Source organism: Colias croceus, chromosome 12 (assembly GCF_905220415.1).
Source record: "Colias croceus chromosome 12, ilColCroc2.1".
In the NCBI taxonomy this organism is placed as follows: Eukaryota; Metazoa; Arthropoda; class Insecta; order Lepidoptera; family Pieridae; genus Colias; species Colias croceus.
In genome coordinates this window covers 648,950-793,128 of record NC_059548.1, presented here as the reverse complement: position 1 = coordinate 793,128, position 144,179 = coordinate 648,950, and the positions used below count along the sequence as shown (strand labels likewise).

The following is a 144,179-nucleotide window of genomic DNA, read 5'->3' as shown; positions in this document are numbered from 1 at the left end:
AACCTAAACTTATATAATACTAGTGGTCCGCACCGGCTTCGCCCGTGGTACATATTTCGCAATAAAAGGTAGCCTATGTCCTTTCTCGGGTATCAAAATATCTCCATACCAAATTTTATGCAAATTGGTTCAGTAGTTAAGGCGTGATTGAGTAATAGACAGACAGACAGAGTTACTTTCGCATTTATAATATTAGTATGTATAATATTTTAAATCGGTTAATATTTTTAAGTCAAATCTTCAGTTACTAATACAATAAAGCTGTAGAGTATGATTGTTTGCTTGAACGCACAAATCTCAGGAATTACTGTTTCAATTTGAATCATTATTTTTAACTGTTAGACAGCCCATTTGTAGAGGAAGGCTTTAGACTTTTTATTATCACGTTAAGGTTAATAGGAGTGGATCAATACGGATAAAACGCGGCGCACAGCTAGAATAATATTATTTACCTTTATATAAATTTTGACAACCCTACAAGCGGCCAACCGCTTGCCGCTAAGAGACTAGCACTTTATTAAGCGAAGCCAATGCAAAGTTTGCCAAAGTTCATTTCCTAGTGGACATAAGACGTAATTATCGTATTAGTTAACGTAGTAGTTAATCTTCTGAGATTACTGTAATATAACTTGCAGAATATATATAGCGGATATATTAACTTCTGATAACGTAATCAGTTTGTGTATGTATGTTTTATTTGGGATCATCAGCTATTGATGAGCGAATGGTCATATTTGTTTCCACTGCAGGGTAACGCTTCTTTAAGAGTTCTCGTGCATTACATGTCATATTGAGAACATAAAGACTTTCAAGGAATTTAAAATACAGTTAAAAAAAATTGTTCGGCACTAGAAAGCAACGTTGTAGAAACGTCCTGCAATACATGCTGATTTGGGGTTGATTTCATATATCATTCTATATTTATTTATCAATCACAAGCTGCCTAACAGACATTGTTCTGCACTATTGCCCCCTTTTCATGTTTTCTCTTCATAAGAACCTTCCTTGTGTCTTAACAAAAAAGTATACATTTGTGCCAAAAATTGGTCGAGCCGTCCTCGAGTTTTGCGCTTAGCAACATATTTGGCTATTCATTTTTATTATATAGAAAGATGTTCCGTCGTTAGGAAAACTTTATTTTTATTAAATTGTATAGTTCAGAAGCAAACAGTTAAAATCTTACAAAACTCTACCATATTTTTTCAACCACATTTTTGTGACAACCATCGTCACTCAAGCTATCCTATCATATTACCAGATAAATGAATTAAGCGTTGAACCTTACATTAATTAGCATGGTTAATTTATCAGACACTCCCAGGGCTGCTAAAGAAAACATACGGGATTGAATCGTTCATGGGATTATGTTTTCTCTCAGTTATTATATTATGAACAATTCATAGAAGGGTTAATTTTCTTTTACCTAGATTAACATGCACTTATATTATGTATTTATGGCATGTATATTAAAGAAGAAGTCATTAACTTTTATTACGACTTAAAGCATTCAATAATAATTTTTAGCAACAGTTTTTTATTACAAGTGCATGACATTTTATTCATCATGTTTTTAACATCATGCAATAGTTGACACGTACTCAATTTCATCACCAATATAACAAAGTAGTTTGGTGTACATAAATTTACACTATTTTGAAAATAACCTAATTAAATTAATAAATGAAATAAATCACTTTAACAGTAGATGTTCTTTTAACATTTAGACGGACAGAAACGCGTCATTTACTGTCCTGTTAATTATTGTTAAGCTCCAAAAGGACTAAAGAGACCCTTAATTGGCCCTAATGGTAACCCTTATGATAATGTTATGCAACAAAAAGCTTTTAAAAGTAGATTTTATTTCTTTTATAAAGCAATAACAAGCCCTATGTTTAAATTTCTCCTTACTAAGTAGTCTGTAATACCTCCTAATTGACTATCAGATAGAGGGGTTTAAAGAAGAATACGGGTAAAGAGTTTAAACGAATTACACTTTTATTTCATTTAATTAGTTGCTTTTTTTCAGTAAATCTTTTCGTCAGAGCCTTTTTTTGTAATAAATATACGTTTCTTATTTGATAATAGTCTAATCTTATAAAAATATATTAGGCCAATATATAGAAATCTGTTTCTATAATAATTAGCAATACATTTTAGTGTAGCGGTGTGTAGGGAGATGAAATTAAAGAAAGCTTTCTTTCTTCTTCTTTCTTCAACGGTGCAACGACCCAAAAGAGGATCTTGGCCTCCGACACCAAAAGTTTCCAGGTTTCGCGCCTTAGCGCCCTGGTGTTGAGGTCTTCTACTTGAAGGATGTCCAGATCTTTTTAGACTTCGTCTCTCCAACGGTGACGAGGTCGGCCGACGGGGCGCCTACCGATCGGCTTGCTCATGTACAAAAATTAAAGATAGCGGCCATTAAATTTATATATTTCTGTAAGTTAACACAAAAATATACTTTACTTTAATTATTATTACTAACTACTAGACGTGGGTCTGTGGCGCGAGTTACGGGACAACTTGGGGCGACGCTATGTGACTATGCGACGCGGCCGAAAATCCTGCGTCAGCACAGCACCTACACATTTATACCGCACTCAAAACGGTTCATCCATTCGACAGCTACACAAACAGAGAAAACATATTACACCCAAAAATAACATCGAAGATTCCAAAATGGGCTCATTTAGCTAGATAACTTACGGTACATAAAATATATTGTTATAGCTCTTATTTTTTCTTAATGTGTATAACATATTGCCTAAACGTGACGGATAATCGGTATCGAACAAAGAATCTGAATCGTCTTTTACTATCCATAATAAGTCGAATCGAAAAAGTTTGATAGAGCTAAAAAGCTTTTTATTAACCGACTTCAAAAAAAAGGAGGGGGTTATCAATTCGGCCGGTATGTTTTTTTTTTTTATGTATGTACACCGATTACTCCGAGGTTTCTGAACCGATTTACGTGATTCTTTTTTGTTCGATGCGGGATGGTGTCGAATTGGTCCCATAAAAATTTTATTCGGATAGGCCCAGCAGTTTTTATTTTATGAGCATTTTTGTCTGTATTTGTAAATGTTGCAAGTGCAAGTTTGAAGTCGGTTGTTTTTAACGCAGTTATTGACTTGTTCATGTACAGTACGTGTTACAAGTCATTGTGATTCTTTCAAATTAACCTTCATAAGTTATAAATTTTTATCCGAATATTAGAAAACTAAAATTTTTATTTAATTTAGAGTTATTCAAATTCAAATATAGTTCAAATAGAAATCAGCCAATTAGACTTGAAGTTATTCAAGGATAATTATTATTGTCTGTTCGTGTAACGATTTTATAATAACTGCTATATGTTATAACGTTTATTCATCTTTGTAATAGTTAAGAGATCTTAGAGCCGATTTTTCAATCCTTGGTTAAAATGTATCCGTCCAATAAAGTATTACACGAACATATTAAAATGTCACCTGTAAACTGTCAAATACGGAAAATTACAATAAATTTTTGAAATTGTAGTTTAATACGTTATTCTATGAATGAGTTTTAACCAAGGATTGCAAAATCAGCCCTTAATGTAATAATTTATTGTCTTTTGGAAACATTTTATGCTTATTATGAGCATAAAATTTTGATAGTAATACATAGTAATTTACGTTTTTAAAATTAACGATAATGATCGAGATCTCGCTCGTTCATGTTATTCATATTTAATCTATACTAATACTATAAGATCGAAGAGTATGTTTGTTTGTCTGTTTGAACACGCTAATATATTATGTATATCATTACGCTAAGACCAACAGGAGCGGAGGCATGCGGGTGAAACCACGACGATTTTTACAAATATATAAGCCCGTGCGTATACTGAGCTCATACTAGTTCAATCAAACACCTGACTATGCTTGTATAAAAAATTATAATTAATAGAGTATCCATAGAGATTGAATACTCATCAAATTCCTAATACAATAAGTCAAGGGCGAAGTCTTAACTACAAAAATCCATACATTTATTGCATTACTTGAACTTAACTTAAAAAGTGTGTAAAGTGAAAAAAAAAATCATTTGAAATCATTTTGTTTTAATGCATTAAATTTTAAACATTTTCAAAGTGGCCACATTATCTCTTCCACAAAATCATAAATTTTTTAATAAATGATTGCTTCAAGTTTGCATGTGTCATTAAAGTACTTACAGTTAATTTCCTTATAAACTAAAACCCATTCAACTATTTTGTACACATATCCATTAGCAGCTAAATGCTAAAAGCAATTAACAGTTTGTTTTACAAGTCGTTAAAACTATATTACGTGTGTTCCTAATGTAAGATCATCTGTATGTAATTATGCAAGCAAATAAAACGCAATTAAATTCGTTGCAAATGCAGTTTAGTTTGCAAATAAGATTAAATTTGAAAACCACATAACTTTCAAGACATTTAGTTAATAGTGTTTAAAATATTAAAAGTTTTCGGAATCTGTACTAATATTATAAAGCTGAAGAGTTTGTTTGTTTTAACGCACTAATCTCGGGAACACCTGGTCCGATTTGAAAAATTCTTTCGGTGTTAGATAGCTCATTCATCGAGGAAAGCTATAAGCTATAGACCATCACGTTACAACCAACAGGAGTGGAGCCAAGGGGGTGAAACCGCGCGGAGCAACTAGTTTTATGTAATGAATTGAAAGTAAATCATGCTGACAAACACAATAACAAGAATCTAGAACGTATTTTGCACGCCTCATAAGCGAAGCGTTGAGGTGGGTACTACTGTCACTTCGCGCAAAACATCTGATTTTTCAAACTTAAAATCTTAATATATATAAATCTCGTGTCACAATGTTTATCCTCAATGGACTCCTAAACCACTTAACCGATTATAATAAAATTCGCACACCATGTGCAGTTCGATCCAACTTGAGAGATAGGATAGGTTTTATCCCGTAAATCCCTCGGGAACGGGAACTATGCGGGTTTTTCTTTGAAAACGCGGGCGAAGCCGCGGGCGGAAAGCTAGTGTCTTTATGTATCATACATTGCACTTGTAAGATAATATATACACACACATATTAAGAAAAAACACTATTTTTAACATTCATGATATTTTTGATGTCATTTTTGTTATTTAAACTAGTTAAAAAACAGTTTAAAAAAGTTCTGTCTTGGACGTCCGTGTGTCTGTATGTGCGGAGGATTTTCTTGTTAACACGATAGCGACCGAAATACTTTGCTAATCGAGTCTTTTTTTTCTCTTACGCTTGAGTATGCTCAGGAATAGAACCCTTTCATTTTTCAGGGTCTGATTCGATGTGGTTTAATCTATATATTATATAAAACTGAAAGGTGACTGATATAGTGATCTATCAACGCACAGCCCAAACCACTGGACGTATCGGGCTGAAATTTGGCATGCAGATAGATGTCATAACGTAGGCGTCCCCTAAGAAAGGATTTTAGAAAATTCGTCCCCTAAAGGGGTAAAATAGGGGATAGAAGTTTGTATGAAACTTTTTATTCCTTGGATGTATTTGCATGAAATTGGGCATGTAGATAGATCTTATGACCCGTAGGCGTCCGGTAAGAAAAGATTTTCGAAAATTCATACCCTAGCTTTGCCCTGCGGTTTCAGTAAGTAATCTATATATATATAAAACTGAAAGGTGACTGATATAGTGATCTATCAACGCACAGCCCAAACCACTGGACGGATCGGGCTAAAATTTGGCATGCAGGTAGGTATCCCCTAAGAAAGGATTTGGATCAATTCTACCCCCAAGGGGATTAAATAAGGGATGAAAGTTTGTATGAAACTATGTCAATTTTATACCGATCGGGCTTAGACTTTGCATACATAAAGCTACTATGACGTAGGCATTCCCTAAGTAAGGATTTTGATAAATTCCACCTCTAAGGGGATAAAATATGTGTAGGCCCTAAGTTTTTACATACGCTAAAAAAAAGTACCAAAGCCGCAAAAAATATACCTAATTAATATTAATACTTCATAACGCGAGCGAAGCCGCGGGTAAAAGCTAGTTGTTAATAAATAAACAAAAAAAAATATCGACTGTTCTCCATAATTTTAGTATATCTATATATTATATTCTTTATTTTTTTTTATATTTATAATAGTGTACTCAAAATTCACCATTATAAACTCGATTCTTTATACTATAAGCCAAGGTTTAAAAAAATAAGTTGGTAGTAGTCAGTCCCTTAAACCTGCGCAGTTTCACATCTAGGTGGGGCCACAAGAAAAATAGCTCAATTATTACGGTACCGCTTTCTTTACTTTTCCAACTGTTTTATTTTATTTCTTTTTTATATTTATACTGTACTCTTTATAGATAATCAATTTTATTGTAAAGGATGAGATTATGAGGCGTGCACTTTTGGATTTTGCAAACTATCTCGTTATTTATATTGCTCGTGATTTTATTTTAATTTGAGTCTGTAGAATAAAATAATATCACGGGCCTACAATTTTCTTTATTGATTGAAGTTTAAGATAAATAGAGCCTATTATTTTACTTTTTTGCGTGAACCTAGATTTTTTAGAATAGACATTTTCGAACTTTTTAATTGGGAACGAAATTTAACCGCTGAAAGTTAGACAATACTTATTTAAATAATAAATTTTTTGCCTTAATTTAGACGAAATAAAAATGTAATGCAGGCCAATAAATTGCTTATATCTTAACTTTATTTTAGCAGTAGTACGTTCAAAATATCTTCAACGAATGGAAATCATAACATGAATAATCAGAATATAATAAGTTATACCAAACATTACTTTATCCACACAAAAATTCATAAAAACTCTGCGTAAATAGGAACTTTATAATACTCAGAAACACGTGCTAAAAGTAAATCTATGAAAATATTCAACTCATTATTTCACTACATTAAGCAAACTGTAAGACTGTCATTAAAATTTTCCATTCGGAAAGAGATAAATAAATTATTTATATTTGATGGGAGGTTTAATTATATTTGCATGATTGACTTTGAAGTACTTTTGGGAAGTTTTTTAATATACACTTCGTTTCAGGATGTTTATGGGGAGGTAAATTTTGTAAATTAATAAACACGGTCGTGGTCGTACGTTTTTGAGTGTTTCCACGTATTACAAATCAGTCCCCGTAGACAAAGTAACAATTAAAAAACGATAACGAAGTTAGAAAAGGCAAAAATGTATGGGATTGACATACGCCGCGTTAGATCACGTGGTCTATCTAATGTCAATCCCATACATTTTTGCCTTTTCTAACTTCGTTATCGTTTTTTAATTGTTACTTTGTCTAAGGCCCGATTCTGGGAGTATGATCGGTACGTCAAGAACTGATTATTTATTATTGTACAAGCGAGAGGTATATTTTTTCTTTCCTGTTTGCAATCTAAAGAAATAACTATCGAATACTTAGTATTTTTATTTTATAGAAAAGAAACGAGTGAAAAAATTTTCTTACACCATGTCATTTTTTGTAGCAAATTGAATACTCTTAAGTCTTTTAACTACCTATCTATGTTAATAGATTATCACTACATAGTACATAGTATAAAACAAAGTCGCTTTATCTGTCCCTATGTCCCTTTGTATGCTTAAATCTTTAAAACTACGCAACTGATTTTGATGCGGTTTTTTTAATAGATAGAGTGATTCAAGAGGAAGGTTTTAGTATATAATTTATTAGGTTTTAGACAAAGCGGGCGAAGCCGCGGGCGTTAAGCTAGTTATTAATATACAAACTAATAATATGACGCTATATTCTCATTAAATAATAAGACCCTTGAACAATTATTAATTAATATATTAATAAGCGAATTTAATTAAATCCACGAGAAGGAAGAACTGAGAATAATATCTACAAAGCAATGACAATGCTTAATGAAGATGTAGGTACACGTACCAAGGGATCAATCATTCATATTGCCTTCAATTTAAATGAAAAAACCTTTTTTTCCCATGCTGTTGTTGAAATGAATAACACGTACGAAGTATTTACATTTATGATTCTACTTATAATAATATAAAAATCAATTAAAATATTGCTCTATTATTAACTTAGTTTTTGTTGAAAATCCTATCCTATCCTACTTATATTATAAATGCGAAAGTTTGTGAGGATGTGTGTGTAAATAGAGGGTTACTTGGATTAACACATAGGATAGGTTTTATTCCGGAAAACCCATGGGAACGGGTACTTTGCGGGTTTTTCTTTGAAAACGCGGACGAAGCCGCGGACGGAAAGCAGTTCTTCATAGCTACGTAGTATAAAACAAAGTCGCTATGGCTGTCTGTCCTTTCCTATACATTTTGCATAAATTTTTATAACTACTTAATGGATTTAAATCGGTTTTTATATAATAGAGTGTATAATATGTGAGAGTTTTATATAATAGAGTGATTCAAGAGGAAAGTACATATGTTTTGTAAAGTTTTGTATAGTCGATAATATCAAACGAAACACGTAAAAAGCCGTCACAATATCATTCGATTACATCATTTCAATTTCCTTCTTTTCGGTATGAATTTCATTAATATTTTTCTTACTTTTTAATATCGGTGTGACATTTAATTTTATATTTTTGTATAACCGTATAAGAGTGCTATTTAATTAACATGTATCTAACATTTCTGTCTGTTCGTAGATTTGAAGCTATTTAAAAATTAGCTTTGAATTTAGAACCTTTTGTTTTGAAACGTTGGTTAAATACGAATGCGATTTTTTTAACGGTCTCATTTAAACTTTATTGTACATGATATATACCAGACAGAGAATAACAAGATACAATAATTTAAAAAAAAGAAGCCAACACGAAGGCACATATGTACGAAAAGGCGGCCTTATTGCTTTAAAGCAATCTCTTCCAGGCAACCCTGTTGGCACGGAATGTTGAACGTGAACACGAAGGCACAAAATAAATAACGAGAATAGAAATGAGTAATACATAGGTACTTAATTACACACACACACACACACACACATAAAATAAACAATTGTCGTTGATGAATACTTTTAAGATTTGCTATTTTAATTTATAATATTTATCAATATATTTTTATATCTTATTTAATAGATTGTTACCTCTAAATAATGTAACAATGTAAAAAAATGCGTTCTCTATTAAAAAATGTCTGGAATATTAATTTTTCAAACAAACTTTGTATATAATAGATGCTTTTAACGATAATAACTAACCTATTTAATATTATTTTATTCATTAGTATAATTCAGTATCAAAATTGTGAGTTATCAAAAAAAATGACTGGAATATTTTAGTTCATTATTATTCGTTTTAAAAATCTTACTTTTCAAATAAGTTTTATATTTATTCTAATATTTGATATTCAATTAAAATGCCCAATTAGAATTTTTACTAAAATAAATTGGTCTAAATTAAACAAGTAGGCATATAATGTAGGTACAAAGTTATAATAAATCTTATAATATGAAAATTGATTTTAAAAATACATAGGTTCCAATGTGGTACATATTAATTGTTAACAGTTTATTTATTAACTTCTGGTTTTATAACCCATAATCATACACTATGCAATTAATTAAAAAAGGCCCATAAAAATTATACTAACTATTAGAGGGTTATCTGTGGACAAAGCTTAAACCCACTTGGCAATTATCCCAAATCATTGGATACGATACACTGTGAATACTAATTATTTAATTTCTCCCCTATTTTATGATTATTAAATGCTGGTTTGGTGGGTATTTTAAACCTATAGATATCAATACCAATATCTAGGATATTTATATAGTTACTAGATTTCCGCCCGCGGCTTCGCCCGCGTTTGCAAAGGAAAACCCGCATAGTTCCCGTTCCCGTGGGATTTCCGGGATAAAAACTATCCTATGTGTTAATCCAAGTTACCCTCTATATGTGTGCTAAATTTCATTGTAATCGGTTCAGTAGTTTTTACGTGAAAGAGTAACAAACATCCATACATCCATACAAACTTTCGCATTTATAATATTAGTAGGATAAGGCCATAATGAATAACAGAAAACCACATATCTCCATTACATTATAAATCGGACCAGTAGTTCCCGAGATTAGCGCGTTCAAACAAACAAACAAACTCTTCAGCTTTATAATATTAGTATAGATAAGTACACAATTAACTATAGGTACGTTAGTTACGCTGTTATCTATACCAGTTTGTTTTCTCGCATTTTAGAATATTCTCTCCATCTATAATACAATATAAATATTTATTTTCGTATTACGATACATTTATAATAGTTGAATATTGGTCATCTCGCAATCACATTTATTAAAAAACTAAAATACATACAATATGTTCTTTCATACGTTTTTTGTGCGATCTCCTAAGGTTTTTTTTTTATTTATATTAATTTGGTAGTAATAAAATGACTCTTTTAAGTGTTAATTTTTTTAACTTTTTCAATTCTTCCATTTATTAGAGTTCTTTTCATAAAAATACTCTAATTCCATAAGAGATAAACCAAATTTTCTTTCAGTACTTACTTAGTTCTTTATTCTCGTATGTGTAAGAAATATATTCTTTCGAGTAAATCGATCAGTACAACAATGGATGTTTTTCGTACGTGTTAAAAGAAATAGGCCTATTGAGAACCTAATATGAAACTAGAGAGTCCATTATTTTGTATTTGAGAGATAGGAACGGTTTAATAAAAACTATCTGACCTAATAAGTTATATACTAAAACCTTCCTCTTGAATCATTCTATCTATTAAAAAAAAATGGTTGTCTGTAAAGTCGGTTTACTGACGATAACGCCGCATAAGTCATGTTTTTAGTGCGTGCAGCCGGCTCTATCGAATTATAAGACGTTGTCACGTCAAAAAAACTGCATCAAAATCCGTTGCGTAGTTTTGAAGATTAATTAAGCATACAAAGGGACATAGGGACAAAGAAAGCGACTTTGTTTTATACTATGTAGTGATATATTTTAAAGCGATTAAAAAGTAGAACTGTAGGTGTGACCCAATACACAATTTTTTTTCTAACAAAAATACGATATTCTTTCTTTCAATGGAATAGTAAAACACACACGGCACAGTTTTACAGCGTTTCTGCTGTTTCTCGTTTAATATTCATCGAAAAAACGTCAATACTCGACATTATGTGTATATTTTTATAGCATTCAATACAATACAAGTCTGTTACAACTATAGGCCATTACAATAAAAATACTACAAGTATAGTTTGAAGACTAGATCTAATGCATCGCTGTAGTAAAATTAATTTTAACAATGTATCGAATTGAAAAAAAATTCTATAAAATATTAATTTGTATAAGATTTGGCTTACAATATAGAAATAACGTACTTACCTTAACACAAGTAAACAGAAAATTCGCCCTGTCAACCATAAATAGTAGCCTTGACTTAACAATTTAAAAAGTCTTTTAAAAAGTCAATCTAAACATGTCCCAATGTTATCCTGAAAGCCTGGTAACCCTAATCGGGTTTCAAATGGCATTATCGTATTTATGTCCTATTTATATGCAAATACCGTATTCGAGCAAATTCCTATCAATATTGGACTGGTATATCGAGTAAAAATCACTTATCCCCACTTTGCATTAATAATACGAATAGCTCTGCTCATCTGAATTTATGAGTTGTTTGCTATTTTAAAAATAAAGTTTTATTTTGAAATAGCTTGCGGCTTCACTGGTCACAATCGGAGATAAACTTGTGTGCTTTTCCAGAATATAATCTATGAAATTATGCAGTTTTTTACGTCACAAATATTCACCGAGTGATTTCCCCTTATAATGGCATCATTATTCACAGACTACATACTTCAATGTGTATTTTTAATATAAGTATTGTTTATATTGTAATAAGTATTGTTTATATTGTTTTCTAATTATAATTATAATTTAATACCATATAAGTTTGTACGTGCCATTGAATAAACGTTTTCTTTCTTTCTTTTAGTAGATAATGGTCGTCATCGTTTTTGTGAAAAAGTGTATCAGACGATTTACCCTCAATCCGTAAACTTTCAAGTTTAAATTGTACACAGGAAGCCAAATTGAAATTATTACAATAACTGTAATTCCGACAAACTACATTAAAATATTATGTAAGTTATTTATAAAAAAAAATCAAACTACGTGATCTAACATTAGAAAAGTTGGTATCGATAGAAATATCATATTATCATTTACAATACCAGACTAAAAAACTATGTGAAAACTGCAAAAATGCTATTAATGACTCTACATCATACAGGGTGGAAATTATTTTATGAGCCTTGATTCTCGGTCGTGGCAACTGGATGATCGAAAATCTTTAAATGCAGCTTTATTTCATTTTAAAAATAAATAAAACCGGAAAGTATTTTAAGTAGGTACTTTATCTTCAGGGCCATAAAAAACTTCCACCCCCTATAACCTTACTTAAAAAATTAAGCGGAAGCTATACAGTATGTATGTATTACCTATACTTCGAAATAACTTCCTGTTTTCGCGATGCATCAACAAAATTATACGATCACTTCATCAATAACAAATGATTGATGTTTAGAAAATATAGCAATGAAAATAATACCCTATTTAAATGCAATAGAGATGAATTTACTTTGAACGAGTAACTGATATGTTTTTCGGTTTAATTAGTGACGAATCGTTTTTCTAATGTTTGTTTTGATATGATGCTATCATAAATGTTGCAAAACCAACCGAAAAAATTAGGTTATGTAGAGCTGTATCTTGTACCTATGAACAGGTACCTATTTGATTAAATAATATATTATACATGTATAGTCTGTAACTAGTTATCTAAACTATACATAATATTATGTTTAAAATTTTAGGTTTTTTAGTTGCAATTTTAGTTAATTTTTTGTCCTAAGTTTATCAAATACTAGCTGTGCCGCGCGGTTTCAACCGCGTGGCTCCGCTCCTGTTGGTCTTAGCGTGATAATATTATATAGCCTATATTACTCGTGGATTATGTAGCTTTCGAAACGTGAAAGTATTTTTAAAATCGTTCCAGTAGTTTATGAGCCTATTCATTACAATCAAACAAACATACAAACAAAGTTTTCCTCTTTATAATATTAGTGTAGATATCTAGCGCATTTTACGTACATATTATAGTAGGTATCTCTTCTCAATATTCATTCTTGCCTTTAAAGATTAGTCAAAAATAATATGAATTATCGTTCATTTATAAAAAGACTATAACCCAAAATTCATTATTAAGACAAGCACGCACTTACAAACCGGGGGTTATCTGGGTGGCTATAGTAATAACATTTTGTGAAGCTGAAAATAAGGTACTTTTCGTTCCCTCGCTAATTTCCTGACACCATAACGATATACACAGAATTATGGTACTGGATACGACACTGTGACCCTAATTTAGTGTAAAGCTCTAACAAAAAGTAAGAGCTTATTTACCAAATATAATATATAAAGAGGCCAGGATATATTTTATTACGGTATCAAAATTATCGGGATATAATATTATAGCAATATTTTAAGCTTTCAGAAGAATAATGGAAAAATCATTTCATATTATGTAATTTATTTTATTATAACAGATAATAATTAACATCGCTAGTTAATAAATGATTCCTTATGAGCTCTTGCTTCTTTGAAAAATGACCAGTAGAATATTCATAAGTTCGTCCGACTTTTCGTTGATCCTGAAAACAAAACAGACACATTTAATCCAAATTAATTATTCATTCATTTTAATTTACACAGATAAAAAGATAGGTAATAAATATATAGAACACATCTAGTTAAATCGACATCTCTGAAATAAAGACGGTTTCATAATCCGGAGATAATTCCCTTTATTACGTTGGTGATTTTCTGCGGCTAGAACTTGCTTGTTTAATTAAATATAAAAAATGTGAATTGAATACCTATGCAAAAACTTATTTTTCTCTCAGTTTTTAATTGAAATCTGAAACCTGTCGAACTTTGCCCTCTTGAGACTGAAATTTATAAGGGATTAAAAATGTATACTTTTAAACCAGAAATTACTTTAAATTTTTTAAACAAAAGTTGTTTTGAATAAAAATATCATCTTGACGTAGTTTAAAAGACTTTTTTGTAAAGTAACGTGCCCGTTTTACATTAATTTTTACCAATCATTTAAAAATGCGACCAAAACCAATATTCTGTATTATATCACAATTTATTAAATATATAAATCTATAAAGAATAGAAAAAATTCGATCACGAGGCGAGACTCGAACCCGCATCCTTTATAAATTTATATTTATACATTTTGAATGCCATAAAACCAAAAATATCAATTTCAACTAAAAAGGTCGTGTTCCATCGTCACAATATTGTATTCACTGAAAAGTGCTTCATATTGGTTGAGATGGTTGTTAATCATCTCAATAGATGGCGCGCGGTGTGTCCCTTAGACACATAAAACTGAAAGAATAGAATAAATTCGATTGCCCTGGCGGGTCACGAGTGGCTGAGTTGGTCAGGCATCCGCCCCGGAATGGTGCAAAAGGATGCGGGTTCGAGTCCCGCCTCGTGATCGATTTTTTTCTATTCTTTATAAATTTATATACATATATAAAACTTTTCGCTAAATCACGTTTCTACCCAAAACTAATTATCTATCTCTATCTCAAAAGTAATTTATCTTTCAACATCAGTACATCAATAAAAACAGAATAAAACCTTCCCTCTAAATACTATTATTGTACATAATATTCTCCTTATTGTACACCACTGTCAAACATTTCCATTTCTCCCACAATTATGTTTCGTTATTCAGACAATCAGGATATCCATCTAAATTCGTGTTCTACGTATTTGAGTTACAATTACAGTAAAACTGAATATGCAGTATCTAAACTCCAGTACAACGGAATATGCAGTAGCCAAAGTGCTAACTCCTCGCTTCCTAAAGTTCAACTTGTAGTTGTTTGTGTTATTTCGTTCTGAATCTAGCATTAATTTATGTATGTATTATTCTTGTGGTTTTCATATCTAATTCTATTAGAGTATCAAAAAATAAAGAAGAAGAATTTCATTTCTATTTATTTTTGTTACAATTTTTCTAAAAAGCGATCCGACAGATTTGAAATTCTTATTAAAAGGCTTTCTTTACCAAATCCATTTTCTATCGTTATTTATATAAATACCTACATTATTTTCCAATACGTATCTTCGCTGTATACCATATATCAAAAAACAAAATAAAATACCTATAAAAATAATTGACCATACACTTTCTGTTGCAGTGTGCCTAGTGCGAGTTTTCATCGAGTACGAAACGTTACTATCGCGTTTGCGTCACAGCCGAATTAGTATGGGAAATCGAACAGCGCCCCTAGCGGACGTATGGGGAAGCTTTGATTCCCCATACAAATTTCGCTGTGACGCAGACGCGATAGTAACGTTTCGTACTCGATGAAAACTCGCACTAGCCACACAGATCCCCGTACCCGTCTTTGTAAGTATTGAACGTTAATTTACGACTTCAGGCATCTGCTTATAAACTCAGCGCTTTGATGTAGGTACGGTAATCTAATGATGAGATTAAAAACTTTCTTACCTTTTAATTTTATTCAAGTTTCATACTTAATGTCTTATGGTCTGTTTTGCTCGATTTTAAAATTATAAGCTTGTTTTCAATATAACATATTATATTGTGTGTTTGTTTGAGTCTACGTTTATTGAAGATAAAAAAAATAACTATTAAAAACGACGTTTGGCACTCGGGAACTGCCACGGTAAAGCTATTGCATGTTATGCCTTCAAGCCACACCTCCGCCCGTCGGAGTGGCGAGCGTGAGGTTTTTTCGTTACGGAATTTCTCGATTCGGTCCCCGCGCTCAAGGCCCGCGATAGAAGCTATGCAATAGCTTAATAATTTTGGATATCGTTTTTCAGGTATTTTAAAACGAAGCTTATCTATAGGCAGAAAAAAATACACGCAAAAGAAGTATGTTTTGTTTTATTTCACAAAGCAAAGCAGATAGATGTTAAAGATAATATTTAAAGGGCTTTGAAGATTTTTTATAACAATCAATAACATAATTATATGACGACTCTACATTATAAGTTAAATTTAAAAAGCGCAAATAAACCATTTACAATTCACGATCATTTCTTTCTCCTTTCCTTTCCTTTCTGATAATAATTTTTGACAGTGACATAATTATTAAGTTTTCCATAATTTTTTTATTTTATTCCACCCTTGTGACACACCATAAAACATTATATAAACAATATAAGCCCTTAAAATACGAGCAATCCGCGAATAAACTTCCTTTACGTTTATTCATTCTGGAATATTCCATAGATACCATTCAATAGAAAGGACGTGGAATTCAAGTGTCGAAGCAAAACAGCAATCACATTTTGCTGGCAATCTTAATATAATTTAAGAATACTGCGTGAATAGAACAAGGCTCCAAAGGTAGGAAAATCACCTAATCTTTTCATTTAATAAATTTCTTGTACATACTTAAACATAGTACATAGGTATATTTTTATACGGAAATGTGTATTAACACGTACCTAGCTTCGCCTAGGTACATATTATGTTTGTATGTAACCGACTTCACTTTAAACGGACAGATTAATTATCTATATACATTATCAAGGATTGGTGAGAATACATTAATTTCAGTATTGTAGGTATTATCTATCTTTTTAAATCGTGGTTTATGTTTGTTAATTTGTACTACTAGATTTCCGCCCGCGTTTTTAAAGCTGCGGTGGGATTTCCAAGATGAAAAGTAGCCTTTGTCCTATCCTGTGATTTCAGCTACCTACATAACAAATTTCATTGTAATCGGTTCAGAAGTATTTGCGTGAAAGAGTAACATACATCCATCATCACAAACCTTTGCATTTCTAATATTAGTAGGTAGGAAATTTATTTTTAACATGTCTGCGATTTTTCAAAATCGAATCGTAAATAGAGCTTCTGCATCAAGTCTTGTATAGATGGTCTTTATTTAAAATTAAATAGCAATTTTCTAACATTTCTACTACACACACTTTCTACATTATCAATTTACCGATTGGTACCGATTTACTGAATCGTAAAAGATGTGTCGACATAAATTGTGCGCTTAGAACATCTTAGTGCACAATTTTACAAAGTGCTATTCCGACTTGCTAAGTAAAATAGGGAAGCCTGCAAAGGCTATTTTTCATTCGATTAAATGATCTCGCTTGTGGAAATGCTGTCTTATGTGGTAGAATATATGGTATTTTTTTGCGTGGGGTTTAATTTTTTAATAGGTAATTCTTTATGTATTTTCAGTGGTGTAGCTTGTTGAAGCCTTTTTTCAATATTGGCTGTCTATATCCACACTCGTAGCCTCGTAACAGTAAAATAATAATAAATTAGCTTGTAAAACTAAAAAAACGACGTGCGGCACTCGGGGACTGCCGCGGTAAAGCTATTGCATGCTATGCCTTCAAGCCACACCTCCGCCCGTCGGAGTAAGGAGCGTGAGGTTTTTTCGTTACGGAATTTCTCGATTCGGTCCCCGCGCTCAAGGCCCGCGATAGAAGCTAGCAATAGCTTAAAAAATATATTTTCGAAATGCATATGTTTGAAGAATCTCGACGGAGCTATGTATGTAGTATGTAGATACATATATTATTATGTGTGTGTGCTCGTGCTGCTCAGTGTTATGTTTGAATGTTGTTTTGACCAGAAACCTACTAAACAATTTTGTTTATAACTTCATTTTCCCCTTAGTCAATTTTATCCGCGAGTAAAACCAAGAACTTAAGCTAGTACACGTATAACATGCTCATTCATTTAATTCTTCATTCACTCCAAACTAGGCCGAATCACAATAACGAGGGGAATAAAGAGAAAACAATACTTAAACCACGTTTATACATTCTCTAGCTATTGCGAATATTTTTATTATTATTAAAGGTTATTTGGAAATAGAGCGCGAAATCTTTTTTTGTTTTTATTGATGAATTAAAATTAAATAAACCAAAAGTAGAAATTAATTAACTACTTATTTGTTAAGAAACAATTATTGTTTACTAGGTTTCCGCCCGCGGCTTCGCCCGCGCAGTCAAAGAAAAACCCGCATAGTTCCCGTTCCCGTGGGATTTCCGGGATTGCGTGATTTTCCCGGGATAAAAAGTAGCCTAGATGTCCTTTCTCGGGTATCAAAATATCGCCATACCAAATTTCATGAAAACTGGTTCAGTAGTTTAGGCGTGATTGAGTAACAGACAGACAGACAGAGTTACTTTCGCATTTGTAATATTAGTATGGATTATAATTGCTAAACTTTGTATTTGTTTAGGTAGAATTAAGGGTATAATTATTTATTCATTGCCGACGGATCAAAAAATATTCGTAGATAAATAACGAATTTCAGTGTCTTCTCTATCGCATTTGAAATAACACCATGAAAGACTTATAACTATAAGATAATATAAAGTAGGTAATCATATTGATTATCATTACATCAAATAAAATATTATTAGACTAGCTTCCGCCCGCAACTCCGTCCGCGCGGAAAAATTAAGATTTATTTTTTTCTACGTATTTTTCTGGGATAAAAAGTATCCTATTTTATGCCCAGGATAATAAGGTATAATTATACCAAGTTTCATCGAAATCGAACCGTTAGTTTTCACGTGATGCCTTCACGACATACAGACAGACAGACAGACAGACGGACAGACAGACAGACAAAAAATTTTTTAATCAGATATTTGGGTTTGGTATCTATCCAGAAACACCCCCTGCTATTTATTTTTTCAATATTTTCAATGTACAGAAATTACCCTTCTACAGTTTTATTATATGTATAGAATAGATAACTTTAATAAAACGATTCGACACAAATCCATTACATCCTATTTAAAAGTAAACGAAACGAATCCATCAACGCAATCAAATAGTATTAAAATGTATTAATGGTGTGAAAACATTTCAATTACATTTGCCGGTCACACTCGGTATGTGTTTACCCGGAATCCATTAGAGTACGTCCACACACGCATTTAATTTAATGCCATGTCCATACGACACTTGGCCAGTTTGATCATAATGCCTCTTAATGTGTATGCATACAGCTACGTACCGTCCACATATATCCTAACTAAAATTATAAATGCTAAAGTATATCTGCCTGTCTGTCTCTTCTTCACGCCTCAACTAATGAACAGATTTGGATGGAATTTGGTACAAAGATAGCTTGAGACCTGAGATAGGACACAGGATTGGTTTTATGCCGGATTTTTTCATTGACTACGTGGCCGAAAGTGCAGTCGGAGAGCTAGTTGTCAATAAAATGCTGAAGTACTGACGAGTAAGTAATAAAGTATGTTTTGACCATTATTTTTGTGTGGAAAACCACAAACAGCATTCTGTTATGGCCGATCTCCTTCTGGATATGTTCGGATTAGTGTATCTGTTAATATAAATAAAATATTGTGGGGTTGGACTGATGTTTCTTATTTTCTCATGATCGGTCCAACGCGAGGAAAGGCACGGACTAAGGCTAATCTTATTAGGAAATAATCATTTGAAATAAACGTTTTCACAAATCACAATATGCAAGCCTTTTAGAAGTTTTCAGTACGTACATCAAATGAACCGATTACTGATTAGTATATCACTAGACAAAATAATTTACATAGCAAATAGATTCTGAGTGAGCGAAACGTGGGAGTTACCTACTACTAATTTATTCCCCTTGACTTCTGACAAACGACTGATACTTATTACAGTAACAATGGATCGAAATATATTCGACAAATTCTATTCTATGAATTATTGACCTAACAACTTATAATTGAATGGTACTTTCCGTTAAAATTTATAAAATAAAAACATAAAAAATAAAATAAAAATCATTTATTTGTTTCATAATACAGTGTACAATAAGTTTTGATTAAACAGATTTAGTATATATAAGATTATGTTTTCATCACATAGATACTCATCAAACTAACTTAAACAATAAACATTATTAATTTAGGGCTGATTTTTCAATCGTTGGTTAAAACTTATTAATCGAATAACGTATTAAACTACCATTTCAAAAATGTATTCTAATTGTCCGTATTGGACAGTTTTTAGGTGACATTTTAAAATGTTCGTGTAATACTTTGTTGGACGGATAAATTTTAACCAAGGATTGAAAAATCGGCTCTTAATCAAAAATATTATACAATTTATTAATTTTATTATTCCTTTAACCCATATACTTAAACTCACGTCTATTTTCAGACTCCCTTATACAGAAACATTTCAGCTAAAATGAAATATGAGCAACGTTAATTACTTTTAAACGTACGAACTGACATCGAAGTTAATTTACGATGTTAATATGTTTCCTGGCGCCTTGTAAAATTGTGACGTAATGAATCGTGTGTGTATGCGTGTGTGCGTGCTTGTGTGTGTGAAAACGTGGTGTTATTCCCAGTTTTCCCGATGAAAAATAAAGCAAAAAATAAAAAGATACCGTTAGTAGATGGTCCAATAATATTAAAACTCGATATGAGTTTATAAAGAATATAAAAAAATCAATCACGAGGTGGGATTTGAACCCGCGTCTTTCGCAAAACAAAATCTATATCTTATTAATCCATACTAATATTATAAATGCGAAAGTAACTCTGTCTGTCTGTCTGTTACTCAATCACGCCTAAACTACTGAACCAATTTGCATGAAATTTGGTATGGAGATATTTTGATATCCGAGAAAGGACAAAGGCTACCTTTTATTGCGAAATATGTACCACGGGCGAAGCCGGGGCGGACCACTAGTATCTATATATATAAAACTCAAAGGTGACTGATATAGTGATCTATCAACGCACAGCCCAAACCACTGGACGTATCGGGCTGAAATTTAGCATGCAGGTCATAACGTAGGCGTTCCCTAAGAAAGGATTTCCCGAAATTCTTGCGGGAACGGGGAAAAACGGGGATGCACGTACAAAGTCGTGGGCGGATGCTAGTATAATATAAATCTCGTGTCACCTCCTAAACCACTTAACCGATTATAATAAAATTCGGACACCATGTGCAGTTCGATCCAACTTGAGAGAAAGGATATTTTAAATCTGAAATCGTTTTAGAGTAAGCGGGTGAAGCCGTGGGCGGTAAGCTAGTATATCTATATAATATATAATATATAAAACTCAAAGGTGACTGATATAGTGATCTATCAACGCACAGCCCAAACCACTGGATGTAATGGGCTGAAATTTGGCATGCAGGTAGATGTCATAACGTAGGCGTCCCCTAAGAAAGGATTTTAGAAAATTCATCCTCTAAAGGGGTAAAATAGGGGATGAAAGTTTATCGTTTCCACGCAGGCGAAGCTGCGGGCAACAGCTAGTTTTCCTTTATATAATAGTATCGTAGTTTAGCGGTTAAAGACCTCTATGATATAATTCGTTCAATATGTAATTAAGACCGGAGTGTTACTGATCAAACAACCGTATACAAGCATTATACTTGAAACCTTTGAGAACTGGCTTAGTTTGAGACAAGGCTTAATTATGTTCAGAACAGACAGACAAGGATATTTCATAAATTAAGGTTTCTTGTATTTAATGATATATTGGGAAATGTAATCAGTGTTTGTAAGTCGTTAATCTTTTAGATAATTATTATTTTATCCATATCTATTTTTATTTTCGTCTTCCTTGATATAATAACACAAAAATAATGCGAAAAAACTGATTAAACTAATCAATATTCATTAACTTTTAAATATAAGGACTATTTTCTATTTATTGTCGACAAACATATTTCAAGCACTTAAGCGGTTCAAACTTGACAACACGAAACATTCTTTATACACAAGTGATAACTGCGTTAAAAACAACCGACTTCAAACTTGCACTTGCAACATTTACAAATACAGACAAAAATGCTCATAAAATAAAAGCTACTGAACAAAAAAATAATCACGTAAATCGGTTCAGAAACCTCGGATTAATCGGTGTACATACATAAAGAAAAACATACCAGCCGAATTGATAACCTCCTCCTTTTTTGAAGTCGGTTAAAAAGGGCTATCTCCCAACAACAAACAAAATCTGCAGTTTTAAAAGTATAAAAAAAGAACTAATAAATTAATCATTATACTTTATTTTCATGAGATTCATTATTTTACTTGCACCTTAATTATAATTAACGGAATTATAATTTATATTCCTCCACTTTTATAAGTAGTCAACCTAAAATAACTTAGAACGTATTATCAATTATCATTTTCGTACATGCTATTACCACTATTCAAAGTACCGCTGTAAAATTCGTACAAACCAAACAAAACATCATAAACTATGCCCACAATTTGCAAGGTACGACTGCAACTGACAACACAAAATAGACAACAAGACAATGTTTATTGGAACATAAAGTCTAGCTCAGAACGGAATAAAAACTAGGTTACAATTCGCAGAAACCGTATACGGGATGAGATATACTCAGTTGTTACGAGCATCGAATATTAACGCCCTGTTTGACAATAATACAGGCCGAAAATATCTGGGGATAATCGTCCCATTTCTATCCCTAATGATACAAAGGATTAATTGAATATATTTTCTAGATTTTATGTGATCTTATATATAAAAATGAATCCCAAAATGTGTTGGTAAGCGCAAAACTCGAGAGCGGCTGAACCGATTTCGATAATTCTTTTTTTACTATATTCCTTGAATTACGAGGATGGTTCTTATGTAGAGAAAACGTTAATATGTACCACGGGCGAAGCCAAGGCGGACCGCTAGTCTTTAATAAATCTTCATGGCTGATTATTATTCCTTAACAAGTTGCTAATATTATAAAATATGCGAAAGTAACTCTGTCTGTCTGTTACTCAATCACGCCTTAACTACAGAACCAATTCGCATGAAATTTGGTATAGAGATATTTTGATACCCGAGAAAGGACATAGGATATAGGTTTTATCCCGGAAATCCCACGGGAACGGGAACTATGCGGGTTTTTCTTTGACTGCGCGGGCGATGCCGCGGGTGGAAAGCTAGTTGCATATAATTCTATAAAAATAACAGTTCTTAAATCAATACCTTTATTAATCCAACCACTTCATAATAAAGTTTCTCGAGAACAAATAAAAAACAAGAATAGTCAGTAAAAAATAAAGGAGCTACACTTTATAAATAAAACCTTCACGTCTTCAATAATCCGAAAGCAAATTTTGCCAAACACTTCGGGCATAAATTGAACGCAATACTTCGATACCCTTCAAAATATACAAGCTACTAGCGGTCCGCCCCGGCTTCGCCCGTGGTACATATTAACGTTTTCTCTACATAAGAACCATCCTCGTACTTCAAGGAATATAATAAAAAAAGAATTATCGAAATCGGTTCAGCCGTTCTCGAGTTATGGAATTACAACGAAAAGTGGCATTGATTTTTATATATTAGATGAATAATATTGATAAACTTGAGATTTGTTAGTATACACAACACGTGAGCTTGTTCACATCTTATTTTCCTGTCACGGCATATTCGTTTTCATACTTGTAATCGAAAAGAGTTTGCTCATTAAAAAAAGAATATGCGTGCCGAGCACACGTATCAAAAGTGCAATTTCTTTGACAGTATTCAAAGATACCAAAATTGTCGCCTTACCCCATGACGTGACGGTATTACCATGACGCGACCTTGAAATTTTACTCTCAATACACCTAAAGAAGTTTCACTTCAAAATTTTATTTATTTAACATGTAGGTGACTATGCAGATACTGTCAATTTACAGTGACTGACTTACATAATGAACGCACTTTGAACGCATATCCAAATACTAGTTGTAACTCCTAGTAGCATTATTGAAATTTTGTGGCATGTTTCTTTTTATAATGCAATATCTCTAAGACCATTTTAAAGTTAACTAAGATATTCTTGTAGGTAATAGTTGACAATCTGGAAGCATTTTGAAGTATTAATATCAGTAACGGTACATATTCTACGCTAATAGGATTGAAGATTTCAATAGAATTCGGTATTTCAATGGGCTTATACGTTCCAACGGCCAGTTTCTGCTTCAGATACTCTGGTCTCTAGGGATCCGATCATTTGTCTGCCTGATGGTTTAGTATCGTCGAATATAGATCTAGGCGATTGCGTGGCAACTTCCATTTATTTTTATTAGGAATAGGGAAGCGCTTTACAATCTCGCCTGATGTAAATCCATAATCAGCCTCCATTGATAAATTCTGATGAATCTCAATGTAGGCAGAGATTGATGTTGATAAAATTTAATTGCATTAAAACCATGCAATAAAATTCTATGGCTTTTTATTGCATTTAGGGTCCAAAGACTATGTAGAAGTAGATAGACGTTATGTAATTTTTGAAATGTCCAGATTTCTTGTATAATTTGGTAAGTTTATATGGCGCCCTAATCCATACTTACTAATATTATAAATGCCAAAGTAACTCTGTCTGTCTGTCTGTCTGTTACTCAATCACGCCTAAACTACTGAACCAATTTTCATGAAATTTGGTATGGATATATTTTGATACCCAAGAAAGGACATAGGCTACTTTTTATCCCGGGAAAATGACGCAACCCCGGAAATCCCACGGGAACGGGAACTATGCGGGTTTTTCTTTGACTGCGCGGGCGCAGCCGCGGGTGGAAACCTAGTATCTTATAAATACCTAAAGAACATTAAATACACAAACCCTTTGTATTATAAAGATCTTTCTAGAATTCAGTTTCAATTAAAAGATACCACCGTGTCTCAAGTGATTTAAAACAGAATTTCCTCATCGGAATTCCGTTAGGGACCGAAGAGCGCCTAATATACCAAACGAGGCGCGGAATAAATTTGAATAATGTTTCTTCCCTGTGCGTAAACCGTATTTGAGTTACAGCTTCAAAACTGACATGATATATTATAACATGTGAGTGAGTAATTTAAGAGTCGTAACGTGAGATCTCGGGAATGAAATGTGGGAGCGAGATTTTTCTATTTCGTTTATGAGGCGTGTGAACGTGATAAGAATTTGTGTAAGATTAATATTAAAATTACAAATGATGGAGGACATTTTTATTGCCCACGAGGGTATTATGAGATTTCTGAACGCGTTATTGCAGGCTGTTCACCTATTATTCATACGAATTAGTTTCTGTAGGTGTTTGATGGAGATGCATGCAAATAGATGTTTTTGATTGATTTTTATGAATAATTTTTATAAAATAATATCGCTAGGAAAGTGATTCGATGTTAAAATTATTTTATCATTAATGATTAAAAAAATTTAAAGGAATTGCAAAGAATTGGTCACCAGTCCAAAAGACCGAGCAAATTGTAGCTTAATCTCGAATTATTTTCATTTATTGTGTCGCAAGTGGTAACAGAAATACGTCATCTCTGAAAATTTTAGTCCATGAGATATAGCCTTTTTTGTTATAGTGGGGAATCATGAGGTACAGAATGATTTCAGATAAATGGATGGATAGACAGACGAAGAACGAATTTTTATTAATTAGATTTACCTAAAAACTTATCATGAATTTACTTAAATACTTCTCTCTACTATAAAACATAAAAAATAAAACAACCTTCGTAATCTTATTACAGTTACAATGAAATCCGTCTAACCACAGACAGAAACGACAGTCTAATCACCAAGCTAAAACTCTAAATAAACATAAAACTAACAAATCAGATTATTCTACAACTTCAGTCTAAAACCGTCTGGACCATTCTCTAAGATGACTTAGAATTGATAAAGGCCGAACCCTAATTAACAATATCAATTAAACCAAATTGAATTTTACAGTTTGCTAATAGGGTACATTTTCGAAGATCAATCAGATATATTATTTAAGTGATAGAAGGCATTATCGATAGTAATTTGTGCCTTCGTTCCATCTGTCAATTCCATCGATAAGATTGGCAAATCTAATTTGCTAGATTTGTTGGGAATGCACGTAAGAATTGCAATTTCAATTTAACTTTTAGCTGCTTCGTTCTAAGAATTATAGTATTGGAGAATTCCATTCACTTGCAAGTTTTAAAGGAGGATGCAGAAATGTTGCCACTGTACGGCAAAATGACGCGGGTGTGAATTTTTCTATTATTAAAGAAACATATCAAATTATCATGATGTTTTTGAAATAAAAAGCAACCGTTGCATTCAAAAAGTTCAATTAAAAAAAACTGTTACTTCATTTTACTATGTTGTTGATGATATGAACACTTTAGGTCACTGTCTGTTACCTAGTTGACTCAATGAATAAATCGCGTTTAAAATCCGTTAAAAGTTAATAAATAATAAAAATCATTTATTTGGAAACAATACGTAAGTTGGAAATTTCTAGTATGTAATAATTATGTTATATCAAACACAGGAATTTGCCATTAGAAAAGCGCTTATTAAACGCTAATGTACAAATAAAACAAGATTCAATTAATTAAGTTTAATTGTATATTCACTTATAAAGAATTGTCTAATTAGGCATTTGTTTGTCTCTAAGCCGCCCGCGCCGCTCAAGCAGCTGTGTGTAATAAATTTCGCAGAACATCTCTTCACGATGGTTTTTGGAATTGGTGTCGGAGGGAAAAATGGAAGATATATATTTTTTATTTATTATTAAAAGAAAATATAATTAAATGAAGATGAAGGTGAACGTGAGGATGAAGATGAGGATGAGGATGAAGATTCTGATGAAGAGGATTAGGTTGATAACGTACGTACTTGTTATGTAAGTATATACACGGCGGAGTATAATAATTAATAACTTAAATCAAACCTTTATTTTAAAATTGTTTTTTTTTTTTTACCTTAAATTATTTAATTCATCCAGACTGAGCCAGACTAGTAAGCTATCCTTCCTACTAATATTATAAATGAGAAAGTTTGTGAGGATGGATGTATGTGTATGTGTAGGTATGTATGTTTGTTACGCAAATACTACTGAACCAATTGAATTTAGCACAAATATAGAGGGTAACTTGGATTAACACATAGGATAGGATATATCCCCGAAATCCCACGGGATCGAAAACTATGCGGGTTTTTCTTTCAAAACGCGCGCGAAGCCGCAGGCGGAAAGCTAGTAATAACATAATTGTTAATCTACGTTACACATAACTTTCCCATTAACGCCCTGAGTTGAACTTCTCATAAATTTATAAACGAATTCCCTCAGATATTAAAATACCGTTCAAAATTGTGATATTACTTAACAGTTGTTCAGTTTTCGACGAACTCTGAATACAAATAACTACATAGAATAGATCTTTTATATTTTCCGCTCTGTTGTGAACTTTTGCTAACGATAAACCTTATCCTTAGTATGATGACATTAATTATTAAACAGCAATAAATACTTAGTGTAGTGTAGTACACAATGTTTGTCTAAACGAGTGAAAAGTTTTTAATTCAGGAGAGTCTATTGGTATAACATTTTTAAATAACAATAATTTTATAGTATATCAATAATTTTTATCCGATAAAAATGTACCTACATATTTTAGATTAGATTAATTAAATAAACATAAAAATTGGTACTAATCTTCACCATTATGTACAAATTGTAAAAAAGTCGCCATCAGTCGCCATAAATACAGTTTGCTAAATAAATTACTTTCGTACTTTCGTAAAATCAGCAATCTTTCTACATAGTCAAATAAAAATTTAATCAAAATTCGCTCTACAAATAATTTCTAAAATTTATTAAAAATGTTAAATGAACATCCACCCAGGGGAATTTAAATTAAACACGCAAAAGACAAACATCGTCAAATTAACGTGGAACCAGGCACTTGTGTCATTAATTCCCTTATCCTAAACAAAATCAGGCAATGTCGTTATTTCGCCGCCTCTTAAGTGGTTACAATGTATACCAAATACATGTCTTATTTTCCCATTTACAAGTAAAACCTTAGAAATCTTGTATCAAAAAGGATAAATGTACCCAAAATTGGTTTGAATCTCTCATGAATGTTAACAGAATCCAAAACAAAATAAGGAAATACATTTTTATAATAAATTAATAAGTCACTTTGAATACTTTTCCGGTTTGAGGTAAATTAGAAAAGTCGAAGGAATTTCGTTATAAATAATTGCACATTAGACTTTGTAATTGTGTTGAATATTATGATTGTGTACAGGGCAAAGGGCTTTAAGTAAAAATATATAAAATGACTTACACGTGCCGCCTTCAAAATAAAACACTCCAATTTTTTTTTTTGCTGACTCAGATAAACATTCTGTATACAAGACCCGCTACTTTATCCTATTTTTAGTGTCACAGTCTCTTTTACGGTTCTGTGTCCATGTTTTGCTTCACCGGTAAAAAAATTGGTTGTCTGTAAAGTCGGTTTACTGACGATAGTTGAACGTGACAACGTTCGATTGTGCTTCTTTGTCGCTCGTTCCGTGCTCTCGCTCGCACTTCAAGCCTTACATGGAACGCCTCAGATGAGTCAGAGAAAGGTAACGCCGCATGAGTCATGTTTTTTCGTGCGTGCAGCCGGCTTTATCGAATTATAAGACGTTGTCACGTCAAAAGAACCAAATTTTCTTCCAGAATATTTTATACAGATTAAAAATGAAAACACTGTCGCCCAATTTCCTTCCAGGATTTTTTACAAAAACAATTTTGCTATCAAGTGTATTAAGGAAAATTTACATCATCATCATTATAAATGAGCTTTATTTACGCTCATGGTATCACAGAAAACGTCGTTAAAACAATCCATCGTGAAGATAATGTACCAGCCCGTCTTTAACTCTCTCTTGATTGAAATTTAGTAGCCCTTCAGAATTCTGTAAAGTTCTTTCTTAGACAAATTATGTATATAGTAAGTAGTACCTAATACTTATGTTCTATTAAAAAGAATTAGGAATTTGCATACTAATTCTATTTAGTACTAGCTGTGCCCCGCGGTTTTACCCGCATTGCTCCGCTCCTGTTGATCTTAGCGTGATGATATATAGCATTATAGCCTTCCTCGATAAATGGGCTATCTAACACCGAAAGAATTTTTCAAATCGGACCAATGGTTTCTAAGATTAGCGCGTTCAAACAAACAAAAAAACTCTTGAGCTTTGTAATTAGTATTCAGCCTTTTTCACTTTTTCCGACCTCCTGCTGTTTTGACTTACCTTAAATGATATTGTGTTGGTAGTTTATTACCTGTATTTCTGACCTTTTACACGTGCGTAATAAAGGCTCCGTAGGAATCAATTTCAAAGTGCCTAACATTAATTAATTTAATTATCTATTTCGTGTGATTAATCAACAAACTTTGATACTTCCGTTGTTCAGAGTCCACAATTTCCGATACGCCCCAAAATTTTATCAGTAGATCAATCAAAGTAATATATATCCTCACACATCTGTCATTAAGTCTATTTTAATTTAACGCATCCTTAATTGAATACTGATTAAATTGAACAAGTTTTTGGAATTTTACGAAGAAGTGACAAAATGTACCAATTACACTAGCGGCATTAGGTAAACTTTTAAAGACATTTAATTGAAGTCAGGGGGATTTTTTCGTAAAATCTCATTCCGTAAGGATGGAACCTCAATTACAGTCGCCCCTTGTTCCTATAATGTTTTTAAGATACGTCTACAATGGAGTTTTAGCTGCAATATCTTATGAGACTACTTTTAGGCTTTCTTTTGATTATATTGTGATTTGCAAAACGCAAAACTTTTCTGAATTAAAATTAATGTTGTGAACTGTTTTTACGTTTATCATAATCTTTTCGTATTTAGCACAAAATCTTTTGTTTTATTATATATTTAACAGTGTCGTGATTTGAATAAATCTCAGGAAATAAATTACTTTGCAATTAAAAGTAAATTATTATAGTCTTCACCTGTTATGGTTATAAAGGTAACTTGTTTTTCTAATATTATCATTTTCATATTTGGGCTTAAAATAAACTTTACATGAAAAATTACCCTAAAATAAAAGTTTACAAATAAAGGCGGCGTCAAACTATTTATTTTAAAATCAAACTCAGACTTATTTCTTAGCCACACTATTGAAGTCGAACCACAATGTATAATGTATATTCCTAAGAACTCAAAACAATCAATTTTATAACAGACAATTATATTTAAACCAGCTACAATAACAATACCTCATCAACCTTTTAAATCTAAGCCTCAGTGAACGCAGTCTAACCTTCCATACTATTACCATGAATCCCTAGGAACTTTTATTGTCATTCGTCTTCATTTTTGCGACGTCACCGAATAGTGAATCTAGTTTTAGAGTTTTACAAGAAATCTTTTTACGTGATAAAGTCCAGTCTATGTTTTACTTACACTGTGGATTGCTGATACGTTCTTTTTGTTATGTGAGAGTAAATCATACTTTGCTTTTTATGTGCCTTATTTTTATAGATATTGTATGCTACTTTACTTAATTTGTATTAATTAAATTCAATAAATAGTAAAAAGATTCATAAATCAAATAATTATAATTTGATTATTATTTCTGGTTTATAATTTATTATAAATGTCCCCTGAGAATGAAATGCTTCTACATTATGAATTGAATATCTCCGAGTTCATTTACATCTATTTGTGTAAAACAGAGATAAGCAAAAAACACTGAAATCGGCTCATTCGTTTGTAAGCTAATATTATACTTAAACACCTAAAACTTAAACTTTAAAATCGTTTAATCTCAAAAGTTGTAGAATTACTCGCTCCATTAATTTAAACTCATATGAAATCCAACTCATATAATATTGGTTCTATTTAAATTGAAAACTAAATAAATCAAACAAAACTTAATAAGCCGGTTCCCTATACTAATATTATCCGATTTAATTTCATACCAAAATACTACCAAGTACCCTCTGTTCCTTGTTTGTCTTGTGATGTGTTTGTGTGTTTCGGTTAATTTAACTTAGTGTAAATAATATGATATGATTGTAACGTACGCGTATTTGTGTTTATTTGCGATTGGTAAACATTTAGAAATAAAAGATTTACTGATTTTTTAAATAGAATTATTTTAACATAGAATTAGAATGAATCGAATGCATTCGAGAGATTTTGTAATATTTCCTCTTTATTCATGTTTTATTTAATATGGCACCATTTATCATTCCTTATAAAAAAGGGTTCATTTTTACACAGGTAGCGGTTAGCAAGACAACGTTAACCTTAATTCATTGTTAAGAATTAAATTGTGATTTATTAGTTGATACTATTCTTCTTTTTAACCGACCTAAAAAAGGAGGACATTCTCAATTCGACCGTGTATATTATATATGTATAGGTATACCTTTTAGGGGTACAAAAATAGACAACGATAAATACATATTTTCGATGTCTATTTTTGTACCCCTAAAGTCTATTGTATATATTGTAAAGTCTATTTTTGTATCACACTATTTCCTTGAATAAAATCACAGAATAAAATACCTACTGTATTGTAAAAGTGAAACTTTTATTACATCGTCTCAAACTTTTTGGTATGTGTAGCGCATGTCACGTGACGCACGATACGTACGAGAATTATCGTACAACTACGATATTTTTTAGTTAAATGTCTATAGTGTGAAAAAGAGTTTCACTTTTACCGTGGTTTCATAAAACCACACAACATTTTTTTTTATTATTTTTATTAATCTTTATTAATTTGTTCATTATATTCAAACACTAGGGTTTGTCCAATAAACAAGATTATCTATTTTCAAACTGACTTCAGTTTCACAAACACTTTTATATAATACTAGCTGCCCCGCGCGGCTCGTGGCTCTACTTCTGCGGGTCGTAGCGTGATGATGCCTTTAACCTTCCTCGATGAATGGGCTATCTAACACTGAAATAATTTTTGAAATCGGACCAGTAGTTTCCGAGATTAGTGTGTTTGAACAAACAAACTCTTCAGCTTTATAATATTAAGTATAGATTATCATATTATAATTGTCATTCATATTAAATCTGACATTTCAAACATAATATCAATCTAAATTCCAACCGAAATGGGCTCTAACAAGACATAAATCACTCAATTCATGTGAGCATTATCCGTAACGCACCCAGTATAATGTGTGAACCATTAATTTCGGCCGATAAAACGAGTTGTGATTGTTAGAATATGGAATATCATTGGATATGGACCTTTAGGGAGTTACGTTGTAAAAAGTTTGTGAGAGGTTCCGACCTTTTCCTATTTCTAAAGCTTTATACAATGTGCATGCAAATCATATTTTTAAATATTATGTAGTACCTAATACCTACAGTAACTAGTAATCAATGCTAATGGGTATTTAAACACAATAAAGCATGTTTGTATAATTAAATAATATTAATTATATTTAGATAGAAAGATGAGAGATGAGATAATCTAAAAACACGAAGTAATTGCATGCAATTCATGCAGCAAAAAAGAAACAAACTGAAGGTACACGTAAATGGCAAAAAAAGTAAAAAGAAATGTGTTCTTTGAACAGGTATTGGTTCAGCATAAATGTCAGAGTCACCAGACACGTTGGTATTCTGCCAACACCACTTGAGGGCAGAGAAAACACCGAAAAAGAAATAGAGAGAGCACTCAAAAATAATGTCTTCCAAAAACAACTAGTTGTATATTATAAAATAGTTAGAATACCTCACTACAGCTGTTTACACAGTCAAACACGAAATAAAAGTAGGATATTATATTCAACTAGATGTTCCCCGCGGTTTCACCCGCATTGCTCCACTTCTGTTGGTCTTAGCGTGATGATATATAGCGTATAGCCTTCCTCGATATATGGGCTATCTGACCGAAAGAATTTTTCAAATTGGACCAGTAGTTCCCGAGATTAGTGCGTCCAAACTTCAAACAAACAAACTCTTCAGCTTTATAATATTAGTATAGACTAAAACAATTTGAACTCTATAAAGATTTTCTTACTGATACCAATAGAATTTATTTATAAGCATACTTACATCGTAGAATAAAATATAAATCACAGTAACGATCAAAACTATTTAAAAGTATATCTATTTCTCGAAGAAAGTCTTGTTGAATTAAAGTAAATCTAAAACTAAGCTTCACGGTTTTTCTTCAACTAATTCGAAATAATTATGTGTTTACCTCTTATTGTTGTCAATTGAAAAGTTACATTTGGAGTCGCGTTTTTTAGAGGACGCAATTTTATTTTTTTGGTGGGTCAGTGTGAAGCTATCACCCTTGGTATCACCAAGTATGTGGGTTCGCCACCCTTGTCCCACGGCCGCCATCTTGAAAAGAGCGGTTAATATTATTATTTTTACGATAATATGTCTCTTAAACTACATATTTATCTGATAAAAAAACATTGTTAGCATTATTTGTTGCAAATTAAATTCTCTACAACTTTGGTCCAGTAACTTTTTGGCGTAGAACTTTAAATAAAAAAATTATAAGTGAACATGTTCAGAAATTAGAGATATTTATATTTTTCAATAAAACTTTTTTTTCACATCAGTTGAACTGGTTGTAACGAAATCTTTCGATATTCATGCCGTCTGGTGTAGTTGAAAATTTAATTCTGAATTTGTTAAATTTTCCTTTGCCAAGGGGATGCTTGCTCGTTTAAACATCTGCTGTTTGCTACACGATTTCTAAAATCCCTTACTTTGATTAATTTAAACATCAATTATATAAATATTTGTTATATTTTATAAATTCGTAAATTGCTACTTACTGTTTAAAAATAATGAAGTAGTTGTTTAGGAGACAGTTGTTTATTTACATTTATAAAAAACTTCTAGTATTTTAACTAATTACTAAAGGAGTTGGTTAAATAACGGATAAAGTCTCTTGATGTAGAGTCATTTCAACTTATGTATTATGTTACTGTAAAACCAGCTTTTGGTTAGAACGCATTTTGCCTAGTTAGAATAAAACTTCAGACTGGTCAGTTAACTAGCTCGCAAGCGAAAAAGCAACAATATTCCATTTTGATTTTTAGTTATTCTAAAGAATTAAGTCTCACTGTTCCTTACCCCATTGAGCCCCGAGCGGCCCGATCTGACCACGACACAATAGATTTTCTATTGTGTCTGTGATTCCGGGGGCTGAGTTATTAAAGTCTGCTTTCCAAATCGGTGGCCACTGGTAAGGCTATGACGATTCAAAATTGCTTCTAGAAGAAGTCTAATTGAATAAATAAATGTTTGAGCTACAACTAATTCTCACAAAAATCATTATAACTGTAACAGAAGTGTGGCACTCGGGGACTGCCGCGGTAAAGCTATTGCATAGCATGCCTTCAAGCCACACCTCCGCCCGATTCCGCCAATTTCTGGATTCGGTCCCCGCGCTCAAGGCCCGCGATAGAAGCTATGAATTATTTTATATAGGACACTCCCAGAGTAACTATTTACTATCTCCAACAAAATTCTCTGAATGCCACCCTTTTCATGTCATCCGTCCATGGTTGACAAGATGGTTGACATAGGTCATCACTAACTACATTTGACGTGACATGGTGTCACTTTACTAACTTCTTTTCATAAAAACTTCACAAAACACTATTATTCATTTGTCCGTTATCTCGTGATGATAATTTCCTTACTAGCTGTGCCCCGTGGTTTTACCCGCATTGCTCGCGCTCCTATTGGTCTAGCTATAGCGTGATGATATACATGTAGCCTATTATGTTGACCCGACCTATTAGTAATATTCATGCAAAATTTGAACTGAATCCAGTACTTTTTGAGTTTATCCCGAACATATAAACAGACAAAAATTCTACAAACTTTATTTTTGGCTTCGATGCCGATTGTAGATCATGCCCCGAGTATTCTTTAAAAAAATGTATAGTTTTGACTTTCCTACGATTTTATTATATGTATAGATATTTCATAGTAGCGTTTAAGTGCAAATTGCACGATGAACTAAGCCTCTCGTATAATATAGCCTCCAAATTTAATCGAGTTCAGATGTTCACGTAAATATCGTATAAATTAAAAAGCACACCACGAGCAAGTTTCAAAATTAAATTGTCGCTCGGACGTAATTTTCGGTTCGGAATTATATTAACTAGCTAAGAGCTTACATGATAGTGAACAAAATTTCATTTAGTACGTACTCTAAGGCTAGGTTGCACCATATTTAAGGTATAGTTACGACTAGCTGTGCCCCGTGGTTTCACCTGCAGGCCGCAGTGCTCCGCTCCTGATGGTCTTAGCGTGATTGTATAATATATAGCCTTATAACCTTTCTTGATAAATGGGCTATCTAACACAGAAAATTTTTTAAATAGTATCGGAAAGCTTAAGTTTTTTTTGTTTGAATGCGCTAATCTCAGGAACTACTGGTCCAATTTGAAAAATTCTTTCGATGTTAGATAGCCCATTTATAGATGAAAGCCATAGGCCATATATCATCAAGCTAAGACCAACAGGAAAGGAGCAATGCGGGTGAAACCGTTGGGAACAGCTAGTTTACCCTAACTGTTAACATGCTTGTTATTGTTAAACTAACATGGTGCAAACCAGCCTAAATGTTATGGAATTACTAATGTTGGTTGCGGTTTACATTGCTCAAATTGGTTCACCGCATGATAATTTTTAAAGTGACTTAATACGATCATAATTTACAGTTTTCAATGTTTATTTATTTTATTTTTGTTAGTGTAAAGTCTTTGTTAGTGTTTCTTATAAAATTCTCACAAAATAATACGAACAATTTTTAATATAGTACCATATAATGATAAATATCATTATTTCACGAATATCAGGTAGACCGTAGAATACAATAAATGAGCAAGCTAGATTATTCTTATAAATTGAAAGAAGATAAATCTACTAACTATTGAAACAATCTTTCATATTTTGTGACTCATATATAATTGAATTGATTTAAAACGTGATTTAAGCATGGTATTTTAATGTCTTATTCGAACACTTTTAAGAGAACTAAAATGTTTTCCACTCAACTTATTTTCGTAAAATTGATGAATATCTACCAAAAATATATCATAAATGCACTACTATTTATACTTCAGTTAGCACCACATCAAATTTTAGCCTTTTTTTTCAAATCACACACACGGTTGGTTAAATACTTAGCTGTTCTTGATTGGGTCATTTTTGTCAATGGAATCGGTCATAACACATTTTATGGAGCCATAAATCACAGCTACAGATCGTTTGGGAAAACTTAGGTATTTTAGAGTATGTTTTTGTGATCGTATCTGGCCTTATTGAGTGCTAGGAAGTATTAAGGGAAAATAAAATAATAATAGTAAAAGTAAAGATCATATTTAGTACAAAAAAACAATATTGCTTTTTTTCACTATTTCTTGATACAAGGTTGGAATCGTTATACAAAAAATTGTTTAAAATAAATTAAGAATCATTACATGCTAGAAATATTATGGTAACTAAGATATAAAAAATTTAAATGTGAAGCTGATAAATTACACTTATTTTATATCTATGTATAATATAAAAATGAATACCAAAATGTGTTGGTAAGCGCATAACTTGAGAACGGCTTAACCGATTTCGTTAATTCTTTTTTTATAATATTCCTTGAAGTTCGAGGATAGTTCTTATGTAGAGAAAACGTGAATATATACCACGGGCGAAGCCGGGGCGGACCGCTAGTAATAGATAATATTGAGGTATTAATTTTCCTTTTCAGGCACGTTTTACTTTCAAGTTTTACTTTATGCGAGCTTCTTAATTATAATTTTATGCAAAAACATTAGATTTTACTAACTATATAAAATTCAGATTCTAAGAAAACATGCTTATAAAGGCAATATTATACGAACTTTAGTTCAAAGAAGTTCATACTTTAACATAGCAAAGTATTCATTTATAATAAAATTTCTCATAGTATTAAATACAAACTTGAGATTTATTTAAACTTTTACGACTTATTTAAGATCAATGCCATTTAGTTTAATTTCTTTCAAAACATATACTTGACGATTGATTTTTTAAATAAAACTTTTAACTTTCATTTCTTATTAGTTGACTTTATGAATATAATTTCATTCGTTATAATTTATGCGAAAGAATTATCGATAAAGTGTGTTCATAATTTGCTTAGTAACAAGTTCTAAATTCTAGACATCATAAAGCTGAGGAGTGTTTTTATGGTTAAGTTTGAAAGTCTCAAGGCATGGAAATATGGGTTAAACATCTGGGTACAGCTTCTTATAAATAAGGAGTTACCTAAATAAAAGTAAAATCGTAATCAAAATGACGTCATATTTTTCTATGCGAGAATAATATCTGACTTCACCTCTATTGTGGTCGTATTTAAAGTTAAATGCGTTTTTAACAAAAACGTTTTCAAAACAAAAGCGTTTTTAATGCAATCGCGATGATATTATAGTCCAGTAGAGTTGCTTTTAATCTTTTGTGTAGAAAAACATCGAAGCATTAGATTTTTGTTATTTTTTATTTGACCCTATATCGGTGAGGTGAGGCTTTGTATAATGATTTTTTCTTTTAAAAGCATTCAAAACGATTGGATTGAATGGTTTGTATCAATAGATACGAGGATATTTTATATATTATCATCCAATAGTATTTTTGTGTTTGATTTTAAGCGAGTATTTATCATTTAGAAATTAAAAAGTTCTTAACGGATTCCAAACGTGATTTTTTCATTATTGTTAACCTGATGTTTCGAACATTTACAGCTTCCTAGAGACTGTCCTATAAGGGTGATTTTCCACCAGAGACGTGTGAGGATGCGTACCGAGATATGTGTTTGTAAAGAACCAATAGTATCGCTTCAAAGACTAAATGAAGCGAATTTTATAGGTAGGTATACACTGTACATATAAAAGAAACACTAAGTTTTATCCATTTTTTTACATCTACAATCTATATTTTTATCGTCTTTCACTATTACTAGCTATGTCGCTCTTGGGTTATACGATAAAAAAGCAACATAAAGTACACTAAATTTAACCAGTTCATAACATATACCTCAACTATCCCATCCCTCGTAAAGATAAAAAATCCTTACGGCCACAAGTTTTACGGACAGGAATATCTTTAACAGTCTTTCTTTGAAACGAGCAAATAAATTCACATTATTGATAAAAGTATTTGATAACAAATTGCCTCGAAGCCGTTTATAGCCACTCATCTTTTTATGTATCTCAAGTCACGAAATTGAACAGTTTTATTGCCAAAATAAACAAGGACAGGCATTTATTCACGGGTCGTTTTTATGTGAAAATTAAATTCTTTATGAATGTTGATACATGTCTTTTCAATGTGCAAAGATCAGAGGGCTTATTTCATGGTTTTTGTAGATTCAAGGACAAATAACATAATGCTAATATTTGGAACTGGATTCATTATAAGTAGGGTCTTTTGATTCATTTGTTTAATAATAAGTATCCTATCCGTTTAGTTGACCGTTTATATTTAAAAGCTTTGATGAATAGTAATAAAAGTATCATTATATTTTCAATGTTATGTTCATCCTTGTTAAAAAAACTGCATTACGTGGTACCAACTTATGTCCCTATTTCCTTCTACTTCTTTTGAGCTATTTGCTAATGAAATACAAAAACCAAACAACCATCCATTCTTGTATGCTTCTTAAATTACTACTATCTATTGTGAATAGTTTACATATTTCGCAATAAAAAGTAGCCTATGTTCTTTCTCAGGGTCTAAAGATTGTCTGTGCCAAATTTCATCAATATCGGTCCAGTAGTTCATGCGTGAATACCATACATACATAATTACAAACCTTTCCTCTTTATAATATTAGTATAGATGTTTGATGTCACTAATGGGTACTTAAATCAACATAACATGTTAAATTCTGAACCATTCAATACAATTGGCAAGCGATAATACAGTGCAGTTAATGCTCAGTCCATTGAATACCGAATCATAGAAAGCAAACCGCAAATACTCTAATATGTTCCCAATTAACAAACATTTAGCAATTTGTGTTTTATGCGTGATAGCTTTGTCAGATAGAACGCGTTAATAGCGCGAATCAAAGCGTTAACCACGCTGCGCTATGACTATTGTGTTATGCACTAATGGGCAGCTTTGGGCGAGTAGAGGCAATCACGATAGTGTAGAGGGCCTAAATGTCGAAATGAAATGATCGGCCGTCATTGTAGATGTTTATCAATAATCGCCGTATTGGCGGCAAACATCGACGATCATTTGTTGTCCCAACGCTTCTCATTATGAAGAGGGCCCATAATACCGTCAAACAGAGCGACATCGTTGTGTGTGAAAGCGTTCTTTCTGACAAAGACAATAGCGCTTAGTACAATTACAGTACAATTCAGCTTTGACGCGCACTAAGTACGCGATCTATCTAGCAAAGCCATTCTCTCATCTTCCTAAAACAAAACATCAACTGTAGAATATTCTATAGCGTTTGTGTCAAAGGTTAATAGATCTGACGAATAAATAAAATGTGTTCAATTAACCTGTATTCAATTTAGACTTGTGTGTTTTGGTTTTATTGTCTAAACAATTCAATAGTTTATACATAAACTATTGACAAATATTGTGATTGCAGCGAGATGGATATACATATAAAGATTTTTGTGTCATAATAAATAAGTTTTATAGTAACAGTTTTCCTCGTAGAGCCAAATGATGTAGCCACTCGGCCTACGCTACGATACGCACTTGGTACGCTGATTTTCAGTCAGCCTACGCTACGCTACGCACTTTCTACGCTGATTTTCAGTCAGCCTACGCTACGCTGCGCACTTGCTACGCTGATTTTCAGCCAGCCTACGCTAGGCTACGCAATTGCTACGCCGATTGTCAGTCAGCCTACGCTACGCTACGTAATTGCTATGCTGATTTTCAGTCAGCCTACGCTACGCTACGCAATTGACAACATTTCAAAATTTTAAGCTACTTATTTTTTTATTTTAATGAAAACTAGATCATAAATTATGATACATGTATTTTTTGCTTTTTCTAAATATCGAAGTTTTCATTCATCTTTTGAGTTTTAAAATTATCTCATTATATATTGTGATTGCTTTCCTTGAATGCTTGTTCACTTAAGAATTAATTTCTAACGTATTAACATATCAATAAAGAAGAGCCAACAAATACATAATTCAGTGTTAGATGATAATTATCTTTATAACATCGGTTTATTACGATATTCTCAGAAATATTGTTCTCATAAAATCAGTTACAAACAAATATTTCTCATTAATCGTTTTAATAGAACCAATTAAAGGTCTAATAAGGTTCCAGTAATTACGAGAAGCTTTGCGAGATAATGAGCGATAAGATTATAAAGAAAATCGAATTATCCATCGCTTATTATTAATGAAAAGACATTGATTATAATTTTCGGATATTATGTGATGAATAAAGTAGGCTTTTTGAACAATTTGTTTTTTGGAGGAAGTCAGCCTGTATGTAAATTATAACTGTGCATGAAAAGCATGGGTATAATAAATATATAATATGTACTAACACGATACCTGTGCCATCATTAGCTGTGCCGCACGGCTTCACGCGTGGACGAATTCAAAAACAAGTATTTCTATGGCTTATGTTATTCTGGGAAGCTACATCAATACTAAAATTCATCAAAATTCTTTCAATAGCTTTCGCGTGAAAGAGCAACAAACATTCATTCATAAATTATATACTTATATATGGATATATAAAAGGACTTATATTTTTTTACGCAACGAAAGCGCAGGCACTTGGGTTACTCCGAAGTAGTTAAATTTGAAGTTTTTACACCACTCGAACCCAAACTTCATTCCTTATTTATTGTAAAGATGCAAATAACACAAACAAAGCCAAATTCAAATTGCAAAGTCAAATCAATTTATTTCAAGTATTATCAAATGCACCTGCATAATAATCCACTTTCAAAGCTAAAATTAACAAATACACACACGTGACTCCAATTCCCAGGATTCCCAACTCAAAAGTTGAATCTTGCAGTAAAGTTCTAAATGACAAACTTGCAAAACACTATCAAAATAAACTTTGGCGTGCCGTTAATTAGGAAAATATGTAGATGTGCATGTTCCTGCTGAGTTCTGTGAATTCAGTGGATTTTCTATTAAGCTTTGACAAAGGTTGCAGTGGTTTGTGACTTTATCAAATGATTTAGCACTTAGCTTAGAATAGAATAGAATAGAATAAGTATTTATTCGCAGTAAAAATCAAACACATAAACAAAAAATACACAAGAAAAAATAACAGTTTACTACGAAAAGGCTATGAACTCAGCATATGGTGGAAACAATGACTAAAAGGCCAGTGCTTTCACCGCTGTTTTTCAGCCATAGCCTGTTGTAGCCACAAATGTCACACGAGCTGATACAACAAAAATTGTGTAATTATAATTAAAGTATACTAACTAACAGCATTTCTTATAAAACAAACATGCAAAAATACATTATAAGAAAACAGGTAAAACAATAAAAAATAATATATATAGCTTCAATATAGCTTCAATTCTTTAAAGACACAATAGAAAATCTATTGCGTCGTGGACCGATCGGGCCGCTCGGGGCTCAATGGGTTAATAGATAGATTGGTTCTTGAGGAAGGTTTTAATAAATAATTTATTAGTTCCTATACAAAGTGGGCGAAGCCGCGAGCGGAAAGCTAATCCCCATAATATTATGAAGTAACTTTAACACTATAAACCTGTTTGTCTTCGCAAATACACTTTCCACGTGCAATATATCAGTTGCAATGGAGCGTTTGGAATTATGCCCAGGTAATATTTTTTGCCTCCTATTTTATACTTTTGAAAAATTGCTTATAAGTAAATATTCCTAACCATTCTCAAAAACTTAAAGATGGTAAATTTGGCCATTATTCTTTATATTATCTAATTATGCTAAAATTAAAAAACTAGAGAGCTTGTTTTTTTGATTGATTGATTGAACGCGCTAGTCACAGGAACGACTGGTCCAATTACAAAATTTTTTTCAGTGTTAAATAGTTCATTTACCCAGGATGGCTATACATCATTATGCTTAGACCAATAGGAGCGGAACAATGTAGATAACACCGCGGGGCAAGGCTAGTGTATCTTAAGAATATTATTCCACATTATATTGCAAGGTATAATATAGTAAAGACTATATTTATAACGCTTTAAAATTAATAAACAAAGAGCTTTTAAGAATTTTAATAGTAGGATGATAAAGGAAAGAATTTTTAACTTTGTCATGTTGATGAAATACTTTCGCTCTTCGATTTATATTGAAATACTTGAAAAGTAGAAAAATTACGTTATTTTGGGAATTTCTCTTTAAAAATGTTCTAAAGCAAACTATAATATATGTAGTAAATACACTTTGATTTTGTTTGTCCTATTCTATTGAAATTATCTAAATTAAATTCGATATCTTCTACACAATATTGTCATTATAATGTAATTTAGATGTATTGAAACTAGTTTTCATAGTCAAAATATTGTAGAGACAGCAAAGCAAAAACATTATAAATATAATATAATAAATATAAATATAATAATATCCAATAGTTCAAACAGAAAAAACTATTTTTAGTATTTCTGATTTTATCCAAATCGCCTGGTAAAATGTAGAGCTGGAGGTCGGTACTAATATACTATGTTATGTACATGTTATTCAAATAATATTTTTTTTCCCAATTCAAACACTTGATAAAAAATAAATAATTTCTCAGAAAATATATACTTACCATCATCTCATTAATATCAAAATGTATTATTATATTTTTTTTTATTTATATTCTTAGAACTACCTAAATATATTTCATAAGTCAGTTTATTGAATCAAACCAGTAACTATATTAATTACTTGAACACCACGTTTTGATAAAAGAACTAACCACCATGTACAAACTACCAATCAAAACCTATTTATTTTAAACATTAGGTAGAAAGTGTAGGCACTTATTTAAAAAGTTCTAGAAAATTACACTGTTATTTGTTAAGCACTAAGAGGTCAAGGATAAAAATGCTGCATGCAAAAATAATAGTACATTTTATAAGATGCAATTATACTAATAAGAGAGCTAATAGTTAGTAAATATATAGTGAAAACGATGAAATTTTTGTACTAGAGATAGATATAATTTGTCAGGAATCTGTAAATCATGTAATGACATCAGGAAAATGTAAATGTAATTTAATTTAAGCTTACGGTTTAGAATCATAAATGCAATAAATTAAAAAAAGCAAATCATAATACAAATAAAATGGAATCTCAAACATAAACCTCATCAGATTTTTAATTTATTGTAAGACTTCTTCAAATTTATATTTTATATTACAAAATTCTTTATTTTTGCCTTCAAGTATTACTTAGACTAAGACGTAATAAATGAACTGGGCAAATATCGGTCCGTTTTAAATTTCTTTGCCAATAACACACAATACGATCAAAAGCCCCTTTTAATAAACCTCAAACGGTTCAACGTAAGTTTTTATATGCTGATTTCGCAAATTTCGCCGAAATATTTCCCGCAAGCAAATATATTGACTGCTAACAAGACAAATCGACTCAGAAGCGAATATTCCTCAGTGACATACGAGGCGTATCTGCTTACGGCCATTTTTCTTTTTCGAGCAATTTAGTTTAGTCGCTGGTGACTTACGAATCAATCACGATACAAAGGCGGCAAAAAATGTACAAGGACAGTTTATTTTTTATCTTGGATAAAAAATTACATCAAATATGAATTTTCACTTAACTCTTTTCCGTTGTAAAGGTGCTTTCCCACCAATAATGTGCGATGTGTAGCGAAGAATGTGTTTGTAAATAACCAATAGTATCGCTTCATTAGTTTGAAGTTTGAAGCGATACTACTGATTATTTTTTACAAACACATTCCTCGCTATACATCCTTGCACATGATTGGTGGAAGTGGAGTACCCTTACGCTGTTAATATTTTATATCAGAATAATATTATTATATTGTCACCGATCTTTGATAAGTGTATAAAGTTTGAAGTAAATCTGTCCATTTAAAGTGGGTCAAAATCAAGTCTAAATGAGTTACTTACATGCACTCATACAGGTGCCTTCACGTCACATAAGCGTGTTAAAAAGCTAGTAACACCACTCGTTCTAACTTAATAGGTTTTAATCTTGTGTTCTATCTATTTCTAAATAACTAATACATACTTGCATTGTGTATTAACCACGAATCTATGCGACTAAACGACATTGAACAAGTGATAACTGCGTTAAAAACAACCGACTTCAAACTTGCACTTGCAAAATTTACAAATACCTACAGACAAAAATGCTCATAAAATAAAAACTACTGGGCCTATCCGAATAAAATTTTTATGGGACCAATTCGACACCATTCCGCATCGAACAAAAAAAGAATCACGTAAATCGGTTCAGAAACCTCGGAGTAATCGGTGTACATACATAAAAAAAAAAAAAAAAATATACCGGCCGAATTGATAACCTCCTCCTTTTTTTTGAAGTCGGTTAATAAACGGTCCTTTGCATGGAATAATGAATCAATTTATAGAAATTGTGTTACTAACTGATAAGGGAATAGGGAAAGATGGGCTTCAGGATACGAAAAGGCAAAAGGCAGGGTTCAAAGGCATAATTGTGCCCATCCTTCCAAATATGGGAATACGTGGGCTTATTCCAGTTATCTTAAATTTTGTGATAACCAGTTTTTGTTAATGGTAGTTTTAAATGGGACACTTTAAGTGTTTTATAGCCGTGGCAGTACAGCGGGCTTGCAAAATGATACGATGAATCATTCAACGCAGGCAACGAGGGGAATCTCACAGCACATTCATAGCGAGTCCGAACCATGTGCAGGCGGCGATAACACGGGTGCTCCGCACGGCGGCCGTTCGCTGACTGCGGCTGCGCCTATTCGTTTGGAGCGGGATTGCGACAAGTTACAGCTGACGTCTATACCTACGTATCGAGACATAATGGTTGGAGATAACGCGATTCGTCAAGAATCTAATAATTCTAATAACGATGGTTATACAACGGTTACAAAGAAGAAAAAAATATATAAATATCGTAATACTCGCGGCACTTTGCAGAGTACGTCTAAACTGCAAGCGGCTATTCCCAATTCTTATATTTATTTGTCACGGGCACAAAAACATATAACAGAAAATGATATTAAAGATTATATAACAAGTATGAATGAAGAATGTTTAGACGTGCAACTGTTGAAACAAAGTAGGGAGATGAATTTTAACTCATTTAAAATATCTATCCTGTCGACAAAACTAAATACTTTTCTAAATAATGAATTCTGGCCGCAAGGTTTAGTTTTTCGTAAATTTAAACAACCGAATGTTAACAAACCTTTGTAATGGACTGTTGGGATAAAAATATAACTATAATTTCGTACAATTGTAAATCGGTTAAGCGTTCCGTGCAGGAAATTAGGAACCTATGTAACGATGCGGATGTTATTGCGCTGCAGGAGACATGGCTGATGCCATATGACTTAGGTTTCGTGAATGAAATACATAAAGATTTTGGAGGCTCAGCCAAGTCTTCTGTAGACACATCCACACTTCTGCGTGGTAGGCCATATGGGGGTATTGCTGTCATATGGCGTACGAACCTATTTTCTGAGGTTGAAATTATACCGTGTGACAGTGATCGAGTCATGGCAGTGCGTCTAGGTAGGGGCGATAGATCTTTTTTGGTGTTTTCTGTCTATATGCCAACAGACAGTGAAGAAAATCTACCAATGTTTACTGAATGTTTGGCACTGATTACTACAATAATTGAGGCCTCTGACACCGAATGTGCATTTATATGTGGGGATTATAATGCACATCCTGACTCACGATTCGGCAGAGAAATGTCAAATTACTGTAGTGAACAGGAGCTGCAGTGTTTAGATATAGAGAGGCTTCCGCCAGCCTCATATACATACATAAGCGAATCTCACGGATCGTGTAGATGGCTCGATCACTGTCTTGTAACGGCGGCTGCCGAAATTCTAGTCACTAACATATATATTAAATATGACTCCTATTGGTCAGATCATTTACCTCTAGTCTTAAATTGTAATTTAAATGTGATAACACCTAAGAAATGTGATACTTATGTGAACCATAATATTAAATATATGTGGGGTATACGAGATGAAGAGCATACAGCTATTTATACAAAAATGTGTGAACTAAAATTTACTAATATACAAAATAAATATTATAATGAATGTAATTTTATATGTAAAGACTGTGATAGCAAGTGTATAAACAAGAATCATTTTAAACTATTGGATCAATTTTACTGTGATATTATTTCAGTTATGCAATCATCAGCTGAAAGAAGTTGTAATAATAGGAAAAAATGTAAATATAAAATAGTTGGCTGGAATGCTCACGTTAAACATTTTCATCTACTCGCTAGGCAAACTTTCTTGGAATGGGTGTCCTACGGTAAGCCGCGTTCGGGATACTATTTCGATGCTATGTTCTCGGCACGTAAAGAATTTAAGACTGCACTAAAGTATGTTCAAAATAATCAAGACAAAATAAAGTTAGATATTTTAGCTCAAAGTCATTCTACCGGTAATTTTATTGAATTTTGGAAGGAAACTAAGAAAATGGACTACAAAAACGTTTTACCTGCATGCGTAGATGGACAACAAGACCCTAAAGCTATAGCTAATCTTTTCAGGGCACAGTTTAATACGAACCCTATAGCTAATACAAATGGTAATGTATCAACTTCAGCTGAGACCGTACGATCAACTGAGAAACGTAAGCTAAGTAATAATATCATAACATCTAAGGACGTTTCTCAGGTGATTAAAAATATGAAGCGCGGTAAGTCACCGGGTCATGATGCTCTTAGTATGGAACACGTTTTATATGCTGGTAAAAACATCTACCCTGTTCTGGCTCAATTCTATACTCTCTGTCTCAAACATTGTTATTTACCTAAGGATTTAATTAAAACTATAGTTATCCCTGTCCCTAAGAATAAAACCGGTAGTATCTCGAGCGTGGCTAATTATCGACCTATCTCGCTGGCAACAATTGTGGCCAGGATACTTGAAAAAATTTTGCACTCCAAGTTGTCACCATATATTAATATTGACGATGCCCAATTCGGTTTTAGACCTGAATTGGGAACTGATATGGCTATATATGCATTAAAAGAAATTGTTGACTGTTATAATAATCAGAATACTAGTGTTTATGCATGTTTTTTAGACTTAAGTCGTGCCTTTGATACCTTGAACCATGAGATATTATGGAAAAAAGTTCGCAGCAGTGATGTTTCTTCTGACGTTGTGGGTCTTTTTACATATTGGTATGATAATCAGACGAACAGCGTTAGGTGGGGCAGTACTCTGTCCGACAGCTATATTCTCTCGTGTGGTGTTAGACAGGGCGGAGTAACCTCTCCCGATCTGTTTAACTTATATGTTAATGATTTGATTGTGGAGCTGAGTAGGACTGAAGTTGGACTTAAACTAGATGGCAGATATGTCAATAATTTGAGTTATGCTGATGATATGGTCCTGCTCAGCCCCTCAATCAAAGGGCTTCGAAAACTTGTTGGCATATGTGAAAGATATGCTCTTTCACATAGTCTACAGTACAATGTAAAGAAAACAGAAATGTTGATATTCAGATCGGGTAAGGGACCGGATAACATTCCGCCAATCTGCATTAACGGTCACCCTATTAAAATAGTAGATAGCTTTAAGTATCTTGGCCACATTGTTACATCCAAAAGAAAAGATGATGCCGATATTGAGCGACAACGACGTGCACTCTGTGTCGTCGGCAATATGATCATCCGGAAATTTCGTAGGGCATCCAATTCCGTTAAAATTCATTTATTTAAGACCTTCTGTCAGTCCCTCTATACTTGTCAACTTTGGACTAATTACACCAAAAAAGCATACGATGGCATTCGAGTAGAGCACAATAACATCTTCCGATATTTGATGGGGCTCGACAAATTTTGCAGCGCTTCGGAGATGTATACCAACTTTAGAGTAAACTCCTTGAATGCCATCCAGAGACACAGAATTGCTACATTTTTGTCCAGAGTTGACAAGTGTAGAAATAAAATTGTACGCAGTCTGGCTGACAGAAATATAACTAGTAGTATGTATAAAACTTGGATCTCAATTATTATGATTTAATTAAGTATTGGCTTTATGTGTTCATTGGTTTTTTCTGTATTAAAAATTATTAAAATTGTATACATGTAAATTATGGGACTAAATTGTTCTGAAATAAAGAATTTATTATTATTATGTCTCTCTCCATAATACACGGGTATCGCCGTAAGGATGATACCCGGTCCTTTGGAAGGCTTACGTGGGGACACAGGTCCAACACGCAGAGGCCCTTTAGAGAATTTAATGTGTTGTGGGACACCAGCCGCAGCCTGCCCATGGCTGCACTATAGAGATACAGCCCTGGGCAGTCCGCGGCCAATGTAGGACTATTGCAGAAAAATGGAAATGAATAAAACTGGGTTATGGAAGGGGGTGTTAGATGGACTGGTATATTGGGTCTATGGGGGCTATGGACGTCTGCCTTTTCAATATTAAAAATTGAAAATTATGGCAGACGGTGACTCGCCAGTTCGGTCGATGGGCTCCCAAAAAGGTTACCGATAATGGCAACAAGGGGGCAACATCAGCTGAACGGCTGGGGGTGTAGAGAGGTGCGGCACCGGTTTCACCATCGCGAGCCCGCGGGCCCGGAGCGGGTTTCCCCGCTATTACGCCATTAGACACTTCCACCCCCGAGCATATAGCTCTAGCGGCTCCACTCTGGACGGCCAACAAAGGCAAGCCAGAGGTGGGGGATCCTGAACCTCGTCATTGTTCACTCCGAACTGCCACCGGGACAGCCCAGAGGTGAGGACAGGGACCTCCCCCGGGAGCGCTCGGTTCCCGCGGGGTCGCTACTCCCCAACACCTCGCCACAAGGTGCCCTGCGGGGTGACTGACTGCACGGTTGGGATATCTATTGTAGATATGCCAACCGGGGGCGATGGGGTCGTCACATCCCTACGCCTTTATTATTATTATTATTATAGTAAAGGCAAGTGCGTTTAGTGTGTAAGGGCTTTTAGAAGTTGCAACATTAAGTAAAAGGAAATGTTTACAATAAATATTTAAACTTATAGCGTAAGTAGAAATTATTTGATTACTAGATTTCCGCCCGCGGCTTCGCCCGCGTTTGCAAAGGAAAACCCGCATAGTTCCCGTTCCCGTGGGATTTCCGGGATAAAAACTATCCTATGTGTTAATCCAAGTTACCCTCTATATGTGTGCTAAATTTCATTGTAATCGGTTCAGTATTTTTTACGTGAAAGAGTAACAAACATCCATACATCCATACAAACTTTCGCATTTATAATATTAGTAGGATATGTATCTTACCCTACTGACATAATTTACCAATACTTTTACATCAAACTATATATCGACGGGTAATATGTGGAGGAAGGAAGGTGGAATTCCTCCATCAAAAGGGAGGATCCTCGACCACTACTCGACGGGCCGGTAGGTGAATGATGTCGGAAAGTTGTATAAGACCGGCTACTCACGTACGTCCTGCCACAGAGGCGATATTGGTACAATCTCTGTTGGTCGGTGATCGGAACAATTGCAGATGTTCTCTAAATTGCCCCTGCTTGCCTATACACATCATAATTAAAGTGCAATTCCAATATTGCCCCTGCTGCAGCCTGCAGGTACGTGAGTAGCCGGTCTTATATGCTTTTCTACAAAAACTCAAATCACAACAGCTATTGAAATAAATTTGATAGAGACCAAGTAATAAAATAAAGGGACACGTTTCAAGGTCACAAAGTCAAAGTGTCACTTCAAATGTCAAACTTTATCTTACAAAGCCACCCCGCGAATCACTTATAATATTTTCTCCTAAGTAGCTTGTCATTATTCAAAATGAGCCTGCGTTATGAAAATGTGCCTATTTATTTCTTGGTTTGTGACATACGTACACAATATTAATTTAAACAGATTTAAATTTTTTGTTATGCAGTGTATAACATTTTTAAAAGACCTAAAAAAATAAATAAAGGTCATGAACCGGTATGCAACTGACATGCGAAAGACGCGAGTTCGATTCTTATTATTCTTTTTTTTTCATACCTTTTTAACAATAATTATACAAATCAACACACAGCCGAAACTATTGAACCTATTTGGTTGAAATTTGTCATTTATAGAGCCACTATATGTAGGCATCCTCAAAGAAGAAGGATTTTAGTAAATTCTACTTCCAAGGAGGGGATGATAATTTGTACCATGAAAATTTATTTTAACCACACTCAAGCGAAGCTGCGAGCAACAACTTGTTAATAAATAATTATACCATATTTAAAGCTATAAAAAGTGTTTTACTATATACCTACTGTTTTCCGTGTCCATATATCAATGACCTGTCCACATGGTGGAAAAATCGTCGACTATTCGTGTCCAAGTGAATTATTGTTGCCTGGCTTTGCATTCCTGCCTTGTTAAGCCACTGTGTATTGAAGAATCGCTGTTTTTAGCGGTTTTTGTAAATTATAGTTCTTTCGTGGTTTTTATATTGAAATTATAGCCGGGATGATAAAAATATTAATTTCTTTCGTTATTATTAGATATATCACTTATGAATATTGCGAGTCAGGATTAATAATAATTATTGTTCTTAACTTGTATAGTACTTCAAAAGTTTTATCGTTCATTTTCTAATTATGATTATTTTTTCAATGAAACGGATAATTTTGTTCAGTTATAATCATTGCTATTCAATATAATAGATCGCCTAAAAACAAATAGAGAGAGAGAAAGAAGATTAAACAAAAACAAATCTGCATCGTTTACAATATAAATAAATGAAAATTATAAGATCACTTTTATAATATGACCAATTTTACTTTGCAATTTTAAACCTTAATCCCATACAATGCGAATACCCTTTAATCAGTAGAATATTTTTAATCATCAACTCATAAGGTTGTGCTTGTAAAGCATACGTAAGCGGAAAAGTTATTTGTATTATGAAAAATTACCAAATAGTCCATTGAATAAAAGGTTCTAGAGTGCGTAAGTTAGTAACGTAAGATGTTTCTTCGGAAACATGTCAAGAGTCCTTAGGTAATAAACACACTAAAACCCCGGGACACTAGGAAGAGCCCCGGAGTGGGGGGAGGGGGGAAAAGGTATTTTTTTTTTTCATTTTTCGCTTAAATCTCAAAAACGGTACATGTTAGAGAAAAACTTTCAAGGAAAAGTTGAAAGGCCATAAAATTATCTACAAGTTGTAACGAAATCATTTTTTCCTATATCCTAAAGTTTCTGAGTTACATGCAGTTAAAAATGATTTTGGCTCAAACAATTTCCCCATACGATCAAAAAATATTTCTTTCTTCCAAAAAAACTCAAATGTGCAACTTGTGACCGGTACTGATAGATTGCTTTTAATTAGGTCTATAATTGGTAAAATAAACACATTCCTCCATGGAAGACTTTAGGAGGAATCGATTGTTAAAATATTATATTAGGGTAGTTTGAGTTACTGAACATGATCTTTTTATTTTTTTCTTCCAAAAAACTCAAAAGTGCAACTTGTGACCGGTACAGATAGATTGCTCATAATTAGGTCTATCATTGATAAAAAAAACAGATTCCACCATGGAGGCGTTTAGGAGGTATTGAATTTATTAGAGTAGTTAGGTAAAATAAAAAGCTTTCGAATTTTTCACATTTCATGGGAGTAGCTCGAAAACGGCTGCGAATAGAAAAAAAATATTTAGGTACAACTTGTAGATAATTCTATGGCCTTTCAACTTTTCCTTGAAAGTTTTTCTCTAAAATGTACCGTTTTTGAGATTTAAGCGAAAAATGAAAAAAATTGACCTTTTCCCCCCTCCCCCACTCCGGGGCTCCTCCTAGTGTCCCGGGGTTATAGTATGTTTATTACCTAGGGACTCTTGACATGTTTCCGAAGAAACATCTTACGTTACTAACTCACGCACTCTAGACCCCCCTTGGAGGGACTCATTCAATGGACTAAAATGGAAAAGTAAGTAAATAAATGTATTAGGATTATATTCCCACAGCCCCCGGAATCACAGACACAATAGAAAATATATTGTGTCGTGGTCTCATTGGGCCGCTCGGTGGTCAATGGGATATTATAACTTTAAAACAATTTTCAGCTGTTTAAAAAGAAATAAAAGATGAGCAATACATTTTGAACAATATTTGACTGGTTTAAATAGATCACTAATCTACACTTATATTATAACGAGGAAACCTTTGTTTGTTTGTTTGTTTGATTGTAATGAATAGTCTCATAAACTACTGGACCGATTTAAAAAATTCTTTCGCCATTCAAAAGCTACATTATCCTCGAGTAATATAGGCTAGGTTATATCCCGGAAATCCCACGGGAACGGGAACTATGCGGGTTTTTCTTTGAAAACGCGGGCGAAGGCGCAGGCGGAAAGCTAGTGTTGATATAATATTATTACAATTAGGTATTATATAAACTAATAATATTATAAATTAAACTTTTTAACGGATTTTAAACTCGATTTATTCATTATATTATTTTTCCGACGTATCGAACTTTACAGCAAACACTAGAAAATACTAATAATATTATTTAAAATTTAAAGTTATGAAATCAGAGTCTGCGTCCATCTATTTAAAAACATATTTATTAATTGGCTTTACCAATAACCCCAATGTTTAGAAATCGTTTGCTAAAGTATTATCTCGCCTCTTATGTCCGTGATAAGGGCGCACACACATGATTGATACGCTTTTATCATTCGCATAAAACAATGTATAAGCTGCTTTACATTAATGTTATTTTGTTTTATCATCGTTTTAATATCCTCTTTATTGTTTCACTTGAAGCAGATATCGTGTTATTTCGTGTTTCTTTGTTGAAATGAAATAAACTTTTACTTTACGATGTATTCCGACAATGCATGGCTTACATTAGTTAAGATTGCTTGTTGGGATATGTACTATAAGGTTGGGTTATGTATATAAATGAACTAGTTCGTCAACCCGGGTTTACCTGTGTTTGAACAGTTGATTTAGTTAATACTATCTACTGTTATGAACTTAACGCAATTGTATAGGTATCAGTTATTTTGTGCAAACTTATTAATAAGTAAACTGAGTTTTGAGTTAAATAATTAATAAGCTTATACCAAAAAATAAATATAATTATCTTCAAAATAAACACATTTTTATTCTAAGGGTGTAATTTGATGCTTTGAAATAGTAATGAAAACTATCAAATTTTACTCACGTTAGACTAGCAGATAAAAGCTCCATACATTTTAGTTGCTTATTATTCAAAAGCAATAGATACGACTGCATTATAAGCCTCTCATTTCTAAAACTGTCACAATTTAAACAATACCATACATAAAATCTCAGTCTTTTACAACTTACCATAAGAATAAAAGCCTGAGACAGAAAACTGCTCCTTTTAACCACGTGAAACCAAAAAGAACTTATACACAATGCAAAAAGGCTCCTTTCAGCTCTCCTTCAAAAGACAAGCCAAAACTAAAATTATTCAAATAATACACATAAGACATTCCACATAGAGACAGCTCTAAAATTTCACAATAACATACCAAAGTTAGACGAGTCTTACAACATCTTAAAATCCACTGCATCATACATTGTTTAAAATTTTGAATACCCCAGTACCATGTCTGAAAGCAGTGTTACTTCCAGTGTGAAAGAAAGACAGCGCTATATAGGTCGTCTAGCGCTATCACGTTCCCACGTTGGAAATAATACTGCTATAAAATGGTAAGGTTGCACGTTGTTTATTAGTCCATAAAATTGTATCTTTGTCATGCAGCGAGCTAGTTTCGAGTTTTCGGGTGACGGAGTATGTATTCAGCCATTTTTGTTGCATTCAATGGAAGATTTAGGGTAAACTCGCATTGTTGGAACAATAGGTGGTATAGTATGTTATGGTTTTCGTTTATTGTTTCAGTTTTAACTTTTGAGAGATGAAAGAGCAGAAAAAAGATAATTTTGCATGTATTTGATATTAAGTATAGTATTGTTTTAAACCACATCATTATAGTAACTGCAAAGAAATAGCGCTGTTACGTAAATGTCAGTTCATAAAACCTATGTTAATTTAAATTCATACATAATATTAGAATAATTTAAATTATATTTTGTATAGTTACAATACCTAGTCGACGTAAAATTAAAGTAGTTTGTATAGGTACAATGTCAACATAGTGATTCACGAATAGAGTTATGATTCGAGTAGTAGTATAATATACTAGCTTTTCGCCCGCGGCTTCGCCCGCGTTTTCAAAGAAAAACCCGCATAGTTCCCGTTCCCGAGGGATTTCCGGGATAAAACCTATCCTATCTCTCAAGTTGGATCGAACTGCACATGGTGTGCGAATTTTATTATAATCGGTTAAGTGGTTTGGGAGTCCATTGAGGACAAACATTGTGACACGAGATTTATATATTATATTCAAACTCAAACTCAAACATTCATTTATTCAATTAGACTACTATTTAGTAGCACTTTCGAATCGTCATTAAGATATTAATTCGCCAAGTGAATTAACTGGAAACCATTCTATATTTTGTTAATTGCACTATAGAAGTTAATATTTGTCCCAATTTCATACCAATTTACGAGAGTCAATATAGACATATTTACTAACTAGCTTCCGCCCACGACTTTGTACGTGAATCCCCGTTTTTCCCCGTTCCCGCAAGAATTTCGGGAAATCCTTTCTTAGGGGACGCCTACGTTATGACATCTACCTGCATGCCAAATTTCAGCCCGATACGTCCAGCGGTTTGGGCTGTGCGTTGATAGATCACTATATCAGTCACCTTTGAGTTTTATATATATAGAAGATTATAGTTATTATCTTATCATCTACATAATCTTAACATATATTTTTTTTAATTTTCACACACGGCACGATCTGATCCCATACTAAGCTTTCGCTTGTGTTATAGACACCACATGGCTGATAAACATACATATATAATTTTAAATAAATACTTACATGAATAATTATTAACCCACAGACAGAGCAAACATATAGATGTTACGTCATGTGTACATAGGTACATTACACAAATATTTGCCCTGGGTGGGAATTGAAGCCACGACCTCTGGCTTGGAAAGCCTACAACGCACAAAAATAATATTCGTTATATTAACACGTGTTTGCCATAAAAAGAAATAGTTACAAAGACCATAACCGTAAAGCGTATAGCAAATATTTAAACAGTATGGACAAAGGGACATTCGTTTTTATTGAATCACACCAAAGGTCGCATTTCATCGAGAAACGAGCTAAATTGCTGACACAACACCTCTCTTGCGATTTAGGAAGTTATGTAACTGTATGGTGTGATTTACTATGTTTTGTTTGAAAAAAGTAGTGAGATTTGTTTTTTGAACGGTCGATGGTTGGTGACTATCACTACCTGGGAACTGCACTAACTTAATAAATTATTATAAAAGAGGAAACAGGATTGGCATAAGGTATTAGAAAAAGTGCTAGGAAGGGATCTAAGTCTTAATCTAAGGGTAGGGTCTGCGTTCGTCGGGTCAAGAGGTGTTCGCGCAATGGTGGGCAGCGACAGATCCTGGCGCGCGGTGATCACGTTCTCCGAGGACGTAATCTCGCGGAAAGAGGAGGCGGAGCGGGTTCGCGAGAGGGATCCTGACGCGGACCCAATCCGGCGCCGTCGTCCTATTGGGCGTCGTCGTCGCGTTGCTGCTGATTTACGCGGCCGCAACCAGCCTCCCTAACGAGGGGCACCGGGCGATGGAGCGGGGATTTAGTCCATCGTCCGGTGAGATGAGGGCGGCGTGAGACGTGTTCCGCTCACGCCGCCCCATGAGGTTAGAGCTGGCGGGCTCATAGTTTGTGTTGGCCTGGAGACGGGCAGCTGCTGATGGGGTCACGGACGAAATCTATCTATACCCGTGGCCCCGTCGTTGATGCGGCTTGACGGAATACAGTGGGGTTTTGGTCGGTAGGAATCCGACATAACCCACGGCCCTATCCCCAGAAGCCGTGGGTATCTATGCAAGATTTCCGCACTTAAAAAAAAAAAAAAAAAAAAAAAAAAAAAGGTCTGCGTGCGTCCATTCTCCGTCGTACGTCCAAAAACATAATATAAATACCTGTTCTTATTTCATAAATTTCATGTTCAAGATTAACAGTTCGTTTACTTCGTTGCTATCGATAATTTAAAATTATAATCTCCTGTAAGCCAAAAATTCCGAATCGAAATTCACAATTTTCGTTCATCAACTATAAGGATTATTGAACGATGTTTTAGTTATGAATCTTTATCAAAATTTTTGAACGAGTAGTCACTTTGTTTTACGTAATAATATGTAAATGATGTGAATTTCCTGAAATAATATGTTTTTACGTTTGTATTGTGAATATCAGGGTTTCTTTATTCCAACTTATTTGCAGTCTTATTTGGATATTTGTAGTATTTAGTATAATAGCTAAATAAGTGACATGGGATTAAATATTATGTATGTAGGTAGGTATTATTAATTATGAAAGCAACTGCACCGGAGGGTTATGATTTTCGGTGGTAATATTATGTAGATAGGTATATTTCTATTTTCTGAAAAAATATTATCACCTCTTACTGATATTTTTCTATGTATTAAAAAAACCTCCTTTCAACAACTCCTTTCTTAATAATAAGCAACAATCAATACTCCCTTTTTCACAGTTGGTTAAGCAATAGAATCCCACACTGGTTTCCTTGATATCCAATTCCGTGAGCAAACAATTTGTTTGCTTTTGAAGATTGTACTTTATGAAGGATTACCGTGTTGTTATCGTGAGGTAAAACAGTGGTATTGTGGTAGTTTTGGAATGAATTATTTATTTATAACAATTTATTATAAAAACTTAATAATTATAAATATAAAAACACAGTGTTACAAAAAACTTGTGTTGTTTAAGAGCAATCTCGATATGAAAGGAAATGGAAGAATTATTTAAGTACTTTTTTAAGAGTTTAATTTTCATCTATGAAACGTTGACGAAACTTTTTATCAACATTTTTAAAATTACTAGAAGGTACATAGCAACATCAACTTGTATGTTTGAATAAAAAATCCTACTAAGTAGGTAGTAATGGAAAGTTTAATAGTTTTATCATGAACCCACTTTTAATAAGAATGTATTCACGCCCACATGAAGTAATGATAAAAAAATATTAAAGGCATAATTAATCTTTAAACTGAAAAAGATGCATTAAAGCTATGAAACAAACTATATGAAAATATTATCTTCTGGGCTAAAACGCGATAACTCATTCACATTCATAATGCCAGTAGGATTTTCAAAGAAAAATGTAACTTGTCCAAACCACTTTAGGAAAAGCCATCTGAATATCATCACGTCAAATTGAACCCTTTCAATTCATTTGACATATTTGACCCATGACCTCTTAAACCCTTTCCTAGTTTAGAAAGTTAATACGAGAATATGATTATTATCCTATTAAATCCAAAACTATCAGAATTTGTATAAATGTGTGTGGTGTGTTAAAATAAATAAAATATTTGTGATGTATACTACTAGGCATTGTCGTAAGCAGAACGTACGTATTACATAGGATAAAATAAAGGTAAAAATAATGTGAAAATTTATTTAATACCCATACTTACCAATGTTGCATGATAATCGTAGGAGAAAAACTTCTAGAAAAAAATAAATCATGGTATTAAGAAGTCAATGCCATACAGCCATGCTCTAAACTTTCTTAAGTAGTTAACAAGACGCAATGAATGAATTTGTAATTAATATAAATTCTATATAAAACTAGATAATAATAGACACACATAGAAGAAGAAACTAACTCATCCCAAAATAACTTCAAAACCTACGCATTGTGTCAAATTGAATAACTTCTGAATAGAAATTCTATATCTTATACCATGCATTAAATTTCACTAAACCCTCTTTGACTTACCATTAATGGTATTTTAGTAAAGCATTCTTACACCAAATTGGGTTCAAGATAAGGGCTTTGACGTCACTCCACAGACTATATTCAATACCCTTTTAATTAACTTCAAGATGGCCGCTACCAAAGCCTTTTGTCATGAAAATGCTGATACTGGAACTGTATTTATCATTAAATAGACAAGATATCTGTCCTAGCTAAGAGCATTAGGGGATAGTGTCAAGAATTTTGAAGGAAGATTTTATAGGTAGCTTTAAAACAAAAATTTCAGATAAATCTATTCAAAAACAGACTTAACATCTTTCAAATAAGGTCCTATTTTCCTTGAGCAGAGATGAACGTATTAAAAAGCATTATTATCCACACATTAGTATTTGAAAACACACAAATATTTAAAGTAAAATTAACAGTCTTTTTACTAGCAGATACAATCTTTGCCACCAAAACATTTCTTAAAACAAAACTTCCACCACATTTTTCCGAAAAGCAACCTATAAAATAAATAGACTGTAACATAAAATAAATATTTATAACATCACCAAATTTTACAAAAATAAGTATCTATAAATTGACCACGTTTCAAATTCAACCAATTTTGGGTGTCTACTCCAAAGGTCACTCCTTACTTGAAAGGTCACACCGTCGTCACACTATTAGAACTTAATAAGACACTCTGACACTTCATCATTTTCGTTTATATATTTGCAAGATCAGCAAAACTGAGTCCAATTTACTTTGCCACTATTTTGTACACTTTCCTTAATTTATCAACCACTCATAATATTTTTATATTTGACTAGCTGTGCCCCGCGGTTTCACCCGCATTGCTCCGCTCCTGTTGGTCTAAGGGAGATGATATATAGCCTATATCCTTCCTTGATAAATGGGCTATCTAACACTGAAAAAATTTTTCAAATCGGACCAGTAGTTCCTGAGATTAGAGATAAATTGTTACGATAATTCAGTATTGCCATGTATGCTAATAGTGATAATGCTATTAAAGAAAATAAGACAATAAATGATGAACAATAAACATTTCAAAGATTCTACAGATTTTTGCTAACCATTTTTTTTGTTTATTCTGTAGGTCTCAAAGCACACTATAACAAATACCTGACATAACAACATTTGCCGGGTCTACTAGTAACTAAATTATATTAATTACCTCTACAGTTGCCTCTACGCGATCTTGTTCAGTGCTTTAATTGAGAATAATTAACTCCACAAAACTGAGTTATTCAAATATCCTATAACATCCTACTGTTATTATAAACTTGATAGTTTGCAAGCATGGAAGCTATTATACACGGCTACAATTAAACGCATCTTTATTTATTTACTTACTGTGCGTGGACGGATCCGCGGGCAAAATAATTATTTCTATAGATCATGTGTTATTTTAATGTATGACCTATATTATTACTGTGAAGTTTCGTAAAAGACCTACCGGTTTTCCGTGAAAGAGAAAGAGTAACTAGTATACATCCATCCTCACAAGCTTTCGCATTGTAATACTAGTGGGTTTATACGTTGACTTTATAAGTCTAATTACATACATTTTTTACTCAAATAACTGAAGCCACAACTTTTCTAGATCCAATTTAACACATGTCTACAAAACTGTACCATTATAAGATCCAGTTTCTTATTGTTGGACATTTCGCAAGTAACTATTAGAGTCGGTAAATTGTATTAGTTTTTGGGACGTTGATTGATGTTACTATTTATGGTGACCATTGTTTTTGGCACATCGTTAGCGGTTTGTTTTGTTATTTCATCATTCTAGAATTGTCTGTGATAGTTTTATTTACAGGGGTCTAAAGTTTATTTAAAAATGAAATCCAACTAGAAATCTTCATGATTGACAAATATTTTTGATTCCGAAAGTTTTCAAGTTAAAATTCCGTTGTTCTTGATTTATGTTTACAAATAAGTAATGTACATACAAATGAAAAATATCTCCCTTCCTAAATCCTACATCTATTTTCCGGTACCTACACTTTATTTTGAAAGTTGACGCACATTTTTGTATATTTTATTTTATTTAAGGCCAATATTTCTAAGTAGAATTTAAATCGAACGAATAAATCTAGGTACTTATGATAAGAGAAAATGTAATAATTTAATAAAGATCTTTAAAATCTGCAATAAAAGGACGCCGAATTTAATTACATTTAGACCACTAAAAACGAATCTTCTAAAAGCTTTTTAAAAAAGTGTAGATGACACCATAAAATTTAATCTATTGTGTAATAAATTGGGCGGAGTTACACTATAAATTGCCAATAATCTTCTGACAGGTTTAGCCAATTATTTTTATTTCTCATGCATCTACGTATCACGTTAACCCCGAAATCCCTGTTGATATATCATGGCCAGATACTTTCAATGATTCATTCTCATTAATGGATTTTATGGAAATAATCTCTGTGATTATCCATATTGATTCGTTGGTAGGATTAACTTCGATGAGATTGAACCTTAGAAATTAAATACATATTTTTACATAACTGGAAATAATATTACGGATAATGTGTAACATTCCTATCACTAAAAAAGGAAATCACAGGAACAATAATAATAATTCGTTTTGATTGATCGTATTTAATTTTTTCTTTTTGTTTCAGACATAATGACTAACTTACAATCAACATAACAAAATTCAACGATGGTGTGAGGGAGACGCCACTATCATGCATCCCTCTCCAGCCTGGTTGGCAACGTCGCTGCTCTTCATACTCCAGCACTCTGAAATGAGACACAGCATAGACGAGCCAAAACACCACCACAGACACCGGCACAAAATAGATTTAGACCCCTACAAGTACACGCCATATTACGACCCTTTACCTAACTTCAAAGACATCTATTTAGATAGGAGCCTCGTAGATTACGAGATAGTTGCACTAGATAATGATAGCAAAAACGAATGGATGCCCAATGACCATGTGGGTGAACTGAATAAGAAACACCAGCATTGGCCAATAAAAAGAGAAGCGGTGATAGAAGGTGATCTGGTGCTTGGTGGTTTAATGATGGTCCACGAAAGGTCGGAGAACATGACATGTGGTCCAGTGATGCCTCAGGGAGGAGTGCAGGCGTTGGAGACGATGTTGTATACGCTTGATATAATAAACCACAAGTTAAAACTGATCCCCGGTGTGACGATTGGCGCGCATGTTTTGGATGATTGTGACCGGGATACGTATGGACTTGAAATGGCTGTGGATTTTATTAAAGGTTTGTTAGTATTGATTGTTAATGAGACAAATACAAATTTTCTAAATCAATATATAAAGAACATTTTTCGCAATTTTTTGAAGCCGGTTGGAAAGTGGCACTTTGAATTTTTATTAACACGTCATTCACGTTTGAGATAACTGTATTATTTCGTGAAAAAATTTTGTGCAAACACTATTTACGTAATAAATTCTCAAGTAACGTATTATTACAACTGAATGTAACTTAGCATATTGTTTGTACTTGTACAGTGTACACAATACTTATTAAATTCTTATCCCCAGGGTCAATAAGCAACATAGATGACGCAGAATACGCATGCAACGCGACGGCCATGAGGAAGGTCATATCCGGAGTGGTGGGGGCGGCGTCCAGCGTCACTTCGGTTCAGGTTGCCAACCTGCTGCGGCTGTTTAAAATACCACAGGTATACCTAGACCCATTTTACATGTATATTATTTATTTATTTAAAACTTCAATACAGTTTATTACACAGGAAACCTTACAACTACTTACAGAAATAGAAAAAGTACCACTTTTTAAGCGACTTTAAAACTTACTAGCTGTGCTCCGCGGTTTTACCCGCAGTGCTAGCTTACTAGCTTTCCACCTGCGGCATCGCCCGCGCAGTCAAAGAAAAACCCGCTTACTTCTCGTTCCCGTGGGATTTCCGAGATAAAACCTATCCTATGTCCTTTCTCGGGTATCAAAACAACTCTATACCAAATTTCATGCAAATTGGTTCAGTAGTTAAGGCGTGATTGAGTAACAGACAGATAGACAGAGCTACTTTCGCATTTATAATATTAGTATGGATACCCATCCTCGATAAATGGGCTATCTAACACAGAAAGAATTGAATTCGGACCTCGATTTAGTTCGTTCGTTCGTTCGTTCGTTCTTGTTTGTTTGTTCTTCGTTCCCGATATTAGCGCGTTCAAATAAACAAACTCTTCAGCTTTATAATAATTTTAAAGTATAGATTAATGATCTATACACAAGGCAACAGATCTATACATATTTACAGTGGTGTATGTCCTGGTTTTCATTGAACGTGTAACTAGCGTACTGATGAATGTAATCCAATTATTAAAAAAACGACGTTTAGCAATAAATCTGAACTGACGAAATACGATAAATACTTAACAATTATTAGTTAAACAAATTCTTATAATGATTATTATGAGACACTTGATTTAAGCTTTTTGCTCTATTTCCAATATTTTCGTGTCTTAATAAACTTATAATATTATCTATTATCCAAGTATTGTATTGCTATATCGGATCGTACATGTTTACCCAAGATCCTGATTTCTAGATAATATAATCTATACTAATATTATAAAGCTGAAGAGTTTGTTTGTTTGAACGCGCTAATCTCGGGAACTACTGGTCCAACTTGAAAAATTCTTTCTGTGTTAGATAACCCATTTATCGAGGAAGGCTATAGGATATTATATATAATCACGCTAAGACCAACAAGAGCAATGCGGGTGAAACCGCGGGGAACAGCTAGTTCGAAATAAATATCACAAAGCAATTAGAGCGCATATGTGTTTGATGCTTTGCTTGCCTATAAAATGGCTAATACAATTTCTGTAAGAAAATATTCCTTACATTATTTCTAGGATAGTACGTTTTAAAAGAGCAGTTTTGTGTTGTTGTGTTGGTACGGGATTAAGAACATTAAAACGTACTAAATAAGTGTTTCTATTATACTTTTACCTTTATGATCGTAGGCTATGTATGCATTTAATCTTGTGATAATCAGCAGCAAAGTGTTGTTCTTGAACCCACGAAGGTTTCTGGTGTAACACAGGTGTAACCGGGGTGCACAGCTAGTATTTTTATTTAATTATGTTTACAAACATTTTACTTAAATTAATTACACCTTACAAGAAACAACCCCTTCTTATTACTGTACTTACACCTGAGTCTCTATTTATTCGTAAATCACTCAACCAAATACAATTCGTTACTGTATTATTTAGAAGATCTTTTTCCACAAACACTGTATTGTTCAGTTTCATAATACCCTCAAATAAGATACAATAGAAGTGATTCTACAAGATAATGGCGTAATTTGGAGATTGGACTTTTGTGCTCTTTGAATCTTTTTTGTTTGTAATTGGATATATGACCTTATATCAGAGGTTTTTTTATAACACGCTAGAGTATTTTACATTAGCTACATAATGTTAACTAGTCAAATTTTAAAGTGAAACTTTTATTACATCGCCTCAAACTTTTTGGTCTGTGTAGCGCATGTCGCGTGTATCGCGGCAACCGAGTAGGTATTACCTACTCGGCACGCGACATGCGCTACACAAAGCAGTGTTCCGAACCGTTCGAACAATTTCATTTTACCGGGGTTTCATAAAACCACACCCTTGGATATGTCGCCATGACCTCACCTTCACCGAGTAGGCCGAGTAGGTAGACCATACCTATTACCGAGTAGACCAAGTAGACTGCACCTTCGAGTAGACCAAACCTATTACCGAGTAGACGAAGTAGACCGCTCCTTCGAGTAAACCAAACCTATTACCGAGTAGACCAATTAGACCGCACCTTCGAGTAGACCATACCTATTACCGAGTAGACCAAGTAGACCGCACCTTCGAGTAGACCAAACCTATTACCGAGTAGACCAAGTAGACCGCACCTTCACCGATTAGTCCAAGTAGACCATACCTATTACCGAGTCGACCAAGTAGACCACACCTTCGAGTAGACTAATCCTATTACCGAGTAGACCAAGTAGACCAATCCTATTATCGAATAGACCAAGTAGACCACATCAATTTCCGAGTAGACCAAGTAGACTGCACCTTCACAGAGAAGACCAAGTAGACCGCACCTTCACCGAGTAGACCAAGTAGACCGTACCTTCACCGAGTAGACCAAGTAGACCACACCAATTTCCGAGTAGACTACATCAATTTCCGAGTAGACCAAGTAGACCGCACCTTCGAGTAGACCAAACCTATTACCGAGTAGACCAAGTAGACCGCACTTTCACCGATTAGTCCAAGTAGACCAATCCTATTATCGAATAGACCAAGTAGACCACATCAATTTCCGAGTAGACCAAGTAGACCGCACCTTCACCGAGTAGACCAAGTATACCACACCAATAGACCACATCAATTTCCGAGTAGACCAAGTAGACCGCACCTTCACCGAGTAGACCAAGTATACCACACCAAATTCCGAGTAGACCAAGTATACCACACCAAATTCCGAGTAGAACAAGTAGACCGCACCTTCACAGAGAAGACCAAGTAGACCACACCAATTTCCGAGTAGTCTACATCAATTTCCGAGTAGACCAAGTAGACCGCACATTCGAGTAGACCAAACCTATTACCGAGTAGACCAAGTAGACCGTACATTCGAGGAGACCAAACCTATTACCGAGTAGACCAATTAGACGATGATAATGACATGGTCTGTGTAGCGCATGTCGCGTGACGTACGATAATTATTATCGTACAAATACGATGATAATGAGATGATATGATAATTTCTATCATGCAAAATTCGTGAATTTATAGAAACATAGTACTTCTCGATATGGTGGAGTAGCTATACTAAAAAACAATGATAATTCATTGAGGGTTCCTTCAGTAATGCAAGCATACATGAATAACATGAGTGTAAATCAAGCAACTGCTTCCGAATCTACTGTGGGAGATTTTTGTGCAGCTATTTGTCAACTTGATGAAAACAGAAAAATCGTGATTGCGTCAATATATATTAAAGTAAATCAAAAAATAGATGATGTAATGGATTTTCTAGGTTTTCATCTAGCTCCATTTGCTAAGTCATCAGCTCAAATCTTCCGTTCTCGAGAAATATATTCACGAATGCCTGTTATTTTGTCTGGTGATTTTAATACAGATTTCAAGAAAGAAGAATCTGCTCCACTCATTGAATACTTGAGAGAAGTATTTAATCTTGAAATGATAAATGATAAAAATGTACCCACCACGAGATATGGTTCAACGATCGATGCGGTTTTTACTAGATACATTGAAAAAATCGAATGTAAATCACTGTTCACGTATTTTAGTTACCATAAAATGTTGGTTACATTTATAAACTGTGAAACTCATAATGAAGATGGAATGATAATAGAATGATTGAAAATAATTGAAAAACGGATCAAAATGACTCAACGATAATAAAATATTGTTTTCAGTTTTTTGATATGTGTATATTATCTAAATAATTGTTAAGTATTATGTAAGTCGTACTCTATAAGATACAGAGTTGAATAAAAATATTAGTTAGAGGACGTCTAATTTTATTATTTCCCATTATCATTCCAATTTTCCAAGTATAAAATTAAGATTGATAAAGCGATTTTTATACCCTTAATGGAATATTATTCGAAAAATTTTTTTTAGTTAAATGTCTATAGTGTGAAAAAAAGTTTCACTTTTACCGTGGTTTCATAAAACCACACAACATTTTTTATACATATTATGAAAGGACAGTGGTAAATATGAATATATAATAAAAATGGATCGCCAAATCGCTAAGCGTAAAACTCGAGAGCGGCTCGATCATTTTCCCAAATTTTTTATATTTTTGTAAGGCGCAAGGAAGGTTTTTATGGAAAGAAAACACGAAAAAAGGGCAGAACAATATCTGACGGGGAAGGAAGATATTTAAAAAATATTCTCCGTAAAACAGTAATGTAGCCACTTAAAAATAATAATAAAATACCATTTAGGTAATGCAAATGTACGCTGTTAAGTATCAAATAATATATAGAACAACCACAGGCAATAACAGTAACTAAGAATATTTTGCTGCCATACCACTTTATATATTACGTAGTTACTAATATTTAAAGTTTTAAATTTACTAACGAAACGCAAGGTAAATATGGATGAACTAATAAATTATTTCCACTTGGTAAAAAGAGTAAAATTCATGAAAACCACGAAATTACAGCAACGACTTCGCTTCCCTTGCGTTTAATTAAAATATTCATTCGGTATTTTTGCACGAACGTAAATAATGACAATCCGAGAATGTATTAAAACGATCCTACTACGATTACATGTTTCTGTGCAAATATTTGGATTAAAATGTTTTGCTTTATGTCAACATCATTATAATATGATTTCTATATATTATGATAAAAGTTTACATATGAGTTTTTCACTCATATGTGTCTTATGTGTTTATCCACGCTTATATTACAAAAACTTTGTATAAATATGAAGATGTTGTTCTTTCAAGCAAAGAGTTCAATATAACCTCATATTCGATATAAATAATATAGATTGTGAATTGGAATAACATATAGGCTTTTCATGCGTAGGTATTCCACGAATCAAGTGAGCTTTATTTTCTATTCTATGAATATGTGAAGAACCTATTTATATGAGTGTACTGAAGTGGAGTTCTTGGTACCAATTAAAAAAACTATTTAAAAACTAAAAACGTACTATATGTATGATATCTATTATATATCTATGTATTATTTATAGTATATTTATTAGTATTTTGTTTTATTGTTATTATATTACATAATTTCTTGCGTATACTTTTTACCCACCTCCTTTTTCTATTTTGTTATCACATCTTTAGTTGGTTGCCTGGAAGAAATCACTTATAAGTGATAAGGCCGCCATCTGTGCTGTGTCCTCTTTTAGTATAAGTTTTCTTTTCTTTTTGTAATTTTTGTTGGCAGTACAATAAAGAATTTAAATAAATAAATAAATATATGAATAATATAATTCTCTAGCTGTGCGTTGCGGCTTTACCCTAATTATTGCTCCGCTCACATTGGCCTTAGCGTGACGATTTATTACCTATTGCTTTCCTCGATGATTAATGATAATGGACTATTTAAAAGTGAAATAATTGTAAAAATCAGACTCGTGGTTCCTGAAATTAGCGTTCAAACAAACAAACTTTTCAGCTTAATAGCATCAGTATAGATATAGATAACTTAATATTTTCTGTTACAATTTTCAAACTTCAAAACAAATAAACCATGTGACTCTCACAAAAACGAACGAAAACTTTATTGACCGTAAAAACGTAAAATCAACTAGTAAAGTCGAACCACAAATTGAATCAACCTCCGACCCCAGAAAGTTGATGAAATAAAATAAAAGGTACAAGAGGGAAAGAGGCAACTTTAGAAGAGTGCGTTTGAGGTTATGTTTCTACTTTACTTTGACTGTAATTGCTAAGCAATTTCGATAATGTGCTATCGATCGTGGAACTCAAGTTTTTTGAGCATACTTTCGACTCGAACGCCTTTGAGATTTGAAGTAATGACTTAAATTACTGGGCTTGAAGGTTAATTCTAGTGGTTAATTCCTAATTGTTGGAGTTTAATTTGATTTATGTATGTAATGCGATGTCTAATATAAAACGACGTGTGGCACTCCGGGACTGCCGCGGTAAAGCTATTGCATGCTATGCCTTCAATCCACACCTCCGCCCGTCGGAGTGGGGAGCGTGAGGTTTTTTCGTTACGGAATTCCTCGATTCGGTCCCCGCGCTCAAGGCCCGCGATAGAAGCTATGCAATAGCTTAAAAATAATGTATTAAGTTCTTTTGGAAATAAAAAAAAGCGAAAAAGAGACAATGGGGCAGAATAACATCTAGCTAGTCTATAAAATTACTTGAACTAATTAACATCATGCCTTTACTTCCTTGTATCTATAGTAAAAATAGTTTGTATGCGTGTGTGTGGTTGAGTGGCTGACCACCATTTTACTAGCTGACCCATCAGACATTTTCCTGTTATAAAGTTAGCATGGTCGTTAATTTTCCTTTCATTTGTAACTTTTCGTGCAACTTTACTAATGTTATCTTTCATTAGAACCTTCTCCTGAGAATAAAAAACACAAATAAATAAAAATAAGTGAATTAGTTCCCGCCTGATGCAGAAATAAGAAATAATTAAGAGAAGTAGTTGAAAAATTGAACACTCGCCTACACTCATGAAATTAATGTATTGGCACTGATCCTTAATAAGTGTACAAACTTTGAATTAAATTATAACTAGGTTTCCGTCCGCGGCTTCGCCCACGCAGTCAAAGAAAAACCGGCATAGTTCCCGTTCCCGAGGGATATCCGGGATTGCGTCATTTTCCCGGGATAAAAAGTAGCCTATGTCCTTTCGCGGGTATCAAATTTAATGAAAATTGGTTCAGTAGTTTAGGTGTGATTGAGTTACAGACAGACAGAGAGAGTTACTTTCTCATTTATAATATTAATAGTATGGATGAATCTAATAAAAGCATGTTAAAAAGTATAGATTCATTTTTATAATAGGTACTTATATTAAAGAGGTTGTTAATCAAAATACGAAATTAATAAACAGAATTATTTATTTAAAATGTTTTTGTTCACAGGTCTCCTTCTTTTCAACGTCTCCTGAATTGTCGAACAAAGCCAGATTTGAATACTTCACGCGTACAATACCTTCTGATCTTCATCAGGTACCTTAATATTTTATTTTATGTTAATTACTTCTAACATTTTGTTTTCAAAATTACACCAAGGTAAAAACTTTGCCAACGACTATGAGTACTTTTTTTAACTTGTCAGTTTCGTAATGAAACAAATACCATATTTTTTTTTAATATAACTTAGGTATAACTTACAATAATTTTCCACTTGTAGCATATCATTGAACAACAGATCCAAATCCAATCCCTACTCTAATTCTAAACTATGATTTCGATACACATACATTTTCCTATTAGCCTTTTATCAAAGATTAATTCCATCAGGAATTAACTCGATCAAGAAAATAAATACATAATACTTAAAAAGCTAGCGGAACCCGAAAGCGGAAGCTACCGGTCCAGGGCCTCTAAATGCTCCTTCATCAAATATTAAACAAGTTTTGAAAATAATGCCCAAGCTGCTGTAAAATAAATTAAGTAAAATAGTACTAAATGACTAAATACTACCTATACATTAGTAAAAGGCATTTATATCGGAATGAAAAATGTAACTCGGGTGTGCACTTAAAGAATTCTACGATGAATACAATATATTATAAATAGAAATTTAACAGTTATGTACAGACAAAGATGAATTAAATTTCTTAAGTGTAATTTTGCGGTATGATTTTTCTATCTGGAGATAGTTAGGAAGCTAAAGAGTGATAAAGGCTACATTTTACTTTTGAAGCGCTGCGTTTAACAGCTAGTTTATCATAATGTTTCCTTTTCGGGCCTCTGTTGCTCTAACTCCGTCTCTGTTCGAACGGATCCTCATTACGTCAGGCACGTATAACTTTATGATCATCGATCTCGCAGCCTCCTGGGACTGTGATGTGATTGATCACGCCACTCATAATTATGGCGTGTAGAAATAACTGTATGAATTTTATTAATTTTGTATAAATTGGAATTTTTAAGACTGACATTATCTATTCTGATATTTTGGAAGCGCTTTTTGATCATCGTGTCTAATATATAGAATAATATTTACAACCGGTTCGGAAAACAGTTTCAACAGGAAACTCTATAGTTGCTCTTTTTATATCAATTCAATTTATACTAACTTAGGCCCCTGCTTTGCTCGCGAGGTGGCCTCACAAAATCAAAGTAGGTTACTATTCTAGCTTATAATGTTGATTTCCATACCAAACGTCATACAGATCCATTTTGCATTAAACGTTAAATTTTACAATTGTAGTCATTATTATTTCAGATTGTATTTCTCATGTTTTTAACCGACGTCAAAAAAAGAGTTCTTAATTCCGTCAGTAATTTTTGTCCCTTAACTTCTCGTTTTCTACAAAACGCAATTAATACTTTTAAATGTACAAAATTAAACCCAGGTAAGTTAAATAAACATAAGCATTTCTACCCAATTCTAAAGGTCCTACGCTCCCTTAAAAATCGACAGAAAAAGGATTAAAACTTCAGTACGAATTAATTCCAGTTCAACTAATCTCAGTAATGAATTTAAGCACATTTCGCCAACTCCACTAACTTGAATCGTCAGCGTAACAACTTATTAATTCTGTTTGAACAATCACAATCTGTTTTACATTATTGTACATTGTCACTCGGTTGTTAATAATCTAGTACTGTTTGTTATTTATATTCAATGGGAATGTTGATGTCTGTATGTATTTTGAAGTATTATGAGTTAGAATTTAGATTGGGGGACATTTTGTTTATTTGATGAATGTTTATTGAAATGTCTTTAAGCGCGCTGAGAGTAAAATTTATAAATAAATAAATAAAAAATAAAAATCGTTTATTTATTTCATAAAACAGTGTAAGTATAATCAGTGTACAATCGATTTCATGGCAATACCGTCACGTCATGGAGTAAGGTGACGATTTTTAATCTTGCCAAAGAAGTTTCACTTCTGTCACGTGTGCTCGGCAAACATGCTCTTTATTTAGAAATTTCATTAAAACAATTCAAAATGACTTATGGTTTCAAGTTAACTTCGTAATCATAGTATTCTATTAGAACAGATGGTTCTTACTTAATTACTTATCTACTAATATTATTTTATTTGTTGTATACCATAAAGTATTAACAAAGAAATCACTTTGGTTGTGTTATTTAAATTTTTAATCAAAGTTCTGTATCGCAAATGTCGAATTAAAAGATTTTTTGTACAAAACAATTGTAGAATGCAAAGTTCAAATTGAAATGACAGGACAGTCGCAAAGCTAAAATGAAATTAGACGCTGTTCTGAACAAAGGTTTTCAAAAACTTTGTTGAATAAATTTTAGTGAACCTCACGGATAAAAAAAATAAAAATTGTCACCTTTGCTATTGTCACTGATAATATTTTTACTTATTTTCCTGGAATAAACAGGAAATAATTCACAAATAATTTATAAATATTTTTTTTGTGTGTCCTTATTATAATTATCAATAAAATACAAGAATCATTAAATAGGTGTTCAATAATTATGTCAAACACAAATCTTTTTTTTATTCTATTCAGCCAACATATAAAACCTTCACGGAACGTCAAGAATTTTTCACCTCAAGCACTGGCACAAAATAATGCAACATTAAAAAAAATAAGAAGAAAAAAAACTTTCTAGAATGTTCGGTTAGTTTAATTAAATTATGTCTCTCGCAGGTTCGGGCGATGGTGGAAATTGTGAAAAAACTAGGATGGAGTTACGTATCTATAATTTACGAGGAATCTAGTTATGGAATTAAGGTGAGTTTTAACTGAGAAATGTTTTTAATTTGTAGTTTGTGTTTAAAAATGTTCCATTTTTTAATGTAATGATTGCAGTCATGTTATAGGTGGTTGATAAATGAATAACTATTAAAACTTGATAAATTGCAGGGATTCTTGCGTTTTGAATATAATGTTTATGATTACTATTGTCAGCTGTTTGTAGATAATAATTATTTTAATTATTATTCAACTAGCTTACCGCCTGCGGCTTCGCCCGCTTTGTCTAAAACCTAATAAATTATATACACAAACGGCAAACCTTCCTCATATTTTACATCATATTTATAATTTACTTAATAATTTACTTTACACATATTATTACTACCAATTTAAGATGATACAAGGAATATAATAAGAATCCTTATAATATGAAAGAAGTGATAATAACTCATCATCCCAGACTAAACGTATTAGGAAGCGATTTTGATAAAAGCTCCAAATAATCGTGAATTTATCGAAATAACACGATGTTTACGTTATAAATTTATAATATTTCAACCAATAGTTTATTTTATCAGTAAAACATGTAATAGCAATTATCCAGATTGCAAATAATTATTCATGTATTTATATAATAATTGTAAATAATATTTATTAAAATGTCGAAATACGCCGACATAAACATCAATATATTTGTAAAACATTTTTTGTTCAACAAACGATTTCATTTGACCTCTTCAGTAATTTTAATAATACTAAAATAGTAGCATTCCGTAGATTTGTAAAACTAACTTTCTGCCCGCTGTTTCGCCCGCGTTTTCAAAGAAGAGCACGCATGGTTCCCGTTCCCGTGGGATTTCCGGGATGAACTCTATCCTATGTGTTAATCCAAGTTACCCTCTATATGTGTGCTAAATTTCATTGTAATCGGTACAGTAGTATTTGCGTGAAAAAGTTACAAACATACACACACACATCCATCCTCACAAACTTTCGCATTTTTAATATTAGTAGGATTAGTAATGATTTCAAACCGACTTCAAAAAAGGAGTAGGTCCTCAATTTGACGGGTTTTTTTTGTTGGTTTGTTACCTTCGAACTTTCGGTTGGCGAGTCGATATTGATCATTCTTTTTTATTTTTTGGTGCGGGAAGCACCAGCATATTGTGTAGTTTTATTTCAATTTAGTCTAGTACTGGCAGTTAGAAGGCGCTTTTTAATACTTTTAATATTATTATTATATTTTGCCCTGTCATTAAAATTTGTCTTTACATGAAGATTTCCGAAGAAGATAATATTTAATTACCATTAGTACTGCAGTACACAAACGTAGTACACACATAATATATCATTTTCATCTTTAGTATTCAGACATCTTTAAGTTTTCCTAGAAATAACATCTAGGAAATCATCTCACTATTAACGCAAAGTGTAAGCGAAGGGGTTTGTCTTTGTACAAATAATGAGGCACAAAACGAGGCTTTAAAAACTTGAGTTTCAATGCTTTCCCTCTTGTTATTGAAAACAAAGAAACGCTTGAATAAACGGTAAGGATTGATATAAATGAACTTATATATAAACATAAATATTATACATATATCTAATCATTTTAAGAGAGGATAAAAAAAATCATAAAAAATACTTACATGTAAATAATTCTATGTATTAAATGTAATGGGCTAAGTCCATATATGTCAGTAAGTTCGCGATAAACTTAAAAACCACTGCACAAAATTTCATTATGTTTTCACCAAATAGCGTGGTTCTCGAGGCAGGATTTAGTATATAATTTGTTAAGTTGTAGTCAAGTTGGGCGAAGCTGCGAGTTAAAAGCTGTATGCGATAGAACGTCTAATATATTATGAATGTAAAATTCCTGTAACAAATGACCACATGCGCTTTTACTAACTACCTATAAGCAAAGATAGTCTTTGACTAAAGAACGTCTGAACCTTGGTCTGAACGGATTCATTATTATTATTGACTAGCTTTCCACCCACGGCTTCGCCCGCTTTGTCTAAAACCTAATCTATACTAATATTATAAAGCTGAAGAGTTTGTTTGTTTGTTTGTATGTTTGTTTGTTTGTTTGTTTGTTTGAACGCGCTAATCTCGGGAACTACTGGTCCGATTTGAAAAATTCTTTCGGTATTAGAAAGTTCATTTATCGAGGAAGGCTATAGGCTATATATCATCACGCTAAGACCAACAGGAGCTGAGCCACGCGGGTGAAACCGCGGGGCTCAGCTAGTAAATTATATACTAAAACCTTCCTCTTGACTCACTCTATCTATTAAAAAAACCGCATCAAAATCTGTTGCGTAGTTTTTAATATGTAAACATACAAACATAGGAACAGAGAAAGAGACTTTGTTTTATACTATGTGGTGATAACATAGGCTTGTTATTGATAGATCGGCATAGCTCGAGACCTGCTTTGCAGTAACCAAACTGCATACTGAATGTTGATAGACGATAGTATTGTATAGCTTTGTGAGGTCTGACGAGATTGTTTGTTGCCTCGGTTAATTGCACGGTTTCCTGTGTTCGAACTGATGTGTTTGTTTATTGTGGTTAGATTTAGATGTCCGGTGTCTCAGTTGGTCAGTAAAATTTGAATTTCGATTTGACTTAGAATAGGTTATAATACGATGCACATAGCTAATAAGATACACAAGACTTAAAATTATAAGGGCTGCTATATTCCTTTGATTTGATAAAATGCAGCAAACGACCGATTTCTGCACTTCACAAAAACGCAAAACACTGCAGCCTGCAGGCTGTAAATTCTAAGGGAAAAGTATAAGAAGAACCTGTATTTAATCCAACTGAATTAAATTTGTTTGTTTCCAATACTAAAAAATAGCTTGAAAGTTATCTGCAACATATTAGTGGGAAGAAGTTGGCTCGCTTTTTTGTTTAACATATCTCTTACTGCCACACCGGTACGGTTGACTTTTACTTCCACTTTTAGTGGATTAAAAATCTCTAAATATTATTACGAAACTAATTATTTCTTTTGAAATGCAAGAAAGGAAATTATAATATTTTCTATGAGATTATGTTATGGAGACAACATTTCCTGGTTGAACTGCTTTGTAAGATGTCAGATCTTTAATCTCAGAAGATTGCTCGCTCGTAGTCCGTATCAGTACTGCAATTTCCTTTCAGGCCAGACATAAATATTTTTTATAGAACAAATGGCCCGGCGGAGTTTTCATATTTACATACACCTTCGACAATATTCAATTCGACACCAACCTAACCAAGAAATTATAGCTTTTCTCTTTTTTACTTTTCTTCAATTTTTACTCGTTTCAAAGTTTAAATTATTCTATTAAATTAATAGTTTATGTCTAATTTACCTCTTCGGCTATCTACTCGTATACAACTACGCCTAAGTCATTGTGATCTACTCCCTAGAGATCTGCAGCATTAATGAACTAGGGGATTAACTTAGATGAGATGATTGAGTGCCTCTGAGACTAAAAAGTAATTACCAATGTATGCACTATAATTTCGCAACACTAATTCTGAATATCTAGGGTCTATACCTTTACAGCCAATAAATAATTAATCTTTATACGCAAATATTCTAACAATTGAATCAAGTACTCATAAAACAAAAGGTAGAATTGAACCTTTTGTTTCTATTTAACTACACAGCAATAGAAACCGTATTATGGTAAATTTACAACTGAGCTGTTATCCAAGATTAGTTACCCAGCTTTGGCAAAGCCTGAATGGAGCGCGACCCTTGAATCAAAAGATACACTTAAATATATATCTCAACCCAAATGGCACATTCGAAGTTTCTTCAATACAATGTCCAAACCTCTAACATTTCCGGAAGGTCCGGAAGGTTATCCTTGATCCTTTTAGCCTTGAAAATTCAAGATGCTCATGAAATACATACCACTTTACAAATAGCATCATATATTATTCCAGGAGACGAACTGTAAAGGCCCCTTTATGTAGTTTAAGGATTGTGGTCGTATTAAACAGCCGATTTAAATAAAACAACAGTAGGTGAAAGGACGATGTTGTTTTTGCCACCCATGCCATACCCAACAAGGCCCTGGTAGGACTTTGATAGTTCTCTTAAGCAAAAACAAACTTATGAAACTTCTCTTAACTTACTTATCTTCTTATCTCTTTGCGTATTCATACAGCCAGTCATAATTTTTGGCTCATATCTTTACTTAATATTATAAAGCTGAAGAGTTTGTTTGTTTGTTTGAACGCGCTAATCTTGGGAACTACTGGTCCGATTTGAAAAATTATTTCGGTGTTAGATAGCTCATTTATAGAGGAAGGTTATAGGCTATATTTTATCATGCTATGGCCAACAGGAGTGGAGCCACTGGGGTGAAACCGCGCGAAGTAGCTAGTCGGATATAAAATAACGTCAGCTTTTAGATTACTCAATGGTCAAGTTTAAATCAGCGTCTATTTATGCATTCAAGTTCATTAACCAAATTCCTTGTCATCGAGGGATAAAATATTATTAGCACAGAGCTTCATTTCATTGTTAGCAGATCCATATTATTATTCGAAGGACAAACCGAGTGAGGCACTTAAACATTTCTCTATTAAATTACGCGAGAATTAAGTCATTTACATTTGTAATTCATAATTTATGCTATCTGTGAGCTCTTTGCTGCTCTTTAGATGGAGGATTATGGGATTTGCACGTAATTTGTTGCGAAATTCACGTAAAAAAAAGTGCCACCACGTCAGGATGAATCTATTGCAAGCTAAATTCGTATTACGGAAAAGCCGAAAGATTATCTCTGGAAGTACTTGAAGGAGTATTTCATATTATGGAGATATAGGATTATGTTATGGCCAAATGTTTTTGAGGCATCTTTTTGGTGCAATGCATCGAAAAATTATAAAATGTAAAGTTACGGAAATAATTTTTTATACATTTTTTACAATTTAATGAAGTGCTAAATCAAGAAAAATCTGTTTTAAAGCTTTAAATATACAAATCTTTATGATAATTCTTGTAACGCGACGTTGGAAATTCAGATCGCAGTCACTTGCAGATCCTTTACGTGACTTAAATCAAATCGTAGAAAATACAAACGTGCTTACAAAGAAACAGAGCTTCATTCCTTAAAATGAGAGAGAGATTTCAATATCCGGCTGCCAAAGTAAAATTACGTACGAATGTACTCACTTCATAACTCGAACATTAGTTATAAGAACAAATCGAACTTGTAGCGACGTAAAATAGAAGTTTCTGGACACATTTAGCTGGGAAAGGTAAAAATTTGTCGTGCAAAGTTTCGCAAGAAGTTATTGCAACCATTATTATCAGAATGGAATAGTTCGGAGCCCAATTTCTGCCTTTCTGCCATACTTCGGAAGCTGTACAAGTATTGAACTAATGGGAGAGTTGTGGACTTTAAAAGTGCATTTATCAGGAAATCAGGAGGAATTATTAGGGTTTCTCGTGAATCGAGTGGAGCATAAAAATTTATTGCTTCTATTCTTATTGCAGATTCTTAGAAAATCCTTTACTTGCATCGTAAATGTTCTGGAGATAATAGATAGTAGATATTTAATCGTGAATTATTGTACTGAACCACCTGGACCACTAATTTTATTGATAGTGTTATTTTTTTTAGTTTCTCGAACTGTTTCTTTTATTAATGACTCAATGCTTTAATATTTTATTTTCTTTAACTTGTACAAACTAAAACTTTTGCTCAAATGTCTAAAATTTATTAACACTGTCAAAATGATAGTGATCCTCGTTCATAATCGTATCATTTAATATCTAAATAACTGTATCATTATTATTTCCAGTTAAATTATTATTTTTAAATAATAATTATTGCATTGTACATTAAATTAGTTTCAAGATATTTAACATAACAATGTTCCTGTACAATTTGCTCTTGTCAGATACACTCATATGAGAGAGCATGAGAAATGCATCCTTTTAGGTTGAAATAAAGGTTGTTCTTTAAAATATGTTTCAAACAGTTTCATTTGCATGTATCTGATTTTAATTAATATTGGAACTTGTCACCTTCAAATATATATTTAGAGTGTTGTTTAACGATTTTTAGGCTATAAAATATTCAACTATCATATACATTTAAATTACTGGGTCTAGGTCTGATGTCATACGTGATCACATATCGTTGAAATTAAAAAAGTTTCATCAAATTGTGTCAAATAGGCTATCAGAAACATTGTACCTAGTCATCTAGTAAAAATCACATAATATTAATTATCAATATCATCAATAATCAATCAATTAAAAATTTGATATCTTACAGGCATTTGAAGAACTAGAAGCGCTCCTGGCTCGGAATGGTATATGCATAGCTGTCAAGGAGAAATTGGTGAAAGATTCTGGTGTAGCTGATGAAGGATCCTATGATGAGATCGTGCAGAAGCTGTTGACTAAACCGAGAGCAAGAGGTAAGTGAATAGCGTGATTAGTAATAGTCATGTAATAGTAGTTTGGCAGATTTTGAATTAGTATTTGATTTTACGCGAATATTATAAATTTAGAAATTAAAGATTTTTAACGGATTTTAAACAAGATTTGTTCATTATGTTATAATCCCAACGTTTCGCACACTTTGCTGCGAGCGTGTTCACGGGGAGACTGTTTAAAATCCGTTAAAAATCTTTAATTTCTAGATTTTGATTTGTTAGGAAGGCCATAAAAATTATATCGATAAAATTAATCATTTCTACACACGTAAAAGCTTTGCATTTATTAAATATATGTAAAAAAAAAAACAAAATATTAATTTACTAAGAGCTTTTATAATCCTAATGTTTTTTAAAGTAAAATTGCATTTAATGAGTCCGTCGAACCTGTGGTCTAACCGTAGTAACTTATCTTTAGTGGTCAAATAATTTGTTAAAGCTGTTTAACTGACCCATGCAATAAATACGTTTAATTAAGACGGACACAATTCTGAAACAACAGGAAAACATAAAATGTTACGTTTCTTTGCGTAATTTATTGCAGAAACTGTTTGGGTCTGTCGTCAAATATACAGAGAAAAAACACTGACTTGGCCCTTAAGGTCGTCGCACACCTGAGCGATACAAAAACGTATAGTTATGTACCTATTTATAAAAATGTTTTTCTTGTACGTTTATTTTAACACATTGAATATACTTAAAACAATCGTATTGTACGACTTAAATATTATTTTTGTTACATATGATTCGCTCAGCTTCATGATTTCTATTTTCTGCTCACCGCCATCGTCATGTCTTTATGTCTGTTGTTTTTCTTCATTTAGACAATATTCTATTGCCCTTTAAACAAAATAATTTATACACACAACCAGAGGCGGCTCGTGACAAAATTTTATGGGTGTTCACTTGAAATAAAACACTGAAAATACATGATGTAAAGCAGTACAATTTAATTAAAAAATTACTTATAAAGGAAATGCATACGTCTTTCTTTTTGGTGTGCAAAAATATCTATAACTTGACACAATCTATTAACCTTCGTAAATTATGTCTGTTTTCATCGACACGGTCATTGAACTCGCGTATTGACTTTCGGTACGCGGAATCTAATGCTTTACGAATGTCTTGTCGTTCGATAGACGCCAATTGCAGTTCATTCAACAAATGGTACCTTCCGAGATTGTGAATGTTTTTTCATCTTGATTGAAAGATGAGCTTAGTCGTCAACGCCCGTTTCAGTCCAAGCACTCTCACCTCCGCCGGCCGCGCCCGCTTCAAATAAAAGACACGGAAAACAAAATATTTTGTTGCTTTCATGTTCATCACAACCACACAACCACGGTGTTTTCACATACCTATTGTTCGGATTTAAACACACGCGTATATGTTTTCGTTTTTGTCGTACATTTTTGCGTAAGGTCAAGTTCAGGCCGTGGCGGTCCCTTAGCTTTCAATTCAAGCCGAATTTGTAACGTTTTAACACACTTTTTAATGAACGCCACATTATAATTGTCCATTTTAACACTCACAAGTAATACTGATAACTACAGGCTATTTCAACAGTCAACACGTATCTTATGATTTTAATTCGAAAATTCCCGATTATAGGTACATTCGCGCGCGTGCAAGTTGACTAGATAGAGTGTTTGTTTATATTTGAGTGGCAACGTCGCGCAATCGCTGTCTTGTGTACGGGCGCCCGGCAGGCGCGCGGTAAAAACGAACCGGCAACGTTTGCGGGAGCGGCGCTCCGAATTTTGCTATTTTTTCATAGAAAATCTTCTGTTTCACGCGCAGGACTCTGACAAAACTATCTCTTTCACTCCTATTGGATTTCGTATTAGAAAATGTACTGAATATTTTTTCATTGGAGCGCAATCGTGAGCGCTCCGCTACGCGCGTTTTATAATACAGTATTATACCTACAGGTGTATGGAATGATGGAATGATGGATATATTCATTGGTATTGCCAGTAGTTTTTTTACGATTACGATTGATTTTAAATACTTAGTAATAATTAATATTAATAATGAAATTAAGGAGTATGATTTTATTATAATTATTTATGGGAGTTCACTGCACCAGCGCTCCTTAGGGCGAGCCGCCTCTGCACACAACTAAATCCAAGCAACGTATTCCTTGGTGACTAAAGATTTTTGAAGCAAATAAAAATTGTAAATACAAAAAAGTCATGAGGCGTAAAAAATGTATGCATCAAAAATTCGAATACGAATATAAGTTCAGTTATACGCTAACCCTTGTAGGTAAGGTAACAGCTGGCGACTGGGCCGTGTAGCCGAACCCTTCGCAAATTTTATAGTAAATTGACCGGACCATTCTGATATAAAAAATATTATTATGGCCGAAGCCTTTTCCAAGCCTTTGTAAATTGAAACAAATTTTGTTACAAATTATGTAGCTTTTTCGTTTAGTGAGAATTAGGTCCTAACTTATTACGTACGTAATAAACAGAAGAGAAATTGTATTGTATACAATGATATTCATTATTCTACCCATAATGCTACCTTAAAATTTACCGAGCTATAAAATTGGATACAGATTTATAATAACACATCTTACATCGCAAAAATATGTGTGGCTAAAACAAGTCTTTCGAACTTTTATTAATTACTTCAAAATAATACTGCCAAAATAGTTTAACCATTCATATAAATACCAAGCAACCAAGAATACCAAGAACCATTCAAAGCAAATTCATCTGAAAATCATATTGACCTTCGAGAACTAAGCAAAAGGGTTAACCCCTTAGCGATAAATTGTCACAAGGCTGTCGATAACCAGCTGTGGCGAGGACAATTTTTCGGTATGGTGGCTCCACAAATTGAATCTCTCTCCTCAATAACTAATGATTGCCGTTTACCACGCTCTGTGGACGCGTTAGGATCGATTCCCCTTATCACCAAGCTTGGTTGGCTCTCGACAGGGGTCCTTTGGACCTTGAACGCAATGGAGCTTTTTAAGGATCGGTATTAACAAGTAGAAGGAAATTGGTTTATGTTCAATACTAGGTTTGCTGTGGTTTCACGCGCGTGGTCATACAAAACATGGTGGCATTGTATTACGTTGTGCAAATGAAAGGGTGTGGTGACCGAATTACCGAGACGGCTTTCAAGTGAATCACATTCGTACAAGGGAGCTGAAATCTTCCCCTCTTTCTTTCTACGTTCCAAATCACGTTTTTGATTGATTTGTTTTGTTTTTACATGCTGAGTTGTTGGATTACTGAGTGCTTCAATGTATCATACTTATCTTACGTCGTACGCAATATGCCTTTTTGAATATAATAGAATTACATTTTAACAAAAATGTAAATCGTCTTCAAATATGTGATTAGAACTGGAGAAATCGGAAGGCGCTATAGATAAAATACAAAAATATTCATAAAAATCGGTTCACCCAGTCGAAAGTTCTGAGGTAACAAACCCAAAACAATCCAATTAAGAATAAAAAATCCAATTAAGAACCTCCTTTTTTTAATCCAGTTGAAAATGTTTTATAAGCATAAAAATAACGTAATTCACTTATCTCAATCTATACCACAAAATATTATATTCTACGCAAGTTATTTATAAAATTTCATTAATTTGATGTATCAAAAGTTTATGCTAATATAGAAAGGGCTTATTTTAGCACGACGAAAATTACACCTTGTAGCATCATTTATTCAGAACTTGTCGCGAGCGCTTCGCGGGAAAACTTTTGATGAATTACAGTTTTAATTATAATCGAGTGCTGTGTAAGCGGTGTTTTTAGGAGAGGTGAATGAACCTTATGAAAATATTTTAACTGATACCAAAATCACTACTTTTAATTGTGTTATAGCCAAGCAATATCCTGTTTAGAACACATGAAAATCTTCGAACGATTTAGATATTGGATAAAGAATTTTAACCACCTAATGCCTTTTTACCCACATGAATCATGTGCACTACATTTTATAAGTGACAATATGTATCATTTTAAACAATTAAACTTGAAGAAATTCCTTCCCTTTTTATTTATTTATTCGCAAAATTCTCGGAGTTATGAGACTCGGCTAAAACGCACAGGTGGACGGAAGTATCAAAAGACAGATGTGACGGTTTCAAAAAAGGTTTTTCATTTGGCTACGAAACCTACCAGCTATTTGATCCAGAATTCGAACTCAAACGAAAAAAATGGATACATTCACTTGATTCATGCTTTGAGAAGTGTGTCTGAATAGTTTTTAAACTAGGTACCAACGTTTTATAAGGTCTCTTCATCTGAAAAGAAACCACAAGAAACACGATAATTACTCAGCAATAGGTATATTAATCTTCTCAAACTCAAACAAATATTTATTTAATTATATTTCTTCTAGAAGTAATATTGAATCATCGTTACATAGTTTTACGATTTACCAAATTCAAGTTCCCGAGTAATCCATACTTAATACTAGTGATCCGCCCCGGCTTCGCCCGTGGTACCTACATGTTTAAACTATCCTATCTCTCAAGTTAGATCGAACTGCACATAGTGTGCGAATTTTATTATAATCGGTTAAGTGGTTTAGGAGTCTATTGAGGACAAACATTGTCACACGAGATTTATATATTATATTAAGATTATAAATGCGAAAGTAACTCTGTTTGTCTGTCTGTTACTCAATCACGCCTAAACTACCAATGAACCAATTTGCATGAAATTTGGTATGGAGATATTTTGATACTCGAGAAAGGACATAGGCTACCTTTTATTGCGAAATATGTACCACGGGCGAAGCCGGGGCAGACCACTAGTTCAAAATATATTCAATTTAAACACAATTATCTAAACGCACAACGCGCTTATGGTAAAGAGCCTTAAAACCACGAAAGCATTTTACAAGGAAAAGCAAATTTTCCAACGTCCACGTTTATCCAAAGCAACAAAGAGGTTTAAGAATGTAACAAATATCTTGCTTTAAACGTGTCAGGTAAAACGCTTTGTAAGTTTACATCGAGAAAGAGCTTTGAAGAATATTTTTGGTTTATTATTTTTCTGTAATAAGCTTAAAGAGAATGTTTAGCAAACTTGAAGAGTTAAGAAATATTCAGTTTACTTTTTTTTTAATACTCTTCATTTTTGTCTCAGCAGAAGCTTATATACATGAAATGATATAAATATGTTTATCCATAAATTAGTGATGAATAATTTGTCTCAGCAAAGAACTAAATCTCAGAAAAGCAGATCAGATACAGACGATTGAAAACGTTGGCAAATAAAGCATTAGAGCCCTAAAAGAAACTACCTATCATTAAAAAAATTAAAGTACGAAAGTTAATCTTAACCGTTTACTCACCTCACAGACTCGCTTACCATTATACAACACTAGATTTCCGCCCGCGGCTTCGCCCGCGTTTTCAAAGGAAAACCCGCATAGTTCCCGTTCCTGTGTTAATCAAAGTTATATGTGTGCTAAATTTCATTGTAATTGAGAAATTTTCCTGATGTATAGAAATTCTCTTGTCTCATCGAAATTATACCAACGTATGGATTCTTCCTAACTTATAGAAATTTTTGCGGCAAAGAGAAATTTTCCTCACGTATAGAAATTTTCATGGATTATAGAATTTTTCCTAACGTAAAGAATTTTTCCTGGCGTATATAATTTTTCCTGACTTAAACAAATTTTCCTGATGTATAAAAATTTTCCTAGCTTATGGATTTTTCCTGGCATATAGAAATTTTCCTCACGTAAAGAATTTTTCCTGGCGTAAATTTTCCCAACGTATAGAAATTTTTCTGACGTATAGAAATTTTCCTGGCGTATAGAAATTTTCCTGGCTTATAAACATTTTCCTGACTTATACAAATTTTCAACAACAATATCATCGTCATCATTTTTATTGAAAACAATATTCATATATTATTTTTCTTTGCCCGCGGATTCCCCTGATGTTAAATTCGCATTAGTATGAGTCATTTCACCGCTGCCAAAAGTTACCTATGGCCATGTCACATTAAAACGAATAAACACACTTTCGTATTATAATATTACTAGAGGTCCACCCCGGCTTCGCCCTTGGTACATATTTCGCAATAAAAGGTAGCCTATGTCCTTTCTCGGGTATCAAAATATCTCCATACCAAATTTCATGCAAATTGGTTCAGTAGTTTAGGCGTGATTGAGTAACAGACAGACAGACAGAGTTACTTTCGCATTTATAATATTAGTATGGATTAGAATATTCCATGTTTATCAAATATCACAAGCATATTTCTATCTATTATACCGTATTGAATGCAGAAAGTCCGACAAAAGAACCGCATCATAGCAGTTATAAAAGTTATATGCATTAAGATAATAAGACGTTCCAGGGAGACGACTAAAGGAGTCAGAGAGTACGTCATTTCAAACAAGTTCCGATTGTCAACAAACCAGTGACTTTAATTCAGCGGCTGTCTGGGAATTCCTCTTTGAAAGGGATCCATTAAAAGTTGCGGCATTAAAACTTTAAAATCCTGTTGAGCTGAAAATATAGATGGTCCATAATCTTTCCGCGGCTCACAATTTGCCCCGGCAGCACTTCTTTTGTTCGAACCGTGTACTTAGAGGGCTATTGTCATTTTTGTATGGTGTCATTTCTCAGTATTTTAATGCTAGCCAATTTATAAGCGGTTCTTGGCGAAGCACATTTTTATGTAGGTACCTAATTTGAAATATTTTTAAGTGTTAGTCGTCTATTTTCTTGCCTAAGAGTTTAATTCAACTAGAAGATAAAATGATAGACTTGTGCAGTTAAAATTTCGAAATAAAAATAAATATAAGATGTTAAGGTAAAGCGTAAAAACATGTACAAAAAGTGGATACAAAAATAAACATTTTACCAAGTTACAGAAGACAAAACATGAATTTCCTGACAGTTCTCAATGTAATCAATCTTTGGACCGGTGATAGATTCATAAAAGTTGCCGATTCAAAGGAATTTCTGAACGAAGTAGTTTTCAACTAATTTGAATGAGCTAAAATAGTCAATTTTGCTAGATTTCTACAAACTGTTTTTAATCAATCTGCATTGAACAACGGTCTAAAAATAAACTTTTAACTGAATTCATCACTAATGTTGGGGACAATATTATTGAAGTAACTCTCAAAGGACGTTATCAAAATTATGCCATATTATAGTGTAACAAAAATCAGGTTATATCTAAGGAATAGCGAGATGTATTTCAAGTATTTTCATGCAACTGAAAAAACTGTAAACATTGTTAATGAATTAACAATTTTAATTTTGAAATGTATTCGTTGTTTATACAATATACTTTTACTATCTTACTATTATTTTGACTAGCTCCTACTCTTTTGCAATCTTATATAATATTATTATGATTACTCTCCCAAAGGTGCAATAATATTCGGCTCTGACCAAGAAGTGGCTGGCGTGATGCGGGCAGTTGAAAGGGCCAACGCTACCCACTCCTTCAGTTGGGTAGGGTCCGACGGCTGGAGCGCCAGGGCCCTGGTGTCTGACGGGAACGAGAGGGCCGTAGAAGGAACCATTAGTGTCCAACCACAGGCGAATGACGTAATGGGCTTCACGGAGTACTTCTTGGGATTGAATGTGAAGAATAACAGGCGGAATCCGTGGTTTGTTGGTGAGTTCATTTTAATAGTGTTTTAACTATGTTGGTTTGATTTATTTGTAACAGTTACATAGGTATTTTTTTAATAAATACGTGTCTTACTGTAATTGGCATTCGATGCTGTTACTCTTTTCCTAAAATATATTTTAGATACATAAATGTACCTAAGTAAGTACATAATATTAATCATACATAAAAATCACTTATGCTCTTTTGCTCTGCACTTTTTCATTTTCGTAAGTAATAACCACAACAACTACTCAAGATATTCCAATTAGAGATTTCCCTTGTTCTTAGATTTCACAGTTGCTCAAAACGTTATAATTAAATCTTCTCTTGTAATGTTTAACTCAAATAAATCATGGAGGGAGTGAAATATTATCATTCTGTTACTTTCATTAATTGCCTTTTAGTATTGGTTTCAATCCTTTTACGGTAGTTTATTTTTTTTTTTTTTATGTCAGAGCAAGCAAAGCAGTTAAGTGGTCACCGCCTATAAACACTTGTCACACTAGAAGTGTTACAGGTGTATTTTTCGTAGAAAACATGCTATAGGGATGATATCGAATATATGATATTTCGGCGCTACTTTAATTGATTTTTTTCATAGAACTGAAAATGTGCTATGGAATACATAATATACAATACACATCCTTTTTTTAGTTCGGAGAACCTGGAGAGATGTTATTGCTGTTTTGTTTATTTGTCTTTACTACCCTATTTCGTATTCGATTACAATTAAAATATAATGTATAATGTACTCGAATAAAATAACATCAATATTTAATCAAGTACATAGGAAAATATCACTTAAATCTCGTGATTTTAGTGATATTTTCCTATGGAGGAATACGGACACCTTTGCATAGGTGATTTTCTAATATATAACTTCCAACTCATGGTAAAATATGCCTATTTATCATTAATCTCGCGAGGCAACAGCTGCGCAGTTTCTCAATCAAACTATAAATCTACCAAACTGCCAAAAACCTACCATCCATATAAAATCCACCAGAGTTCTGGGAGCAACACTTCCAATGCCGCCACGGGGGCGCTCCCCGCACGCCGTACAACGGTCACCTCGCACGGCGCTGCTCCGGCGGCGAGCGACTCACTGCTAACAACACGGAGTTCGAACGGCAGCTGCAGTTTGTCTCTGATGCTGTTATGGCCTTCGCGTATGCTATCAGGTCAGTGGTACTTACAGCTATTTCTTAAGCAGTCAGTTAACAGCACTTGTAGCGCCGATGCTAAAAGTTAGTTCTAGCGGCGAATATCTAGCGTAATAAACTTTAATTATTCTATTTTTGGGTATTATTGAAGTGGAACTTCTTTATCGGGGACGGAAAAAAATTTAGTCTAACATTTTTCCGTTACGCGCCATCTTTTTCTTATCCCTGCCACGCGTGATTCGACGTATTTCTGTAAAGTTGCATATACTAAATTATTTTTTGAAAAATATGGCCATAAAGAAGTTTCACTTCTTACGTGTGTACACTAGTACACGCACACATTTTTTTAATTAATAGTTAAATGTACTCGAGTAGAAAGACACGTGATTAGCATTATTAGATTGATTGATTAGATTAGATTAGAATACAATGATAACTATACAATAAAATATGTATTTAACAACAATGATATAGACTTAGAGATTTATATAAAGCCTTTGAAAGGTCCTTCACTAAGTCATTTGATGGACAACTCATCGGTCACATACAATCCCACACTCAGAATAAGTCCCACTTATCCCATATTTTAGCGTCAAATATATTTTTAAAAGCACAATGAATAAATGGGGAAGCTTTATGTTATCAATATATTATTACAATGTCAAATTTTTTACACCGATTTAAGTCAATCGTCTATAAACTGTCTTACCACAAAACAAAACTTTTAGGCAGGGTTTTAACTGTGGTTTAACTTTACCGCGGGTTCTCTTTAATCTGGTTTTGTCGTATTTCACATAGACAACTATTTAAAGTGACAGATCCCTTATTTAAAGTTAGACTGTCTTTAAATTGTTTTATGGTAATACCAAAACAATCCAATATGGTCATTCGTAAGCTTATGTATGCGTAAGGACCATTATTCGAATCTCGCTCGATTTCTCGCTTTATTTCATTTCTTTTAAACGGCTTTCAAGTTTTCAAATGTACCTACTGGATAATTATTTTCCGCCAAATATGTTGGGAAATCAAACCAAAATACTATTATTTTGACCGTTCAATATCTGCTACGAGTTCACCAATATTGAACGATAAGCTCTAAAAAAGCACTAAACGCTTTCACCTGTGCAATATACGGGTATTTCTCTCATCAGCCGCGTGGTTGGATGAATTTGAAGAGATTTTTTAAAATTGAACTACCGTAATACCATTTCTCCAAGCCAGTTCCCGCTATGAAACCGCTTTTGTCATAGCTTCAATATTTCAACGAAATTTTCACTGCAAATTGGTGTTCTGTTTACTTTGTTCAAGTTGTCAACAACAATATAAATTATCGGGATCTTACAGGCCATCAAATTTATCACGAGTCTGTTGTTTAGTGTTTAAGAAATGTTGCTTATTTCCTTTGACGACGCGGTTGGCGCAGTGGTAAAGTAACTGCCTACTGAGCCGACGGTCCCGGGTTCGATCCCCGGTCAGGGCAAATATTTGTGTGATGAACTCAATTATTTGTTCTTGGGTCTGGGTGTATTATCTATATATGTATTTATTAAATATTATATTTATCGTCGCCTAGTACCCACAACACAAGCCTTAATTGAGCTTACTGTGGGACTAGGTCGATTTGTGTAATAATGTCCTATAATATTTATTTATTTATTTATTTATTTATAAAATATAAAATCGGAAATAAGAAATTGTTTCAATTTTAAGTAAATTACATCTCCATGAGGTATTATGACCTCATCTGAAAACTAGCTTTAAATAAAATGGTGTAATATTTTAAATATAACATTTTAAATAGAATATACAGTCATCTATAAATTAATAACTACCTAAGATATTACCATATTACGTAGTTAAAGTATAAAGAATGTACACTGTAGTTAAAGCTAATGAGAAATTCTTACTATCAATAGATTTTACAGCTTGTGATATCAGATTTCTCTACCATTTTACGCTTATTAACTTACTTGCACTAGCTTTAAGGTGCATTATAGGAAAAGCATTGTCTAACGTTTTATGTTACAAAGAACGTAACATTTTACATGAAAATTGAACTCAACTACGTACCTGTGAAGTCTGTTTCAATTTACAGTTAAGGTTGCTTGAAAATGAATATTCTGTCCGTCTCTTTTATATTTTTTTTCAGATTGCATATTCACTTTTTTCTGGAAATTTTATTATAAGAGTCTGTTGATTACTTTATTGATGTAGTTTTACAGTGATTCTAGTACATCTAAGAAATATTATTTTTTACCTTTAAAAACAGTTTTTTATGCATACAACATACAGCATGCCTTATTATTAACTAGCTTACCGCCTGCGGCTTCGCCCGCTTTGTCTAAAACCTAATAAATTATGTACTAAAACCTTCCTCTGGAATCGCTCTATCTATTAAAAAAACCGCATCAAAATCCGTTGCGTAGTTTTAAAGATTTAAGCATACAAAGGGACATAGGGACAGAAAAAGCGACTTTGTTTTATTCTATGTAGTGATACGAGTTCTGCCTGGTACAGACTATATGTGGGTTCACAACAGACGATTTTAACGATCGGCTTTAATCTAAGAATACTTTACATTTATTTTAATTAGTTTTTCTTTAATCTCTTTCACGATTATAAACTGTAAACCTTTACAAATTTCTAGAGCTTCGAAACTACAAAATTTCAATTAAATATCAAAATTAATCAATATTAGTCTCCAATTACAAGCATCTAGAATACAAACGAATTCTAGCTTAAAAGGTTTCTTAATTACATTTTGTTAATGAGATCAACGCTACTGGGTCACTAAATATAACAGATACTTTTGAAATTGAACGTCCCTTAGAAACGCAAGCCCCCCCGGGCGTGGAGGTAGTATTACGCAAATAGTCCCTTTGCTATTTAAGCTAATTAATTCCGAAGTATCTCATCTCGTGGGAAGCAGAATTCAAATTCGCCTTCAAAGTGGCTCGCGATAAAAATTGTCCGTCGATATTCCTATTCTACAGACATTAGATCCATTTTAATAGTGAATTTATCTTCTCCCAAAGTTAAATCACGTAGAAAAACCTTTGGGACGCGATTTAAATAACAAAACCAGCCAATTTATGACTTGATAGCCAGATTCGGTCCCAATTACTTATTGCTCTTTGAGGAAAAATGGCATTTTCGTCCACAATTTATTCATTATTGCGATTCATCTTTTTATTGGATATTGTCCTTTATTACGTTTAAGTGTATTACGATTGCGAAAGTTGTAGTTTTGTATTTGACCATTATCTGAATTTGGTGTCTCATCATATTATAGGGATTTAAAATAATATTGGATTATATTTTTCCATTATATTTTAGACAAAGTGGACGAAGCCACGTGCGAAAAGCATTGTGCATGTTTGGAAAAGCTTAGTAAGAATTGAAATCTTGAGGAGTGCAAAAAAGAGATATTATAATAGATACATCTTTTATATAGCGACAGCATACTAAAAATATAATGTTACCTATACGTGGTTACATGTCATATTCTATGAGGGTATAGTCCCTCAGTGCGAACGTGATCCAATTCGTATGGAAGCAAGAGAAACAAAAAATATTTTAAATTTAATAGGTAACATATCTTAACAACGGTTACGGAAGTACGACAGAATGTTACGTGAATCTGAGAATATAATATTATGTACTTATACTTATACCTCTGGCTACGTTTGTAACGTTACGCATACATACATATTATTATGAGAAGTAATCGTTACCGATGCTTTATTTTTCTTATTTCATAAAGGATCGTGTGTTCAATTAATAATGTAAAAATATTAATTATTAAAAATCGAAACCGATTAATCAAGAATTATCATAAATACTTAATCGTAAAAGTATTCTTCTAAGCGTCTATTTTCTATTCGAAACTATTTTTGCATCAATCTGAACCGGATTATTTTCATCCTCACTTTTATCCACACTAGACATAAAATAAATATATACCATAATATTATAAACAAAATAGGTACATATACTATAACACTGAACTTGAACAATGGTTTCAAGTGAAAAATTGCATCTTTCAGTAATGATCTTTGATACGAGATGAATTCTTGGAACATTTCTATAACACAATATACTCATTCAGCGCTTGTGACTCGCTTGTATATTTTATCACTTCGAAGAGCTGTCGATAACTTTTTATTGCTCTATCTTATAGAAATATATAAATCGTGATATATTGTTACGTGGGTTAGGTACAAATGCAAATTTTTCAAATATGCCTGCTTGCTTATAGCAGGCATATTTGAAACCAATACTAGCTAATAATTATGAGTACTGTTTGCAATGTAAAGGTTAACTTGATAAGAATTTCATCTGTTATCTTAGGTTATATTATTAACAAACAACTTTTGAGTACCACAATATAATAAGAAAAAAATTACAGACAGAAATTTTTAGAAATTTGGTACGGCAATTCAATTAACATTAGTTTTAGTTATTACCTGTTCACAACTTCGCCATTGTATTTAATAGTTATGAATATAGACCTTAAGAGATAAAACAAATTAAAATTTTTTTTAAACAAAATTTTTCTGCTAAAATTTAGTAACATTCAATTTAAGATGAAAGTTTAAAAACTTGTCTTTTTGATAGAACTCTCGGCGCACTTAGTTCTAAAAGAAAATCAATAAATGAAACGTGTTAATTTTACACAAGTGGAAATTCTGTAAATAAATATAATATGCAATTAACCATAGCACGAGATTTAAAATATAAGATATTTTTCCTATCTGTTATAACCTTACCATAAATCGATCTATCACAACAATGGTTATAGTCCCGTTTGTTTGCCAAGATCTCTGCCGAGTGCAGCCAATTTTAAAATTTATTTCTGTGGAAAAACATCCCTAACTCATACCGGTCAATTTCATAATAAATTGATCCCCATTTAAAGAACATTCTTTACTCCATACAATTAATTATATTTTCGTTGTGCAATCACATAGATTACAAATAAATGAAACACAGAGAGATAGTAACTTTACAATCTATCAAAAGAATTAAAATGTTACAAAAAATGTACCGAAATATAATAACTAAGTACGATACTTATCACTACATAGTATAAAACAAAGTCAATTTCTCTGTCCGTATGTCCCTTTGTATGCTTAAATCTTTCAAACTACGCAACGGATTTTGATGCGGTTTTTTTAATAGTGTGATTCAAGAAAAATATTTTAGTATATAATTTATTAGGTTTAAGTCAAAGCAGGCGAAGTCGCGGGCGGTAAGCTTAACATAAAAAAAATATCACGTATACGTACGACGTACGTAAAGATACAATACTAAAGAAAAACCCGACATTTAAGTAATCAGTTTATAATTTACTTAATTCGTGTTCATACACAAATATTACCACATTTTACACTATACTTCTCTCGTAGCTTCGCAAAGTTATGTTCTAACTATTCTACACATCCTTAAATTGAATCGTCACAAGAATGCAATTTCGTTCGGAACGATTGCGAGACAGTTCCGTTCAGTTTGGAATTTTATCACTAAAACAAGACAACTTAGTGATAAAATTGCGATTATTGCGGACACGGAAAAGGGACGCGTGACAGCGACGTGACACTCGACACGCTCGCTACGATAAATACAGCTTATACGTGACAGATTTAGGGACAATTTCAATGCATTTTATAAAGTGCTAAAAGGATTTGGGAATTGTAAATGATAAGTCGTAAAAACACATTACCGTAGTAGTTAGGCAGAGCATCTGCATCGTTTATTAAAAACATTCGACTTTTAAAGTGGTTGCATGATTTTTTCCTTGAATAATATAATTTTATAAAGTTCACAAAATTTATCGATAGTCTCGGAAGAATGATTATGTGAGAAGTATTTTATTTATTACGAATTTAATTTTTTTACGAAATGAGTTCAAGCTTTATTATACCTAACAGAAGTTTCTTAATGAATCATTAATTGAAAGTACGTTGCATTTCATTTTCCTAGTAAGAGTAATTAACATACACTGTTGATGTTGTAATATATTATATGAAAAATTAATTACATTTAAATAAAGCTGAAATGTCACGGCCTCTAGTCCGCAGGCCTTGTAATCCAGAAGTTAATCGCAGTCACGTTTGTCACGTTATTTTTGTCACGTATAGAATTTACATGAAACTGCATTTAAAAAAGTATCGGTTTAATATGCTAACTGAGTTTTAACTTCCACAAAGTTTAATATTTTTTTCAAGTAATTACTTAATTATTGACAACTTCAACATCTTTTTATGTAGGTGCAAGTTTCATGACAATAGAGTCTCATATAAAATCGTAAATTTTTTCCCAACATTCAGATTTTTTCCGGTTATTGCATCAAATAACGTCACGCGTGACTTTTATGGGGTCATGAAAGAGAAACCTTTCATACGTTTATTTGGCAAATTCCGCATATCTTATTAATATACGATATTTTCTTAAATATTTTATAAAAATATAAAACTCTTTACAGGTGTGAATTTATTATCCCATAAGACTACAAATCGACTTCACATGATACGTCCAATAATAGTAAAAATATGCTTTTATAGACATATCGCACGTGTAAACATGGTAAATTCATAAATACTAAAAATATGCTTTTACAGTCGTGTCGCGAATTTTATTCTACATCAATAAACACGGCAATAAAAGTGAGTGTGAGCGTGACACGTGACCTTGTCACGTATTGAATGCATCGCTGTCACGCGATCGGGTCCGCTCGACGTGACGACAGCTGCAATGTTAGGGTAGGTGCAGGGATAGTTTATGATTTTATGTCTATTTTTTGAACACATGAATTGATGAAATATAACTTTACTTACATTGATAAGTATTTCATACTATGGTGAGTATGGATTCTAGTTTATAGTTACGGAAAGTGAAGCTAAGGTATACAATTTCATTAAAAGTTAGTTATTAAAATGTGGCTTGTTTTAAGCTTAGTTCAGGTATACTTCGGACGTGTTTAATCCTTTGTCACATCAAGCTGACATTATTGGCTCATAGATTACCTACCTACTCAATAAAACATCCACCTACAAAATTTTATCCATATCCGATAAACTGCAATTTTAACATTTATAACATCTAACAGCTATCTATTGTCATCACTTAAGTATTAAATATCTTAAACGCAACGATCCTTACCTTTTTGAACAATTAGCCGTATTAGTATTCCACCATTCGTTACCCAGGCATCCGTTCTAATCTGAATTTATGTAAATGCCCCCGTAACAATTAGTCAATCTAATCACATGGCCAGCCCTAGACCGCCCTAGGCTGACCTATTATCCCAAATGTACAACGTGCGACCTTTCTCACGTCATGTTGCGTCTACTAATAGCTTTTAGCAACACTTCTGAGGGAAAGTTGCCTTTGATAAAAGCCGAAGGTACACTGTACAGTCGAACGTGACTTTTAGTTTATTAATATTGCCAAGTTTGGTGCAGTGATGCTATTTCGTTTAATATTATGACAGATATTACAATTTTATCAATATTAATATGCTTTTTTTCTAAACGATTGAATAAAGTAAATCTGGTTAATTTAATGAAATTCAATACGCTGTTGAATAAAATTAAAAATAAGAATTTTCTTTCTGCCTTGTAGTTCATAACGTAAGTAAATTAAACGCTCTGTATAATGGATGGATCTAGTTTATAGATGCGATAAACGGTCATCCACTAAGCGATATTAGAATTTATTTTCTGAAACGTCATGTTCATTTGGTAAACTAGTTCAGAGAGTTATTATAGTTTTAGAAAATAACTTTTTCATAATATTACACACGCTTCGCAAGTGCTCTCGTAGTCATTTTTAATGCTAAATATTTTAGTTAAAGTTTGTGAAGTACCAACAAGTACTATTCAAAGTCGTAATGCAGCTATTGTGGATGTAGAACTTAGAATTAACTTATTTTATACTTGAAATTTTCTAAAGAAAAATCGTATTTTCCTCGTCTATTATGAAGAGAAGGGCAGAATTAGCATTCACCATTACATTAAACTAATTCTTGACTTAATTACGGTTCAACCGTTTGATAATTCAATATTGATGATTTTTGTGAATAAATTGTTTAACAAAAACTGACAAATAAACTAATAGAGTTATGGTGTTTTGTTTAGCTATATCTAAGTATGGATGTATGGATGTTTGTTACTCTTTCACGTAAAAACTACTGAACAAATTACAATAAAATTTTGCACACATATAGAGGGTAACTTGGATTAACACATAGGATAGTTTTTATCCCGGAAATCCCACGGGAACGGGAACTATGCGGGTTTTCCTTTGCAAACGCGGGCGAAGCCGCGGGCGGAAATCTAGTGATTCCTATATGAAAGGAAACTTGTATTTCTATATCCCCTTAATTGTGTATGTATCTACAGTTAACAATTACAATCATAAATGTAATTAAATAGTTTATAATCAATTAAATGTATCAAATCCTGTAAAGAACTAAACACAAACGAAAATACAGCACTACATCTATACGGCCAAATTGTAGTATTTATTGTTTATTAAATGCGAATAATTGAACAAAAAGACCACCATAATTTAAGAGCAGAGCCTTGTATTTCATAACTGTTACTTCCAAAAGATTAAATTCCAGTCGTTTTGGAGCACCCTATATCTTAGATAAGTGCTTCTAGGCGACTCAATATAAGCCGGCTTAGCTATTTTACAATGCTCGTGTCTAACGTTGGAAATATGAAAGGTTTTTAAACTCCATTTACAGCTTTGTTTTATTTCAAAAGAACTACGTGGGAGGAACAGAACTTTGAAATAAAATGGCTCATAAAATCTCACTGAACACAATCGCTTGTTTGATTTAACCTGAATGAATAGTCGTTAATGCGTTTAAAATAAATATATGAAATAAACAAAAAAACATCAAAAAGTAGCGAAACACTGGAAGTATCGACAGTAGCGATGTCTGCCAGGCAACCCTAACAAAAAAAGTAAACAGTATAGATATAACTTACTGCGCCTCGCGGTTTCACTCGCAATGCTCCGCCCCTGACGGTCTCAGCATGATGATATATAGCCCATAGCCGTCCTGGATGAATGGGCTATATAACACTAAAATAATGTTTCAAATCGGACCAGTAGTTCCTGAGATTAGCGCGTTCAAACAAACAAACAAACTCTTCCGCTTTATCATTATTAGTATAGATTTATTTTACAAATTGTAACTGAACAATTTGTTCTTGGCTCTTCTATCTAGGAAAAACTTTCCAAACTGAAGAAAGCTAATTGCTAAGTAATATCATTGGAAAGCGCTTCTGAAGGAAGTCTAGTTGAATAAATAAATGTTTGAGTTTGAAGGACTGCCACTTGTCTACAAATAATCGAAATGAGCTTGTAATAAAAGATTTAAATGTGATAGTATTTCTATCTGCTTCCACGTCTGTAGCTTTTACGCGTATCAGTCAACGGATTAATTTACTGTTTGATTTAATATGGATACTTGGGAAATGACACAGACTTATTAGTATATGAAAAATAAATGCAAAGGAAGCCACAAAGTTTAACATATTTTTTGAATCATATTTTAAACCTTATCCAAGTATCAATCACTCAATTACGTAATTGCAGAATTGTAATTTCAAGGCTTTAGGGCCAATTTTTCAATCCTTAGTTAAAATTTATCCGTCCAATAAAGTATTACACGAATATTTTAAAATGTCACCTGTATACTGTCATATACGGACAATTAGAATACATTTTTGAAATAATAGTTTTATACGTTATTCGATGAATAAGTTTTAACCAAAGATTGAAAAATCAGCCCTTAATCGAAATGAAGCGAATAAGAGTAGATCAGATAATCCCAAACATCTTATTCCATGACATTGCAAATTATATATTCTTAAAGGCATTAAATTAACTCTAAGTCATTGTAAGTAATGCAACATGACTTATTTTAATACAAAGGATTAAGAGAATCAAAGCGCGTGGGTAGAAATAAAGGTTCTATGGCCCTTCAATATTACTTTGTAATTTTCTTTCTTAGCCATTACCATTAAATCACCTTTCTCCTTTAATAGTAGTCTTTATCATTTCACAGGCCATTGACTCCATTCTTATTAAAAAGATAGATTAGCATTTTTAGTGTAACGGTTCTAAAAATAAATTGATTGGTTTCAATAATAATGACTGGCAACTTTATTAATTAACAAAATGCACATAAGTTATTTATCATTGGTTGTCATTTTATTCGTTCTATTCAAGTTCTATTGCATCTTCTTGATATTTCAAAGTCGACTATGACATCGATTATAATAATTCCAAAATAAAACAAAAATATTTATTTCAATAAAATAAAACAACAGTTATTCTTATTACTTACATAATTATCCACTCTACAAATACCCGTAAATCAGGAAATAGCGAAACATTTCACCGAAACTCCTATCCAAACTAAAGATATCTCCCGTTGATTCCGAGACTTCTCAAAATAAGGTAGTTGTTAAAATACCTCCCGGAAAACATTTCCAAACACAAGAGGCTTAAGAGGGAACAAATGGAACGAAAGACTGAATCGGCTTACTTCAATCGTCAATGTTTTATTTTGTTTCCAACATTGATATCTTAATTGAGGGGACATTTGATCAGAGTTCCCGGGATTTGTTAAAACAAACAAATAGTTTTCATTTAAAACATTATTTTCAAGATGTTTTTATTTGCGAGTCGAAGCAGATATCTTGACTCCCGTTTGTTATTTTGTAACATAAGATGAATGGCATTAAATTATTTAATTACCTCTTGCAGGAATGATGCATATATTGAATATGTGTTGCATAACAGCAGTAATCAGTAATCACCTTAAAACTTGAAAACCTGATTCCCATTTATTTATCCCGATCATTAAACTAACATCGTTTTCAAAATTATGTGATGTATAAACTATAAACAGCGTATAAATCGATAGATGAAAAATAATTCAGCTTTGCCATTATAAGTGATAAAAATAGTATAAAGATAAGACAACTGTAAGGTACATACACTAAAATTAATGAGTCAAATGTAGTCTCCATTCATCAATTCATACTTTTAGACGAGACGAATATCAATCTAAAATGCAACCAAACAGTAGAAAACAGAATTTTAAAAACAATGTAATAAATAACAGTTTTAAAAACAATAGCGAAAACTCAGATTAACTATGATGATTTATTCTGAAAATTTCAAACAAGCGAACAGAAAAAGCAACCAGCCACTAGGTATGTCCCGAAGTTTGATAATAACGCGCGTTATAACATCGCTCGTTATGATATATTTGTATTTCATATATTTATTTAATATTATTATTTTAATTTTTTTTGTTCATTTTTACGTATTTTTATCATGTACTGTATAAAATGTGTATATATTTTATTGTATTCTTTTATTATTTCTATCCTATTCTAAAAATATGTTTTATTTTGTTTTATTTCGCTTCTTTGCCTTTCTCCCCGTGGTTGCCTGGCAGAGATCACTGCATAGTGATAAGGCCGCCCTTTGTGCTTTTTAATCTTATTTTTTGTAACCTTTATGTATATTTTGTTTCTTGCACAATAAAGTGTTAAATAAAAAAATAAATAATATAAGTATTCACGCATCGTTATGCTTTTTACCATATGCGATAGGGAAGCGATACGCGACGTTATCTTGTAAGAACGAATTAATTACTCTCTTATTTTAAAGCCCATTATACCTTTGAACTACAATTTAAGATGTTTTCAGTTATTAACACACAAAAGTAGGGACAAATTCCTGAATCTGTACTAAATTATTAATGAATAAATGTTTATGTGTATATTTTTCTATCTTTCACGAAGCAACGGAGCGATTTTATGATTTATTATGATTTTTGTGTCTGGAGATAGTTCGTAGGGCTGTACCCTATAAAAATAACCTTTATAAAAATAAAATCGCTAATCGTAAAGTCTATAGAATAATATAGGTTACTTTTTAGTCTTTACCGAATTTATTCCTTTTAAATACGTGGGTGAATCCCTAAGTTAGTTTAATCATAAATAAAATGTTAAGATACAATTCATTTATTTTATAATAGAGCGGATTGGATCATGACTATACATTTATACAATACTAATTCGGAATCCAATTATCCGCTTAATCACAGTCTAGACTGGTCGTGACTTTCAATTGTTATTTATAAACATTCTACAAACGTAAATGTTACTGTAACTATGTTAGCAAAGATTTTAAATAAATTAAGCTAAATTAATAAGATTAGAAATTTACAATCTGTGAAATTTGATGAAGTTGAAATAATCTGTATCTCTTTAATAATCTATCTATAATTTAGGGTTTTAGTAACACCGATTAAAAGTTTAATTTAAACTAACTTTAATTATTTTGTAATTGTTGGATTTTTCTTTTTGCTTTAGTATGACAACTCTACTTTTTTTAAAAACTTTCAAAACTATAATACTTTTACCCGGGTAGAGTCATAATATTATTATTATAGTGCAAGTATACGGTTTTATATGAAAAGGTGTCGTATACCGATATCGTATACCATTTCCGTCCCGTAGAGCCGTTCATAGTCACATGTACAAAAGTATTAATCTGGCGACATGCCAGGCTTTGTGGTAAATTGTATTTGGCACCAACTTCTGGACAATATGCTCATAATTACACAACTTAACACGTTCACTGCGGCACAGAAATATCTGTACTTTCCATTACTGCGTTACGGGTCGTTTTAAACCTTGTCCTATACCAGAGATTGTGGCGGCACGAGGCATATTAAACCCCACCGCCCGTAGGAGACCAAAATCGTTTTTTTGGCGCCAAATAAGACAAAGTGTGCGGCTTTTGTCGTGATTATTATTAACAATGAGTTCATTAACCTAAATCTACCGTCGCCCGTGGTTAGATTAGTTAGTTTAGATTCTAGGGGTAAAATAAAATGTGGGGTCTGATGTACCCCATACCGCACTGAACAATAGCAGTTTTTCATATAATTTAGTGATGGGAAAAGAAATATCGATTTTATTTAATTGTATTTATTTATCAAACTTACACACACACATTCACGTTTCTATTAACGATATTTATTATAACGAGTAGTTAGGATGTTTGTAAATTACCTGTATCTACATTCAAGTCATTCTTTGTAAACGCTTCAATAAGTTGTTCCACAAATAGTCTCGAATGCGTTGCACAACACTAACCGCGTGAGCTAGCTTAGGGTGCGGTACGAGGTGCGCGGTGGTACGAGGTGTTCGCAACCTCGTTCCGCACTGTGTTAGAATTTTTATTTGTTCAGTGCGGCACGAGGTCTAAGAAACCCGGTATTAAGGTCGGTATACCATTGAACTAGGAATCAATAGCACATCTCAGATATATAGATATCACTTTCCTACACTGAACCAGATGGAAGTTATGCCTCCCGCACGACAGAGAAGTTTACGTTTTTTCCTACCGCTATAACGACGAGACACGGACAGGGTGTTTCAAGCCCTGTTTCGCAGCTAACGTGTTAAGCCATATATTTAAGTTAAGAAAGATGCGAACGAATGTATTTTGCAGAATTGCTTTAATGTGTATGAAGAAAGAATAATAAATATTATAGTTGAAATTACTTTAAAATGCATATATGTAAATATAATCTTAATTTATGGGAAATGCTTATTTTAAAACAATGTCCATTATGTTATGCGGTTTCCATGTCGTGTGAAATATACTTATCAATTTTATTAACGAAGAAATAACAGCGCTCTTGTGAATTATTTCAAATAGTATAAAGAAGATACCTTCACCATACATACATATTACATGGTACACATAGATAACGAAACAAAATGGTACATTTAACGTTGAATTTAATATCAGTATAACGCTATTCAAAACCACCACAAACAATGCATTTTGAATCCTATATAATATCTAATATTGTGGAACACTACTAGTCTTGCTCGCATTCATAATCTGCATATTGTTTCGACAGGCAGACCAATAGCAAATATTACAGATAATAACATTTGAACTGAGTTGTTGTTCAATGTTCATAGTTCATAATAAATCATTTACAAGCGTCTTTTACTGTTTCATAACTGTAGGAACTATCGAGCAAATATTTCATTTGTATAGAGGTATTTTTTGTTAGCGGCTACATTGAAAATTGATGCGTAAGCTTTTAAAAAAAGGACCATTTTTAACTAAACTGAAAATCTGTATTTTTTTAATTATCAAGTAAACGTATCATTTAATAAAAATGTTAATATAAATTATAAAGCATTGCTACAACTACCGCAGCACACCAAAAAATGTCAATACCTTACATTTAGGGCCGATTTTTCCATGCTTGGATAAAACTTATTCGTCGAATAATGTATAAAACTACCATTTTAAAAACGTATTTTAATTGCCCGTACTTGACAGTTTACGTGGCATTTTAATATTCTCGTGTAATACTTTATTGGACAGATAAGTTTTATTCAAGCATTGAAAAATCGGCCCTTAGAAAAATAAAATCCAGTTGCAAATGTAAGTACTATCGAGCGGACTGATTTTTCAATCCTTGGTTAAAACTTATTCGTCGAATAACGTATTAAACTACCATTTCAAAAATGTATTCTAATTGTCCGTATTTGACTGTTTACAGGTGACATTTTAAAATATTCGTGCAATACTTTATTAGACGATGCATTTTACCCAGGGATTGAAAAATCGGCCCTAAATCTAAACACGCAAAGTAAACTTATACTAATTCAATATATTACTTACCGCTGAAAGGCTTAGAATAAAACTAAAAGAAAATCAAAGAGCTTTTCTCTCCATACATCACGTAGAAACAAAACCGACAAGCCTTTAGTATTCAATCTTAGGCACAGTGCAGTCTCTCAATGGGTTGAGCTTTGACTTACAAAGTTCAATTGAAACTGAAAGGATAGTTCAACCTCGTTGCAAAAAGTCCTCGAGGACTTTAGCCTAGTTGTGCTGAATGATAGGTTTTAAATATGTTTTATAAAAGGAGTGTGTAGCTTTTCGAGTAAATGCTTAATTCTGTTTCATTACTGGCTTATTATATTATAATTATTAGAAATCATCCATATTTCGTTGTATTTTTTATTTTCCCTCATAGGAAGATTTCTAGGAAGCTCGATCATATTTAAGAGCTTTTATTTACTTACATTATATTAATTTGATAATATTCATGTGTGATGCAGTTTATAATGTACTTCTTCACATATTTAGAACCCACATTGTTAATACATATAGATATCAAATAAATAATATACATATACGTATGAAAACACATAAAACCACTTTCCGCTCAATACAATATGGCTCCAACAGATGTTTCTTATTGTTATAAGAGCCTCTATTTCGCCATAGAATCTCGTATATTACTGTGAATATTATGTGAATATTATCTCGAAAACAAACCAACCAAAATACATACTTTCAGCTAAGCTACATTCAATATTTAATAAAACGAGTCGAGATGAATCATGAAATCCAAACATGAGCATTCCGTGAAAGCAAACCCACGTATATTTTATTACATAAATTAAATGAATATTTATTTATACTGAATAACTCTTCCTTGTTTATTTACTCGTATATGTCGAAATTCTGTAAGGTCATATTTATTTTGTTTCATATACTTATATTGCTTGAATTTCTTGATTATTTTTAAAATAATAATTATTAAAATATTAAAACGTATCTCGTAATACGCGTTTGTATATGCAATACATACCTACATAAAACGTACCTACCTACATTAAAATAGTCTCATTCATAATGTGCCAATAAATCTGCAATATGCGTAACAATATTTCAGAGAAAGCCAGGTAGCACAAGTAAGCTATACTAATAACCCATCTAATCTCCAAGGGTAGGGTTCAAAGTTAAATTAAGTATTAAAAAGCTTTTATCTACGCCGTTAATTACCACCCTAAGCTTTATAAATGAATTTATAGAACGTGCTCTGAATATTTTGTTTTATTTGTCTTTAGGTTTCTGTAGTAGTTCTATAAACATCTAAAGGTTTCCACTTCACTATTTTACTATTATAAGAATAAACAAAAATTCGTTTTTAAGGAAAATTCGTTTCTTAAATGATAGAGCTTAAAGTTTTCTTAAACACGTGCGTTTAGACGTATTGTAACACCTTCACGCTACAAAATTAACCTTATTTCAGAGTAGCATTTACACTATAAACTATAAACTAGCCATTTTCCCCGGCTTTGTCCGGCTGGACTCGAGATAATAACAGTTTTTTTCACTCGATAAGCAAAAGCTTTAGCTGTAGCTGTAGAATTTTGTAAATAGGTCAGATTTTAGTTAAATCGTACAACGAAACAATCGTACAAGTTAATCGTAAAATTAAAAAAAAACTATTTATGGTATTAGTATAGAATACATGATTAACTAACTACAGATATCTAATACATAGGTATTAATGACAAAGGACCTGTCTGGACCATAGACCGTTCGACCTTAAAATGACTAATGTTATTAGGACTCTTTTTACAAATAACAGCGTTAGGGTGTGTTTTCAAGTTGATTTTACCTATTGTTCTGTACTTATAATATAAAAAGGTAAAGTTTGTGAGTTTGTGGATTTATTGAAATGGTTTAAGAATATATTTTATCGATAGCCACGTTATAAGCTGTAATTTGTTTTACTTTTATCCCAGGTCAACCCGAGCGCAACCGGGATAAGTGGTTAGCTAGTATATCTGTAAAGTCAATTCACGTATAATAAAAGTAACATGGATAAAAATCGAATTTACGTTCTGGATATAAATAAGTTTATTCGGTAAACGAACCGCACCTAAATTGAAACATAATACCAATTAGGTTTCTATTTCAACAATATAAACCTAATTGATATTAGGCTTTGTTATTGAAAATAAACTTATTTATAAGGTTACAAAAGGGGTTATTATTATATTTTATCTTATTGTAGACTCTACGTTGTTATGTTGGGTAATTTAAAGATGGTAATACTATGACTAGGAATATTTTGAAAACCTAAATTGGTTAGATATTTTATTTCCTAGTGTACAATTTTAATTAACAAGCATCAGTTTCTACTAATGAAAAGGAATTAATTATTATTATGGCCTCTACATAATTCGACTTAACATTTATTACAAAATTTCCAATAATACTGTTACTTCAATTAAACTCTTTATTCACCTAAACTGAAATAGCCTAAGTTAGCGATAATTAATGATGATTAATTACAACCTTAACCAGCTCTGCTGAATTGTATAATTATGCCTACTGCGAAGAAATTATTACGCTACGTAAGTAACGCTTTTAAGTTACATTTTGGCCTTTTTTTAATTTAGGTCGCTTGAAAGAAAGATTTTTTGAATGGCAGATTGATATATTGTTATCTATTAAAAATCTTTGAAGACTTATTTATATATTAGAAAAATGTTCAAGTAGAACTATTATAATATTATAAGTCCGTGGTTCGAGACCAGGCGAGCGCGCAGGAAATAAATTGATTTTTCAATTTATCTGCGCATGTTGTAACATCACCACTGCTCGAACGGTGAAGGAAAACATCGTGAGGAAACCGACATGTCGAAGAATTAAAAAGTTCGACGACATGTGTCATCCGCCAACACGCACTTGGCCAGCGTGGTGGATTATGGCCTGTACCCTCATAGGAGGCCTGTGTCCCAGCAGTGGGAACATATATGGGCTGATGATGATGATGATGATGATGATGAGAACTATTATTAGGTTTGCTGTGTCCATTGCTGTTTAGAATTTATGAATCTAATCTATTCGTGAACTAACAAATTTAATAAATAAACGTAATAAACTTTAACAATAAAGTCCTTAATAATAGATAGGTAGGTAGAATACGAAGTAAAATTTTGAATATTAGACTTATAACATTGCATATTTCTTTTTTTATTGTACATTTATCTGTTTATAGATTAATATTTCTTTACAGAGATATGCATGCGACGGTGTGCGGTGGAAAGCCCGGGCTGTGCGACGCCATGCGGCCCGCCAGCGGCGCTGAGCTGCTTCGCTATTTGAGGAAGGTCAACTTCACTGGTACGTGAAGCGTAGCCTTCCTCGATAAATGGTTTATCTAACACTGAAATAAGTTTTCAAATCGGACCAGTAGTTCCCAAGATTAGCGCGTTTAAACAAACAAACAAACTCTTCAGCTTTATAATATTAGTATAGATAAATGGTAAATTTGTTGTTTTGTTAATAGCCTAGGCTATATATAAAATGGCGGCGTTTAACTTTTCTAAACCGACGAACTGCTGCTGCTGCTATATTAAAGGATATAACTGGATATTGTTCAGGAACATAGTAAATTAATGGTGATGTTTAATCAAGAGCCTAGTCTATAAATAAAACAGCTGATTTAAACTGGATAAATGGAAAAGTTGAATAAATATTATTATTTATCGATTCACTGGAAGGCGACATAAATGTGAAGATAAATACATGGATGGAAGTTTATTTCAGAAAAAGGGTTCACCCGGAAAAATGATAAAATAATATAACAGTAAAGGGAAAAGTCCTTTTAGTGTTGTTTTATACTTAATAGGATATGGAGCATTTTTATACAGCCGCTTTGGGCGAGACTGCGGGTAATAAATATTTTTATATCAAACTTATCGTAACAAGTTGAGGTCAGAATTACATACTTGTTTGCAAACCCGCATAGTGTCCGTTCCTGTGAGATTTCCGGGACAAAAAAGCCAATGTCTTATTCTGGGTCTTCAGCTACCTACATACCAAATTTCATTGTAATCGGTTCAGTAGTATTTGCGTAAAAAAACATCCATCCTCACAAACTTTCGCATCTATAATATTAGTTGGATAGTGCAAATTGAAATTCCCTTTTATAATTAACTAGGATTTCCTAAACAGGTCTGAGCGGTGATGAGTTCCATTTTGATGCAAACGGTGATGGGCCAGCTCGCTACAATATCCTGCACTTCAAACAGGTACTTTTTATTTTATTTCATTTAAAATTTAATTTATTTCGTAGATATTTACTACACGTCATGTCTGAGAGCATTAAACCATAATGTACTATATACATTATTACGATTGTTTTCTAAGGTGATGTTTTTAAATTTTGTGGCAAATAAAATTTTGAAAAGAAAGAAAATACGAACATAATATAAAATTAACTTTTATCTAAATTTCAAATATAAATAATTTTCACTCCACAACTCAAATGTTTCTCTCATTTAGGTGTCGCGAGGCGTCTACCACTGGGTGAAGGTGGGACAATATCTAGATGGGGAGCTGCAGCTTAATATTGATGGTAAGTTTTTATTATTTTCTTATGCTTATAAATGGTGGAAAATTGATGTTAGGGCGGCCGTACACGGACCGCTTCAAGCAGTTGAGACCGACCGCTTGAAGCCGCGACCGCGCGGTGAACTATAGGCATTCATTCACCGCCGTACACGTGACGGCTCGAGCCGTCGCGACCGCTTCAAGCCGTCAACTGCATGACGAAATTCCATCGTGCCGTTGACGGCTCGCGAGCGGTCGTGAGGCATACACTGACTGCTCGAGCCGTTGACTGCGCTAGAGCCGTCGACGGCTTCCTCTCCCCCTGAAAATCAATGACGCGACTAGTCAAAAAATCAACGGCTCGAGCGGTTGGTAGTGACGCGACGGCTCGAGCAGTCAAGAACCGACGGCTCGAGCCGTCAACGACCGACCGCTCGAGCCGTCCGTGTACGTCGCTTAGCCGTTAACTGCTCGAGCGGTCCGTGTACGGCCGCCCATAGGGATGGATATTTAATAAAAACTTCACTATCGATTTATTGCTTCTGCACGCAGATTTTTTTGGTTTGTAATATCACTACATAGTATAAAACAAAGTCGCTTTCTCTGTCCCTATGTCCCTTTGTATGCTTAAATCTTTAAAACTGCGCAGAGATTTTGATGCGGTTTTTTTTTAATAGATAGAGTGATTCAAGAGGAAGGTTTTGGTATATATTTTATTAGGTTTTAGACAAAGCGAGCGAAGCCGCGGGCAGTAAGCTAGTAATATTATAAATTCCATTAAATAAATTTAGAAAGTATTAATTTACCTTCGCGCTCACAGCATCAATATGGGCGGTAAATTCAGAATTATTATACAGAGTAAATTTTTGTAACAAACTCCCATAAAATACGTGACTCAAACAACTCAAAATCCTAATTCTAAAATTCGATTTCAAACTGACGAGTTTCCAAGTCACGATCCACTTTCCCCAATTCGGTTACAATCAAATCCCTAAATTGAGAATTTTTAATTATTGCTCGTTCGCTCTGCAAATTTAAGGTACTCTCAGTATTGAAAAAAACCTAATTATTGCTAAGGGACTAGTAAATTTCGAACTTTCCATCAGAGCAGTTACTCAGTCAGAGTAACACATTTACATACGAAGACAATTATTTTAAGTTGATCTGAGAAATTATACATTCTTGTCATTTTTATATGTACCTACATTCTTTCTTTTGACTAATAACTTAAACATAGCATATCCAGAAGCTTATCCAGAAGCTGTAAAAATTGGCTATTAATATTTCTTTGCTGAACCGATTTTCATGAAATTTAGCACACACATAGAAGAAAACTTGGATTAACACATAGCATATTTATCCCGAAAATTCCACGGGAACGTCTTTTCCTTTGATCACGCGGACGAAGCTGCGGGTGAACAGCTAGTAATCTTACTACAATATACATATTATTATAATTATTTAAGAAGTTCACTCCCTTCGAACGTCAATCACCTGTCTAATACCTCAATGTTTTATGTCAAATTTAGTTTGCTAAAAATATATCATGTGTGGGCTTGATGTATTATGTAATCTTCCTATTCATTTGAGGCTTCTTTTGAATAATAAAATTAATTTGACTGTGAAATGTTTCGATAATTATTCTGGAAAGTTTTGAAGTGTTTTCGTTTTCATCGTTTCATTTATATTTCTATTTTAATTAGAAATATACTTACTTAACCTAATTTTAACAATATACTTTGAAATTAAGTATAATTTACCTATACTAATAATATTATAAAGCTGGAGAGTTTGTTTGTTTGTTTGAACGCGCTAATCTCAGGATCTACTGGTCCGATTTGAAAAAATATTTCGATGTTAGATAGCCCATTCATCGAGGAAGGCTATAGGCTATATATCATCACGCTAAGACCAACAGGAGCGAAGCCTCACAGGTGAAACCGCGGAGCAAAGTAAAGACATGTCGTCGAGATTTAATGTCGACATAAATAACTTTCGTTAAAAGTTCCCAAAGCAGTTTTATTAAGCAAATAGTCAACAAGCATTAAGCAGTAAATTGCAATCTTAATCACTCGTTTGAGCGCGGGTTTATGATATCGTAACGACATTACTATAATGAAGTTTATTTGCTTTGGTCGTAAAAGGTTGTTCGTATTTGACCTATCAATTATGTTTAAGATCAAAATTAAGTTTGTTTTTCTTTTCTTATTTTAGAATTTGCTATTGCACTAAAAGGTATAAATACATACATATAAACATAATTATGTCATAGGAACAATGTGAAACAAATATATTAATACTTAGATACATATAAAATCTTTAAAAAGAATTCATTGCAAATTATACTTCACAAGTACTGATTTTAAAGTATTGTAAAACATATAAAATGGAGAATCGAATAGTATATTTTTTAAATCACGTAATGTTTTACAATTAAATCAGAAAATATCGTACGGTCGTTAAGTAAACCGACTTCCACAAAGAGTAGTCAAGTCTCGTTGAGTCGAGAGCGAAGTAATTTTACCTTACAATGTTTGGAAAATTAAATTGTCGTATCTACAATGTAGGACATTTCTCACAAATTACTATGAAATTTGTTTTTCTATATTCCATTCGAAAATGAACTCTATTGTTATATTTTTACCGTTTTTACTTGTAGAATGTTAACAAGTAATGTTTTTTACTTTTGTGTCGAATAATTAGAATTTAGTTTGTGTATAGTAAGTGATTTTGAGACCATGTAACCACTACATTTTTTTGCCTCAGGTATATACAGGTAGGCTGTTTATTCACAAAAATATTTAATTTTTAACATCATTACGTACTTTACACATGAAACATTGCAAAACAGAACAATGATCCGTGAAACAAGGCTAGTCTATAAATGGTGGCTCCACATTAGTCCGTGCGTGAATTCATGGCATTAATGTGAAGCCGCCATAAGAAATAAACTATGTAAAAATATTGTGTGAAACTGTGTCTTGGTCGAGTCATTTTTACCCAGAATCTGTTACTGCATAAGTTCGTCATACACTCTATATATTATTTAGACATTATCTACTAGAACTTAATACTATTATTCAGACATCCAGTTCAAATGGGGTGAAGCGCACCCGCCGGAGTCGGTGTGCAGCGCGGAGTGCGAGCTGGGACAGGCCAAGCAGTACGTGGAGGGCGAGAGCTGCTGCTGGCACTGCTTCAACTGCACACAATATGAGGTACGGTATATGTATATTAATTGAGTAAATAAATAAGAACTTAGAACTTAGAACTTTTCTTATTCATCACATCGATTGATATGAGGAGATAATTTTAAACTTTAACAATATTTCAGCAAAATTGTTAAAGTTTTGTAAATCATTAATTATATTTAAATGAAACGATCTATAATTTACAATTTCACAGTTCAGTAACCAGTCTTACATATCAGCATGCTCCATACCCTATCCTACGAAACAACACTCTTAAAAAGTACAACTACAACTTTTAAAAGCTCATTTATACTGTTCAAAGTAGTATTTGTATTCTCTTTGGTTCAAAGCGACCACCACGCGCATTGCTTCGCGAGGCCGTTCGATGTTATGTTTGCGAAACTATTTACATACTTACATATAAAGAAATTTGGACATCGAAAGGCTGATGATTGATGATTGATATAAAGAAATTTAACATATAATTTTTTTTATGTAAGAATTTGTAAATAGTTTGGAAAATCCAAAAGTGCACGCCTCATAATCTCATCCTTTACAATAAAATTGATTATTTATAAAGAGTACGTGACTATAAATATAAAAATGAAATAAAATAAAACATTTGGAAAAGTAAAGAAAGCGGTACCGTAATAATTGAGCTATTTTTCTTGTGGCCCCACCTAGATGTGAAACTGCGCAGGTTTAAGGGACTGACTACCAACTTATTTTTTTAAACCTTGGCTTATAGTATAAAGAATCGAGTTTATAATGGTGAATTTTGAGTACACTATAAAAAAAAAAAAAAGTCGATATTTTTTTTGTTTATTTAATAACAATTAAACCACATCGAATCAGACCCTGAAAAATGAAAGGGTTCTATTCCTGAGCATACTCAAGCGTAAGAGAAAAAAAAAGACTCGATTAGTAAAGTATTTCGGTCGCTATCGTGTTAACAAGAAAAAGGATCCGCACATACAGACACACGGACGTCCAAGACAGAACTTTTTTAAACTGTTTTTTAACTAGTTTAAATAACAAAAATGACATCAAAAATATCATGAACGTTAAAAATAGTGTTTTTTCTTAATATGTGTGTGTATGTATTATCTTACAAGTGCAATGTATGATACATAAAGACATTTTAAGTTTGAAAAATCAGATGTTTTGCGCGAAGTGACAGTAGTACCCACCTCAACGCTTCGCTTATGAGGCGTGCAAAATCTAACCTACAAATCAACAACATCCAAAAAGTCCCGTTCCCTCTAGATCCGCTCGCCGCTAGTGGAGACAGCGTGCGTGGTGTGCCCGCGCGGCGCGCTGCCCGACGCGTCGCGCACGCGCTGCCGCCCCATCCCCGAGCAGTACCTGCGACCCGACTCCGCCTGGGCCATCGGGGCTATGGCCTTCTCCGCTAGTGGGATACTGCTTACCGCGTGAGTGTCACACTACACTGCAGTGCATGTCCATACACTGTACTGTACATAGCACACTTCATAACAATACACTACACTGCAAAACAAAACATTACACGATACTGCAATGCACCGTACTACGCTACACTACACTATACCATACTATACGTGCCCGCGCACACGCTGCCTGCCCATCACCTAGCAGTGCCTACTCTGCGACCGGACTCCGCCTGGGCCATCGGGGCTATGGCCTTCTCGGCTAGTGGGATACTGCTTACTGCGTGAGTGTCACACTACACTGCAGTGCATATCCATACACTGTACTGTACCACACTACACCGTACTGTAGTACACTTCATAACAATACACTACACTGCAAAACAAAACAAATACACAATAATGCAATGCATCGTACTACGCTACACTACACTATACCATATACGTGCCCGCGCACACGCTGCCTGCCCATCACCTAGCAGTACCTACTCTGCGACCGGACTCCGCCTGGGCCATCGGGGCTATGGCCTTCTCAGCTAGTGGGATACTGCTTACCGCGTGAGTGTGACGCTACACTGTACACTGCACAATAATACACGATACTGCAGTACGTAGCAATCAGCAATGCACTGTACTGTGCTACACTACACTACACTACAGTACACTGCATATATGTCTTGTACATTATACGATACTGCAATGCACTGTGCTACAGTCTACACTATACTACAATGAACTACACCATAATACACGTCCCTGCATTGCCCTGCACTATACAAAAGACTAATGCAATACACTTAACCGCATTGTACTATAATACACTTCAATACATAATATAGAGACTAAACACACTTGACAACTTTACACTACACTCTACTGCACTTCACTGCACTGCTCTACATGGCACAGTAGTGCACTACGCTACAACACTACACGGCACAAAATTCTTAAAAGTACATAAATCACATTTCTGAGTTTGATTGCAAAAGCATTTTAATGTTATTGTTAAATTTCTTATTTTTTATGCGATTGCCTAACTACCATAAAAGTTAAATTATTGAGCTAAATATTGGCATGTCCTTAGTAATAACACTCCTAAAATACTTGTGAAGAATGTAGTTTTGTTATAAACCTTTCCTCAGTGGGATGATAGAGCACAAAGTCTCACATATCTATAATTCGCTCCACCTAAATTCGATTGATATAAACCCACAAAAAGTCCAAAAATTCTATTCGCACGTGTAGATAGCACAAAAAAACTATGATATACGGTTTCTAAAAGTGAATAGAGGCGTAGAAATTTTATTTTTGCGTAGTAACAATAAAATTCCCTCGCAAATTGGTATGCGGGTCCCATTTGAGCTCAAATAAAAAGTACCTACAAGCTTGTTATTTCTAAAACCGATTCGAAAGATTTTTTATTAAATATTCCGAAGCTCGACGCGGAATGGATTTTTTTTTTTTACATAAAATCCATTAATTGCATACGTTTTTATTTTTAAGTTGGTTTTCAGACTAATGAACGCTGTATAAAATAAAAAATTGCTTGAAAATCGAGTTCCAATTGCTGGTGTTGAGTTATTTTTATCAGCATCTTTTTTTTCGCAATATTAACTTTACAAATACTATAATATAAATAACGAATAAAATAAAGATAATGAGTAAAACGAAATGAAACAATTCTCAAAATTTTTTCAATACAAATTAATGAATGTCTCTACGGAGTAATTAACTTTCCGACTAAATACCTGTTTCTAATTCACAGAACATAGGCTAACTAACAGCTTCTGTTCAATTTGCTAAACTGTTAAATTAATGAGAAACGAAATTATCATTCAGAATACTAATCAAGGTATAGAGCGTCTTATTTCATGTTATGGAAATGAACTTAAAATAAATTGACATAATAATTACCATGCCAATTTTAGAAGCTTCTTAAACTAATGTCTAGTCTCGTACAGTGCCGGCGTTAGGGGGGGGGGGCGAGAGGGGGCTATTGCCCAGGGCTATACTTAATCTTTAAATTATATTTATTCCTTAAAATTCATTAGGTACAGTTATTTTTGATATCTAAAAAAAACAACAATTATTAACAACTTTTTCCTTAGGCCTTTCCAAAATTGCACAGATATCGTTCAATACCATATTATCCCACCCTATTTTCATGCGGCTTACAATCTAAAACCGATCAACAATGCTCGAAATCTGTCAAGAAACAGAAAAACCGATAAAGCGGATGTTGAAATACGTCGACCGTGGAAGGGGGTCAATTATAGACCGTCAATCGGTACTTTTGAACCGGAATAGAATTCATACTTTGACCCGCGGTTTAGATATTCAAACGTACAATTTAAATGTTTTTCTTTATTATTTTCGTACATTTTTTTAAACTATTTAATGTGCTTGCTTTACGTTATTATGCTATTGCATTGCTTCTATCGCGGGCCTTGAGCGCGGGGACCGAATCGAGAAACTCCGTAACGAAAAACCTCACGATCCCCCACTCCGACGGGCGGAGGTGTGGCTTGAAAGTGTGGAGGAAGGAAGGTGGAATTCCTCCATCGAAAAAGGAGAATTCTCGACCGGTCTACTCGACTGGCCGGCCGTTATGGCCCCAATGGATGATGTCGGAAAGTTGTATAAATATAGCTCTGTACCGAAAAAATTTCGCTTGCGCGATTCAGAGCGAGGTGTCGCTACAAAGGCATAGCATGCAATAGCTTTACCGCGGCAGTCTCCGAATGCCACACGTCGTTTTTATTAAACTACACTAAAAAATCATCTTTAATTTGCAACAATAGTTTATGTAAAATTAAAAGGATTTTTAAAGGTCTCGTGACGAAATTAAGTTTAATTTTAATTTCATTTTAAATTTAATGGATTTTATTTAACACGACGTTTAATAACTTTCATGTCACAACCAATAATCATGCACATTGTAGTGTTTTTGACACATTCAATATTAAAATTACATTATTTTAAATTTATATTGTTTAAGCTCACGCATTCTGTGTATTCATTGTGAAAAATATTTATTTCAAAATCTACGTTTTTTTTAAATATAATCATCTTCTAATACGATTGTATTATAATTAATTTCCAATTAAATATATCTTATTGTCAAACCAGAAAAACTACTACAATAATACGATTACAAATATATTTTTACTTTCCGTGTATAAAGCGCGTCACACACGGTGAAGATACTATAATATTTTATGTTACCCGAAATTTTGTGTCCAGTGTCAGTGTTTATAGTAAGGTATATTATAGTATCTTCACCGTGTGTGACGCGCTTAACAATCTAAGTAGATACATTTTCATATGAAACTTCTTTAGGCGCGTTGAGAGTAAAATTTCAAGGTCGCGTCATAGCTAAACCTTCACGTCATAGAGTAAGGTGATGATTTCGGTAAAGAAGTTTCACTTCTGACACGAGTGCTCGGCACACACGCTCTTTTAAAGATAAATCAAATGTTACAATAATACTTTGAGGTTTTTGCTTTCCGTGTAAATTATATTATACCTTCAATATTTTTTTTTATTTATCTATACTTTTTGACTGACCGGTTGGCTTGTAGGTCCTGCCTTCCAAGCCAGAGGTCGTGGGTTCGATTCCCACCCGGTGCAAATATTTGTGTGATGAACATAGATGTTTGTTCTGTGTCTGGATGTATTAACATAATATCTATTTACTTAAGTATTTATTTAAAATTATATATATTTATCAGCTATCTAGTTTCCATAACACAAGCGAAAGCTTAGTATGGGATCAGATCGTGCAATAAATATTTCAGGACAATTTTCACACATTAATATTTATTTATTTAATTAATTTATATAGTTTCGTGTTCGGCGTGTGGGTCCGTCACGGCGGCACGCCGGTGGTGCGCGCGAGCGGGCGCGAGCTGTCGTACGTGCTGCTCGCCGGCATCCTCATGTGCTACCTCGTCACATTCGCGCTCGTCTTCCGCCCCACAGACCTGCTGTGCTCCATACAACGGTACGTGCACACACACACACAGCAGATATGCTTTACGTCCACACACAGCAGAAATGCTTTACGTCCACACACAGCAGAAATGCTTTACGTCCACACACAGCAGAAATGCTTTACGTCCACACACAGCAGAAATGCTTTACGTCCACACACACACACACAGCGGAAATGCTTTACGTCCACACATAGCAGAAATGCTTTACGTCCACACACACACACACAGCGGAAATGCTTTACGTCCACACATAGCAGAAATGCTTTACGTCCACACACACACACAGCGGAAATGCTTTACGTCCACACACACACACACAGCAGAAATGCTTACGTCCACACACACACAATGCAGCAATATTATACGTCCCCCCCGTGAAGTAAAGACTAACAGCCATCCTACGGGGATACGAACTGGAGAAAGAGGGTTGTTTTATTCGGTATGGACCATGAGACCATGATCAAGACCGACATACCAGGTCATAGATCTAGACCTGAGATACTTAATGATATTTTTCCCTCTATAATAATAAAAAACACACACACACTCACCTGCTCTGCTGGATATAGCGGCTTGTGCTGCACACACACATACACACACTCAAAGGCATAATAATACCACAGTATTACCATATTTCCTACAGTATGGCGACGAATGTACTTGTGCAGAGAAACGGAGGGGAAATGGCGGGGGGTCGGGCGACGCGGGCCGCTTAATGCAATCACGCTGAGTTTGCATTAACTATCGCGAAAGGACGACGCAGTCGTATTTTTTGTGTAATAATTTTATTATACACTAGCTTCCGCCCGCGACTCCGTCCGCGCGGATGTCGGTCTCCGCGTGGATGGTTTATTTCTCCATTTTGAGTAACTCTGACAATGACATCTTATAAATATCTAGTATAAAGACCAAATACGGCTCGACCTGTAATAATAAGCAACGTGTGTACGCGGTTCTACAGAACAATGTCTATGGATAAAACTGAAAAATTAAGATAATTTTTTTTCTACGTATTTTTCCAGGATAAAAAGTATCCTATTTTACGCCCAGGATAATAAGGTATAATTATACCAAGTTTCATCCAAATCGAACCGTTAGTTTTCACGTGATGTCTTCACATACAGACAGACAGACAGACAGACAGACAAAAATTTTTTTAAACACATATTTGGGTTTGGTATCGATCCAGTAACACCCCCTGCTATTTATTTTTTCAATATTTTCAATGTACAGAATTGACCCTTCTACAGATTTATTATATGTATAGATAGGTACTTACATATCCTATTATGGCGCGCAAAAACTGTTCCGTTTTCGGATGTAAATCTACATTGAAATCCCAGAAGGAAACAATATTTCAGAAAGATTGTATTAATTGTATCTGTTGAATTAAAATCAAAGCTATGTATATGTTGTCCTCATTATTTTCTAATCAGATTGTACATCCCAATGCGCATGCATTACTTAGTTAAATGGTATAATATACAATTAAGAACATCCAAAAATAAAGTGTCCACGTAAATAATATTTAGCAGTGCAATATCTGTAATTATATATTTATGAACAAATAATTACATCAGATTTAATAATCGCAATTATTTTGAATGTACATATGAATAAATGATTTCATCATAATATTAATAATCACAATTGACAACATTTCATTTTTTATAAGGCCATAAAAGAAAAATACCGTTTCTTTATTTTGCTCTTGCGATTACAGAAAAAAAATTATTTCATTTTTTTATCGCATATTTTAAGAGAAATTAAATAAAAACGATAAATGTGATGATGACGTTATACATACGGAGGAATAAAAATGAGCCTTAGCCTAATTTAAAAAAAGTTAAAAAAAAAAACTATCACTGACATTTACAGGGTATGGCATGTGTCAAATTTCATATTAATGTCATTTTTGTGAATGAATAATGTCAACAAACTTTTAAATCGTGTTATTGTGTTTTGGTTTTCTAATTTAATCTCATTACCGCGATGTTTGTTTGATTGGAGTTGGACCAATTTATTTATATAATACAAATAGTGCCTATAGTATTCATAATTTTCTTGAAATAAAAGACTTTGTTTACTCACTAAAAGTTGTATTTATTTAACACTTTCCAACCTTTTTGGGATAGTATATTTGCTTCCCAGAAATTTCCAGCACCTCTTAACAAATCCTGCATAAAGTCATCATCATCAGTACTTGTGAATAAGTTTCTTTTGTTTAAAATTTTGATCAGCAAATAACAATATTTACAAAACTTGACGAATCAAAGTGACAAATGTGCCAAAATGTCAACTGTCAAGATTTCTTTTTAATTTAAACTAGTTATGTGGCAAAGGAAAAAATGTATTCCTCCGTATGTATGACGTCATTTGGCGCTTACGACATTTTAGAATAAGATGATTTTAAAACTCAAAAAGATGAATGAAAACTTCGATATTTAGAAAAAGCAAAAAATACGTGTATCATAATTTTTGATCTAGTTTTCATTAAAATAAAAAATTAAGTAGCTTAAAATTTTGAAATGTTGTCAATTGTTTTATTTCACATTTGTTGCAACCCTAGCGTATTTTCGTGTGGCAGCGTAAGTACCTACGCTGGCGGCGGCATCGCGCGACATCAAAGGCGTTTCCTTACTGTAGGAAATAATATTTTAATACTGTGATAATACCGCCACCTGTTCTGTCACTTACCATGGTCGAAAATATAAACTACACGCGCATTGATCTAGCCAATTCCTATTCTATTAAAAAACTCAACTCTACACTTAAAATTTTTCCGTAACTAACCTCCACTGAAAGTCATATATTTCTAACACTGCAAGAATTCCAATGCATACAGTCAATGCAAAAAAGATCCAACGTTTTTACTAACATGAATAGTCTTTACAATTCTCTTCATTCAAGTGAGCCTTTATACAAATATGAATGAATGAATCGTTATTATATTCATCAGTGTAGACTGACATAATATAATTTAATGACAAGGTTAGGGCTGAATAGTGCGGGCTAATAAAGCTTTAGTTCCAATTTCCATTATACTTACCGTGAACAGTCTTGAAAGAAAATATTGTGTAAGAAAAGATAAGACCTTTCAGTAGTTTTAAAAAGTTAAAAGGGTCTGTTTGAAACGAGTAGTGCGTTGAAAAAAATCATTGTATGAATTTATTGTTCTATTTCACGCCAAAATGACTAAATAAATTTATTTGAATTGTAGAATTTAAAGTCAATAGATTTGGTTTGAAAGGACATAGTATTTGTGAAAATGATTATATAAATCTAGTGAACTGTGGAATTAATATGATGTGCATGTTTTTGTTTTATATCGAAGTGTTCTTGCGATGCGTAAAATGAACCATTTTGAATGTAGTCCATATTTTATTGGGTAAATTAATAAATATATACCTTTTGCGCTATACGGTGCATTTTTGTCATATTACAAACTAGATTTCCGCCCGCGGCTTCGCCCGCTCAGTCAAAGAAAAACCCGTATAGTTCCCGTTCCCGTGGGATTTCCGGGATTGCGTCATTTTCTCGGGATAGCCTATGTCCTTTCTCGGGTATCAAAATATCTCCATACCAAATTTCATGAAAATTGGTTCAGTAGTTTAGGCGTGATTGAGTAACAGACAGACAGACAGAGTTACTTTCGCATTTATAATATTAGTATGGATTAATTTTTATCAACACGCTTTGATTAGCTTCACCTGTAGGTACGTTTGTATGTTTGATGGTAACCCGTGTCCTTAAAACTCGAATTTAACCCTTTTAAACGGGCATTTCGTACTCTTATTAAGACCATTGACTATACGAAATACTACTTAACACCCAGATACAGAGCAAACATCTATGTTCACACAAATATTGTGTGGGTGGGAATCGAACCCACGGCTGGTTTAGCGTCTAGTACCGTGACCTGTCTCTCAGTGCCAGAAATGAGAAAGGGAGCCTCCTCTTAACCCACTGAGCCCCGAGCGGCCCGATCCGGCCACGATACAATAGATTTTCTATTATGTCTGTGATTCCCGGGGTTGAGTTAATAAATTCATTTGGCTACCCAGCTTCGGCACGGGCTTCTGCTTCACGGTGGTATACGCCGCCCTCCTCACGAAGACGAACCGCATCGCGCGCATCTTCCGCGCGAGTCGCCGCTCCGCCAAGCGACCGCTGCTCATATCGCCCTCCTCGCAGCTTGCCATCTGTGCTGCGCTGGTTTCTGTGCAGGTTAGTTCCTTACAAAAAAATGAGAAAATAATAAACAAAAAAGAGTGTGTGTACTTATGTACACGCGTTAGAAGTTATACTTCTTTGGCGTATGGAAAAAAATACTAGAAACAACTTGAACATAGTTACACACCACCTAGAACTAACTTCATGCTGTTAAATTTAGATGTCGGTGTGCGCGCGCATCGTAAAAATTCACTCTCATCATTTTTCTCCATCGCGCCAAAAGAAGTTATAACTTCAAAAACTTTAAAAAATTACGCATAGGTACGTATTCTGAATTCTACTCACAGAAAAATAAAAAATATGCGTTTGGACCTGATCATTGAGTTCGGCCACAGGTTCGGCTCACATTAAAAACAAATATATTATGGTATGCGTGAGTTGCAGAATACTGAATTCTGCTAACAGATCGTACACTACAAAAAATAAAAAACTGAAAATAAAATGAAAAAAGATGATACGCGTCCTTTGTATGGTAATGGACTGTCCTCACCGCTCGTAGGTTAGTAATAAATAGGAAATAATATTTACGTTTAGAAATTAAAGGTTTTAAAGGATTCTCGTGATTTATTGATTATATCACAAACCCTTGACACCAAGATGGTACGCGGTTATTAACATGAGTGCTGATTTACACAGGGTCAGTAACTGACTACAATTTCGAGGCAAATCAGTGCTGACCCGAAAAAAACCCTGTGTAAACAGATTTGAAGTCAGTACAGAGGCTTGAAGTCAGCGCTGAGTTGAATATTCGGACACGAATATTTTAAAGTCAGTTGGCGCCCCCCGCCACCCCCGCACCCCCACGTCAGCCAAATAAACCCCGTGTAAACAGACAAGTGAGTGCGTGGTTAGTCACTGCCGCTGCGTTGTAGAGTGACCACGTTTTTTTCGCTTGCGATAAAAATGACCCGTAAGCGAAGACGAAACCTTAAATTTGGTGCAATTATATGGCAAAAACGAGTGCCTTTGGGATATTAAATCGCTAAATCCATTTTCTTACCCATTGTCGTTTATTTTTAGTTATCTCATTTTCTACAATTTCTATTAAATCATTCAACAGCAAAATTGATAAATTTATAATTAAAAAAATACAAATATTTAAATCGTCGTTTCATTTGTTTTCGTGAATTCATTTTTCCCACTGACTTCACAAACGTGTGGTCACCGTGAGAAACGCACCACTACTACTTACTTCATGTAAACAGTTAAAGTCAGCCAATTTCGGCGCCGCGACTGACTGGTCTACTGACCCTGTGTAAATCAGCACTGATGTAAAGCTTCGTGTTCATGGTAAACTGCTATTTTTAACATATTGGCAACACTGCCTGTTGCAGAATTCATTAAGTTGAAATCATATTATAAAGACCCACATTTAAAAAAGTACCTTCTTTTACTGCACTCGTAAAGTCAGAGCATGATTTAAACAGCGCTTAAATAATTTCGCGCTACACTTGAAAAAGGTACAGAATTCCCGCCGTAATTAGGCTAACCTCGCTGAAATTTAACCCATATTTAAATAACTCTGTCCGTATAATGATGTGTCTGTAACAAAGCCTTTTTTAAATTAACTCTGACGCTTTGTAGCATTTTCTGAAGCTATAATTACTAGAAGTTTGACCGTCACTTAACTATTATGGGTTAGTATCCAAAGAAATGAAAGCTCAATGTAATATAATTCTGAGTCAAAATAAATTCCAAATAAAATGTAGTTAACATAATAAAGTTTGCGCCTTCGCGTTTAACTAGCATCGTACATGTCCTTTATTTTTATGGTTGCCTGGAAGAGATTGTTTTAAGCAATAAGGCCGCCTATTGTGCACTCACCATATTCATGTTCTCCTTGTTAAATGATATGTGTTTTTATTATTTGTAGTGTATAATACAGTGTCATAAATAGAAAAATAAATAAATAAAATTACACGTAGATACAATAATATAGTAACTTATAAAAGAATTGATTGAATAATTATTCAGTCTCTTACCCGTTTTTAGTTTATGGTGAAACACATTCAAAATACGCGAAAATATGTTTTCCTTAATAGGTAAATTAATAAATCTGAATGTTAAGTACAGTTCCAAGAATTTAAAAATGTTTATGAGTGTAAAATTGTTTCCAAAGTTAAGTGCTAAGTAAGCAGATTAACAAATCTCCGCTGACAGGTTTTGGTTCGGCGCCAATTTCCAACATTGCGGCGTGTTCACAGATTATAATAATTATTTATGTCACATTCCTCCGGATATGTTTAGCATAAAGTGGTTTATATTAAGTTATTGTTTCATATTAAATTCAATTCAACTCCACAACCGCACTGCGCGACACAAACTAAAATACCATCCTCACCACCTGGATGCGTGGCGCTCGTCTACTGTGCGATTCTCGAAATCACGAGACACTTTTTGCCGAGAACTACCGACTATAACTACTACTAACCGAATCTTGAAATGCTAATAACAATTAAAACAAAGAAAAATAACCTCTCAAGTATTACGGTACTCGTCGAGTTCTCTAATCGTTTTCACATCAATCTCGAATCTAAAATAATTAATCACGCTTTATTTAAAATACCGCTGCAAAGGGTGGATCTTTAGGTTAACCACAATTAATAAATTTCTAATGACTCAGCAGTAATCGAGACTAGGCTATGAGTTTCCTTTTATTACGTAGGAAGTATTTTAGTATAAATAATTATGGTTTAGGGATTGTATATTGACTTTATGTAGATTGAAGGCCTTTTATTAGCCACCTTTTGATTAGGTATGATAATGAAGTACGTGCAGGCATTTTGATTTCAAACTTTGTCTATAATGTTTTGATTTCGTCATAATAACGTTATGCAAATATTGATGTTTTAGCTCTTTTGATTTTGTTATACCTAAGTATCCTTTTTATATTGTAACTAGCTGTGCCGCGCGGTTTCACCCACGTGGCTCCGCTCCTGTTGGTCTTAGCGTGATAATAATATATAGCCTATATTACTCGTGGACAATGTAGCTTTCGATTGGTGAAAGAATTTTTAAAATCGATCCAGTAGTTTATGAGCCTATTCATTACAATCAAACAAACAAAGTTTTCCTCTTTATAATATTAGTGTAGAAAAAAGGAAGAGGCATCTTTTCCTGTATTGAAAAACAGCATCCCAAATTCTACATACTGCAAAACATAAAAAAAACAAGCAAGGAACAGATGTGAAATATTATTTGACCCAAAAGCCAATGCAAGATTTGCCACTTGTAATAAAATGAATAGCGTGCCAATGTGGATGATTTAGAGCTGCATATTATGGCAGTTAATATAACATCGTATGCAAGATTTATCAAATGGTTAAATTTACGACCGTTTGAATGCACACCATGTTTTAGTTTGACGATATTGGAATAAATGATGACGACAGTATCTATGTCGATTTAGTAATTCAGAATGCATAGGTTTAATCGTTATGAATTACAAAATTATAGAAAAATATGGGATCTCAATAAGTTAACTAAAGAAAAATCTATATTCAGACATAAAAATCATTAACAATAAGTACATATTTTTCTCAATTCCTTACACTTGCTGACATTAATTGTTAAATTATTATTAACTTCGTTTATCAACAAGCTATAGCAACATTACTCAATGACAATATTTCAGTGACAACCTCCAGCTTTGAACTGAAGCATAGAGGTTACCACAAATCAAACATACGAGTCAGTATTTACTATAGAATCTATTCGGACTGCATTCGATTGACTCCACTTGACTGATTCGTATTTAGCTTTCAATGTGTGAATATCCCTCACATTCTAGGATTTGAACTGATTATTTTATTATGAATACAAAAATGTGTGCGTGTAGGTACAAGTGTGTCCACGTAAGAAGTGAAACTTCTTTATGAACTTATTTTTCAAAAAAATAATTTACTGTATGCAACTTTACAGAAATACGTCGGTCGAATCACGCGTGGTAGGGATAACAAAAAGATGGCGCGTAACGGAAAAATGTCACGCGTAACGAAAAAATGTTACACTAAATTTTTTTCCAACCTCGATAAAGAAGTTTCACTTCAAAAATATTGTTCTAAAAATTCTAGTGTGGTATTATTAAAAACACTCCTGTCAATTATATTTCCCAGTTTCATACGTAGAAATTAATATTTCCCAGTTAGTTTTATGAGAAATTTAATTTGATTACCACACATCAATTACCATCAAGGGATGATAATCAATTAAAATTTGGTCCTATATCATACAACTTTTGATAAAATAATTAACAAAGAGCTTCACGTATAGAAATTCCACGGAAACCCTAAACTATTTGGGTTGATTACAAGATGAGTTTACGAGGGCACAATAAACTCGGTTTTTAACGAGACAGTCAGAGTGATGTTATATCTTTAAATTAGTTTTCGAGTAAGTTAGGGTTTCCACTTTATTTGTATAGGTTTATCACGTTTTGTAATCACGTTGCTCAATTACTTGTTTAGGGTATCTGCTTTGTTAATGCAAAATGAGTTAATTGTCTATTTGTCTGCAAAGGGGATAAATGAAAAACCTCGTAATATATCTTGAACCACGTTTAATTATTCTAATAATGGATTCAGTCTTAATATAATATCTTTTTGATACGGAGACCTTTCATTTTCATGGATTCTCTTCCTCAAATTTCCCAGTTCATTCCTTTAGTTTCATCGTCAATCTTTTTTCTTTTGATGCCAATAATCGAGCAACACATTTGCTAAAGCAATAGCTCTGCAAATTTTGACGAGTGGTGGTGGTGGCTTACCATCAAGTGACCTACGTGCTTTGAACTCGATTGATCCCTCGGGCATAAAAAAATATCAGTGTGTCTTGAAAGTGTCTTAAGTAGGCATCCATTATCGCACGACTAGCGCCTACAATCAGTGTGGAACTTTAGCAAGTGTTGTTGGACCTAGCTCCGTATCACAACATATTATAAAGTCGCTTCCCGCGTCTGTCTGTATTTATGTTAGATCTTTAAAACTACTCAACGGATTTTGATGCGTTTATGCTTTTTAAATAGATAGATTATTCATGATGGAGGTTTTAAATATATAATTTATTACTTTATTTCTAGATAAAGCGGGCGAAGCCGCGAGCGGAAAGCTAGTAAGAGATAAATATCTAACAGCAGCATTCGTTCCAGGTACTCATAGTAGTAGTGTGGATGATAGTGGCCCCAGCGCGCGCGATGCACCACTACCCGACCCGCGAGGACAACATGCTCGTCTGCGACTCGTACGTCGACGCGTCATACATGATCGCCTTCTTCTATCCGATCGTGCTGATCCTCGTCTGTACTGTGTATGCAGTATTGACCAGGAAGATACCAGAGGCGTTTAATGAGAGCAAGCATATTGGTAGGTATTTTATTTATGTATTTTAAATATGGGAAGCGAAGCTAGTTGAATAAATTGTTGAGTTTGGATTTTGATTAAACTGTGTTTTTATAGGAAACTTGGCTAAAGTATCTTGAACTTCTCGTAGTTAATGGTAATATGCATTGTTTAAAATAATGTCAATTCTAAGTGTCCAAAGTTTAATTTATTATAATAAATTTTGGGTTTGTAATGAATTGCCAAATATTTCATTTGGAATGAACTCTCGTTGCTTTCTCCGAATTTCTAATAACAGTCTTAATGTAGAAAATCTTAATTTCCTAAATTTTAAATATTTATAACCCTTGATTATGTTTAATATTAAATAAACTTAAATTACATTTTAATGGGATTGAACACACATTACAGAAACCGATATTACTTGCAAAATAATATTTCTATTTTAAAATAAACTAACTAGCAAATCATAAATACATGTGCACCTATTGCTTTGTCTTTATCCACAAGTTCGTCAATCAAGCTTCACTACTGAGCTTAGTCATTGGAAGTGAATGCTCGAAACAATACTGATGTGTCCATCTTGAATGTAGATCGATTAATGTATCCATAGAGAATAATAAATTGCTTCTACTCGACAGAAATATAGATGACTGTCTCAGTAAATGGTGCAACGTTCGAACATCGAGCTAGTAATGCTCTTGTTGAAGTAATGATTAAACCAAAAGTAACTACCTAATTCAAAAACTTTCGTTTTATTCCTTTGGATGCCACCGATACTAAAATTTTTAAAAATGTATTGGAGATATTAACGCATTGGGGACTGAATATGAAACGGGTGACCATACATAGCAATTGATTTCGGGACTGACGTCTTATCATCCGTTAAGGAGTCATCATAATATAATGCCATTCAGATAACTGTTTTCGTGTAAAAAACATAATATCTTTTAATCATTTATAGCATTATCTTCTAATTACCTTGCTCCAGACTTATTATAATATCAACATCAAATACTATGCTACAAACTCACATAACATTCTACTGAAACTGTTATTAACTTCAGTCAAATAAGGCTTATTAGGAACTAACTATTGAAATCGTAAACGTTCAAACACGCGTCAGCTAATTGCCCGACGTCAGCGGGATCAATAATTGAATTTCAATTAGGATTCTGGTTTGGGTGTTTATCCAACAATGCTGTAAGCACATAACGCAAGGGATTACGTTGGATGTGCATTGTACTTCTGTCTGTCTCGTATTCACTCTGGTCTATTTATATACATGTCAGGAATTCGCAGTATTATGTTAGAACACAAAACGGACACATAAATTTTTCAGGAAGAATAGGGTGTCGATGCTAGGACTTATGTATTTCTGATACATTTGACTTCTGAATTCTGATATACCTCAGTAAATTATAATATTTATAAAGCTTAAATAGAATGAAAATAATGCTGCACATAGCAAAGCTCAACTTGGAGCTCTTCTCAATGAAATATTTTCCACTGAAATTAATTAGAGGAATTTACCAATAGATATTGAATTTTGAAATAGATATTAATCCAACACTCAACAATCTTCCAGCTGAGAGCTAAAATTATGTCCTAAAATAGATTAATTATTGCAGATTACATAGAGATTTCGCAGCCGGTGTCATAGACATTAAACATCATTAATCTAAAGTTACAAGCTGAAATGATAAATCCTTTAACGAGACATTCGTACCAGAGATTAAATTTTACTTTTGGTCATTAATCTTGTCAAAAATGTCCCGAATCGGACGAGAAATTGATTTATTCGAGGGCTTAGTATTGTCAATGGGCTAACTCCACCGATATGATGTATCACCTTATGAAATTGCTCGCCTTTAAAATCCAACGAAATTATGAGCAATGTATCAAATAATTTTGAAATTTCATTCGATCCATTAAAACACATTGGTGTGTACTACATATGGCGCAGAAGTCAATATTTTTATTCATTTCTTTATATGGCTAAGTATCAATTTGTGATCATTGAGGCACAATATGGCATACTTGTGTCGTGCTAACTCCACAACACATTCCATTTCAACAATTTCACTAAATTGAAACGATTAAACTGAAATTAGTTCAATTTCAAACTAGCTACTTTTTATCTAAACAATTGGAAAAAGTCATCGTCAATTAAATTAATTCATAATGAAGTATTTGGTAAGCAAAATTGACAGAGACAACGCTGACGACCTTGTTGACGACGTTAACAACGAAGACAAGGTTGCAAATTAAGGCTATGTCGCAACAAAACAAACTGTTCAACTCACGAAAAAATATATGCGTGTACTAGTTAGTGTACACACGTAAGAAGTGAAACTTCTTGTTATGTTTGGTAAACTAACAATATTTGTAACGTAGTTTCACATCTTGAGCTATCGTACGAGTGGCTCAGTGGAACTAACGTGGAGCATCGATCCGCGGGTCGTGAGTTCAAATCCACACGAATCTCATTGTATTTTTTATAATTATTAATATTTTTAGAAACGTCTGTAAATCCTTATCGGATTGTCATTGAAAGGTCAGTGGCCGTTGAGCAGTGGATCTCGGCACACTGGTTGTTGGTTTAATTTGTTTGAAATAATAATATGTAATAATTAGTGTGATTATCCTAAGTTTGTGCTATTATTTTCGTGCGAGAAGGGGTAAGTTGTAGTTTTAGTACTATAATGTTAAGATTATAAAAACTCAAAAGTAAATAAAATTGTGTTTTGTTTGTAGCCTGTATGAAACGCCTTCGATCTCACGATAAAAATTGTACGCGTTCGATATCCATACGACTGTTTATTACTACCGGAGCTAACTAAAGGCAGGGATTGGAAGGATCCCGTTTAATGAATAAAATCCTCCAGGCGCCCTCATTAATTTGCTAAGATTACTTAGATATAAGTTTTATTTAAATAAGCTAGTTAGTTACTACCTACTACTTAATTATTATTATCCTGTGGTTAAGTATAAACGATTTTTATAATAAGTACATGTAGTTCTTAGTTACTTTAAGTTAACATTTCTATTGATTGTCTACGTCAATGAAATAAAACGTTTTCTTTATAAAAGCATAGTTGTTTGTTTCCAAATTCATATATAATATCAAACTAACCCATAACAAAATGGCGCCCAACGTTAAAACAATGGGATTATTTTATTTATACTCTAATTATTATTCTAATTTAACAAAAACGTATGCTTGATATTTTTAATTACCTACACCGAGATAAATGAATTTGTAGAATTCGCTAGCGAGTTGATAGTACTTAAGTATCATAATAGATAGCCTGCTTTATTCTTATTAATTCTTTTAGTTTTAATTCAGCATTGAAGCTTGTTTAAATACATTGTTTTAGGAATTCGTGTACTTAAGTTGCTTTAATACTTCAACATAATATTTGTATTTTATTAGTCTTGTAGTTTTGTTGTTATATGTATATTTTGTGGAATGCTGGAATATAAGGTTAAAGTGTTTCATGGATTGTGATTTTTTTATACATATTTAATTGAGGATATATAACAACTTATTCGTTCTTGCACGGTTTTACTAGCGCATAAATTCTTATAAATTTTTATAGTATACCTACCGTTTAATTATGGATCCACAGTATTTGTTAAAGGATGAGGTGGAGTTTGAACTCGCGTGCCGTGGATACGTGCATCCAGGGGGCTTAGCCTCAGCATTAAAACTTGTTTTAAAAAAAATGTTACATGTTGAAAATTTAAAACTAGTTACGTATGAATTAAAAGCACCCAGCCAATGTAGTGAAAATCCTAGTAAGGAATTAGATATATGCTCAGATAAATTAGATTGCATTTTACGTTACGTGTCCGAATTAAAGGAAAAACCCGATAAGCAGCTTTATAAACGTTTAGTCTCTCGTTTATTTCATGTGATGAATAGGTTAAAATTCATTGAAGCAGCTGAAACATTAGATAAGGAGAAGCACAAAGCTTTGTCGGATAAGGCTGTTATATTACTTAATGATTTAGAGGCTAAGGATGATATGGAGGATGATGATAAAATTACTAAGGAAATGAAAGAAATTCTACAAAAATCATTGGGTGAAGATAGTCATAAGATACTTAATGAATTGGATGTTGACGTCATTGGGCCGTCGACATCTAAAGTCCCCTGCGAAACGTACTTAGACAAAGAATGCACTTCGAAAGTAGATTTAGAACAAAAGCGAGTTAGCTTTGCTCATGATGATTTAGGCATTCAAGATTTTCATGATAAATTACCGGCGAACGTTTTTAACTCGACGTCAGTAAATGATGCTCAAGTGACTCAAATATTAAGACACAAGTTGGTGCCTATTAGCCAATGGGGTGTTCAGTTCTCTGGCGACACTAGTATTAGTGTTAACGCTTTTATTGAGCGAGTGAATGAATTGAGATACGCTAGAAATGCAACGGATGAAGATCTTTGGAGACACGCTATTGATTTTTTTAAGGGAGATGCTTTAATTTGGTTTCGCGCTAATAGAGAATACATAGAAAACTGGAATGAACTAGTCATCTTATTAAAACGTAATTTTCAGTCGCCGTACTATCAAGAAGAATTGCTTGCTGAAGCGAAATCTAGAACACAGGGTTCTCATGAATCTGTGGTCATTTATGTATCCGTCATGCAAAATTTATTTAATAGACTTCCAAACAAAATTTCGGAAATGGAGAAAATTATGATAATCATAAAAAATCTTCAACCGTACTATCAAAGAGCAGTATGTAGGGACGTATTTTCTTCTATTTCCGATTTGGTTAATGTTTTGAGAATTTTGGAAAGAACCAAAATTAATTGTGATAACTTCATAGAACCTAAATCTTCTAATAAATCTATGGAACCGGATTTAGCCTATAAGTCTAGTATTGAAAATAATCATGAGATACATGAAGTAAAAGCTTCAGTTCCAAAGACATACAGCAATAAACAAAGATGTTGGAATTGTCGTGAATCTGGACACTTATTTCGATCTTGTGCAGTACCCAAGCAACGACTTTTTTGTTATAGATGTGGTCGATTTGGCATTACATCTAAAGAATGTAATTGTATGGGAAACGAGAAAGGGGAAGGGCAAGACACTGCCAACTAACCTTTCCCCTTGGTCGAGATAGTATTGAGTGGCAGAATTGGTTAAATTACGTTCGGCTATTCATGTCACAAGAAGTAATTTCGCCTCTCACCTTTCGGAAGGAGTGTGATAATAGGTCATACGTATGTATTGACATCCTTGGTAGAAGAGTCAATGGCTTATTGGACTCGGGAGCTACTAGATCCGTGGGTAACTTAAGGTTTATAGAATATATAAAGGTTGTAAACTTGAAAACGCAGAAACGAGAACCCGTTTACATTTCTACTGCAGATGGAACTAATCACACTCTTTCTGAAATTGTTGATGTACCCATTAAATTTAATAATAAATTTCACATCATGTCGATATTGGTAATGCCTAATTTGTCTCAAGACCTGATTTTAGGCAAGGACTTCTTTGAATTATTTGATATAGGGTTTACATTTAAAGGTTATGATATAAAAGAAGGGCTACATATTAATACGGTATCAGATGAAGAACCAGCAATTATAAGTCAAGAAAATTTAAATGAAAGCCAAAAAAAGTCTTTATATGAGGTTATTAATTATATTAAGGAAGAAATTGGGTCAGGGTTAGGTAGAACAAAGATTCTGAAGCATACGATAGATACCGGTGATAGTAAACCGATATACCAAAAGCAATACAATTTTTCTCCAGTTATTAAGAAAATTATTGAACGTGAACTAGATGAAATGTTAGCCATGGATGTAGTGGAGCCATCTTACAGTCCTTGGTGTTCTCCAATAGTACTAGTTAAAAAACCAAATGGCTCCAATAGACTTTGTTTAGATAGTAGGCAGTTGAATAAGGTCACTAAAAGAGACACATACCCCTTGCCTAGAGTGGCTTCTATATTAGACAACTTGCGACACTCAAAATTTCTTAGTACTCTGGATCTTAAAACGGCTTTTTGGCAAATTGAACTGGATAAGTGTAGTAGAGAGAAGACAGCGTTTGCAGTGCCTGGTCGAGGGCTGTATCATTTTAAAGTAATGCCTTTTGGTCTTGTTAATGCATCACAAACACAACAAAGACTTATGGATATTTTATTTCATGCCTTAGAGGGCAAAGTTTGGGCTTATCTGGATGACATTGTTATTTGTTCCGAAACGTTAGAGGAACATCTGAACATTCTAAAACAAGTGTGTAGCATATTAAAAGATGCCGGTTTAACAATAAATATTGAAAAATGCAAATTTGCGCGTTCAAGTATGCGTTTTCTGGGATACATTGTAGATAAAGATGGATTGCGTACTGATCCTGAAAAAGTGTCAGCTATTATAAATTTCCCAAGACCTAAAAATTTAAGAGATTTAAAAAGATTTATTGGAATTGCAAGTTGGTATCGAAGGTTTGTTAAAAATTTTGCACTTATAGCAGCACCCCTCCATCAGTTGACAAAAGGGAGAAAATCAAAAACATTTAAGTGGACTGATGAGGCAGATAACGCATTTGTTAAGGTAAAGACACTCTTAACCACCACGCCAGTTATTTGTTGTCCTGATTTTAATAAACCTTTCATTATTCAATGCGACGCTTCAAATAAAGGTATAGGAGCAGTCCTATGTCAAAAGGTTGACAATGTCGAGAAACCTATAGCGTTTCTTAGTAGAAAACTTAATGATCGAGAACAATTATATACGACATCAGAAAGAGAACTTTTGAGCATTGTTTATGCTATAGAAAAATTCAGACCCTACATAGATGGATCGCATTTCGCAGTCGTCACTGATCACAGTGCACTAAAAATGCTTCATAAAATGAAAGACCCTCATGGTAGACTTGCGAGATGGGCCATGAAATTACAGCAGTTCAGTTTCGATATAATCCATAGGCCCGGTAAATCTAACGTTGTTCCTGATGTTTTATCACGATCCATTGATGCCCTTGGAGACTGTATAGAAAGTAACTTTTTCAGCATTTTAGAGAAACATAAGGACGAATGGTATAGAAATAAAGTTTTAAAAATTACTAGTGGCAGCCAGGTTCCTAATTGGCAAGTGAGAAATGGGTTATTATATAAGAAAATTCATCTGAAGCAATATCCAGATAAAGTTAACGACTGGAAATTGTACATTCCGCATGCACTCAGAGGTGATGTTTTGAAACGTTGCCATGATAATGTCACTGCAGGTCATTTGGGAGTACGGAAAACTTTATTTAGAGTAAAACAACATTATTACTGGCCTGACATATTAAATGATGTTAAGGTGTATGTTGGGAAGTGTGAAGTGTGTGCAAGAGCAAAAGTGTCGCAACAATTACCCTTAGGGCATATGGGTAGTCATCGAACAGTCACTAGACCGTGGCAAGTGATTTCATTGGATCTTATGGGACCATTTCCTAAAAGTAAGAACTGTAACACCATGTTACTTGTCATTACATGTTTGTTTAGTAAATTTGTTCTTCTATTTCCCCTACGAACGGGAAAAGCCGATAAGATTTGTGACATTATTGAAAAACAGTTTTTACTGTTTGGAGTGCCTCAAGCGATTATTTCAGATAATGGGAAACAATTTGAATCCCATTTATTTAAGGATTTGATGACAAAATACAATACCAGTATCTGGTATACGCCCAGTTACCATCCCCAAAGTAACCCAACAGAACGCGTCAATAGAGTTGTTGGCACTATGATCTCAACATATATTAATAAAAAAAAACATAATGAATGGGATGTACATTTACACAATTTTGGTCATGCCATTAGGACATCGATTCATGAAACAACAGGTTTTACACCATCATACCTATTTCTTGGTAGGGAGACTGCTGTACCTCCAAAAATCTTAAATTCGAGGGATTCGCAAATAATAGATGTTGACTCTATCGTCATTAAGACCGATGATTATTTGATGGATTTGAAGAGAAGAAGCCAACTCTTTCGCGATGTTGAGCATAAAATTAAGACCTCGCATTATAAAAGTTCAAAATTATACAATATTAAACGTAGGCGGGCAAATTTTAACATAGGTGATGTAGTTTGGAAAAGAACTAAGTTGCTTTCTAATGCTAGTAATAAATTTATGGCAAAGTTAGCACCTAAATTTGAAAAAGCCATAATAGTAGCTAAGTTATCAGATAACATCTATCGTCTTAATAATTGTCATGGTAAGTCGATAGGTATTTGGCATGCTAAGGATTTAAAGCCTCTCTGGCGTGAACATAACGCATGAAAGAAATGAGATGCATAAACTATGACATCTCATTTCTTGTGTTGGTTGGGGGAATGTTATGTTTGGTAAACTAACAATATTTGTAACGTAGTTTCACATCTTGAGCTATCGTACGAGTGGCTCAGTGGAACTAACGTGGAGCATCGATCCGCGGGTCGTGAGTTCAAATCCACACGAATCTCATTGTATTTTTTATAATTATTAATATTTTTAGAAACGTCTGTAAATCCTTATCGGATTGTCATTGAAAGGTCAGTGGCCGTTGAGCAGTGGATCTCGGCACACTGGTTGTTGGTTTAATTTGTTTGAAATAATAATATGTAATAATTAGTGTGATTATCCTAAGTTTGTGCTATTATTTTCGTGCGAGAAGGGGTAAGTTGTAGTTTTAGTACTATAATGTTAAGATTATAAAAACTCAAAAGTAAATAAAATTGTGTTTTGTTTGTAGCCTGTATGAAACGCCTTCGATCTCACGATAAAAATTGTACGCGTTCGATATCCATACGACTGTTTATTACTACCGGAGCTAACTAAAGGCAGGGATTGGAAGGATCCCGTTTAATGAATAAAATCCTCCAGGCGCCCTCATTAATTTGCTAAGATTACTTAGATATAAGTTTTATTTAAATAAGCTAGTTAGTTACTACCTACTACTTAATTATTATTATCCTGTGGTTAAGTATAAACGATTTTTATAATAAGTACATGTAGTTCTTAGTTACTTTAAGTTAACATTTCTATTGATTGTCTACGTCAATGAAATAAAACGTTTTCTTTATAAAAGCATAGTTGTTTGTTTCCAAATTCATATATAATATCAAACTAACCCATAACATTCTTGATGACCTTATTTTTCAAAAAATAATTTACCATATGCAACTTTACAGAAATACATCGAATCACGCGTGGTAGGGATAACAAAAAGATGGCGCGTAACGGAAAAATGTCACGCGTAACGAAAAAATGTTACACTAAATTTTTTCCAACCCCGATAAAGAAGTTTCACTTCAAAAATAAAAGCTCAAACAGAAGCTTCCACGTATATTTTTAACCGACTTCAAAAAAAAGGAGGAGGTTATCAATTCGACGGTATGTTTTTTTTATGTATGTACACCGTTTACTCCGAGGTTTCTGAACCGATTTACGTGATTCTTTTTTGTTCGATGCGGGATGGTATCGAATTCCCATAGGAATCCCATTCCCCGGGTCCCATAAAAATTTTATTCGGATAGGCCCAGTAGTTTTTATTTTATGACCATTTTTGTCTGTAGGTATTTGTAAATTTTGCAAACTTGCAAGTTTGAAGTCGGTTGTTTTTAACGCAGTTATCACTTGTCTTCCCCAGGCTTCACAATGTACACAACATGTGTGATCTGGCTCGCGTTCGTGCCGCTGTACTTCGGCACAGCGAGCCACGTGCCGCTGCGCATCACCAGCATGGCCGTCACCATCTCGCTCAGCGCTAGCGTCACACTCGTTTGCTTGTTCTCGCCTAAGGTGAGTGTCACGCGTATATTTGTTACCGTATTTGTCACGCGTATACTTGTGATCTATCTATACTTATTACTTATATAATTAAGTTTGTTTGTTTGAAGGCGCTAGTCTCAGGAACTACTGGTCCGATTTGAAAAATTTTTACGGTGTTCTAACACCTACGATGGATATAGAGCTTATATATTATCATAGGCTTGTTACTTGAAGAATTTCTTGAATTATTTATAATGCTGCAAGAATTTATGTGATTTCTAGGATAATTTCAAGTGATTTGTGTTAAATTTAATATTTGTTTGCTTGTATAATATTAATTGAAGAGAAAATAAGGTAGTTAAGAGATTTTTCCTGATAGAGTTTATAGAATCAAAAGTTGTAGGTACTTTTAAGTCTTTTTATCCAAAAAAAGAACATTGAATTAATATGGATCATATTTTATTTTCAACATAGACAGACAACGACAAATATTTTAATCCAACTTGCGAGTCATTTATCTTTAATATTATCCATCCATTTACCTACAGGAGCTCTATCCTTCAAATGTCTTCACAAAAATATCAGCTGTGTCTGGTCTAGATTACCTTAGGTTTTATTTTATCCACTGAAGTAATTTTTAATAGAAGTTTATATCCAGACACTTTCAATTTTTGTTAGGCAACACTTACAGTCAGAGGTACAATATTGTTAGGCAGTATCGGTTATTTTTTTACACCAAACATCATCATTATTTAGATTTCATATGATTGGTTATACTTATTATATATCCTTTTTGCGAGTGTATTTCCTACATTTATTTGAACATGAACATAGATGTTTGCTCTGTGTCTGGGTGTTGATTATCTATATAAGTATTTATTTAAAATTATATTGTGTTGTTGGATGTTTATCAGCCATCTGGTTTCCATAACACAAGCGAAAGCTTAGTATGGGATCAGATCGTGCCGTGTGTGAAAATTGTCCTGACATATTGATTTATTTATTTATTTATTACAACATAAACATAATTATACATTTTGTTCTGCTTCTTTGAGTTGCATTGTATTTGTGCATAAACTCAAATGCCAATTAGATATATCGTCACTTATTTATTTTATCTACTAAATTTGTTCGTCACTACTGCAACACTGTTCCAATTGCAGTTGTACATAATCCTGGTCCGTCCGGAGCGCAACGTGCGGCAGAGCATGATGCCGGTGCGCTTCAGCCGCGCGCCGCCGCGCTCCCCGCTCGCGCACAGTGAGTCGCACACACACACACACGTGTACACACCACTCTAGTCACACACACACTCGCAACGCAACGGCATACACACCGCACACACACACGTACGTCGTACATGTAATAATAAAAAATTGGTTGTTTGTAAAGTAGGTTTACGATCGAGATGTTTACGTGATAACGTCTTATGATGAGATGAAACGCTCGAGATGAGACGGGAGATCGGTCCGTCTCTCTCTCGTTATAGGTACCTGCGATCGCGCTCGTGAGGTTTTAGTGTGACACAAGTTTCTGAACATGTCACCCGACTAAAACGATTTTAAAGACGTTATCACGTCAATAATAAAGCCTTCTTTATTCCATAACTCAAATTTTACATTTCAAATGGTGTTAGTATTATTAGTAGGAATCTTCCAAAGATTTCTGTCTTTTCCCTGATAAATCCAATTTTTCCCCGCGACCCCTATAAAATCATCACGTACATGTACCTATACATGTACATTTATACGGCACATGTTCATACATGTATACAGACAGACACGACTCATATCATACACCACATATCGCACACACGTAAAAACATCATACCGCAAACACACACACAATCCTCACACGTAAACTGCGCACACATACACGGCAGACATGTACACTATGCTGATGATATCACAATACAGCCCTACTCGTACATGCACTGCTCTTTGCACACTATTATACACATACAGTATACACACAGTCATGTACTGTTGTGGAGACAGCGTTGTACGTCTACATAAACATACATGTAGTGTTGTAATTATGAGCACAGCCCTTGTTGTTTACGCAGCACACACGTACCATACACATATTTCTGAAAATACTGCATAGCAATATAACTTTTAAAATTAAAAAATAAAGTCAAATAGAAGCTGGTACTTCGTATTAAATGTTTCACCACTTCCATGGGTCATCTCTTATTAAAGTGAATATTCTGTTATGTTATCATCAAACATAATTATAAAATTATGGGGTGTTAATTAAAATTATGGCAATTAAATGATTTAACCCTCATCCTAAGCAATCAGAATCCTTGTGTTCAGAGCACGGATTGCCGCGGGCTTGACGGGATTAATCTTTACGGAATACATTCTGATCCCTTTTTCGGAAGACAAGACGCTTACCCCGGCTTCGTCTCGATAAAACGTGAACTCTAAATTATAGAATGTCAGTGAAAAAATAATCTTCTATACTGATCTAGCTTTTTTACATGATTGATTAACGCAAACTTCCTATTATCTCTTTTATCTTTATCTTCATTGTAAATTTTACCTATATACTAAGCTTTCCATGTGGCTACGCTCTTCTGATTAGGTACTTTTTTTAACCTTTAGTTTTAGTATATTTTACTTATTATATTTTTTTTCCAGAACCATCATGCGCTGATAAAGAAACTCAAACTGAAACGGCCGACTTCAACAAACTAACGAACGGACAAACTGTTCAAATGAAAGCCGCTGACAAAGAGATAGAAATGGAGAAAGAGAAAGAAGATAAAAAGAAAGAGAAACATATCAAGATGGCGAACTGCGAACGAGGCGCGACAAATAAACCGGAATCTTTATAGCAACGAGCCTCTTCCAAATCCCTAACTGATGTTTATAAAAACAATAATATTAAACTAAAGAAAAAAAGTTGTTCTTGTAGGATACGAGAGAGGAAACCAATAATCGTATAATCATATTTTAAGGGCCTTCGATAAAATTATATGCGCTTAATGTTTTGTCTCTTTCTCTTTTTAAATATCAAAAAAGAGAGAGGGAGACAAATGTATGTACTATAGTTGCGGAAATTAAGTGATTATGTACTTTTTCACTTAAATCTCATATCTTAAAGTGACAAAATATAGTTTCTTATAAGGTGGTAAATATGTAAATATTCAAATTGTAAATATAAGAGAAAAGACACATAGTGATTGTAAATAATATTGATAAATGTATAGAAATTGAGAAATATACAGGCGAAGCACTGAGCCAGGATGGGGTGAAGATGGTAGTAGTCCTAGAAGTACTATTAGATTTAGGTAGATTGTTATTATATAATATAATTCAAGTTTATATAATATTCCTTATAAAAGACTGCATTTATCTAAGTTTAATAAGTTTTCTGAGTAAAATCTTTTTCTTCAACTTAAATGCTATTTATTTAAATACAAAGCTTCCAGAGGCTTTAAGTTACTTTTGAATTTATCCGCATGATGAAATAATAGAAATAAATACGAGTCCCAATTAAATTGAGTTTATCTGAAAATTCAATTTTCAGTTTTTTGAAGTAAATATAAAATATTTCATTCATAATATCATCTTTCCTTCATCATATAGGTATTAGAGTTTTATCTAAAAAAACTTAGCTATTCACATATCGCAATATATTAACCTTAAAAAGTTAAAAAATTAATATATTATTGTTGACTTTAAAAATGTATATGCTCAAGTAGTGTACTTTGTAATTATAATTATTAAATAATTGTAATCATATCCCTCAATTTTCACCCCATCTTTTGCTTCGCCTGTATTATGTTTAAAATATATAAAACTGATTATTTATTATTATTTTAATGTATATAACTATGTATAATACTTTAAGGAAATAAAATTTGATGTTGCATATTTTCTTATTTTTTATTTTACCTTACCTATCCCTCCTTTTATTTCTTACTACAATCCATCTGAAAGGTCAATCTTTAAAAAATAGATTAATAAATAATGAAATTATCGAAGTATTTCTAGTTGCAATCATATCCGTTATTGTATTTTACACAAACAATTTTTTTTGCACAAGATTACATAACAATTACACCAACTTTTCCACACTAATTTACCCTTCACGTTATATTTTATATTCGTGCCCTTTATTCGATCTTCCCAAAAAAGATTCATATCGTAATCCTAATCTTGATGGGTTGCATGATTTAGCTATTTTTAGATTTGCTACATTTCATTTCATTTTGTAAGCCGCTACATTAAAAAAATCAATATACCTAGGTAGGTATCCCGACTTGCCTGAAAAAATTAAGTTGAACTGATTTACAATGTTCATCATCACCATCACTTCATTCATCATTATTTATTTGATGGAAACATCAAATTCCCAAAATACAGTTACTCAGTATAACGCATTCTCCTCAAACAATGGTGGACCCCACCTTTGAACATAAAGGAAGGGCCATTAATCTATAGTACAGCTTAATTCTGAATTCTGATTGATCGATTCCACGGCTTACAAAACGTTTTGTTCGAACGTTCGATTGTAGGTTTTTTGAACTGGAATACTTCGTCTTTTCCGGAATATCTTTTCCGTAAAATCTACTCTTGTGACAAATAAACGGTAACAGTCAATGACCTATTATACTAGGCTCTTTTATATATCATAGGTAACAGTATTTAGAGTTTGGTCTGATACGATTCTGGAACAATATTTAATGATAAAACTAGCTTTTGCCCGCGGCTCGGCTCGAGGTCAAATTGTAAAACTATTTTCTCGAATACATCTGAAGACACAAAAACTTTATTCCAATCGGTCCAGTCATTTAGGAAGAGTTCAGTAACAAACAAACGCACGAAAGAAATACCTCTTTGGCTCTTTAAAAATTTCAAATAAGCTACAGCTATAATTATTTTAACATTACAGCAACTGTTCATGAAAATTATCTCAGCTCAACTCCATTTAACGAATGAATTTTAGCGTCGGCTTTTTAATGGTATTAATAAAGCTCGAGTGCTTCGTTCAGAAAATGTGAAGGAAACAAAAGCTGTATCCTTACATATCAGGCCTTTAGCAATGGAATTGATTAATGATCCCCAACTCGTGCTTGTAGGCTGTGTACAGTATAATAAATAATAATATAGGTACGCAATACACATAAACAGTCCGCCATTATTTTGTGATACTTCAAACACAATTTACATTATCATTAAAATCAAATTATCTTACAAAAGTATAAAAATATAAGAGCAAATTTTATGGATTTATCGTGTAAAATAATATTGGAAATTTTTCATAAAATCATTATTGTTCATACCAAGAAGCTTATATGTTCATACTTAATTATATCTATATAATTGTCTTCATGACACAGAAGGAGGAGTTTTGCAAAATTATGTAATATATCAATCAATCTGGAAGATAGATAATATAATAATTATTCGTCTAAGTTGGTAACATTTACAAAAACATTTCGGGTGAACTTATACTCAGCCTCACCATTACTTTGATCTGTGGCCTCACCCAGCACCTATACTTACTTCGCAAATAATACATAATAATAATTAATTAATATATAATACATGCGAAATCATGTTTGTTTGTCTTTCTTCAGGTCGCAAACGAACTATTAAGATATAATTTTTATATCAGCTAGAGATGAAAGGTAATACAGGCCCATCAAGAACCTTTTTTTTTAATTAATTAATTCCGCTAGATGGTGCTATATTAAAAATGTAACATTGATGACAAATTTAAAAAAAAACCTATTTTTTTCTTAAACCATGCGAGCAAAGCTTTTATCCACGGCAATCTCGTGCGCAGAATAATAAAATAAAATTTTAATTGAACACAACATTATATTGTAAGGTCTTTTATTACAAAAAATAGTTATTTTAGAACGCATCATTCTAATGTCAGTGTCAAAAATGTTTATAAATTTCGTTACCAATGCCAATGTCAAACTGACAAACTCATAATATGATATAGATCTTGAAAACATGCGAATCTTAAAATAATTATTAAAATTAAATTGCGGATATAAAAGTGAATACATAATGGAAGAACCCATCGATAGCATACGGCAAAACAATCGAAGTCTACTTCAACTTAATAGACGAACCCATAGAGATGAAATTAGCGATATAAGACGTTCATTTGGAACTTGGTATGTGTTCCGCCTTTTTAAACACTACAAATCGTTTATTAATTAAAACTAAAATTAAATGAACTTAATTAAAATTAAATGTGTAATATTATAAACCTAGCCTTATCTGATTCATAAATATACGTTATAATAAAGATGTATTTACAGCACATCAACGCACAATGCTGCAGAAATTATTGACAAATTAAAAACAAAATCGACTATATCTGCACAAGAATTAAATCAACTTAAAAATGCTCTTATGGAAGAACCTACAAACATTGAGAGATTGCTGAATGTGCATGGAGCTTTAAGAGGCATAGTCAGAGAATTAACAGGTACTAAACCATAATAATTGTAAATATAGAAACTGAGTAGGTACGTCATAATATATGATAATAATGGGTGATGAAATCAAACTGCTGCATATAATTATTATTAGTATTGGTTGGTTGTTACTTTTACAAGCCACATTCTGATTATACAAGTACAATCAATGTATAATTTCCACCTAATTTAAATTTAATAAATATAATTCAAGAAGATTCTTCTGTTGCCAAAGGCTCAGATTCTCTTGACAAACAGTAAATTTATAACTATTAATAATAATCTTATACATTTATTTCATACTAGTGATCCGCCCTGGCTTCCCTCATGGTACATATTTCGCAATAAAAGATAGCCTATGTCCTTTATCGGGTATCAAAATATCTCCATACCAAATTTCATGGAAATTGGTTCAGTAGTTTAGGGGTGATTGAGTAACAGACAGACATACAGAGTTACTTTCGCATTTATAATATTAGTATGGTTTTTCCAGGTGCTGACATAAAGAAGCAATGTGCTGCAGCGGGATGCTGCTGCAATCTTGCAATGGGAGATAGCAAGGCCTGCTTCACTATTGCCAAAGCCACTGGTACATATTTGCTGGCTGCTGTTGATAACCTCGCTACTGAGTTGGCTGTAAGAATTTTTACTGACAGTTTTTTAAGCTTTGTAGGAATTAAAGTTAATTTAATTAATAAACGGGAATTCTGTATTTTCCAAAAAAATTTTAAACTGATACTGTTTTGGAGAACAGCTTTTTCTTTATCAATTGAAAATCATCATATTATTCTAACATGTAATAAATAAATATTTCAGGACAAGTAATATTCAATGTGATTATATTTTTCAAATAAAACTTTTCTATTTTGAAGTGTAGACAGTTGGCAAAAACATTTCCCTTATTTTTATATTGGTTTAAATTACAGTCTGACCTAACTTAAAAAATTAATCTGTATATATAATAAACCGGCCAAGTGCGAGTCGGGCTCGCGCACAAAGGGTTCCGTAGCAGCAAATATAATAAATTACAGTTAAATCAACCTATCTCAAAAACTATAAGAGATACTTTGATCAAACCAAAAATCGTTGAAAGAGTTAATTAGCATGCATCACCTCTATTTTTTTTAGAATTTTATACCCCGTAGTTATAAAAATAGAGGGGGGGGGACATACTTTTTACGACTTTGAGAGCTGATATCTCAAAAACCGTTCACTTTAAGAAAAATGTTTTTTAGAAAACTTTATATCATTTTAAAAGACCTTTCCATTGATACCCCACACGGGTATGTACATCGAAAAAAAAAATTTCATCCCTCAGTTACATGTATGGGGGGCCCCACCCCCAATTCTTTTTTTTACTATTTAGTGTCATATTTTTGTAGCGGTTCATATAACACATATTCCCATCAAATTTCATCACTGTAGTACTTATAGTTTCCGAGTAAATCGGCTGTGACAGACGGACAGACGGACAGACGGACATGACGAAACTATAAGGGTTCCGTTTTTGCCATTTTGGCTACGGAACCCTAAAAATGAAACCAGTTTCGTGTGGTCACGGCATCACTTGTGAACGGCTGAACCGATTTCGATAATTCTTTTTTATTTACCTTGAAGTACGAGGATGGTTCTTATGTAGAGAAAACGTAAATATGTACCACGGGACCGCTACAATACAATAAATAAATAAATTAAATAAATGTTTAATTTGGTTTAAACTAGAGATGCAACGAATAGTTGTTTGGCCGGATACCGGATACCGGATGTTCGGCCTGACCACCAGCCGAATGTTCGGTATCCGGCCGACGGCATTTTAAGTTTCGTAGGTGCGTGTCGCGCACCGGCACGCCGCCTGTGCAGTGCAGGTTTTGACTTGTTTCGTAGTGAACGTTCGCGCGGTCACAGTTCTTGGTAGAGACACTTTTATAGTGTCAGTGAAAAAAAATTTCGTTAAAAATAATAAAAAGCTTCAATTACAACTGTCTTTATTTCGATTCTATTTATAAAATCTACCAATTTTACTATCCGGTATCCGGCCTGATAGTACATTACCATCCGGTATCCGGCCGGATAGTAAAAAAGGGCCGGATAAGCCGGATACCGGATAGGAACCGAATATTCGGTGCATCTCTAGTTTAAACATGGTATTAAAACATGGTGATACAATAATATAAGTACAAACATGTTCACAATTATATAGTATGTACTAATTTAATAAACAAATGTAATATTCCAGGTGACATGCACATGGACTCTAGGTAACCTAGCTGCTTCTGGTACAAAAGTGTGTGACATCCTCACATCACAGGGGGCTCTATCCAAATTGAGTGAACCACACACAAATGAAGAGGTGCAAGACGCATGTTGGTATGCTCTGAAACATTTTGTGTATCAAATGCGAGATGAATTGAAGTAAGTAATTTAAAAAAAGGTTTTAAGAATTTAATTATTCTTTTCATATGCTTAATACCTATTTATCAAGTAAATATACTGGCAGAATTCAGAACCTCCTCATTTTTTTTGAAGTCGGTTAAAAAGATACTTTCTTGCTATCTGTTTAAAAATAAATTTCCTGATAATATAATCTGTAGTAAAGAGCATTTAATTTTTAATTACATGTTTTAGTATTTTTTTAAGTCAGTAGTTCAAAGTAACCTGTTCTGTGAATGTGTAACATTGTGAACAGGCTATTGTATGTATACGATCACTTGAGTCTTTAAGATTTATGATGATGTTATAAACCTGTATTAAAAATCTGTTTATTTTTAGGGTGGAGTACCTCCAGAAGATGTTACAGTCACTAACAAAATCCCACATCACTTTGGAAGCTTCACAACTGCTCTTCATTCTATCCTGTCACCCTGACTTCCCCAGTTTTATCACAGAAGAATTAATTACAAAAATATTAGAACAATTCACTAAAAGTATAGAAAATCATTTATTATGTAAGCAAGATCATCTATGTTGTGACTTTGTGTATATCTGTCGAACTTTGGCCAATACTAATGAATCTGTATACAATGTAATATTAAATATTATTGTTTTTAATAAAATGAGTGATGTTATTAAAAAAGTGTTAAGTGTAGAGAATAAAATAGTAAATGAATCTTTATTATGGTTGCTAGGCAACGTCTATAAGAGCTGTGGTGGAAATGAGTTTGTTGAATTTTTGATAAGCTGATGGTGGCTAATAAATGAGTTTTACATTATACCTTTTTTTATTTTCCTTCTTAGACCTTATACGTTAATTACTCTCCCTTGTTTATTGAAACTACTTTATTAATTATAAGAATATTTTTTTATCTAAGGTACTGAAACTATGTCGGGAATCGAACCCAAGATATAGAATAATATTATCTATGTAGGTATGACTTGCGGTGTTTATGAAACAATGATTATTAAGCTATTGCATAGCTTCTATCGCGGGCCTTGAATGCGGGGACCGAATCGAAAAATTCCGTAACGAAAAAACCTCACACTCCCCACTCCGACGGGCGGAGGTGTGGCTTGAAGGCATAGCATGCAATAGCTTTACCGCGGCAGTCCCCGAGTGACACACGCCGTTTTTATAAAATTTATATGGTTTTAAGATAATAGAAGATATTGGGAATATTATATATTATACTTGATACCTATCAATTATAATAATACAGGGTTAGTTTTCAATGACCGACCAAATTTTCAGAAATGGTTCAGAATCGATAACATTTTCGGTCTAATGAAAAAAAAAACTTTTTTTAATTAGATTTCATTCCTGTCCGCCACTAAAAAGCGAACGTGAGGACATTACAAAAGCACAATTCAGTTCAACAACCTAGATAGGTAGAAGTTAGCACACACATAAATTTGGCGATGCGCGCACGCACACAAGTGCATTGATTATCGCGTGTTTACGATTTAGGAAATTTTTAAGACATTTTCAAATGAATGCTAATATTACATACCTATTTCAT

At 33.3% G+C, this 144,179-nt stretch overlaps 3 protein-coding genes and 1 long non-coding RNA gene across 4 annotated transcripts; all 4 read left to right on the top strand.

The window, feature by feature from the left end:
• Positions 1-60,570: 60,570 nt before the first annotated feature.
• On the top strand, positions 60,571-104,641 carry LOC123696194 (metabotropic glutamate receptor 3-like). Its single transcript, XM_045642254.1, has 8 exons — positions 60,571-61,173; positions 61,458-61,600; positions 68,565-68,651; positions 71,283-71,366; positions 77,627-77,771; positions 85,159-85,410; positions 86,414-86,588; positions 104,527-104,641. The coding sequence occupies exons 1-8, from the start codon at positions 60,627-60,629 to the stop codon at positions 104,639-104,641; spliced, it is 1,548 nt and encodes a 515-aa protein (XP_045498210.1). The 5' UTR covers positions 60,571-60,626.
• An 825-nt stretch (positions 104,642-105,466) lies between these two features.
• LOC123696465 lies at positions 105,467-109,061 on the top strand. Its single transcript, XR_006752079.1, has 3 exons — positions 105,467-105,544; positions 105,798-105,870; positions 108,930-109,061. It is a non-coding gene; the product is annotated as an uncharacterized LOC123696465 (long non-coding RNA).
• A 215-nt stretch (positions 109,062-109,276) lies between these two features.
• On the top strand, positions 109,277-136,617 carry LOC123696193 (metabotropic glutamate receptor 2-like). The gene is made up of 8 exons (XM_045642253.1): positions 109,277-109,423; positions 110,303-110,469; positions 114,290-114,448; positions 118,505-118,667; positions 123,820-124,033; positions 133,654-133,805; positions 134,939-135,035; positions 136,421-136,617. The coding sequence occupies exons 1-8, from the start codon at positions 109,277-109,279 to the stop codon at positions 136,615-136,617; spliced, it is 1,296 nt and encodes a 431-aa protein (XP_045498209.1).
• Positions 136,618-139,810: 3,193 nt separating this feature from the next.
• Positions 139,811-143,435, top strand: LOC123696463. The gene is made up of 5 exons (XM_045642637.1): positions 139,811-139,920; positions 140,068-140,237; positions 140,720-140,862; positions 142,463-142,638; positions 142,996-143,435. Exons 1-5 carry the CDS (start codon positions 139,811-139,813, stop codon positions 143,405-143,407), a joined length of 1,011 nt encoding a protein of 336 aa, XP_045498593.1. The 3' UTR covers positions 143,408-143,435.
• The last annotated feature ends 744 nt before the right edge of the window (positions 143,436-144,179 follow it).

Excerpts from the sequence above, each read along its gene's own strand:
- LOC123696194 (XM_045642254.1), top strand. The coding sequence starts at position 60,627 with ATGCATCCCTCTCCAGCCTGGTTGGCAACGTCGCTGCTCTTCATACTC. Across the intron at positions 71,367-77,626 it reads AATCTAGTTATGGAATTAAG|GCATTTGAAGAACTAGAAGC; the intron begins GTGAGTTTTAAC and ends GATATCTTACAG. Across the intron at positions 77,772-85,158 it reads GACTAAACCGAGAGCAAGAG|GTGCAATAATATTCGGCTCT; the intron begins GTAAGTGAATAG and ends ACTCTCCCAAAG.
- LOC123696193 (XM_045642253.1), top strand. The coding sequence starts at position 109,277 with ATGCTCCATACCCTATCCTACGAAACAACACTCTTAAAAAGTACAACT. Across the intron at positions 109,424-110,302 it reads GCTTCGCGAGGCCGTTCGAT|ATCCGCTCGCCGCTAGTGGA; the intron begins GTTATGTTTGCG and ends CGTTCCCTCTAG. Across the intron at positions 110,470-114,289 it reads AGTGGGATACTGCTTACCGC|TTTCGTGTTCGGCGTGTGGG; the intron begins GTGAGTGTCACA and ends TAATTTATATAG.
- LOC123696463 (XM_045642637.1), top strand. The coding sequence starts at position 139,811 with ATGGAAGAACCCATCGATAGCATACGGCAAAACAATCGAAGTCTACTT. Across the intron at positions 139,921-140,067 it reads AGACGTTCATTTGGAACTTG|CACATCAACGCACAATGCTG; the intron begins GTATGTGTTCCG and ends ATGTATTTACAG. Across the intron at positions 140,238-140,719 it reads CATAGTCAGAGAATTAACAG|GTGCTGACATAAAGAAGCAA; the intron begins GTACTAAACCAT and ends TGGTTTTTCCAG.